This window comes from Cyanistes caeruleus, unplaced genomic scaffold (genome assembly GCF_971803275.1).
Source record: "Cyanistes caeruleus unplaced genomic scaffold, bCyaCae1.hap1.1 HAP1_SCAFFOLD_11, whole genome shotgun sequence".
NCBI classification, from domain to species: domain Eukaryota; kingdom Metazoa; phylum Chordata; class Aves; order Passeriformes; family Paridae; genus Cyanistes; species Cyanistes caeruleus.
The window spans coordinates 1,569,257-1,710,331 of NW_028255883.1; the positions used below are offsets into that span (position 1 = coordinate 1,569,257).

The window sequence follows — 141,075 nt, forward strand, 5'->3', positions numbered from 1 at the left end:
GGAGTGAAGGGCGGAGTGAAGGGCGGAGTGAAGGGAGGAGTGAAGGGTGGAGTGAAGGGCGGAGTGAAGGGCGGAGTGAAGGGCGGAGTGAAGGGTGGAGTGAAGGGAGGAGTGAAGGGTGGAGTGAAGGGAGGAGTGAAGGGCGGAGTGAAGGGCGGAGTGAAGGGCAGAGTGAAAGGCGGGGAGAACCAGGAGGGAGGGAACAGCCCGCCCACAGGAGATGTAGGCGGGGCCGGAGCCCAACAAAAGGCACAAGAAAAAGGAAGTAGCTAGCCAGTCGAGTTCCGACTCCGATCGAGACACTAGTGAAGATGAGTGGTCGGAGACTGAGTCCTTAGAGGAGGAAACAACAAAGATAAACAAGAATCCCCCTCTCCACATTAAAAAAGAACTGAGAGGATACTGCTCTTGCAGACTGGGGACAGGTAAAAACTGCATGTGCCAGCTGGGTCCCTTCAGCTGCGCTAGCGTTCCCAGTTCAGGTGACAGAGGGGAGACAGAGAGTTCACTCACCAAGAAATCCTAAACTGCAAGACTCCAGCCTGCAACAGCTGATGGGCACAGACCCGGCAATGATTACCCTATGCCTATCAGTTTATAACTTCAGTGTTTCTAACAATTTTTGTGTGCAAGTTGTGATTGTTCCCAGGGTCCTGTACCACCTGGATGAAGGGTTGAGCCTGCAAGTGGAGAGACTCACCCAATGTCATGGAGTTATTTTACCTTTAAGGGAGTTGGAGTTGCTGGGAAGTGCTTGGAGTCTTTTCTCCTGACCAATTATCGCTCATTGCTGAGAATTGACAGCGGTTTAAGCCATTGAAAAGTGGGACCAACTTGTGAACCCTACATTAAAGTGTAAAAGCAGAGCTCTCAGGGTTCTCTTTGTTTCCTGGCTTGAAGGGTGGCTGAGCTCCAGGCCTCCCGTCCCTGCCCAGGCCATGCGGCCGGGCGGGGATGGGGCCGGGCCTGCCCCGTCTCCCGGCCGGGAGATGGGGGCAGGGGGGGCCTGTGGAAAGTTTTCCTCGGGCCCGGGCCGGGCCGAGCCGATCTCTGGCTCGGCTGCAGATTTTGCTGTAACTACATTCACTAGAAACTGCCCAGTGAAGAAGGAGAGAGGCCCTGGACTTGCAGCGGGCTGGAGCAGCGACTACACTCTCCAGAGCAGCCGTGAGGAACTTTCCATCACAGACAGCTCCAGCTCCTGTTCGGCAGAGATCACCGAACCATCTACAAAAAGCCTGGGCAAGATTTTAACTCTTTCATTACCCAGATGAGACTTGCGGATTAATCTTTTTATCCAGAGAGAGAGAGTGATCAACATGAAAAGAGACTTTATAAACTACCAGTGACAGGAAAGAAAAGAAGCTTCAGGAAAGCTAGAGAATTAAGAAGATGCTTTAATTAAGCTGAAATATCTCCCTGTTAAAACTATGGAAATGGACAATGAAGTCCTGAAAAGAACTCCTTTAATTCGTGATACAGTATCTAGAGAGGAATAAAGTGTTCAAAGTGTAAATTTGAGTAAAAAGTAGAGTAATTATGGTATAGTGAAGTGCTGGGAGATTTGAAGCCTTGAGAGGCAATGAGAAAACTGTTTTCTAGTGAAGCTCACAGAAACAGATGAAGAAGACTTTTTTTGCCTTTGAATAACTTATCCTTAAAAATGCTATCTCTAGACTCATGGCCCATACACACTTCAGAGTGATGTGAAAATGGGAGGAGTGAACTCCAATAATAGCAGCTCTGGGCAGCTAACATTAGGGCAATAGAAAACTATAACAAAAATAGTTTTCTTGTGAGAAACTCCATAAATTAACAGGAAGAAACTTCTGTTTCTCTATAAAGACTAGTGAAAAGACTGTAGCAAGAATTGAGACTGTTTTAACCATCAAAGTTCCAAAGTTTTTGTCTCTGTTGTCATGTGAACAAGAGAATAGTGGGTAGATAGGGGATGAAAAGGTTTTTTCTAGAAGTTTATTCTGGTGTTCTTATTGTTGTAGTTTGTCAATAAACTTTCTTTTTTTTTTTCCTTTTAAGTTTTATGCCTGTTTTGCTCTTGTTCTAATCCATATCTCACAGCAAGAAATAAGTAATTTTCTTAGTTATTAGTTTAAAACCACGACACCTGACTTCAGAAAAGAGAACTGGTGACAGGTGTGACCATAGCGATGCTGCTTAGCCTGGCAGCAACTGGTGCTGCCACAGGTGTCTCTGCCATCGTGACCCAACAACAGAGACTGTCTCAGCTACAAATGACAATTGATGAAGACTTGCAGATAATTGAAAAACTCTGTGTTTTAAATAGGCTTGTGTCTTTTGTTAAGAGCCGACTAGAAAGGGTCAACATCCTGTTTGTAGAAAGACAGCAGATGCTCTAAGAATACATTTGGCCACCGCATGTGCCCTATGTGTACTAATGAAAAACTGTGGAGTCTATTTTATAAGTTTTAAGCCTATTAGTTAAGTATAGTGTACCTTATATTTTACTCAAGTTGATAATATCTACTTTTAAAACTTTTTATAATATAGATAAGTTAGAGAAAATGTTTAGAGATAAATATACTTTATAAAATAATGTTAGAACTTTTAAGACTAATACACCTTATATTCTAGCAAATTTACTTAGGCATAAAGAGGGGGGAAATGTAGAAGCTTGGGCCTGGTGGCTCGGAAGATATTGGGATGTAATGGAAAGATAGTCACCCCCCTCCTCCACAGTGTATGGTAATGACCCTCGCAATTAGCCAATAGCACCTAGCTGTGCTGAAAGCAGATGGGAGTAACTGTGTGAACCTAGGTTATAAACTGTCAAATTCTCCAGCAATAAACGCCATTTCTGCCATCCATCACATTGGTGCCGTTGTGGGTTTGGACCGAGTGGCCTGAGCGTGGCCACCGTGCTGCTCTAGAACCAGGGTGTCTGCCTTGCTAGGCAACACCTAGAGTGGGCAGCGACATCATAGAAGAGCCATGTGACATCTCAGGACAGGTTGTGTGACATCACAGTGCTGACTGTGACATCATAGAGTGAACTATGACATCAAATGTTGCTGTGTGACATCACAGGAGACAATGTGACATCACGAGGTGGTTTTGTGACATCGAAGGGGGGCTGTGACATCACAAAACAGGCTGGGACATCACAGAATGGTGGTGTGACATCCCAGAGCAGGTTGTGTGACATCAGCGAGTGGGCTGTGACATCTCAGGTGGCTGTGTGACATCACAGGGGGTACTGTGAGATCACTGGGGAGGTCACTCCACATCGACCCTTCTAACAGTTTGCCCCCAGAGAAGTACCAATGCTTCTCTTGCAGCAGCCTGTCTGCACAGAAACACTCCCAGGGCTCTCTGCATTTCCCTTCCCTCACTCTTGGCTCACTCACACACCTCCCAACAACCCACTTGGTGCTTTCAGCTGCAAGGAGTTCAAAGCTTGGCTGGCCTTCAGCAGCTGCTCTAATTCTGCCTTCAGCCAACTCTGGCTTTGTGTTCATTGTAGAACTGCCTGTGTGTCTGAAACATTCCTTGCATGGTTCTGCCTTGGGGAAGGGGAAGCTCCTTGGTGGCACCTTGGGCTTGGCACACACTTGAGGAGGGTGTCTGTTTTCCATGGGGAAACTCAGGAGTTTTAGATTGCTACAATCAAAGAAGGAAAACCCCTCTTTGCCTGAGTGCAGCCAGTTGTGTGAGCAAAGCAGGTCCCAGGGGAGTGAGGAGAGACAGGATGGGGCTGGGGAATGTGGAGCAAGGTTGTCCACACTGGGTCAGACCTCAAGACACAGCTTCTCTGACCTGGCCAGACCTTCTTAGGAGAGACCCTGGATCAATATCCATCACTGAATGCTGCAATCACCTCTGCTCCAAAGAGAACAGGAATAAAAGACACCCTTTAATAGGAATAGGAAAACATATTTCCTAGAAGCTCATCGAACTATTTCTCCATAACTATTGTAGGAAACTTTCCTAAGAACTGCACCAGACCAGAGGGATATCAAGACACAGCCATAGTTTGTTAGGACTTGCTTCATCCTAATGAGCCCCATGGTGCATTTGGGGCTCAGCCCTTTAACTTCAGGGCCTGAGAGGAGATTGCACAAACCTTTCCAGGAGTCCAAGTCAGAAAAACCCCAAAGTTTCTTGAGGCATTAATGGGTGCCACTGAGGTCCATCCCCAACCCAGGCTCCTCATGGATTCCTTGAAGGACAGAACTGGAGGCCAGGATTGCACAAAAATCTCTCAGAGACTCAGTGTGGAAAGGAAAATCCAAAGTAGCTGAAAAAACCCTGAGTATCTCAAAGTATTGATGAGCCCCACTCAGTGTCAATGCAAAGCTCCCAGGGGACTCCTTAAAGCAGATAATTTGGGCCATGATTGCACAAACTTCTCAGAAGAAGTTTTCTCAGAAGTGGGAAGGAGAAAGGAAAGTGCCTTAAGAACCTGAAGTACCTTGAAGCATTAATGAGCCCCACTGAGTGTTGTTACTGACAAAGCCTCTCAAGGGATTAATTACAGCAGATAATTGGAGATCATGATTGCACAAACCTCTCAGAGACTCCAAGGCAAAAGCCAAAGTCCTTTGAAAAAGCTGCAGTCCCTGGGAGCATGAAGGAGCCCCCAGGGCCATTCCTGAGCAAGGCTCCCCAGGGACTCCTTCCAGCAGATCCCTGAGGCCACTGGCATGTGGCCTAGGGGGGATGCTGAGGGCAGGCCAAGGGGGTGACAGTGGCCAGCCTTGCTGGGGCTGTGCCAGGAGGCCCCAGGGCCTCAGGACAAGGTGTCTCCTCACAGCCCTTGCTGGCACAGAGGCTGCTGTGGCCCAGGGCACCAAGACTTGGCTTCTCTTTGTCACCACCTGTCATCAGTGCCTCCTGTTCTCTGCCCTGCCTGGGGCCTGGGGACACTTTCTCAGTGCTGTCCCTCAGTGGGACCCATTAAAGGTAAAAGTAGCTTTGGATTTGGATTCTGACTTGGACTTCTTGAGAAGTTTCTTCCCCTCCCTCTCAGGGACTGATGTTCAGGGCCTCAGCACAAAGCCCCAAGAGGGTCATTAAAGTCCTGCTGCTGTGTCTGTGCTGCTGAGCTGGGCCAGGTTTCCAGCACAGAGGATGATCCTGAAAACTAGGAAAAGCTTCAAAAGCACATTTCTCTTGCTGAGCAGCTCTTCTCCCAGCCCAGCAGGGCTGGGGCACTGCCTGCAGCCACCCAGGGCACAGCCCAGTGGCACAGAGAGCTTCAGTCAGGGCTGGGAAGGTGCTGAGAAGTGCCTGGGGCACAATCCCTCCCAGCCCTTGACACAGGAAGCCTCTGGCTGCAGGACAATGCAGCTGCAGCTCCTGGAGCCATCTCCTAAAGCTGGAACATGCCAGTGCCTACAGACCCTGTGAGTACAACTCTGAGTATTTGTGGTGTAGGGGAGGTGAATGCCCATGAAGCTCTGACATGCTGAGGGCTTCTGATCAGCCATAGAATATTTCCAAGACAAGGATTTTGATAAAAATGAGGACATTTCCTAAGACTATGTATTCAAATTCCTACCATTGGAGAAAAGCAGGGAGGAGGGGGACAAATAATAAAGGTATTATGAATTTTGACAAGTGCCTGAGACATGCAAACTGTTACTTTTAGTGATCAATAGGCTCATGGGAGATTCCTAATGTGCATTCAGCAACTCTGCCCATGGACAGCACCAGCATCACCTTTGCTGGACCTATCAGCCTTAGTCTGAGCTGTCCTTTCTCCAAGCTGCAAACAGAACCTGCCCCCAGCCAGAGCCCTGCAAACAGGCAGCGTTCTGTCAGGCCAAGGAGAGTGCACAGAGATTTGGGATCTGTGGGTGCTGGCAGGGAGAGATCAGACACAGGGAAACACCTGCAGGAGGAAAATCTCCAGGAAGCAGAGAGAAGATCAGGGAATGAGAGTAAACAAAAGCCCAGAAATCCTGTGGCAGAGAGAGTTTAGAGATGTCCATAGGAGCCCCTGCAGTGCAGCCCCTCCCTCTGAACAAGCCCCCTCCCTCCTGTCCCCCCAGCCCAGCCTCTGCCCTCAGGGCCGGGCTCCCAGGTGTGAAGCCCCTCCTGTGCAGGCAGAGCTGCAGCCCCTCCATGTCCTTCCTAAATTGGGGGCTCAGAACTGGACACAGCACTCGAGATGAAGCTCAACCAGTGCCAAGCACAGGGGAAGAATCACTGGCCTGGTCCTGCTGGCCACACTGTTCCTGATCCAGGCCAGGAGCCATTGGCCTCCTTGGCCACCTGGGCTCACTGATGGCTCATGCCCAGCCTGCTGTCCATCAGTGCCCCAGGTCCCTTTCTCCCTGCCTGCTGGCCAGCCTCTCTGTCCCCAGCCTGGAGCGCTGCAGGGGTTGTTGTGGCCAAAGTGCAGGACCCGGCACTTGGACTTGTTTAACCTCACCTTGTTGGGTCTGGCCCCTGGATCCAGCCTGTCCAGGTCCCTGTGCAGAGCTCTCCTACCCTGCAGCACATCAACACTCTCAGCCAACTTGGTGTCACCACGGTTCCATGGGGCCCTAGAGTGTCACAATGGTCTCCAGGATTCCATCAGGCCTCCCAGAGTCACAAAATCCCTTTGGTTCCATGGGGCCCTGCAGTATCCCAGTGGTCCCATCATGACATGAGCCACAATGCTCTGTCCTGCTCTGTCACAATGCTCTGCATGGTTCCACAAGGCCCTGCAGTATCACAGGGGCCTCTTGGTTCCATGAGGCCTCAGAGTGCTGTTGGGAAGGTAGAATTAGAAAGGAATTATAAATATGACTCTTTAGCCCAAAAGGCTAAGGAAGAAATACAAATTAAAGCATGGTTTGAATAATTCAAAGAAACCCGTCTGGTGTGCCGGAACAATTTCTTTCCCCCAATAAAACTAAGCTAAGACCCCTCTTCCCAGCCTTTTAAAGAAAGATCTGAAGGACCCTGAGATAACTAAAAATATGCAAAAGCAGCGATTTCTATAGGTCACACACAAATGTTACTGTATTAGTATACTTAGAAAGACTGGTTAGTAAAAGAATGGACTATTCAAATGTATAGGTTATAGAAGTAATTGTAAAGGAGAGCTCGCTCTCTTGTTTCTCTGGCCTCACTCTTTCTATGCTATTGCCTCGCTCCTTCTGCCCTTCTTTAAGTTTTTTCCCCAGCTCTCTCACTTCTGTTCTGTTCCTCTCTTTCTTAGCTATCTTAAGTCTTGAACTCATGTATTCATATTTTACCCACTTTTGTATTGTTCCTCTGAGCCTGCTTTGAGCTTTGTCTGCTAGCTCCTAGTAGGCTCTCTCTTTCTCCCCACACCCTGAAATAAACTACTAACATCTAACTCGACTATAGAAGTCTCTGCCGTGTCTCGGATCGTCCACACCCCAAAAGGGTCTCTTACAGAGTGCCACAAGGAATCCCTTGGTGGTGCAGTGCCACAGTGGAGCCCAGGTTACACAAGATCCTGCAGTGTCACCCTTGGTTCCATGGGGCACTACAATGTCACAGGTGTTCCCTTAGTTCCCTTAGAGTCCCTGCAATGGAACAATGGCCCCTTGATCCCACTGGGGCCCAGGGTCTCACCAGGGTCTCCTTGGTTCCACAGGTGCCCCTTGGTTCCACAAGGCCCAGCAGTGTCACAGTGGCCTCTGTGGTTCAACGAGGACCCCGACTGTCACCATGGACTCCTTGTTTCCATGTAGCCCCACGGTGTCCCAATGGCTCTTTGGCTCTTTGGTGCCATGTGGGACACAGTGTCACTGTGGTCCTCTGGGTTCCACCAGGCACCGCAGTGTCACAGTGGCCCCTTGCTTCCCCCGGGCCCTGCAGGGTCACAATCATCAGAGAATCAACCAGGCTGGAAAAGGCCTTGGAGAGCATCAAGTCCAACCTGTGCCCACCTTGTCACCCAAACCATGGCAATCAGTGCAACATCCAGTCTTTCCTTAAACACTTCCAGGGATGGTCACTCACCCAGCTCCCTGGACAGCTCATTCCAATGCCCAATCATCCTTTCTGTGAAGAATATTTCCTAATGTCCAGCCTAAACATCCCCTGGTGCAGCTTCAGGCTGTGTCCACTTGTGCTGGGACTGTTCCCTGGGTAAAGAGCCTGACCTCCACCTGGCTGCACCCTCCTGTCAGGTTGTTGTAGAGAGTGATGAGGTCTCCCCTGAACCTCCTCTTCTCCAGGATAAACAACCCCAGCTCCCTCAGCCGCTCCTCACATGATGTGTATTCCAGTAGCCTTGTTGCCCTTCTCTGGACATGCTCCAGCCCTTCCATGTCTTTCCAAAATTGGGGACCCAGAACTGGACACAGCACTCGAGGTGAAGCTCAACCAGTGCCAAGCATAGGGGAAGAATCCCTGGCCTGGTCCTGATGACCACACTGTTCCTGATCCAGGCCAGGTGCCATTGGCCTCCTTGGCCACCTGGGCACACTGATGGCTCATGTCCAGCCTGCTGTCCATCAGTGCCCCAGGTCCCTTTCTGCCTGCCTGCTGGTCAGCCTCTCTGTCCCCAGCCTGGAGCGCTGCAGGGGTTGTTGTGGCCAAAGTGCAGGACCCGGCACTTGAACTTGTTAATCCTCACCTTGTTGGGTTTGGCCCCTGGATCCAGCCTGTCCAGGTCCCTGTGCAGAGCTCTCCTACCCTGCAGCACATCAACACTCCCAGCCAACTCAGTGTCACAACGGTTCCATGGGGCCCTAGCGTGTCACGATGGTCTCCATGATTCCATCAGGCCTCCCATCCATCCATCTTTGAATCATACTGGGAGTGACTGGACTCATACTGGGAGTATCTGAGAGTGACTGGCAACATACCTTGCACATCATCCCCCATACTGGGGGTGACTGGGAGCAACTGGGAACACGCTGGGGGCAAATGGCATCATACTGGGACTGACTGGGTTGATCTAGCCAGAGGCAACTGGGACCATCCTGGGAGTGCTGGCATGTGACAAGAATCATCCTGGAGCTTACTGGGCTCATATGGGTGTTGAAAGGGAGCAACTGGGATCTCTGAACACCACAGGTTCCTTTCCCACTCTCTGAAGAAGGAGCTTCGCAGTATCCATGTGTGAGGTGACCTTCACCTGAACCAGACGCTGTTAGGAGAAAAAGCTGCCTGTGCTGGGAACTCCCACACAACAAGTCAATGCCAAGAGAAAGCATTTTCTTTTCACAACTTCCCTCCTGGAGCCACAGTCCTTTTGGATCACACAACAGGCAAGAGAACAGCACAAAATACTTGGCTGTGTCCAGGTTTTGGCTGGACCAGCAAACGGAGGGAGTGCCAGGGTCCACTGCCACAGACTCTCCTCTTGGGGAACAGAACCCCCCCAGGCTCCATTCCAAATGCTGTGCACACCCTGCTGGCTTAGAAACAAACCCTTTTTTTAAGAAACTTTTGGCAGGAGCTCTCCCAAACATATGGCATTTAATGGCAATTTCCTTTCAAAATCACATCCATTCCAAAGGAAGAACAGAAAGCCCACAGCAATCCCAAAGGCACATATGGTACACCTGGGGAAATGCTTGACTTAGGGGCCAAGTGGGTTAAAAAATACCCATAAGAAGCCCCAGTGTCCAGAGTGCAAACTGCAGCAACCACTTACTGGATCATTTTGGCTGTGCTGCACACGTCTGCAGACTGTCTGTCCCCCTGCCAGGACAGAAGGACACCCGTCAGGGGCTGGGCTGGCTGCTGAGAATGCCTCAGGCAGGAGGATCCTCAGGCAATGAGCAGGCACCCAGAGCCACTCTGACACTGAGGCCTCTGTGCCCCACAGCAACGGGAACGCCACAAGGACATGGCAACATTCCTGTGACATCACAGCAGCAGCTCACCCAAAAACCTCCTGGAAGGTTCTCCTGGGTCACCAAGGAGCACAAAGGATCCTCAGAGGGCACAACCTCTTGCCCTCCAAAGGATCCAAGAGGAACTCAGAAAATGCAGCAAACGAGGACACCCCGCCAGCCCAGCCTGGACACTCAGAAGGAACAAAGATGTGACCAAAGAAAAGGAAACACAACTTTTGGACACTGATGCTTCTGATTAAAACCAGCAAGGCTTGTTCCCTCTGGGATCTTTGTTCTAGTTCTAAAAACAAACAAGATTCTCTGCTGTAAATGTACAGAAAGCAGGAACTTGGGGGAAAAGAAGGATGAGAGTGCCAAAGCCTTGTGTGACTTCTTGGACATCCTGTGGCTGAGGGTGTCCAAGGCAATGGACTCACAAGCGGGGTCCCTGCCCTCTCGACTGACAGCTACCATCTCTCCTTCAGCCCCACACGTATCTCAAACAACCTCCTGTCAAGGGCCTCCATCCACACATTCCATCACCAGCCAGAGATGCTCATCAACCAGGTCACCCAGCATCCCTGAGGCCACAGCAGGGAGTGCTCCTGGCATCTGGTAGAGCACTGTGGCTTTCCTGGGATCCTTCTGGTGTCTGTGGTTGAGAGGAGTGGGGTGGATGGAATCAGGATGGGTCACTGATCAGCAGCCCCACTGCAAGCAGTGCTTTCTCCTGCTGTGTGGGGACCATGTGGTGACTGATATTGGGCCTCCTCTGGCTTTGGCTCCTGCAGAGCACACAGTGGGTCAGACACTGGGCTGAGGGAAGGGGTCCCATGGAAACCCAGCACAGGCATTTCTCTTTGGAGAGAATTTCTCTTTCTACAGTGAGAAAGGAGAAGAAGAGACTTTCCTGCCTGCTGAGATTCCCTCTCCTCCTTCAGCAGCCATACCACAATCCATCAGTACCAGAGTTGATAGGATCACTTCCCTGCCAGGCAACACAAGGCACTCAAAACTGAACCGTGCCAGAGCCCAGGCCTGCCTGCCCATTTGGAGGGTGTGGGGGAATGGAATTTCAGCAGGAGTTGACCCACAATGATACTTTGCCACTTGTGGGTTTCTCACAGCCTTAGAAGGAGTTTGAGATCTCTCCCAACACTTGCTCACCCTTCAAGTGCACACACGTGCCTGGGGGCAATTCAGGTTCACTGGAGTGGTGGCTGCTTCCCTTTGAAACAGGAGCTGTTGCCTTTTCTGGTGTGCTTAACTCCTTTCTAACTATTAGAAAGTGGGAGAGTAAAGGAAATGACCCTGGTGGAAGGGGACCAGAACCTTGGAAAAAGATGAATCGTCTTTTGTCTGAATTACAAATTAAAACTCTTTCATTTATTCCTTTAGTACTAATCTTTTACTACAAACAAAAGCATGTTTCTGAGCTGATTGTTGGGATTCAGGGCTTCATTTCTTGTTCTTGTTGTTATTATTATTTATTAGTATTACTTTTCATTGTTAAGACTTTTAAATCTTAGACACTAATAACAATGGCTGGATGTCACACTGAAATATGAATGAAACACACACTGAAAAACAATGACTGAAAGTCTCTTGCTTTTCCCACTGGGATAAAACTGTACAGTCAAGTCCAAGTTGCAAGTGCATTCTCAAGATGGAAAATCCTGTTAATGGTGGGTCTGGTGTGGTTTGGAGCTGGGGAAGGGTCTCATCCCCTCCCAGAGCTGCCCCAAGCCCGCTCTGCTGCCACGTCTGCACACACAGCCCCTCACGGCTGCCCTGCCCTGGGGACATGGTGGGACCTCCTCCTGCCAGGGCTGAGGCTCCTCATGGCCCCTCACGGCCCCTCACGGCTCCATGGAACTTCTCATGGTCCTGTAGAACCTCTCATAGCCCCTCACAGCCCTTCATTTCCCCTCACAGCCCCTCACGGCCCCTCACAGCCCCAGGCGCGGGGCTCCTCCCAAAGGAGAAGGGGTCGGGCCCTGCTTGTTCTCCTTTTATTTCGGTCCCTTCACAGCGCCGAGTAAAGAAAGGCTGAATGGAGCCTTTCGCCAGCGTTTCCCTCGGGCTTCATTGCGGGCTGAAGCTCTGTGCTGGCGCTGGCCCGAGCACCAACATCCCTGCAGCCCCCAAGGCCTTTGCTGTCCCCCCGTGTCCATTCCCTGTCCCCGAGTCCCGCCCGGCTCTGGCAGCAGCAGCAGCCGCAGCGCAGCGGGCGCAGGCCCGGCCCGGCCGGGGCTCCCGGCCACGAGCAGCAGCAGCGCCGGCCCTTCCCACCTGCTTCTGCCTCGGCTTCCCAGGGCTTTTGCCAGGGCAATTCTGGACTACAGCAACAATCCCCCACAAACAGCCCTCAGGCTTCCTCAGGGCCCGCCTCTGCTGCCCTGAGCCAGCCCTCAGAGGAAGAAAGGATCGGGTTCCAGCGCTGTTTTCAGCTCTGTTTTACTCACCCTGAGGTGACAGCAGGAGGCTGTTGGTGCCTTGGCCTTGCACATTGTAGATCTCGTCTACTTTTGTCCCTCTTCTGCTTGCCACCTGAATTTTATCTGCAAAACTACAATTGCCTCTTTCAATCAGTGCTACCCACTGTGCTTTAGTGATCAGTAACTCAGGATTTTTTGTCTCAGACATCATGAGTAGCAGATCTTGAAATGCCCTCAAGTCCCTGACTAAGTCGAGGGGAATGAAAGCCACACAGCTGACATTTGCAGTGCTCAAACACAGCCCTGTTGCTGCTGCTGCTGCTGAAATAGAATCAAGTGACAGGGGCCATCACAGAAATTGCCCCTGCAGTGGCAAATAAAATGAAAAAATCCACCAGGAGAAAGGAAAAACAGAACTTGTCGCTTCATTGCTTCTTCCGAGCAGCAGCAGAAAGTGGAGATGCCCAGAGGTATTTCCAGCTGCTGCTGATCCCAGCTGGAGCCCAGCCTGCTGCCCAGTCCCAGTGGGAACCTGAGCCCAGCCCGGGCAGCTCCCGCAGTGTCGGGAGCTCAGCGCACGCGGGGCAGGCCCAGAGCCCCGGGCACGGCCGCCCATTGCGGGGCAGCGGCACAGACGGAATGTCCTGCGGCCCAAACCTCCTGCTCCTCACACACAGCTCCCATCCTCCTCCCCCTCCTCCTCTCCTGGCATGGCACAAATTCCAGCTCCGAGGAGGCTTCCCAAGAGAGGCCTCAGGCTCCTGTTTCAGCCTGAGTGTCCCTGCAGAGGAACAGGGCACCTTTCAGGCACTTCCACAAGCTCCAGGTTCTCATTTCCTGGGCAATCTGCCATGCAAACAGGCTTGCCAAAAAGAACAAAGGCAAAGGGAATTAATTGGGAATTATTAGGAAAAAATGACCCTTCTTAACAGACAAAGTTCACCAAGTCATTCCCTGCATTTATCCTTTTGGCCTTCTTTCATCCACTCAGTGGTCCAGCTTATCATGTTCTAGTGCTTATCAACAACTGATTGTGCTCTTGATTTGTACCAGTGCAAGAGATGTAGAATCATCTACACTGAACACACAAACAAACTCCCTCTGTCAGCCCATTTTCATGTTCCAGATCACTTTCAAGGTGTCCATGGGGCTGTTGGAATGATGAGCTCTCCACTGCTGGCTGCAGGCTCTGGAGATTCTTTCTCCACATTCAGCCAGGCTTGTATTCCCCAACAATTCCTGGCAGCTCATCATGTTTTCTTCGGGTAGAAGAGTAACAATGCAAACCTTAGCAATGGCGCAACTCCCCTGTCCACAAGGAAAAGCAAGAACAAGTTGTCAAGTTCTTCAGATAATTTGTCCTGCTTTGCTGCAAGAGTTGTGCTGCACACACAGTGTGGGAAGCCAAGAGAAGCTGCAGCTGGGGGCACATCTTGAGACAGGAGCTGCACCTTGTTCTCCAGGACAGGTTTTTGGAAAGAACAGACAGGAATGTGGAGAAGATTCTGGGAAAATTGAAACAGCTTTTTTAAGAAATGAAAATAAAACCAAAAGAAACTACCAGTATGTTTTTCTTTATTTTTCTCTATTTATTTTTCTGTTTCCCTTTTCCATCTTGCACTGTTTCTCCATCCCATTCATTCCAAATGGATCTCACCTCTAAGATCTGAGACTTGGCAAGTTTTAGACATTGTAAAATACCATGAGCGATACCCAGTTTTCCTTCCCCTGTTTTTCTTGGAAAGCAATGCTGGAGACACAAGTGCAGTGCTTGGGTCAGGTACAAATTCTGCATTCAGGGAATGTGCTCAGACAGTGTCTGACGCTCAGCAGGGACAAGGCACAGCAGCAGCCAAGGGCATTGCTGTGCCCCTGTGCAGGAATCAAGACTCTGGCTCTTGGCTCAACACGGCAAAGTTCCCGTGTTTGGCCAGGCTCAGGAGCTGCCCGGGGAGCGCGGGGCTCGGCGCGGGGCCGAGCGGGCAACGGACAAACGGCCCCGGGGACAAACGGCCCCGGTGCTTCAGTTGCAGCGGCAGCAGCGGCAGCAGCAGCAGCAGCGGCGGCGGCAGCAGCGCAAAGAGAAAAAGCAGCGAAAGAAGCGACATTTTCGCCCTTCTGTATCTTCTCCTCTCCCTCTCCCACTGTTCCACCCTCTCTCCCGCGGTCCCTCACCCATTCCCGATCTCCTTTTCTCTCTGTTCCCCTCCTCTCCCAGTTTCCCTCTCCCCTTGCCCGCCCGGGACATGCCCCCGGCCCGCCCCTGGCCCCGGCCCCGGCCCCGGCGCCGGCCCCGGGCGTCCCGCCTCGCTCTCGCCTCCGCCCGGCTCTGGCCGAGCTGGCGCTGGCGCTTCTGGGCGGGCCTCAGTGCCTGGGGCTGGGGCGGTATCGCCGCCCTTTGGCTCCGCCTGCTCCGAGCCCTGCCCCGGCCCTGGCCCTGGTCCCGGCCCTTGCCCCGGCTCCTCCCGGGGCCCGCGGAGGACACAGGCGGTGCAGCCGTTGCCGCCGCCTCCGCTGCGGCTTCCCCGGCCCGAGCTCCGCCGCTCGGCAGCGCGGCCGCTGGCCCCGAGCCGCCGCTGTCGCGTTCCAAGGAGCGGACGCCTGCGGATGCTCGGCCCGGGGAGGTCGGGGAGCGCTCGGGGGCCGTTCCTGGCCCCGGGCCGAGCGCTGACGGCCGCGTCTCTTCCCCAGGGAAGGCGCAGGAGGCCCTGCAGCAGCGCTACAGGATCGGCTCGCTGCTGGGGCGCGGCGGCTTCGGCAGGGTTTTCTCGGCCACTCGGCTCTCGGATGGCGCCCCGGTGAGCAGAGGGGCCAGCGGCGGGCGGAGGAGGAGGAGAGGGCGGAGGAGGAGGAGAGGGCGGAGGAGGAGGATGGGGCTGGACACTGGTAGGCGGCGAGCTGAATCCGCTGCTCCCTTTGGCTTGTAGGTGGCCATCAAAAAGGTGCCACGGAACCGCGTCCGGCACTGGGGCGAGCTGGTGAGTGAGCGGGGCCAGCGGCAGAAGCCGGGGCGTGCCGGGCGGGGATGAGCCGGGGCCCGGCAGGGTGGGAGCCACCAGGACACCTGGAGGGAGAGCGGGCGTGGGGCCAGCGGAGGGCACAGAGCATCCCGGGCTGGCTGAGGGCTCCCCGAGCCCTGGCACGGGCTCAGCCCCACTGACGGCACCGTGCTCCTCCCGCAGCCCGACGGCACCAGCGCACCCCTGGAGATAGTGCTGCTGGACAAGGTGTCCACAGGCTTCCCCGGTGTGGTGCAGCTGCTGGATTGGTTTGAGCTCCCCAACACCATCGTGATGGTACTGGAGCGCCCAGAGCGGTGTCAGGACCTGCGGCATTTCATTCGGGCACGGAGGTTCCTGACCGAGGAAGAGGCGCGGGAGCTTTTCCGGCAGGTGCTGGAGGCCGTGCAGCACTGCACCAGCTGCGGGGTCCTGCACAGAGACATAAAACCTGAGAACATCCTGGTTGACCTGGACACCGGGCAGGCAAAATTGATTGACTTTGGCTGTGGCACCTACCTGCAGGACACAGCCTACACTCAGTTTGCAGGTGAGCCCACCCAGGGGTAGGCTCCCGGTCCCGGCATCTCCTGGCCCAACATCTCCTGGCCCAACATCTCATGGCCCAACCAGGGTGTGGCAGCAGGGATTCTCCCAGGACTGGGGCTGGGGCTGGGGCAGCCAGCCTGACAAAATCCCCTGTGGGTGGGGGTAGCAGAGAGGGAGAGCGAGGACCTGTGCACCAGCTGGTTTGGTGTGCAGGTGAGAATGGGCTTGGACTGCTGTGCTTCCCTGCTTTGCCTTGGTTCATAATATTTTTTGGGCAATGCCAGCAGGGAGGATGTGGGTATGGTTTTTCCCCAGCACTGTGAGAGGGTTTTTCCTTTGTGTGTCATGGTCGGGCCTTGCCAGGGTTTCTGCTGCCATCTTCCAGCACCAGTGCCTTCTTTTCCAACCCTGGGTTTGTACACAAGTGCCAGGTGCTGGCGAGAGGGCAGCAGGTCACCCCATGTGCCACTGGGGCAGCCCCACATGCCCAGGGATGCTGGGCTCAGGGTCTGGGAGCAGCAGCATCCCCCTGATGAGCTCCATCCGTATTCCATAGGAACACGATCATACAGACCCCCGGAATGGACCAACTTCAGATGGTATTATGGCGAGGCAGCAACCGTCTGGACACTGGGCATCCTGCTGCATGAGATGGTCTGCGGGAAGCACCCTTTCAGGAGGGGCTGGAACATCAGCTGGGCCCAGCTCCCGCTGCCACAACGGCTCTCCCAAGGTGGATCCTCATCTCTGGGCACGGGGGGAACACCAGTGTTGGGAGACAGCAGCAGGCTCGTGAGCATCCCGCTCTGGCAGCTGCTGAGGAGGTGGCACATGTCCTGCTCTCCTCCAAAACAGAGAATTGATGGGAAAGTTTAGGCCCAGCTGTGAGCACATCCAGCGTGGCCTGGGCACGGGTATAGTGGGGCAAAGCAGACAGGAGCCTTCTCCAACTGACCAGTGGTTTGTGGTTTCTCTCCCCAGATTGCCAAGTTCTGATCAGGCGGTGTTTATCCCTGCACTACTTGGACAGGCCCTCATTAGAAGACCTGTTCAGTGATCCCTGGATGCAGGATATTCATCAGCCATAGAAGAAGGGAGAGAGCCACAGGCACAGTGATGCAGGGACCTGGTAAGTTACAGATCCACACATACCCTGGTAATCAGAAGCAAAGAAACCCAGACTTCTTTGTCCTGCCTGTGTCACTGCACAGGGCTCATCAAGTGAGAACACGCAGCCCTTGTGCTGGAGCTCAGCTGCTCTGCCCAGCACTGGTGGCCGCCATCTGAGCTGGTTTTGCTTGTCCTGGTTCAGTGACAGCCGGGCCCTGGGCAGAACCCTGACAGCCTGGTGTCACCCCAGGGAAGAAGGAGCCCCTGGAGAAGCTGCACCAGGTGGGGCTGCTGCTGCTGCTGCTGGGGACATGGAGGACAACAGCAAGGATGACAACCTCTTCCTCCACCTGGCCAGCGGCAGCTGGCGATGATGGACTTTGATTCTGGCACCTTCTTGAAAGCCAGGCTCCACAGAGAATTTTCAGGTAAGTCCAGACCCAGTGGGATGCTCCCAGATTTGTGCATTGGCCGGGAACCAAAGGTTTCCCCTTTGCTGGGGTGGATGCAACTGATTCTTCAGTGGCTGCCCAGCTGGTTTTTGGCAGGGCTGGGGGTGTGGGCTGGGGTGGTTACGAAATGGGAGTGGGCTCCTGGTCCTGCCAACAGCCCCCAGCACCCACCGTGCCCCAGGCTGGGGCTGGGGCAGCCAGCCCAACACAAACAAACCCCCATGGCAGGAGCACAGGTGGGACTCCAGAACCTGAGCACGGCTGCTTTGCTGTGCAGGCAAGGAAGGGCTTGGGCTGCTCCACTCCCCTGCTTTGCTTTGGGATCACCGTGATTTTGGGGGACAGTGCAGGGGGGAAGGGAGAAAGCATGGGCTTCCCTCACCCGTGGGTGGGTTTTTCCCTAGAATGGAGGGGTTGGGCCTTCCTCAAACTCCTGACAGACATAAGATTTTTTACCTTTTTTCTTCTTTCCCCTTTTTGTCTGTAACCTATTTTCATTAATTTGTTGTTTGTTTTTCTAAAGGAAGAATTCTGGGTGGGGTCCAGTCTGGATCAGGAAGTGCTTGGGACCAGCCGTGGTGTGGATGGGCCGTGCCCTTGGAGAAGGCTGAGGACATCGTTTGGGACCAGCTTTTCTTCTGGCAGCAGATGGTGTGAGGTGGGTCCTCATCTCCTTGGCATGGGTGGGACAAGAGCTTTTGGGAGATGGCAGCGGGCACAGGAGCATCCTGCTCTGGGCAGCTGCTGAGGGGCTGGATCTGCCGTGGCTGGCTGCAGGCTGGGCACATGTCCTGCCCTCCTGCTCTGCTCCCAAAGGCAGCAGTGATGGGCAGCTTTGGGCTCAGCGCTGAGCACGGCCAGCATGGCCTGGGCACCGTGGCTGGCTGGGACAAGGGGACAGGAGCCTTGAGCTGACGGGCGGTTTCTGGTTTCTCTCCTTGCAGCCGGGCTCTGCGGATGCTGAGGCTGCTCTGGGCTCTGCCAGGGCTCTGCTGGGCTCAGCACCGGGCCGGGATCAGCCAAAGAAGAAACGGTGTGACCTCCAGCAGAGACTTGAGCATTTTGGCAATGCAGCTCAAGTCTGCAGAGTGTACACCTCCAAGGGAAAACATGACACCCCCCCCAAAATTAAACTTGTTCCATAACTTCTGAAATTACATCAATCTGGGATGACCCCAAATGTCATTCTTCAGCTTTCTCAAGCTGTAGCTCAGCCCTTCTCTGAACAGTTCTCTCCCCCACCTGCCTTTTACTTCACAACTGCTCCCTTCTTTCCCCCAGTGAGTTCCCAGCCCATCACAATCTCCATCACACTGCAGCCTTCCTTGATGCCCCTCACCACGAGGAAGGCCAAGCCCCAGGCTCAGGGACTCATCCTGTCACTGGCTGAAGAGCAGCAATGTCTGTCGGTGCCTGGGGCTCTTGGATGTCTCTGTATCCATGGACAGAAGGGTCTGTCAGTGCCAGGGGCTCTGAAGGATGTTTCTGAATCCATGGACAGAAGGTCTGTCCTTGCAAAGGTTTCCATAATATCTTTGTACCCATGAGTATGGAATGAACACAGAGGGTGAAAGTGTCAGTCACGTTGTTTGCACACTCCTTCCTTTCCATACAAGACACATCCATGCACACCCCCATGTATAGATATATTAAAAGGATAGGGATGGATAGAGATTTCCCACAGAGCTCTAACTTTGGCATAACTCACCTTGTAAACCATGGCCAGGGGATTTTTTCCCCAGCTCTGTGTGAGTAGGTGTCCAAGAACTGAAGGGAACAGCATTTAGAAGCAGTTTCAGGATTTCTAGGCAGGAAAGGGAGCTGACAACCATCCACATAACTCACCATATTCGTCAGGATGGGCTGCTGGTTCTTTAGGAATATGGCACAATGGAGACACGAGACTTGGGATAATCCCAGCTCTCTGTGGATCTGTGCAAAGGGTGGAGCAGCAGAAACACCTTGTGTCTTCTTTGGGAACACAAGGTCCAAGGAGCTGGGCTGGTGGCAGGTGAAGTCCCATTTCATGACATCCTGGAGTGGCACAGGACAAAGCTCCAAGCACCCACAGCCCCACTGAGGAAGTCCTTGGAGTGCTGCACATCCCAAAGGAAAAGCTGCATTCACTCAGTCCATTTGGATTTATCATTTCCATTTGCAACGCTTTAGGTCCAAGTTTCAAACTGCAAAATTTTGACACTCAAGACACAGTCATGAAGAACATGTATTTCCTATTCCTTTAACTGCAGTGTAAAATATCTTAACATTGGAAAACATCCATCAAATCTGTAAAGGAAGGCAGCTAATGGATCCTTTCCACTAGCACGTGTACAAACTAAGGAACTAAAATCAAAGCTGAGTACTCTTTTTCGAAGGATCAGTTACTTCTTGCTTACTCCAGAGTTACAGAAGATTTTTCACTACACATTTGGGAGTAATTTTATCTTTCATGTTTTTTTGTGTTTGTTTGTTTGTTTGTTTGTTTGTTTTTCTACAGAAAACATGTCCTGGAAAAGGCATGTCCTTTGCTCTGGCTTCCCGTGTGGAGCAGCTCCCTTCGCGCTGGCTGAGCTGCTCAGGCAGAGCCCGGCAGCTCCCCGCCCTGCAGGGCTGAGGCTTTTCCCCGTTGCTGGGCACAGACTGATGGAGCAGCAGTGCTGAACACGGGCACACGCAGAGGGAGCAGAGCAGCTGCCTTTGCCCACCTGGAGCTCCAAGGCCAAACTCTGAGCAGGCACGGCTGGAAGAGACTCGCAGGCTCCCTGTTGGCTCTGCTGCCCCACTTGTGCCTGGCCCAGCTCTGTGTGAGGCAGAGGGAGAACAAGGGGCAGCTCCCTCCCAGCCCCAGCCCAGGGACCCCTCCAGTCTCAGGCCTTGGGCCACTGTCAGCACCTGCTGCTCCAGCCACGGCTTCTGCTGGCACTGCCAGCAACAACCAAACTGGGGCTGGTCCCGAGGGAGCAGCAGCAGTGCCTGGATCTGATCCCTCAGTCTGGGGCAGGGCTGGACAAATGCCCTCCCACCCCAGCAGCAGCAGCAGATGGAACCGACTTTCAGCACAGCCCTAGCCACTCTTCCTGCCTGTGCAGCGGTGTCACAGCAGCCTGAGGCACCTGGGAGCCCTCAGTGCCAGCAGGGACTTGAGATGGCAGCCCTGGGCTCCTGCAGGTTGTGCCAAGAACAGAGCTGGGGACTCCCTCTCCATGTGGAGCTTGCAGATGGAAAAGGCTGCTGTGACCAGGGAGCTCCAAGGGCACAGAAAGGAGGGGCTCGACCTCTTGATCTGTGCCAGTGCCACAGTCCTGGGCAGCAGCCACCGAGCCCTGGGGGAACAGAGGGCACAGCAAGAGGGACAAAACCAGGCAGGGTCAGAGACTGGGAAGAGCCAGAGCTGGGAGCAGGAGCAGCTGCTTCATTGCACTCTTGGAGAAAGCTCTTGTGTGGTTCAAAGCGCTGAAAGGTGTGGATGGCAGAGAGGAGGCCACACCAAACAATGCTCCTGTTTTTACACGTCCCCTCTCCGTGTTCCAGAAGGAATTGGATGAAGTGTATTCTTCTCTCCGAGTGGTCTCCTTCAGTGTGAGCAGCTGAGCAGCAGGAGCTGAAGGAGCTGAAGCCTCAGGCCACAAGAGCTGAGCAAGAGGGGGCTTTTGGACCAAAGTAATGCTGTTAAGTAATGGACCTAGGTGAATGCAGCATATGGAGTCCTGGAATTATAGAATCCTTGCTGCTGGGAAAGACCTCTGAGCTCATCCAGTCCAGCCAGTCACCCGGCAGTGTCAAGCCCAGCACTAAAGCTCATCCCTGAAGTGCCAAGGTCTGAACAACAGGCCCTGAGTGAGGCCTGAACAACAGGCCCTGAGCCAAAGGTGACCTGTGGATGAACCTTCCAGCCAAAGGTTATCTGTGTATCTGCTCATTACTGAACTATGCATGGTCATTAGCAGTGGGATAGATGTATCCACTCATTAGTGAAGTGTTGATTGAGGTTTCTATGTTTAGAAGTCAGACAAGGCCATGAAATCCAACATCTGGCCTTGTTTGGGGTGTATGGTCAGAGTCAACTGCCTTGGTTCCTCCTTGAGGCCTGGCCAGGCTTTGGCAGGGACCCAAGAGGAGGATGAAACCAGATGTTCCCACCCCAGAAGTGCTGTCAGTTTGTTTATTCAGCACTATCAGGGCTGGGCCCTCTCACAGCAGGGTTGGAGGCTCAGCGGTGGCTGGAGGCCCCTGCAGGAATTCCCAGTGTCTGGAGTGGCTCTCCAGCCCTTGGCTGTGACAGCTTCTCCAGCTGATGTGTGGATGTGGGGATGGCAAAGTCTGAGGGGAACAGGTGCTGGATCTTTGTTAATCACTGCAGGCAATCTTTGGCAGTGATGATTGGGTGCATTGCTGAGCTGCTCCTTTTGTGATCCTTTGCTGCTTGGAGCTGCAGTAAATGACACTGATTCCTTCAGGTGGTGTTTGTGTTTCTGGGGCTGACCCTGCTGCCCACTGGTAGAACAAAATTGGTGAAGTCTGACCAGAGCACAACAAAATGTCACTTTTTAAATGTGAATGTAAGGAATCAGTCCCGTCTGTAATTCTCAGATGGGAAGCCCTTCCCTAGAGTTTGCTGGCTCTGGAGTGGGCTGAGGTCAGAGCACCGTGTGAACAGTGGGGCAGTGGGTTAAAAGAGGCTGAAGCGCTGGATGTCTTAAAATGCATCCAAAAATTGCATATGGAAAAGGGCTTGTGGGATTGAGAAGATGAGGATGGATTTTGTTAATGGCACATTGGAAGAAGGAACAAGTGTTTTTGGAATGCTCCCACATGAAGGTCCAGAAGAAGGTTTTAGTCTTGAGCTCAGGTTTGTTTCTGCAAGTGAAATAGTAATAATAATAATAATAATAATAATAATAATAATGATGATGATGATGATGAAATATAATACAGTAATTAACATAATACTATAATATAACACAAAAATATATATTTCTATATATATATCTAAGAATAGATAGTGTGAAATAATGCTGAAAATACTAACTTGTTAGCTTTGGCTGCTCACTGTAACACTAAATATCCTACAAAAAAAGACTGGCCAAGACCCAAATGTCAGTACAATATGCTTTGCAAATTGTATAGAAGGAATAAAGAGGAAAGGGATGAAATTGGCTGTTCTTATAGGGTTTGCTTATGCTATGATGTGGAATGCTTTGTCTATTCCTGTGAAAAAACAGTGATTAAGATTGCTGGGTTTTTCATGTATCACAATATCCACAAGCTGCAGGATTGGTTGAACAGGTGAAGGGACTGTTAAAAAAGAAGTTGAAAAAATGAGGAGAGATAGGAACTTGTCCTGGTGGAGAACCCATCTCCCAGATGTGCTCCATGCCCTTAACAATGGGCCCACTGGGAAATGGAAACCCCTGGGTGTGCATGGCTGCACCCAATTTGCAAACACAGCCATGGACAGTGAGACTTGGACTGCCTGGGAAATTGTTCTGGCTGTGATGGCCCCTGCCAGGGCCACCCCAGAGGCTGCAGGGCTGGACCTTCATGCACTGGAATTCATTAGGAGAAATCAGAAGCAAATGAGAGTTAACAATACTGAAACAGGAATTCACATTCCTCCTGGACACTTTGGTTTGGTAACTGCTCACTGGAGCTTGGCCTTGCAGAGGGTTCATGTCATGGGAAGAGGAATTGATGCAGATTATCAAGGAGAAATTAAAATAATTCTGTAAAAAAAATGAACAAGATTGGATTATTCAACCCCATGACAGGGTAGCACAAATATTGATATTACAGTTTAAAAATGATTGTGGAAAAAGGTCATCCACCTCCAGTCAGCACTGACTGTAGAGATAAAATGTTTGGATGCACCAGTCCTAATAATTGGGCCAGAATGTGGGTCCAGAGGTCCAAATGGCCCTCCTGAGCCAGCTGAAGGAACAGCTCTGGGCAAAGACAACACCATTTGAATCCTGAGACCTGGGCAGGAACAATGGGGATATGTCCCTGCAGCCAAGTGTTCTCTGCCAGAACAAGTCCATGGGATGGGGTATTGTTTTACAGATCCTGCCAGACCAAATCTCCCTGTTTGCCCCAACAGCCCCTTTGGAAAATGCACTGATCCACGGGGCTCCATGGGAAGGCTGATGTGACACTGAGGGACTTCCACACCAATTCCAGCCAGGAGCCTGGGTGCCCCTCAGGGACTGGGACCTGGCTCCTCTCCAGCCAAAGGGAAAAGGACCCCAGCAAGCCTTGTTAGCCACAGACAGCGCTGTAAAGCTGAACAGCAAAGGACCTTGGGGGCATTATTCTGGAATTAAAAAGGTGTCATCTCCATGGACAACAGAATTATTGTTCCTAACGTGAATGAGAGTGAGGAAAAGGAATGAGCAAGTATGTGATGGTAAAGCACAGAAATCCTTACACATTGTGGCCTCCAACTAGAACAGGGTTTGGTTTGTCCTGAAGGGAGATCTCAGTGAATCCTGTAAAAGTGATAATTGCATTCCTGTGTTCCACAGCACAGTTTTCTCTAAGTGTCCCTGCACTGGCTCCGTTACGAGTCAGAGCCCATTGACAGAGTTCTGGCCACCCCACAGGGTGGGCCCTCCAAGGGAACCCCATTCCTCCCAACATTGGTTGACACATACCCAGCAATTAGTTACATTGAGTAGTTTGGCTACTTGGATCTTTAAATTTTCAAAATAGTTTTGATGACTAATGCCTTGATAAAACTCCAGAGGTGTTTCTGGCAAACAAAGATTCTGGCTGACTCTCAAGATACAACTTACAGACATCAGTAGTGCTTTAGTGACAAGGTTACTCATTCTTTTTCCTCACTCTCATTCACATTAGGAACAATAATTCTGTTGTCCATGGAGATGACAACTTTTTAATTCCAGAATAATGCCCCCAAGGTCCTTTGCTGTTCAGCTTTACAGTGCTGTCTGTGGCTAACAAGGCTTGCAAATGGTGTTGTCTTTGCCCAGAGCTGTTCCTTCAGCTGGCTCAGGAGGGCCATTTGGCCTCTGCACTCACACTCTGGGTCCTTTATTAGGACTGGTGCATCCAAACCTTTTATCTCCACTAACAGTGCTGATTGGAGGTGGATGTCCATTTTTTACAGTTGTTTTTAAAACTGCAATACCAGTATTTGTGCTACCCTGTCATGGGGTTGAATAATCCAATCTTGTTCATTATTTTTACAGAATTATTTTAATTTCTCCTTGATAATCTGCATCAATTCTTCCTCCCGTGGCATGAACAATTTGCAAGGCCAAGCTCCAGTGAGCAGTTACCAAACCAAAGTGTCCAGGAGGAATGTGAATTCCTGTTTCAGTATTGTTAACTCTCATTTGCTTCTGATTTCTCCTAATGAATTCCAGTGCATGAAGGTCCAGCCCTGCAGCCTCTGGGGTGGCCCTGGCAGGGGCCATCACAGCCAGAACAATTTCCCAGGCAGTCCAAGTCTCACTGTCCATGGCTGTGTTTGCAAATTGGGTGCAGCCATGCACACCCAGGGGTTTCCATTTCCCAGTGGGCCCATTGTTAAGGGCATGGAGCACATCTGGGAGATGGGTTCTCCACCAGGACAAGTTCCTATCTCTCCTCATTTTTTCAACTTCTTTTTTAACAGTCCCTTCACCTGTTCAACCAATCCTGCAGCTTGTGGATATTGTGATACATGAAAAACCCAGCAATCTTAATCACTGTTTTTTCACAGGAATAGACAAAGCATTCCACATCATAGCATAAGCAAACCCTATAAGAACAGCCAATTTCATCCCTTTCCTCTTTATTCCTTCTATACAATTTGCAAAGCATATTGTACTGACATTTGGGTCTTGGCCAGTCTTTTTTTGTAGGATATTTAGTGTTACAGTGAGCAGCCAAAGCTAACAAGTTAGTATTTTCAGCATTATTTCACACTATCTATTCTTAGATATATATATAGAAATATATATTTTTGTGTTATATTATAGTATTATGTTAATTACTGTATTATATTTCATCATCATCATCATCATCATTATTATTATTATTATTATTATTATTATTACTATTTCACTTGCAGAAACAAACCTGAGCTCAAGACTAAAACCTTCTTCTGGACCTTCATGTGGGAGCATTCCAAAAACACTTGTTCCTTCTTCCAATGTGCCATTAACAAAATCCATCCTCATCTTCTCAATCCCACAAGCCCTTTTCCATATGCAATTTTTGGATGCATTTTAAGACATCCAGCGCTTCAGCCTCTTTTAACCCACTGCCCCACTGTTCACACGGTGCTCTGACCTCAGCCCACTCCAGAGCCAGCAAACTCTAGGGAAGGGCTTCCCATCTGAGAATTACAGACGGGACTGATTCCTTACATTCACATTTAAAAAGTGACATTTTGTTGTGCTCTGGTCAGACTTCACCAATTTTGTTCTACCAGTGGGCAGCAGGGTCAGCCCCAGAAACACAAACACCACCTGAAGGAATCAGTGTCATTTACTGCAGCTCCAAGCAGCAAAGGATCACAAAAGGAGCTGCTCAGCAATGCACCCAATCATCACTGCCAAAGATTGCCTGCAGTGATTAACAAAGATCCAGCACCTGTTCCCCTCAGACTTTGCCATCCCCACATCCACACATCAGCTGGAGAAGCTGTCACAGCCAAGGGCTGGAGAGCCACTCCAGACACTGGGAATTCCTGCAGGGGCCTCCAGCCACCGCTGAGCCTCCAACCCTGCTGTGAGAGGGCCCAGCCCTGATAGTGCTGAATAAACAAACTGACAGCACTTCTGGGGTGGGAACATCTGGTTTCATCCTCCTCTTGGGTCCCTGCCAAAGCCTGGCCAGGCCTCAAGGAGGAACCAAGGCAGTTGACTCTGACCATACACCCCAAACAAGGCCAGATGTTGGATTTCATGGCCTTGTCTGACTTCTAAACATAGAAACCTCAATCAACGCTTCACTAACGAGTGGATACATCTATCCCACTGCTAATGACCATGCATAGTTCAGTAATGAGCAGATACACAGATAACCTTTGGCTGGAAGGTTCATCCACAGGTCACCTTTGGCTCAGGGCCTGTTGTTCAGGCCTCACTCAGGGCCTGTTGTTCAGACCTTGGCACTTCAGGGATGAGCTTTAGTGCTGGGCTTGACACTGCCGGGTGACTGGCTGGACTGGATGAGCTCAGAGGTCTTTCCCAGCAGCAAGGATTCTATAATTCCAGGACTCCATATGCTGCATTCACCTAGGTCCATTACTTAACAGCATTACTTTGGTCCAAAAGCCCCCTCTTGCTCAGCTCTTGTGGCCTGAGGCTTCAGCTCCTTCAGCTCCTGCTGCTCAGCTGCTCACACTGAAGGAGACCACTCGGAGAGAAGAATACACTTCATCCAATTCCTTCTGGAACACGGAGAGGGGACGTGTAAAAACAGGAGCATTGTTTGGTGTGGCCTCCTCTCTGCCATCCACACCTTTCAGCGCTTTGAACCACACAAGAGCTTTCTCCAAGAGTGCAATGAAGCAGCTGCTCCTGCTCCCAGCTCTGGCTCTTCCCAGTCTCTGACCCTGCCTGGTTTTGTCCCTCTTGCTGTGCCCTCTGTTCCCCCAGGGCTCGGTGGCTGCTGCCCAGGACTGTGGCACTGGCACAGATCAAGAGGTCGAGCCCCTCCTTTCTGTGCCCTTGGAGCTCCCTGGTCACAGCAGCCTTTTCCATCTGCAAGCTCCACATGGAGAGGGAGTCCCCAGCTCTGTTCTTGGCACAACCTGCAGGAGCCCAGGGCTGCCATCTCAAGTCCCTGCTGGCACTGAGGGCTCCCAGGTGCCTCAGGCTGCTGTGACACCGCTGCACAGGCAGGGAAGAGTGGCTAGGGCTGTGCTGAAAGTCGGTTCCATCTGCTGCTGCTGCTGGGGTGGGAGGGAATTTGTCCAGCCCTGCCCCAGACTGAGGGATCAGATCCAGGCACTGCTGCTGCTCCCTCGGGACCAGCCCCAGTTTGGTTGTTGCTGGCAGTGCCAGCAGAAGCCGTGGCTGGAGCAGCAGGTGCTGACAGTGGCCCAAGGCCTGAGACTGGAGGGGTCCCTGGGCTGGGGCTGGGAGGGAGCTGCCCCTTGTTCTCCCTCTGCCTCACACAGAGCTGGGCCAGGCACAAGTGGGGCAGCAGAGCCAACAGGGAGCCTGCGAGTCTCTTCCAGCCGTGCCTGCTCAGAGTTTGGCCTTGGAGCTCCAGGTGGGCAAAGGCAGCTGCTCTGCTCCCTCTGCGTGTGCCCGTGTTCAGCACTGCTGCTCCATCAGTCTGTGCCCAGCAACGGGGAAAAGCCTCAGCCCTGCAGGGCGGGGAGCTGCCGGGCTCTGCCTGAGCAGCTCAGCCAGCGCGAAGGGAGCTGCTCCACACGGGAACCAGGAGCAAAGGGCTCCTTTTCCAGGACATGTTTTCTGTAGAAAAACAAACAAACAAACAAACCAACAAACACGAAAAAAACATGAAAGATAAAAATTACTCGCAAACGTGTAGTGAAAAGTCTTCTATAACTCTGGAGTAAGAAAGAGGTAACTGATCCTGCGAAAAAGAGAACTCAGCTTTGATTTTAGTTCCTTAGTTTGTACACGTGCTAGTGGAAAGGATCCATTAGCTGCCTTCCTTTACAGATTTGATGGATGTTTTCCAATGTTAAGATATTTTACACTGCAGTTAAAGGAATAGGAAATACATGTTCTTCATGACTGTGTCTTGAGTGTCAAAATTTTGCAGTTTGAAACTTGCACCTAAAGCATTGCAAATGGAAGTGATAAATCCCAATGGACTGAGTGAATGCAGCTTTTCCTATGCGATGTGCAGCACTCCAAGGACTTCCTCAGTAGGGCTGTGGGTGCTTGGAGCTTTGTCCTGTGCCACTCCAGGATGTCATGAAATGGGACTTCACCTGCCACCAGCCCAGGTCACGCTCTGCCACCAGCCCAGCTCCTTGGACCTTGTGTCCCCAAAGAAGACAAAAGGTCTTTCTGCTGCTCCACCTTTGCACAGATCCACAGAGAGCTGGGATTATCCCAAGTCTCGTGTCTCCATTGTGCCATATTCCTAAAGAACCAGCAGCCCATCCCGACGAATATGGTGAGTTATGTGGATGGTTGTCAGCTCCCTTTCCTGCCTAGAAATCCTGAAACTGCTTCTAAATGCTGTTCCCTTCAGTTCTTGGACACCTACTCACACAGAGGTGAAGAAAAAATCCCCTGGCCATGGCTTACAAGGTGAGTTATGCCAAAGTTAGAGCTCTGTGGGAAATCTCTATCCATCCCTATCCTTTTAATATATCTATACATGGGGGTGTGCATGGATGTGTCTTGTATGGAAAGGAAGGAGTGTGCAAACAACGTGACTGACGCTTTCACCCTCTGTGTTCATTCCATACTCATGGGTACAAAGATATTATGGAAACCTTTGCAAAGACAGACCTTCTGTCCATGGATACAAAGACATCCCAGAGCCCCTGGCACTGACAGACCCTTCTGTCCATGGATACAGAGACATCCAAGGGCCCCTGTCACTGACAGACATTGCTGCTCTTCAGCCAGTGACAGGATGAGTCCCTGAGCCTGGGGCTTGGCCTTCCTCGTGGTGAGGGGCATCAAGGAAGGCTGCAGTGTGATGGAGATTGTGATGGGCTGGGAACTCACTGGGGGAAAGAAGGGAGCAGTTGTGTAGTAAAAGGCAGGTGGGGGAGAGAACTGTTCAGAGAAGGGATGAGCTACAGCTTGAGAAAGCTGAAGAATGACATTTGGGGTCATCCCAGATTGATGTCATTTCAGAAGTTATGGAACAAGTTTAATTTTTGGGGGATGTCATGTTTTCCTTTGGAGGTGTACACTCTGCAGACTTGAGCTGCATTGCCAAAATGCTCAAGTCTCTGCTGGAGGTCACATCGTTTCTTCTTTGGCTGATCCCGGCCCGGTGCTGAGCCCAGCAGAGCCCTGGCAGAGCCCAGAGCAGCCTCAGCATCTGCAGAGCCCGTCTGCAAGGAGAGAAACCAGAAACCGCCCGTCAGCTCAAGGCTCCTGTCCCCTTGTCCCAGCCAGCCACGGTGCCCAGGCCATGCTGGCCGTGCTCAGCGCTGAGCCCAAAGCTGCCCATCACTGCTGCCTTTGGGAGCAGAGCAGGAGGGCAGGACATGTGCCCAGCCTGCAGCCAGCCACGGCAGATCCAGCCCCTCAGCAGCTGCCCAGAGCGGGATGCTCCTGTGCCCGCTGCCATCTCCCAAAAGCTCTTGTCCCACCCATGCCAAGGAGATGAGGACCCACCTCACACCATCTGCTGCCAGAAGAAAAGCTGGTCCCAAACGATGTCCTCAGCCTTCTCCAAGGGCACGGCCCATCCACACCACGGCTGGTCCCAAGCACTTCCCGATCCAGACTGGACTCCACCTAGAATTCTTCCTTTAGGAAAACAAACAACAAATTAATGAAAATAGGTTACAGACAAAAAGGGGAAAGAAGAAAAAAGGTAAAAAATCTTATGTCTGTCAGGAGTTTGAGGAAGGCCCAACCCCTCCATTCTAGGGAAAAACCCACCCACGGGTGAGGGAAGCCCATGCTTTCTCCCTTCCCCCCTGCACTGTCCCCCAAAATCACGGTGATCCCAAAGCAAAGCAGGGGAGTGGAGCAGCCCAAGCCCTTCCTTGCCTGCACAGCAAAGCAGCCGTGCTCAGGTTCTGGAGTCCCACCTGTGCTCCTGCCATGGGGGTTTGTTTGTGTTGGGCTGGCTGCCCCAGCCCCAGCCTGGGGCACGGTGGGTGCTGGGGGCTGTTGGCAGGACCAGGAGCCCACTCCCATTTCGTAACCACCCCAGCCCACACCCCCAGCCCTGCCAAAAACCAGCTGGGCAGCCACTGAAGAATCAGTTGCATCCACCCCAGCAAAGGGGAAACCTTTGGTTCCCGGCCAATGCACAAATCTGGGAGCATCCCCCTGGGTCTGGACTTACCTGAAAATTCTCTGTGGAGCCTGGCTTTCAAGAAGGTGCCAGAATCAAAGTCCATCATCGCCAGCTGCCGCTGGCCAGGTGGAGGAAGAGGTTGTCATCCTTGCTGTTGTCCTCCATGTCCCCAGCAGCAGCAGCAGCAGCCCCACCTGGTGCAGCTTCTCCAGGGGCTCCTTTTTCCCTGGGGTGACACCAGGCTGTCAGGGTTCTGCCCAGGGCCCGGCTGTCACTGAACCAGGACAAGCAAACCAGCTCAGATGGCAGCCACCAGTGCTGGGCAGAGCAGCTCAGCTCCAGCACAAGGGCTGCGTGTTCCCACTCGATGAGCCCTGTGCAGTGACACAGGCAGGACAAAGAAGTCTGGGTTTCTTTGCTTCTGATTGCCAGGGTATGTGTGGAGCTGTAACTTACCAGGTCCCTGCATCACTGTGCCTGTGGCTCTCTCCCTTCTTCTATGGCTGATGAATATCCTGCATCCAGGGATCACAGAACAGGTCTTCTAATGAGGGCCTGTCCAAGTAGTGCAGGGATAAACACCGCCTGATCAGAACTTGGCAATCTGGGGAGAGAAACCACAAACCACTGGTCAGTTGGAGAAGGCTCCTGTCTGCTTTGCCCCACTATACCCATGCCCAGGCCACGCTGGATGTGCCCAGAGCTGGGCCTAAACTTTCCCATCAATTCTCTGTTTTGGAGGAGAGCAGGACATGTGCCACCTCCTCAGCAGCTGCCAGAGCGGGATGCTCACGAGCCCGCTGCTGTCTCCCAACACTGGTGTTCCCCCCGTGCCCAGAGATGAGGATCCACCTTGGGAGAGCCGTTGTGGCAGCGGGAGTTGGGCCCAGCTGATGTTCCAGCCCCTCCTGAAAGGGTGCTTCCCGCAGACCATCTCATGCAGCAGGATGCCCAGGGTCCAGACGGTTGCTGCCTCGCCATAGTACCACCTGAAGTTGGTCCATTCCGGGGGGCTGTATGATCGTGTTCCTATGGAATATGGATGGAGCTCATCAGGGGGATGCTGCTGCTCCCAGAGCCTGACCCCAGCATCCCTGGGCATGTGGGGCTGCCCCAGTGGCTCACGGGGTGACCTGCTGCCCTCTCGCCAGCACCTGGCACTTGTGTACAAACCCAGGGTTGGAAAAGAAGGCACTGGTGCTGGAAGAGGGCAGCAGAAACCCTGGCAAGGCCCGACCATGACACACAAAGGAAAAACCCGCTCACAGTGCTGGGGAAAAACCATACCCACATCCTCCCTGCTGGCATTGCCCAAAAAATATTATGAACCAAGGCAAAGCAGGGAAGCACAGCAGTCCAAGCCCATTCTCACCTGCACACCAAACCAGCTGGTGCACAGGTCCTGGCTCTCCCTCTCTGCTACCCCCACCCACAGGGGATTTTGTCAGGCTGGCTGCCCCAGCCCCAGCCCCAGTCCTGGGAGAATCCCTGCTGCCACACCCTGGTTGGGCCATGAGATGTTGGGCCAGGAGATGTTGGGCCAGGAGATGCCGGGACCGGGAGCCTACCCCTGGGTGGGCTCACCTGCAAACTGAGTGTAGGCTGTGTCCTGCAGGTAGGTGCCACAGCCGAAGTCAATCAATTTTGCCTGCCCGGTGTCCAGGTCAACCAGGATGTTCTCCGGTTTTATGTCTCTGTGCAGGACCCCGCAGCTGGTGCAGTGCTGCACGGCCTCCAGCACCTGCCGGAAAAGCTCCCGCGCCTCTTCCTCTGACAGGAACCTCCGTGCCCGAATGAAATGCCGCAGGTCCTGACACCGCTCTGGGCGCTCCAGCACCATCACGATGGTGTTGGGGAGCTCAAACCAATCCAGCAGCTGCACCACACCGGGGAAGCCTGTGGACACCTTGTCCAGCAGCACTATCTCCAGTGGTGCGCTGGTGCCGTCGGGCTGCGGGAGGAGCACGGTGCCGTCAGTGGGGCTGAGCCCGTGCCAGGGCTCGGGGAGCCCTCAGCCAGCCCGGGATGCTCTGTGCCCTCCGCTGGCCCCACGCCCGCTCTCCCTCCAGGTGTCCTGGTGGCTCCCACCCTGCCGGGCCCCGGCTCATCCCCGCCCGGCACGCCCCGGCTTCTGCCGCTGGCCCCGCTCACTCACCAGCTCGCCCCAGTGCCGGACGCGGTTCCGTGGCACCTTTTTGATGGCCACCTGCAAGCCAAAGGGAGCAGCGGATTCAGCTCGCCGCCTACCGTGTCCAGCCCCATCCTCCTCCGCCGACCCCTTCTCCTCCTCCGCCCTCTCCTCCTCCTCCGCCCGCCGCTGGCCCCTCTGCTCACCGGGGCGCCATCCGAGAGCCGAGTGGCCGAGAAAACCCTGCCGAAGCCGCCGCGCCCCAGCAGCGAGCCGATCCTGTAGCGCTGCTGCAGGGCCTCCTGCGCCTTCCCTGGGGAAGAGACGCGGCCGTCAGCGCTCGGCCCGGGGCCAGGAACGGCCCCCGAGCGCTCCCCGACCTCCCCGGGCCGAGCATCCGCAGGCGTCCGCTCCTTGGAACGCGACAGCGGCGGCTCGGGGCCAGCGGCCGCGCTGCCGAGCGGCGGAGCTCGGGCCGGGGAAGCCGCAGCGGAGGCGGCGGCAACGGCTGCACCGCCTGTGTCCTCCGCGGGCCCCGGGAGGAGCCGGGGCAAGGGCCGGGACCAGGGCCAGGGCCGGGGCAGGGCTCGGAGCAGGCGGAGCCAAAGGGCGGCGATACCGCCCCAGCCCCAGGCACTGAGGCCCGCCCAGAAGCGCCAGCGCCAGCTCGGCCAGAGCCGGGCGGAGGCGAGAGCGAGGCGGGACGCCCGGCGCCGGGGCCGGGGCCGGGGCCGGGGCCGGGGCCAGGGGCGGGCCGGGGGCATGTCCCGGGCGGGCAAGGGGAGAGGGGAACTGGGAGAGGAGGGGAACACAGAGAAAGGGAGATCGGGAATGGGTGAGGGACCGCGGGAGAGAGGGTGGAACAGTGGGAAAGGGAGAGGAGAGGATACAGAAGGGCGAAAATGTCGCTTCTTTCGCTGCTTTTTCTCTTTGCGCTGCTGCCGCCGCCGCTGCTGCTGCTGCTGCCGCTGCTGCCGCTGCAACTGAAGCACCGGGGCCGTTTGTCCCCGGGGCCGTTTGTCCGTTGCCCGCTCGGCCCCGCGCCGAGCCCCGCGCTCCCCGGGCAGCCCCTGAGCCTGGCCAAACACGGGAACTTTGCCGTGTTGAGCCAAGAGCCAGAGTCTTGATTCCTGCACAGGGGCACAGCAATGCCCTTGGCTGCTGCTGTGCCTTGTCCCTGCTGAGCGTCAGACACTGTCCGAGCACATTCCCTGAATGCAGAATTTGTACCTGACCCAAGCACTGCACTTGTGTCTCCAGCATTGCTTTCCAAGAAAAACAGGGGAAGGAAAACTGCGTGTAGATCATGGTATTTTACAATGTCTAAAACTAGCCAAGTGATGGATCTTAGAGGTGAGATCCATTTAGAATGAATGGGATGGAGAACTAGTGCAAGATGGAAAAGGGAAACATAAAAATAAATAGAGAAAAACATATTGGTCATTTCTTTTGATTTTATTTTCATTTCTTAAAAAAAGCTGTTTCAGTTTTCCCAGAATCTTCACAGTCCTGTCTTTTCTTTCCAAAAACCTGTCCTGAAGAACAAGGTGCAGCTCCTGTCTCAAGATGTGCCCCCAGCTGCAGCTTCTCTTGGCTTCCCACACTGTGTGTGCAGCACAACTCTTGCAGCAAAGCAGGACAAATTATCTGAAGAACTTGACAACTTGTTCTTGCTTTTCCTTGTGGACAGGGGAGTTGTGCCATTGCTAAGGTTTTCATTGTTACTCTTCTACCCGAAGAAATCATGATGAGCTGCCAGGAATTGTTGGGGAATACAAGCCTGGCTGAATGTGGAGAAAGAATCTCCAGAGCCTGCAGCCAGCAGTGGAGAGCTCATCATTCCAATAGCCCCATGGACACCTTGAAAGTGATCTGGAACTTGAAAATGGGCTGACAGAGGGAGTTTGTTTGTGTGTTCAGTGTAAATGATTCTACATCTCTTGCACTGGTACAAATCAAGAGCACAATCAGTTGTTGATAAGCACCAGAACATGATAAGCTGGACCTCTCAGTAGATGAGAGAAAGAATGTGAAAAAGACAAATGCAGGGAATGACTTGGTGAACTTTGTCTGTAAGAAGGTTGATTTTTATCCTAATAATTCCCAGTTAATTCCCTTTGCTTTTGTCCCTTCTGGCAAGGCTGTTTGCATGGCAGATTGCCCAGGAAATGAGAACCTGGAGCTTGTGGAAGTGCCTGAAAGGTGCCCTGTTCCTCTGCAGGGACACTCAGGCTGAAACAGGAGCCTGAGGCCTCTCTTGGGAAGCCTCCTCGGAGCTGGAATTTGTGCCATGCCAGGAGAGGAGGAGGGGGAGGAGGATGGGAGCTGTGTGTGAGGAGCAGGAGGTTTGGGCCGCAGGACATTCCGTCTGTGCCGCTGCCCCGCAATGGGCGGCCGTGCCCGGGGCTCTGGGCCTGCCCCGCGTGCGCTGAGCTCCCGACACTGCGGGAGCTGCCCGGGCTGGGCTCAGGTTCCCACTGGGACTGGGCAGCAGGCTGGGCTCCAGCTGGGATCAGCAGCAGCTGGAAATACCTCTGGGCATCTCCACTTTCTGCTGCTGCTCGGAAAAAATAATTAAGTGACAAGTTCTGTTTTTCCTTTCTCCTGGTGGATTTTTTCATTTTATTTGCCACTGCAGGGGCAATTTCTGTGATGGCCTCTGTCACTTGATTCTATTTCAGCTGCAGCAGCAACAGGGCTGTGTTTGAGCACTGCAAATGTCAGCTGTGTGGCTTTCATTCCCCTCGACTTAGTGCCCAGGGACATGAGAGCATTTCAAAATCTGCTACTCATGATGTCTGAGACAAAAAATCCTGAGTTACTGATCACTAAAGCACAGTGAGTAGCACTGATTGAAAGAGGCAATTGCAGTTTTGCAGATAAAATTCAGGTGGCAGGCAGAAGAGGAACAAAAGCAGACGAGATCTACAATGTGCAAGGCCAAGGCACCAACAGCCTCCTGCTGTCACCTCAGGGTGAGTAAAACAGAGCTGAAAACGGCGCTGGAAACCCGATTCTTTCTTCCTCTGAGGGCTGGCTCAGGGCAGCAGAGGCGGGCCCTGAGGAAGCCTGAGGGCTGTTTGTGGGGGATTGTTGCTGTAGTCCAGAATTGCCCTGGCAAAAGCCCTGGGGAGCCGAGGCAGGAGCAGGTGGGAAGGGCCGGCGCTGCTGCTGCTCGTGGCCGGGAGCCCCGGCCGGGCCGGGCCTGCGCCCGCTGCGCTGCGGCTGCTGCTGCTGCCAGAGCCGGGCGGGACTCGGGGACAGGGAATGGACACGGGGGGACAGCAAAGGCCTTGGGGGCTGCAGGGATGTTGGTGCTCGGGCCAGCGCCAGCACAGAGCTTCAGCCCGCAATGAAGCCCGAGGGAAACGCTGGCGAAAGGCTCCATTCAGCCTTTCTTTACTCGGCGCTGTGAAGGGACCGAAATAAAAGGAGAACAAGCAGGGCCCGACCCCTTCTCCTTTGGGAGGAGCCCCGCGCCTGGGGCTGTGAGGGGCCGTGAGGGGCTGTGAGGGGAAATGAAGGGCTGTGAGGGGCTATGAGAGGTTCTACAGGGCCATGAGAAGTTCCATGGAGCCGTGAGGGGCTGTGAGGGGCCATGAGGAGCCTCAGCCCTGGCAGGAGGGGGTGCCACCATGTCCCCAGGGCAGGGCAGCCGTGAGGGGCTGTGAGTGCAGACGTGGCAGCAGAGCGGGCTTGGGGCAGCTCTGGGAGGGGATGAGACCCTTCCCCAGCTCCAAACCACACCAGACCCACCATTAACAGGATTTTCTGTCCTTCGAATCCACTGGCAACTTGGAGTTGAGTGTACAGTTTAATTGTGGTGAGAAAGACAAGAGAATTTTCCCAGAGTGTGATATCCAGCCATTCTTATTAATTTAAAATAATTTAAAAGTCTACAAATGAAAAGGTATACTATTAAATAATAATAAGAACAGGAAATAAAGCCCCAAATCCCAGCACCCAGCTCAGTAACATGATTTTGTTTGTAGTAAGAGATTTATAATAAATAAATAAATAAAAGAGATTTCATTTGTAATTCAGACTTCTTTCATTTTTTTCCAAGGTTCTGGTCCCTTTCCTCCAGGGTCATTTCCTTTACTCACCCACTTTCTAATAGCTAGAAGGGAGTTAAGCACACAGGAAAAGACAACAGCTCCTGTTTCCAAGATTAGCAGCCACCACTCCAGGGAACCTGAATTGCCCCCAGGCACGTGTGTGCACTTGAAGGGTGAGCAGGTGTTGGGGACAGAGATCTCAAACTCCTTCTAAGGCTGTGAGAAACCCACAAGTGGCAAATTATCATTGTGGGTCAACTCCAGCTGAAATTCCATTCCCCCACACCCTCCAAATGGGCAGGCAGGGCTGGGCTCTGGCACGGTTCAGTTTTGAGTGCCTTGTGTTGCCTGGCAGGGAAGTGATCCTATCAACTCTGGTACTGATGGATTGTGGTATGGCTGCTGAAGGAGGAGAGGGAATCTCAGCAGACAGAAAAGTCTCTTCTTCTCCTTTCTCCCTGTAGAACCCCCTCTCCAAAGAGAAATGCCTGTGCTGGGTTTCCATGGGACCCATTCCCTCAGCCCAGTGTCTGACCCACTGTGTGCTCTGAAGGACCAAAGCCAGAGGAGTCCCAATATCAGTCACCCCACGGTCCCCACACAGCAGGAGAAAGCACTGCTTGCAGTGGGGCTGCTGATCTGTGACCCATCCTGATTCCATCCACCCCACTCCTCTCAGGCACAGACACCAGAAGGATCCCAGGAAAGCCACAGTGCTCTACCAGATGCCAGGAGCACTCCCTGCTGTGGCTTCAGGGATGCTGGGTGACCTGGTTGATGAGCATCTCTGGCTGGTGATGGAATGTGTGGATGGAGGCCCTTGACAGGAGGTTGTTTGAGATAGGTGTGGGGCTGAAGGAGAGATGGCAGCTGTCAGTCGGCAGGGCAGGGACCCCGCTTGTGAGTCCATTGCCTTGGACACCCTCAGCCACAGGATGTCCAAGAAGTCACACAAGGCTTTGGCACCCTCATCCTTCTTTTCCCCCAAGTTCCTGCTTTCTGTACATTTCAGAAGAAAACCTTGTTTGTTTTTAGAACTAGAACAAAGATCCCAGAGGGAACAAGCCATGCTGGTTTTAGTCAAAAGCATCAGTGACCAAAAGTTGTTTTTCCTTGTGGGGTGTCCTCGTTTGCTGCATTTTCTGAGTTCCTCTTGGATCCTTTGGAGGGCAATAGGTTGTGCCCTCTGAGGATCCTTTGTGCTCCTTGGTGACCCAGGAGAACCTTCCAGGAGGTTTTTGGGTGAGCTGCTGCTGTGATGTCACAGGAACGTTGCCATGTCCTTGTGGTGTTCCCGTTGCTGTGGGGCACAGAGGCCTCAGTGTCAGAGTGGCTCTGGGTGCCTGCTCATTGCCTGAGGATCCTCCTGCCTGAGGCATTCTCAGCAGCCAGCCCAGCCCCTGACGGGTGTCCTTCTGTCCTGGCAGGGGGACAGACAGTCTGCAGACGTGTGCAGCACAGCCAAAATGATCCAGTAAGTGATTGCTGCAGTTTGCACTTTGGACTCTTATGGGTATTTTTTAACCCACTCAGCCCCTAAGTCAAGGATTTCCCCAGGTGTACCATATGTGCCTTTGGGATTGCTGTGGGCTTTCCATTCTTCCTTTGGAATGGATGTGATTTTGAAAGAAAATTGCCATTAAATGCCATATGTTTGGGAGAGCTCCTGTCAACATCTTCTTAAAAAAGGGGTTGTTTCTAAGCCAGCAGGTTGTGCACAGCATTTCGAATGTAGCCTGGGGGGGTTCTGTTCTTCAAGAGGAGAGTCTGTGGCAGTGGACCCTGGCACTCCCTCCATTAGCAGGTCCAGCCAAAAACTGGACACAGCCAAGTATTTTGTGTTGTTCTCCCGCCTTCTGTGTGATCCAAAAGGACTGTGGCTCCAGGAGGGAATTTGTGAAAGGAAAATGCTCTCTATAGGCATTGATTTGTTGTGTGGGAGTTCCCAGCACAGGCAGCTTTTTCTCCTAACAGCGTCTGGTTCAGGTGAAGGTCACCTCACACATGGATACTGCAAAGCTCCTTTTTCAGAGAGTGGGAAAGGAACCTGTGGTGTTCAGAGATCCCAGCTGCTCCCTTTCAACACCAATATGAGCCCTATAAGTTCCAGGATGATCCTTGTCACATGCCAGCACTCCCAGGATGGTCCCAGTTGCCTCTGGCTATATCAACCCAGTCAGTCCCAGTATGATGCCATTTGCCCCCAGCGTGCTCCCAGTTTCTCCCAGTCACCCCCAGTATGGGGGATGATGTGCAAGGTATGTTGCCAGTCACTCTCAGATATTCCCAGTATGAGTCCAGTCACTCCCAGTATAATCCAAAGATGGATGGATGGGAGGCCTGATGGAATCCTGGAGACCATTGTGACACTCTAGGGCCCCATGGAACCGTGGTGACACCGAGTTGGCTGGGAGTGTTGATGTGCTGCAGGGTAGGAGAGCTCTGCACAGGGACCTGGACAGGCTGGATCCAGGGGCCAGACCCAACAAGGTGAGGTTAAACAAGTCCAAGTGCTGGGTCCTGCACTTTGGCCACAACAAGCCCTGCAGTGCTCCAGGCTGGGGACAGAGAGGCTGGCCAGCAGGCAGGCAGAAAGGGACCTGGGGCACTGATGGACAGCAGGCTGGGCATGAGCCATCAGTGTGCCCAGGTGGCCAAGGAGGCCAATGGCAGCTGGCCTGGATCAGGAACAGTGTGGTCATCAGGACCAGGCCAGGGATTCTTCCCCTATGCTTGGCACTGGTTGAGCTTCAACTCGAGTGCTGTGTCCAGTACTGGGCCCCCAATTTTGGATAGACATGGAGGGGGCTGGAGCATGTCCAGAGAAGGGCAACAAGGCTGCTGGAGCACACATCTTGTGAGGAGCAGCTGAGGGAGCTGGGGTTGTTTATCCTGGAGAAGAGGAGGTTCAGGGGAGACCTCATCACTCTCTGCAACAACTTGACAGGAGGGTGCAGCCAGGTGGAGGGCAGGCTCTTTACCCAGGGAACAGTGCCAGGACAAGTGGACACAGCCTGAAGCTGCACCAGGGGATGTTTAGGCTGGACATTAGGAAATATTCTTCACAGAAAGGATGATTGGGCATTGGAATGGGCTGTCCAGGGAGCTGGGTGAGTGACCGTCCCTGGAAGTGTTTAAGGACAGTCTGGATGTGGCACTGAGTGCCATGGTCTGGGTGACAAGGTGGTGTTGGGTCACAGGTTGGACTTGATGCTCTCCAAGGCCTTTTCCAGCCTGGTTGATTCTCTGATGACTGTGACTCTGCAGGGCCCTGGGGAAGCAAGGGGGCCTCTGTGACACTGCGGGGCCTGGTGGAACTCAGAGGATCACAGTGACACTGTCCCACATGGCACCACAGAGCCAAAGAGCCATTGGGACACCGTGGGGCTACATGGAAACAAGGAGTCCATGGTGACAGTCGGGGTCCTCGTTGAACCACAGAGGCCACTGTGACACTGCTGGGCCTTGTGGAACCAAGGGGCCACTGTGGAACCAAGGAGACCCTGGTGAGACCCTGGGCCCCAGTGGGATCAAGGGGCCATTGTTCCATTGCAGGGACTCTAAGGGAACTAAGGGAACACCTGTGACATTGTAGTGCCCCATGGAACCAAGGGTGACACTGCAGGACCTTGTGTAACCTGGGCTCCACTGTGGCACTGCACCACCAAGGGATTCCTTGGTGGCACTCGGAGGCCTCATGGAACCAAGAGGCCCCTGTGACACTGCAGGGCCTTGTGGAAGCATGCAGAGCATTGTGACAGAGCAGGACGTTATGTCATGATGGGGCCACTGGGATACTGCAGGGCCCCAGGGAACCAAAGGGACTTTGTGACGCTGGGAGGCCTGATGGAATCCTGGAGACCATTGTGACACTCTAGGGCCTCATGGAACCGTGGTGACACCAAGTTGGCTGAAAATGTTGATGTGCTGCAGGGTAGGAGAGCTCTGCACAGGGACCTGGCCAGGCTGGATCCAGGGGCCAGACCCAACAAGGTGAGGATTAACAAGTCCAAGTGCCAGGTCCTGCACTTTGGCCACAACAACCCCTGCAGTGCTCCAGGCTGGGGACAGAGAGGCTGGCCCGCAGGCAGGGGGAAAGGGACCTGGGGCACTGATGGACAGCAGGCTGAGCATGAGCCATCAGTGAGCCCAGGTGGCCAAGGAGGCCAATGGCAGCTGGCCTGGATCAGGAACAGTGTGGTCATCAGGACCAGGCCAGGGATTCTTCCCCTATGCTTGGCACTGGTTGAGCTGCACCTCGAGTGCTGTGTCCAGTTCTGGGCCCATAATCTTGGAAAGACATGGAAGGGTTGGAGAGTGTCCAGAGAAGGGCAACAAGGCTGGTGACAGGTCTGGAGCACAAGTTCTGTGAGGGGAAGCTGAGGGAGATGGGGTTGTTAATCCAGGAGAAGAGGAGGTTCAGGGAAGACAAGGTGATGTCATGGCACAAGTTGGACTTGATGATCTCCAAGGTCTTTTCCAACTTTGCTAACTTTGTGATTCTCTGAAACCACCCTTGGAGCAGGTGTAGGATGAGCCCTGGGCCTTCTCTTCACAACTTCCAGCAGCCCAGGTCCCTCAGCTTCTCCACACAGCCCCCAAAACCCATCCTGTCAGTCCTGCAAAGCCTTTCCAGCTCCTCGTCATTGCCCAGAACAGGGAGCCCCACAGCCAGACACAGCAGCCCAGATGTGCCCCCCTGGCCTGTGCTGCCTCTGGCAAGGGAGCAGCATGAGGCACTGCAGAACCCTGCAGACAATTCCTGAAGCACCTGTAGGATGATCCTGCTCCCCGAGGGACCTTCTCATGGTGCCAGCTCAGGAACTGAAATGGGGAGTGGGGGCAGAGAGGAAAGGGCAAACAGGGATGGGCTGTTTGCAGGGGAGGGAATAGGGGTGGGAAATAGGAAGAAATCTGGAGCAGGAAGAGTAAAGAAAGCAAAGGTAAAGTAAAGGAAATGCTCAAGGCAGTCTGGGGGTGACTGCCAGGCAGCCCTGGCTCTGAGCAACAACATCTGCAGTGGCACAGGAAACTCACAGCTCATGAGTACAAACTTTCTGTGTGACTTCAGAGGCCACAACAAACCTGAGTGGTTTCCCTCCCGTCCCCCAGCCCTTCCTGGCCCCTGGGGCTGATGGCATTTGTGCTCCCTCAGGTTCATCTCCCCACAGCAGCACCATGGGGGTGCTGACACCTGCTCTGGGCAGTGCAAACAGGGGCTCCTGAGCCAGTGCTGCTGTGTCTGTGCCTGCAAGGATGCGGCACCTCTCTGAGCTGGGGGAGAGGCCAGGGCTGCACAGGGGGGATGTTGTTGGCAGCTCCATGAGGACACTCTGGGACGCTGTGCTGGGGTGTCCAGAGCAGTGGGGATGGATCAGCCCCTGCTCTGCTGCTCCTTCCTGTCTCCCCCAGGGACCTTGCAGAGCCCCAGCCATGCTGTTTGCCCCCAGCCTGCCCACGGCCACCCTGGGGCTGCTCATGGGGGTTTTCTGTGCTGAGCATTGGCCTGGGTGTGTTCTTGAGAGAGCCTGGACAAGGAGCCTGGAGCCCCCAGGCCCTGCCCTGAGGCATCAGCACTGCCCCAGCAGTGCCCATGGCCTGTCCCTGCTGCAGCCCCGGCACTGCCACCCCCAGGGCTGTGCCCGGCCCCGAGAGCACTCAGGCCCTGCAGCAACACCAGGGCAGGAGGGCAGCGGGGCAGTGGCACGGGAGCAGCACTGGCAACACCAAGTGCTGCTGTTCCTGGGCACAGCTGCTGTGCCAGCACTGATCTGCCCCAGCTCTGCACACAGACACTGCTGCTGCAGCTCCAGAGAGGGGAACAAAAAGGAGATCTCAGGAGAAAACTTTTCTGGGAGATCCTTTAGTTCCTTTAAAGCTACCAAGAGCGCAGCCACTCATTGACACAGTCTGTGGCCAAAGGGAAGATGGAGAGAGAAACAAAATGAGAAATGGCACAAACAATGATATTTTATTTTGGACAAGATCTAAAAATGAAAACAAAGAAAACATCCAAAATGAAACCAACAAGAAGTATCAAAGATGACTTTTATTACAAGTGATTTGCAGAAATTGGCCTGCAGTTTAATGTTTTTGAAACCATCCAGTCATCAGTGTCCACACTGCAGCCTTGAGCTCCTGGTTCCTCAGGCTGTAGATGAGGGGGTTCAGGGCTGGAGGCACCACCGAGTACAGAACTGACACTGCGATATCCAGGGATGGGGAGGAGATAGAGGGAGGCTTCAGGTGAGCAAACATGAGAGTGCTGAGGAACAGAGAGACCACAGCCAGGTGAGGGAGGCAGGTGGAAAAGGCTTTGTGCCGTCCCTGCTCAGAGGGGATCCTCAGCACAGCCCTGAAGATCTGCACATAGGAGAAAACAATGAACACAAAACAGCCAAGCAGCAAACAAGCACTGACTGCAATGAGCCCAAGTTCTCTAGTGTAGGAATTGGAGCAGGAGAGCTTGAGGATTTGTGGGATTTCACAGAAGAACTGTCCCAGGGCATTGCCATGGCACAGGGGCAGGGAAAATGTATTGGCCGTGTGCAGCAGTGAATAGAGAAAGCCACTGGCCCAGGCAGCTGCTGCCATGTGGGCACAAGCTCTGCTGTCCAGGAGGGTCCCGTAGTGCAGGGGTTTGCAGATGGACACGTAGCGGTCGTAGCACATGATGGTCAGGAGGAAATACTCTGTTGCAGCACAGAAAACATAAAAAAATATTTGTGCCACACAACCTGCATAGGAGATGTCTCTGGTGTCCCAGAGGGAATTGTGCATGGCTTTGGGCACAGTGGTGCAGATGCAGCCCAGGTCAGTCAGGGCCAGGTTGAGCAGGAAGAAGAACATGGGGCTGTGCAGGTGGTGGCTGCAGGCTACGGCGCTGATGATGAGGCCGTTGCCCAGGAGGGCAGCCAGGGAGATGCCCAGGAAGAGGCAGAAGTGCAGGAGCTGCAGCTGCTGCGTGTCTGCCAATGCCAGCAGGAGGAAGTGGCTGATGGAGCTGCTGTTGGACATTTGCTGTGGCTGGGCATGGGGACCTGTTCATGGACAAAAGACAGTGACAAATCAGGAGATGCTGCTTTGAGCCAAACTTGGGCCATTCCCTGTACACTGTCCTGCTGGGACTCACCCACCCTTATTCCTGCTCTGGGAAAACTTCACCCAGGTCCCTGCCTGAGCTCCAGCTGTGTTGTCTGAGTGTGCCAGGAGCAGCCAGGCCTGTGCCTGGGGGCTCTCCAGGAGCCATCCCTGCCCTGCTGCCCTGGGTTTGTGGCTATGTGGCAGAGGGACAAGGCTGGAAATTCAGGATTTGTCAGGGGATTCACTCCTAATGCAGAAAAGCTTGTTGCCATCTGCACACACACTTCTAAAGTATTGGAGGAGTATAACAGGAGTTGGTTTTAGGAACCGTTTTCCTACCCACAAATCATTCCTGGTTCTCTGAGGTCAGAAATCCCCAGCATTTCAGCTGCAGTCAGTTTGCCACTGAGAGATGTGAGAGGCAAAGGATTCCCTGTGGCTTAGGGAAGGGGAGGGGCTGGATGGGCTTGTTCCCAACTGCCCTGGGTTTGTACCTTTGGCTGGAATCGGAGCACAGTCACACTCCTGTGTCACCCTGGCATAAACCAGACCCTGCCCAGAGCAGAGTGATCTCTGAATGTCTCACACTGTCTAAAGGTCTCTGGGCAAGGGCTCAGCACCCCCCTCTGCCAAAGACACTCACGGCTCCCTTGGCAGAGCCAACAGCATTTCCTCAGCTGTGGCATCTCTGCCCTTCTCTGTGGGACATTCAGGGAACTCTGAGAGGCTCTGGCACAGATTTGCAGCCAGGAGGGCAGCTCAGAGCTTGGAAGGACACAGCAAGGAGATCCCCAGGTGTGCCCATGATGGGATCTCGGGGAGGGGACTCAGCTCATTCCCCTTTCCCATGGACTGCTTTGCCCACAGCCCCACAGGTCACAGGGAAGCTGGGACACTCCATTCCCATAGACACACCTGCCTGGCAGCAATCCCAAGGGCAGGGCCTGACTCAGCTGCTGCAGATGCCAGAGCCTCCCTGAGAGCCCCAGATACCAATGACAATATCAGAGCAGTGCATTTAGGCTGTTTAGGAGGCTCCCAGCAGAGAGACTGAGCACCCAAACTTACAATTCTGGCATCTCTGTAAATGTTCCAACATTACTTTGATACTCCTGGTGTGTCTCTTTCAACTCAGAATGTTCTGTGATTCTGGGATTACAATTCCTCTTCTGCTTCTCTCATCCCCCTTTTGTCTATAATCAAAAACCTTTTGCAACAGTGTTAGAACAGTAAAGTAAAAAACCGACCTTTATTGGAAGCTTCCAGGTGTCCCAGTGAGGATGAGGCACACCCAGCCCCTTATTTCAACAATTTATTAAGGTTGATTAATTAGGATATTTAACAGAAACATTCAATAGGAGATTCAGTTGCCCCAGTTACACACCCCTGAGTCAACCCATTGGAGTAGGTCCAAGGGTTTCTTGGCCCCACTTTTTGTTATGACTGCTCACATTCTGATTAAAATACAAATTCTTGTAGCTCCTCTCCATGATGACAAGACTATACAGTATTTCTGAAATGTATTTAGAAGGTCAAATAATTGTTCTAAAATCTAAGAGAAAGGTTAGAAAACATACTAGAGTTAATGAAGGATAATAGTTATATAAGTATGTAATAGTAGTTTAATTGAGTGAATTAAGGATTATAATTTTATAAATATATAATAGTTTACAGATCTAAAAATATATTAATAATGTACAAAAAGCAAAAATCTTTTTGTCATCATCTCAGCTTTCCCACCCTGCTTAAAGCATGAAATTGAAAACAGTTTTAGGAAAGCTCCTGATCTTTACAGGAATCCCATTCTTATCTTCTTTTGGGAAGTGTCCTCCGGAGTTGTGCCCAGGCAGGTCTGGAGCTGGGAGCAGCCCTGCCCCACACAGCCCCTCTCAGCAGCAGCCCCTGCCCTGCTCAGGGTGGCTCCTTCCCCCCACAGCTTCTCCCCAGCGCTGGGAGCAGCTCCCCGGGCCGGCTGAGAGCTGTCCCTGGCAGGCAGCAGAGTCCCTGCCCCAGCACAGCGCCCTGGGCTGCAGGACCCTGCTCTGCAGGACAGCCCTGGGCACCCCTGGCTGCTCTGCACAAGGGATAGGCAGAGAATGTACTCACAGAGTCTGTAGGCACGGGTATGTTCCAGCTTTAGGAGATGGCTCCAGGAGCTGCAGCTGCATTGTCCTGCAGCCAGAGGCTTCCTGTGTCAAGGGCTGGGAGGGATTGTGCCCCAGGCACTTCTCAGCACCTTCCCAGCCCTGACTGATTGAAGCTCTCTGTGCCTCTGGGCTGTGCCCCAGGGTGGCTGCAGGCAGTGCCCCAGCCCTGCTGGGCTGGGAGAAGAGCTGCTCAGCAAGAGAAATGTGCTTTTGAAGCTTTTCCTAATTTCCAGGATAATTCCTCTGTGCCGGGAGCCTGACCCAGCTCAGCAGCACAGACACAGCAGCAGGACTTTAATGACCCTCCTGGGGCTTTGTGCTGAGGCCCTGAACATCAGTCCCTGAGAGGGAGGGGAATAAACCTCTCAAGAACTCCAAGTGAGGATCAAACTCCAAAGTTTCTTTTACCTTTAATGGGTCCCAGTGAGGGATGTGACTGAGAAAGTGTCCCCAGGCCCCAGACAGGGCAAAGAACAGGAGGCACTGATGACAGGTGGGGACAAAGAGAAGCCAAGTCTAGGTGCCCTGGGCCACAGCAGCCTCTGTGCCAGCAAGGGCTGTGAGGAGACACCTTGTCCTGAGGCCCTGGGGCCTCCTGGCACAGCCCCAGCAAGGCTGGCCACTGTCACCCCCTTGGCCTGCCCTCAGCATCCCCCCTAGCCCACATGCCAGTGGCCTCAGGGATCTGCTGGAAGGAGTCCCTGGGGAGCCTTGCTCAGGAATGGCCCTGGGGGCTCCTTCATGCTCCCAGGGACTGCAGCTTTTTCAAAGGACTTTGGCTTTTGCCTTGGAGTCTCTGAGAGGTTTGTGCAATCATGATCTCCAATTATCTGCTGTAATTAGTCCCTTGAGAGGCTTTGTCAGTAACAACACTCAGTGGGGCTCATTAATGCTTCCAGGTACTTCAGGTTCTTAAGGCACTTTCCTTTCTCCTTCCCACTTCTGAGAAAACTTCTTCTGAGAAGTTTGTGCAATCATGGCCCAAATTATCTGCTTTAAGGAGTCCCCTGGGAGCTTTGCATTGACACTGAGTGGGGCTCATCAATACTTTGAGATACTCAGGGATTTTTCAGCGACTTTGGATTTTCCTTTCCACACTGAGTCTCTGAGAGGTTTTTGTGCAATCCTGGCCTCCAGTTCTGTCCTCCAAGGAGTCCATGAGGAGCCTGTGTTGGGGATGGGCCTCAGTGGGACACATTAATACTTGGACACACTTTGGGTGTTTCCTCTGATTTTGACTTCTGGAAAGGTTTGTGCAATCTCCTCTCAGGCCCTGAGGTTCAAGGACTCAGCTCCAAATGCACCATGGGGCTCATTAGGATCAAGCAAATCCTAACAAACCATGGCTCTGCCTTGATTTCCCTCTGGTCTGGTGCAGTTCTTAGGAAAGTTTCATACAATAGTTATGGAGAAATAGGTCAAAGAGCTTCTAAGAAATATGTATTCCTATTTTAAAGGGCATCTTTTATTCCTGTTCTCTTTGGAGCAGAGGGATTGTAGCATTCAGTGATGGATATTGATCCAGGGTCTCTCCTAAGAAGGTCTGGCCAGGTCAGAGAAGCTGTGTCTTGAGGTCTGACCCAGTGTGGACAACCTTGCTCCACATTCCCCAGCCTCATCCTGTCTCTCCTCACTCCTCTGGGATCTGCTTTGCTCAGAGAACTGGCTGCACTCAGGAAAAGAGGGGTTTTCTTTCTTTGATTTTAGCAATCTAGAACTCCTGAGTTTCCCCATGGAAAACAGACACCCTCCTCAAGTGTGTGCCAAGCCCAAGGTGCCACCAGGGAGCTTCCTCTTCCCCAAGGCAGAACCATGCAAGGAATGTTTCAGACACACAGGCAGTTCTACAATGAACACAAAGCCAGAGTTGGCTGAAGGCAGAATTAGAGCAGCTGCTGAAGGCCAGCCAAGCTTTGAACTCCTTGCAGCTGAAAGCACCAAGTGGGTTGTTGGGAGGTGTGTGAGTGAGCCAAGAGTGAGGGAAGGGAAATGCAGAGAGCCCTGGGAGTGTTTCTGTGCAGACAGGCTGCTGCAAGAGCAGCGTTGGACTTCTCTGGGGGGAAACTGTGAGGGGGGGTTGGTGTGGAGTGACCCCCCCAGTGATCTCACAGTACCCCCTGTGATGTCACACAGCCACCTGGGATGTCACAACCCTCTCAGTGATGTCACACAACCTGCCCCTGGTTGTCACACCATCATTCTGTGATGTCACATCCTGCTCTGTGATGTCACAGCATCTCTTACGTGTCACAAAACCACCTCGTAATGTCACTTATCCTCCTGTAATGTCACACAGCCACATTTGATGTCATAGTTCACTCTATGATCTCACAGTTGGCACTGTAATGTCATACAATCTGTCCTGAGATGTCACATGGCTTTTCTGGGATGTCACTGCCCACACTAGGATTTCATATCACAACCATGTGGTGTCACAGTCTGGTCTGTGATGTCACACAGTCAACCAGTGATGGGAAAGCCTTCTCTGTGATGTCATATATCTAATGTCTAATGTCAAGTCCTCTCTATGATGTCACAGTCACTTCTGTGATGTCACAGAATCCCCTCTATGATGCTGTAGCTGTTTCAGTGACCTCACACAACAAACTCTGTCATGTCACAGCCCCATCTGTGACCTCACACAACCCACTCGGAGCTGTCACACAGCCCCTTTCTGACATCCCAGCTGCTCTGGGGCTCCAGGACACAGCCCCAGAGGTGCTGCTGTGACACAGCCCCCTCTGGGACATCGCACAGCCCCTGCCAGTGCTGAGCCCCTGGGAGCTCTGTCTGGGCCTGCTCGTGTCCCTGAGATGCCCTGGCAGGGCCCCAGCCCTGCTGGGCTGTGCTCAGGAGCTGCTCCTGGCCAGAGCTGTCTCTCTGCAGCGCTGCCCTTGTCAGGAGCTGTCTCTGGGCCAGGAGCCCGGCCCAGCTCAGCAGCACAGACACAGCACCAGGACTTACAAAACCCTCTTGAGCCTTTGGGGCTCTTTGCATCACACTCAGTCCCTCAGAGTGTGCTCCAAAAACTTCTAAAGAACTCCAAGTCAGATGGAAACACTGAAGTTTCTTGTAGTTGAAATAAGAGAGACACGGCTGAGAAAGCGTCCCCAGGTTCCAGGCAGAGCAGAAGACTGGAGGCCCTGATGGCAGCTGGGGACAAGCAAGGGAAAGGTGTCTGTGGTGCTGAGCAAAGCTGGATGTGTTTCAGGAATGCCAAGGGCCAAGGGCTGAGCCCCAGCCCCTGGCAAGGCAGATGCTGTCCCTCCCTCATTGCTCAGGGCTCTTCCCGGGCCACTGCCATGTGGGGATGTGCAATGCCAAGGGCAGCACCATGGGGCGGCCCCTGCCAGGCTGCTGAGCAGGGACAAGGAGACAATGAGCCCCCAGGGCTGCCAGGGTCACTTGTCCCCTGCTGGCCTCAGGCCCAGGGCCAGCAGCCATGGCCAAAGGGCTGCACAAGTTGCCTCTAGCAGGGCCTTGCAGCTGCACAGCCCAGAGCCCTCAGCCTCTACCTGCTGCTTATGTGATAAGGCCTCCAGACCCCATCCTGGGAGATTTTTGGGTCCCCTCCATGGTCTGTGGAAATGGGAACACTGGTCAAAATTATTTTCTACCAAATCTTGCAGTGACAGAACAAGGATCAATATCTTTAAAGTGAACAAGAATGGATTTAGATTTGTTAGAAGTAGGAAATATTTTACAATGAGCATGGCACAAAACTGCAATTATTTTTCCAGAGAAGTGGATGCCCCATCCCAGGAATGCTCCCAGAGCAGGAGATCTGTGCCACCTGACACAGTGAAAGCCCCTCCCCTCCCCAAGGATGGAATTGCTGTTGTGTGGGTTCTCTGATGTGCTGGGTGCCCTCACAACCCTCCTGGCCAGAATGTCTGCTGAGGGCCAGCCAGGCTGCTGCAGTGGCAGTGACCTCAGAGCCATCACCATTTCAGCCATGTCCCCTGGGCCAGGCTCTCCCCTTTCCTCTGCCCCTGCCTTGTCTCTGCTGGCATGAACAGTTTGTTCATTATTATCTTGTCCCCAGGGTGCTGGGGCCAATTGCTTTCCAGTCAGGCTCCTGGAGCAGAAGTGGCTTTTCAGAGCCCAGCCAGAAATGAGCCCTGAAGCAGCAGCTCTGCAGTGCTGGCCACCAGGCCGGGTGCCAAGGGAGCCTTCTGGCCATGGCCTGGAAGCAGCTGCTGCTTTGGTGCCTTGTAGGAGACGGGTTCGGGAGTCAAGAGACGACCCAATGTGAGTTAGCTGCTTCTTCCCAATTTATTACAATCTTAGCTATATTTTTATAGTATTTTGAAAAGGTAACATGCGATCTGTATTATACTATGATTGAATAATTGCTATTTTTCAAGCGTTAATTTCTACATTTCTATTGGTCCAGATCATAACACCCAAGCTCTATAAGATAGTTTTAGTAAAACTTATTAAGATACATTTAGCAGATTTCTCATCCTAAATTCTTATTCTTCATTGTCTTATTAAAAATTAGTATTCTTCATTTCCTTGATACAATATTCAACAAAGAACTTAGGCTAGCTCACAGTCAGGGTTGTGCAGGCCTTGCAAGGAGCTGTGCCCTGGAGAAGCAAGCCATTCTGCAACAAGGTAATAGTGGCTGTGACTGCTGAGGTGTCACAGAGAGGGAAACACTGGGCCTGTCATTGTCATTGTGGTTTCATGGATAGGGGAACACTGGGGCTGTCATTGTTGTCACAGAGCGTAGGAAATTTGGGCTCACACTTCTGTGGTGTCACAGAGAGGATTAAATTGGAGCTCACACTTGAATGGTGTCCAGGACAGTGGAACACTGGGCCTGACACTGCTGTGGTTTCACAGAGAGGAGGAAATTTGGGGCTGTCACAGCTCTGAGGTCACAGAGTGGGGAACAGTGGGACTTTAACTGCTGTGGTGTCACAGAGAGGAGGAATTTCTTTGATTTGATTGTACTGGTGTCACAGAGAGCAAAACTTTGGGGCTTTCACTGCTGTGGTGTCACAGAGAATGGAACACTGGGTCTGCCACTGCTATTGTGTTACAGAGAGGGGAACCCTGGGGCAGTCACAGCTCTGGAGTCACGCAGAGAGGGAAATGTGGGCTCTCACTGCTCTGGTATCACAGAGAGAGGAACAGTGTGGATGTTGCTGCCGTGGTGTCACAGAGCAGAGAGGGGAACACTGGGCATGTCATTCTTGTGGCGTCCCAGAAGGAGGTATTTGAAGGTCACACTGCTGTGGTTTCAAAGACAGGAGAACACTGTGCCTTACATTGTTGTGGTTTCACAGACAGGGGAACATGGGGACTGATATTGATGTGGTTTCACAGAGAGGAGGAAATTTGGCATGTCACAGCTCTGGCGTCACAGACTATGGATCAGTGAGGCTATCAGTGATGTGGTCTCACAGATAGGAAAAATTTTGGGCTGTGACTGCACTGCTGGCACAGATAGTGGATCTTTAGAGCTGTCACTGCTGTGGTGTCACAGAGAGAGGAACACTGGAGGTCTCACTGCTCTGGAGTCACCGAGAGGAGGAAATTTGGGATCTAACATCTCTGGTGTTACAGAGATTGGAACAGAAGGGCTGTCACTGCTTTGGAGTCAGAGAAAAGAAGAAATTAGGTGTGTGACTGCAATGCTGTTACAGAGAGAGGAACTTTGGGGCTATGACTTCTGTGGTGTCACAGAGATGAGAAAATAGGGGCTGTCAGTGCTAAGGTGTAACAGAGAAAGAAACACTGGCTCTGACACTGATCTGGTGTCACACAGCAGGGTGAATTTGGGCTGTAACTGCTCTGGTGTCACAGAGAGGGCTAAATTTAAACTGTAACTACTATGGTATCTCCAAGAGGGTAATACTGAGCCTAAAATTGCAGTCGTTTTACAGAGAGAAGGAATTTTCATATGTCACTACTCTGGTTTCACAGAGAGAGGAACAGTCGGGCTGTCACTGCTGTTGTATCAGTGAGGGCATAACACTGGAGCTGTCATTGTTGTGGTGTCCCAGAGAGGATTAAATTGAAGCTCACACTTCTATGGTGTCCTAGACAGTGGAACTCTGGGCCTGACATTGCTGTGGTGTGACAGAGAGGAGGCAATTTGGGGCTGTCATTACTGTGATTTCACAGAGAGGGGAAGAGTCGGGCTGTCACTGCTGTGGTTTCAGCGAGAGAGTGAAATGGAGGTAGTTAGAGCTGTGATGTTACAGACAGGGGAATACTGGGAATCGGAGTGCACTGCTGTCACCGAGAGCGGAACTTTGGGGCTCTCACTGCTGTGGTGTCACAGAGAGAGAAACAGCGGTGTTGTCGCTGCTGTGGTGTCCCAGAGAGTGGAACACTTGGCCTGACATTGGTGTGGTTTCCCAGAGAGGAGGCAATTTTGGCTGTCACCTCTCTGGTTTCACAGAGAGGGCAACTTTTTGGCTGTCCCTGCTGTGGTGTCACGGAGACATGAAAATTGGAGCTGTCACTGCTGTGGTGTCTGAGAGAGGGAAACACTGGGCCTGTCATTGCTGTGGTGTCATGGAGAGGAGCAAAATTTGGGCTCTCATGGCTGTGGTGTCACAGAGAGAGGGGAGCACTTGGCCTGTCATTGCTGTCATGTCACAGAGAAGAGCACTTTGGAGCTCACACTGCTATGATGTCACAGGTAGTGTAACAGTGGCTCTGACATTGCTGTGGTGCCCCAGAGAAGAGGAAATTTGGGCCCTCACTGCTCTGGTGTCACAGAGAGGGGTAAAGTTGGGCTCTAACTGCTATGGTGTCTCCAACAGGGTAATCCTGGGCCTAAAATTGCTGTCGTTTCACAGACAGGAGCAATTTTGGGCTGTGGCTGCACTGCTGTCCCAAAGAGTGGAACTTTGGGGCTCACACTGCTCTGGTGTCCCAGAGATGGGAACATTGGAGCTGTCACTGCTGTGTTGTCACAGAGAGAGAGGAACACTGGAGCTCTCTTTGTTCTGGAGTCACGGAGAGGAGGAAATTGGGCATGTCACTGCCCTGGTGTCACAGGGAATGGAAGAGTGGGGCTGTCACTGCCGTGGAGTCAGAGAAAGGAGGAAATTTGGTGTGTTGTCGCTGCCCGCTTGGCCCTTCACGCCCCGGCTAGCTCGTGCCAAGCGTCAGCGGCAGGAGTGGGGAACCAGGTGAGCACTGTGTGGCTCGACCTGGAACCTCTAGAGCTCCTTTGGGCTCGGGCTCTATAGTATGCAGGGCGACACGAGGTGCAGTAAAGGGAGAGAGAGTGCTCGGAGTCCTCCAATTTCCCAGGAACAAGTTTATTCCAGCAGGTGCAGGGAGAAGGCAATGAGGGACAGGGCTGAGATCTCGAGGAGAAAGTCCGAGCCGAGACCCTGGGCACCTCTGTGCGCCAGGTTTTAAAGCCCGTGGGCGGCTCATACAACAACCAATAATGTGGCAGCCGGGGAGGTGTTGTGGGAAGGGGTTACAATACACAAATCCAATGGTAGGGACTTGGGGGAGGGAGGATAGCTATACAACCAATAGGGCATCGAGTAAGGGATGATGAGCAGGGAAGGAACCAGAACAAAAGGTGTGGTGTACATAGATTGATAGGGCTTGGGGGTAGGACCAAAGTGATGGATGGGGAACAATCTGGAAAGAGGGGAGAGGTTTACAATGACAGGCAACTGGGAACAAACCATATCGGGATAGTGGGGGAGTAACTGGGGCAAACCAACTCTAAACTCAACGAAGGTGAACAAACATACTTAATGAAGATAAACTAACAGGCGGCAACATCTCCCCCTTTCTTTTTTAGAAAGAGGAGGTTGCATCGGCAGGAGGTGCAGAGGGTTCAACAAACCAGTCTTGGGGTACGGGAGAAGGAGGAGGTGAAAAGGGAGGAGAAGGAGCGCTAACAAAATTGACTTGAGGGGAGGGGGATACAAGATGTAAAACCGATTGAACTAAACATCTCTTTAAAACTGCAAACGCTAATAAAACTATGAAAACGACGAAAACAATCCATAAAACAGTTTTTACGAAAAACATAACTTTAACTGAAAAAGGTAGGTTGACATAACAAAAAGGGGCTTGGGTTGTTTCCTCCTCCTCCTCGGGATGGGGGATGGCTCATCCGGACGCGACGTCATTGACATCCTCGACCCTATCTGGTGGCCTGCTTGGATGTCTGGGGACATAAGGTTTCACCCATCTTTGTGGGATCCACCTTAGTCCCTGGGGCGAGGATATGCAAGCGTACCCCCGCCCCCAGGTCACCAGATCGAAAGGTCCCAAGATCTTCTGGGTCTCAGGGTCCCAGACCAGCACTGGAGGGCGCTGCTGCAACTGGTAGTTCTTGTTGGTCTTGAAATGCCGGGCCACTGGAGGGTTAGGGTCCTGTTCGGAACAATTGAGAAAGTTTAGCGTGTAAAGGGCTTTGCACAACCGCTCTTGTGGCGTGCAGCCCTTCACAGTCTCCCTTTGATGAGAAAGGACACGCTTGAGCGACTGATGGGCTCGCTCAACGATCGCTTGGCCGGTGGGGGAGTGTGGGATGCCTCTCTTATGTTCCACTCCCCACTCCTGCAGGAATTCCTCCAGTTTCCTGGAGGTGTATGCTGGGCCATTATCTGTTTTTAACTCCTTGGGGACCCCCAACACAGAGAAAGCTTGCATGAGGTGTTTACAGACATGCTCGGCTTTCTCCCCCGCGTGGGCAGAAGCAAAGACTGCTCCCGAGAAAGTGTCTACCGAAACGTGCATGAACTTTAACCTGCCGAATTCAGGAATATGGGTCACATCCATTTGCCACACCTCACAACTCCCTAGGCCTCGAGGGTTCACCCCTGACCCCAGAGAGGGCATTGCGGTAGTCTGGCAATGTGGGCATGTGGCCACAATGGCTCGGGCCTGATCTCGCCGCAGGTGGAATTGGCGGACCAGACCAGGCACATTTTGATGGAACATCTGATGGCTCAGCTTAGCTTGTTGGAACAGATCTGGGAGCTGAGCCATGGAAACAGGGGCAGCGAGGGAATCAGCTACCTGGTTTCCCTCGGCTACCGGGCCAGGGAGATCCGTATGTGACCTTACATGCATTACAAAAAATGGTTGCTTTCTGTGGGAAACAGCATATATTAGCTTAGAAAGCAACTCAAACAATTTCGGGTTTGAGACCTCCTTCAGAGCAGCGTGCTCTGCTCTGGCAACTACCCCTGCAACATAGGCCGAATCAGTGATTAAATTGAAAGGTTCAGGAAACCTCTCAGAGGCTCTGACGACTGCATCTAACTCAGCAACTTGTGGAGACCCTTCCACATATTGAATATCTGCTTCCCACTGCTGAGTTTCGGGATCTCGCCAAGTCACTACAGACTTGTGAGATGCCCCGGACGCGTCTGTGAACACAGTCAAAGCTTTGAGGGGCTTTCTGCTCCGCATTTCTTTTGGAATTGGTTCAAATTTAGAATTGAAAAATTTGTGGGCAGGGGAATGGACCGAAACTTGGCCTTCAAAACTATCCAAAGCAATCTGGAGTGTCTCATTCTCCCGAAGTAGTTGATTAAACATTTCTTTTGTCAGCCTATCTGGAGACGCTTTGTCCCGAGACAAGCTGACTGGTACTCGAACGCATGCAAAATCACATCCAGCCATCTCCCGAAGCCGAGCTCGAGCTCTCCCGATGAGCTGAGCCATCAGCTCCTGTGGCCGGGTGATACTTTTGGACCTTTGATGGTTCAAGAAAACCCACTCTATGATTAAGAGGGGATCCTTAGAGCCCTGGTCCCACTGAAAAATCAGCCCACTGAGGTGTGGCATTCTCCCGAGTATGATGAATTCAAAAGGCAGGGTCGGTTCGTACCGAAGTGCTTGCCTTTCGACAAGCGCATCCTCCACTTTCTCTAGGGCTTTCCTCGCCTCTGGGGTCAGAGTCCTGGGAAAACTCAGCTCTTTTTCCCCCTTCAAAAGTGTGAAGAGGGGGGCTAGGTCTTCCGTGGAAAGGCCCAGCCAAGGCCTGACCCAGTTTAAGGTCCCACACAGCCAGTGAAGGTCCGCTAAGGTTTTCGGATTGCTGTTTATTGCCAATTTTTGAGGCACAACAGTCCTCTCAGCAATCCGCAGACCCAGATACTTCCAGGGTGGCATCCGTTGAACTTTATCCTCCTGGAGTTGAAAGCCTGCAGATGTTAAAACCTTAACCACTCGGTCAAGTGATCGGGTAAGTAGATCGTCATGGGGGGCGCACACTAGGACATCATCCATATAGTGGTGGATGATGACCTCCCCCATCTCTTTGCGCACAGGAGACAGCAACGAGGAGACGTACCACTGGCAGATGGTGGGTGAATTCTTCATGCTTTGTGGCAAAACCCGCCAGTGGAACCTCCTCATTGGGGCTTCTCGGTTGAGGGTTGGCACCGAGAAGGCAAACCGTGGGGCGTCGTCAGGATGTAGGGGAATTTGAAAGAAACAGTCCTTGATGTCGATTATGGCCAGATTCCAATTTTGGGGGAGCATAGTCGGGGTAGGCATCCCTGGTTGAAGGGGCCCCATGTCAACAATGATTTTGTTGATGGCACGAAGGTCGTGGAGGAGTTGCCACTTGTCTTTCCCCGGCTTTTGGATAACAAACACCGGGGAATTCCAAGGGCTGGTAGTTTCTACTATGTTACCCTTATACAACTGCTCCTCCACGAGCTCGTTGAGCGCCCTTAATTTATCTTTTCGAAGCGGCCACTGATCAATCCAGATTGCTTCATCAGTGGTCCAATTGAGCTTCTGGAAGGGGCGCTCTACAGTGGCCGCTATTAAAAATCCCGAGGGGTTTTCGGGATTTCAATCTTTACCCCCCATTGTGACATAAGGTCCCTCCCCCACAAGGGAACCTGAAAGTCTGCAACAAATGGGCGTAAATTTGCCAATTGCCCATCCGGTCCCTTAATTTGTACTACGCCCTTAGATACCTGCGCCAATTGAGTACCCCCTATACCCTGAACCTTCCCCACCACGGGTTGCAACTCCCAATGTGACGGCCATCTCCTTTGGGGGATGATCGTCACATCTGCCCCTGTATCAAGCAGACCCCTCAGGTTGACAGATTCCGCACCCTGCTTGATGCTGCAGTCGATGATGGGTTTATTTTCACCCACCACCTCTGCCCAGTAGACGCCTGGTGCGTGGTCGTCTACCGGGACTCCCTCTGGGACAGGAATGTACTGAGCTATGATTTGCCCTTTTGGGAGAAAATATGGTGGGTGAATGCAGCGCGCTAAGAGGATGAGATCTTCCGGACCACCCGGGAAGGTGATCGGGGAGATCTCAATCTCTGGGGGTGTGTGTCTCGTGTCCCCGATGGCGATAAACTTACAGTCGTGTCCATTCCCTGGCTGATTCTCCTCCAGTGGGTCCACAGCTACCACCGTCCAGTGCTGGGACCGGAAGAGGATGTCTTTGACGGTGATAAGGTGTCGCGTCCGGTAAATTTGCCACGTTCGATGTTTCTTTCCCCCCACCTCCGCAATACCTGCCCCACGTTGGGCGCCAGCTGTCGCTGCCCACTTGGCCCTTCACGCCCCGGCTAGCTCGTGCCAAGCGTCAGCGGCAGGAGTGGGGAACCAGGTGAGCACTGTGTGGCTCGACCTGGAACCTCTAGAGCTCCTTTGGGCTCGGGCTCTATAGTATGCAGGGCGACATGAGGTGCAGTAAAGGGAGAGAGAGTGCTCGGAGTCCTCCAATTTCCCAGGAACAAGTTTATTCCAGCAGGTGCAGGGAGAAGGCGATGAGGGACAGGGCTGAGATCTCGAGGAGAAAGTCCGAGCCGAGACCCTGGGCACCTCTGTGCGCCAGGATTTAAAGCCCGTGGGCGGCTCATACAACAACCAATAATGTGGCAGCCGGGGAGGTGTTGTGGGAAGGGGTTACAATACACAAATCCAATGGTAGGGACTTGGGGGAGGGAGGATAGCTATACAACCAATAGGGCATCGAGTAAGGGATGATGAGCAGGGAAGGAACCAGAACAAAAGGTGTGGTGTACATAGATTGATAGGGCTTGGGGGTAGGACCAAAGTGATGGATGGGGAACAATCTGGAAAGAGGGGAGAGGTTTACAATGACAGGCAACTGGGAACAAACTATATCGGGATAGTGGGGGAGTAACTGGGATAAACCAACTCTAAACTCAACGAAGGTGAACAAACATACTTAATGAAGATAAACTAACAGGCGGCAACAGTGTGTGACTGCACTGCGGTCACAGCGAGTGGAACCCTGGGGCTCTCACTTCTGTGGTGGAAGAGATGAAGCAATAGGTGCTGTCACTGCTGTTGTGGTGTGACGGAGAAGAGGAAATTTGGGCCTGTCATTGCTGTGGTGTCACAGAGAGGAGCACTTTGGAGCTCACACTGCTATGATGTCACAGATAGGGTAACACTGGCTCTGATATTGCTGTGGTGTCACAGAGAGGAGGAAATTAGGCCTCTCCCTGCTCTGGTGTCACAGAGAGGGGGAAATTTGGGCTCTCACTGCTGTTGTATCAGTGAGGGCGTAACACTGGGGCTGTCATTGTTGTGGTGTCCCAGAGAGGATTAAATTGGAGCTCACACTTCTATGGTGTCCTAGACAGTGGAACACTGGGCCTGACATTGCTGTGGTGTGACAGAGAGGAGGCAATTTGGGGCTGTCATTACTGTGATTTCACAGAGAGGGGAAGAGTCGGGCTGTCACTGCTGTGGTTTCAGCGAGAGAGTGAAATGGAGGTAGTTAGAGCTGTGATGTTACAGACAGGGGAATCCTGGGAATCAGAGTGCACTGCTGTCACCGAGAGCAGAACTTTGAGGCTCTCACTGATAAAAACAGGGCCAGGAGACCTTCTTCTCCTGTTTTAAAAGCCTTTATTGGAATCAGCTTGGGGTGGGGGCCCGACGGGTCGCGCACACACTGCCGTTGACTCCCTGATGTGACTCAGAGGAGGAGGAATGCGGCTCTTCCTACGGGGTGCAATGTAGGCAGAGCCGGGATCTCCGTCCTCGCAGGTAAACCCAGAGTCCCCTTTGGCTCGAAAGTCCAGGCGTGTCATCCCTAGTGAGTCTTCCCTGTCATGGCGAGGAAAGCGGAGTTGGTGGGTAGTGTCCCTTGATCCCGACCTTAGGGCATCTCTCTCAGTTTCTTTATTTAGTGTCCCGATGCCTCATAGATCGGGTTTTTTGTCCGAGGTGGTGTTTTTCGGTAGCTGATTTGCATAAGCCCCGATCGCCATCTTGGGGATTCCCCATCCTCAGCTGCCGTTTTGGGAAGTCTCTGGTTGCCATGTTGGGAAGTCTCTCCACTCCGATCGCCGCGCCGGGAAGTCCCGAACTCCGGCTGCCGAGCCGGGAAACCTCCGACCACGGTCCTCGTGTTGGGAGGTCTCGAGCTGCGGCTGCCGTGTCGGGCCGCTGCATCGGGAGGTCCCCGACTCTGGCCGCCATGCCGGGAAGTCTCCAACCCCGGCTGCCGCGTCTGGAAGTTTCCAACATGAGCAACAAGGAACGGTTTGACATGGAACTCAGAACAGGAACGTTTTGGAACCTGGAACAGAGGCTGCAAAGAACTCTTGCAAAACATGGACTGCAGGTAGGGCCTATTGAAAAACCTGGACTGCAGGTAGGGCCTATTCATATCAAGTCCCCCCTCTAATTCTTTGATCGGGTTGTAAACCCGCATCAATTTGGTGCCTCAGGATCTGGGATATAAATTTCTTTCAGTTTTTGAAACCTAAGATAGATTTCTTTAGCATTCCCCTGTTCTCTGCTGTCAGGAGTTTTTAGTGCCATCATTTTACTTACTTCTCCTGATGGTCTCAATCCTCCAGGGACTTCAAGGCTTGCTTTTACTGAGGTGGTAATCAATTGGGTTACACAGGGAAGTATGCACGGCAAGAAGACTAACCCAGTAATAGCACATATGATGATAAAGGCTATTTTCTTCCACCACTCTCCCTTCCAAGACCAGAACCCATCCCACCAGTTTGTGTTGATCAGGGTTGTCCATTGTTGGGTTCCTACATAGGCAATCTTCCTGATCCCTTGGGATATATTTTTGATTACCTCATTCCTGTCGTTTATTTCCAGGCAGCATTCAGAGTGATTGAACTTACCACAGATTCCTCCTTCATCAGCAAGTAGGTAGTCAACCGCTAGCCTGATTTGGTAGATTACGGAGCGGGTTTGGGTTAGTTGGTCACTGATGTGATCTAGAGCCAGGGCGGTCTTACTGGACACTATTTTGAGTACTGTTTGTAGCCGAATTATTCTATTCAGCATATAAATTGGGGTCCGATAACCCCAGGACCCGTCTTGGGCCCAGGTAGCAGGTCCATAAGTTTTGATGATGTCTTCTGTGTTCCAGATTTTTCCTTTCCATTCTTGGTCACCTCCCATTTGGATGGTCCCTCTCTTTTGTCGGTTTAGGTCCTTTTTTAAATCATCAAACAGTGGAATCCCCAGATTTGCCCCAAGTTCTTTTGGCAATAGGAAGAAAGCAGGCTTCACTATTCCGATTGTGCATGTTCCTGCCCAACTGCCTTGTGTATGCAGTACCTCCGCAAATCCAGAACAAATGTTCTGGTGTTTCCCAGAAATTACTACTGATTGCTGAGGGGGACTGCCAGAATTTAGACAGTTCTTTCATTGCCCAGAAGGGGTTTGTCTCCCCACCTGCACATTCATATAATTGATGTCCCTCGTGAAAGGTGCAACTGTGGGAATCTTTCTCTCTAGACCAATACTTTACAGGGGCTTTAGGTACCCATCGAGTTATTCCCTTCTTAATCTTTAGATAACGCTTACATGCCATGTTTCCCACTGGGATGTCAAACATTTCTCCTCTCCTCAAAATGCATTCTTCTCCTATTACCTTATTCTTTAGGTTCCATCGTTCTATTTTTCTTACTCCTAAAGACGGGAGTTTTGGCTTACTTTGCTTCCACTTAAGTAATTCCAAAGGTCCTAAACTAATACCCTCCCAAGGCCAGATATCAGTCATTTGGGTGTTACCACACACCCAGCAGTTGGTTACATTTAGTTCTTGACTTATCCTCTCCACTAGGTCCACAAAGAGGTTTTTCCCCCTTGGAAGGTCCAATTCCCCTCCCACATCTTTGGGTTGAGTTATTTCCTTTTCCTTTACCAGGTCAATGGTAAATGGTCCATTACCTGAATGGTCCATTCTGCCTGAATTAATCTCTGAAACACAGCCATTGTCCCACAGGACACTCCCCCAGTAGTCTCTGCCGGTATGTGGCAGTGTTTCTAGCCATCCAATATCGCTGTCCATCTTCCTGACATGGCATGGCTAGGGAAGAGCTTATGCATTTAGGGTTTAGATTCATGTGGATTTGCAGTAAGGAACTTCTCTCCTCTTCATAGTAGAGAGGTTGGTAGCACCTGGTGCATGGTCCTGATGGATCTCCTTCAGAGACCCGAATCAGCAAGAGCCCCACCACACACCCTAGGTGTCCAGTATAGGCCATCATTGGAGATCAGCCTACCCGGTCTTGCCTCCTGGGATTTTCAAAGGGGCACCTGGGAGGAGTTCTTTTTGTTCCTTCTGCTCTGAACCTCTTCTCAAACTTCTCTATAGGGGAGATCCTAGCAGAAGTTCTGGCTTAAGCCTCGGAGAGCCTTAAAATACTCCTTTTTGTGGAAGCAAAGTTGGCCTCTCCCACTGAACTACAGTAACTTTGTAACAATTTTTAAGTGTAGAAGTGTAACCACAACCTTGTAACAACTTTGCAATTTAAGGGTGTAACAACAACTTTACACTTTAAAAAAGTGGTAACAGCTTTAACAACTTAAAGTCTTTTATACTCCTCTCTTACTGGGAGTCTTCCTCTTGAAAGTTAACTTTAAAGTCCCTGGGTCCTTGGACACTGTCCATTGAGAGGGTTTCGCTGTGGGTTTGGGATGATCTCGTTCCGGGTCAGGGGGTGTCACTGGTCCCTTCACCCTAGTGATGTGTGTCCATCTTTTTTCTTGGGTTCGGACTGCAGTGTTCGTCGTGAGGAGGACCTGAACGGGGCCTTCATACTTAGGAGTCAGTGGGGCAATAGTCCAGGATTTAACTAACACCCAATCTCCCAGATTGATGTTGTGTACTTTGACATCTAATGGGGAAGTTTGAGGAAGATAACCTTTTTTACGCAAGTCCTCTAGAGCTCTCCCTACAGTTTTGAGGTACTCTTGGACAGCTGTCTCTCCATCTGCATAGTTTCTGACCCCAAAGGACGTAGTGAGAAAGGGGAGCCCGAACAGCATCTCATACAGAGAAACCGCTAGGTCCGCCCGAGGCCTGGTCCTGATCCATAGAAGAGCTAGAGGCAAGCACTTGAACCAGTTCATTTTGGTCTCCTCAATTAACTTAGTAAGCACATTTTTCAAAGTCCTATTCATTCGCTCCACCCTGCCAGAACTCTGAGGGTGCCATGGGGTATGTAATTCCCGCTTTATTCCCAACGCTCTCATGACCTGGTGCAAGATCTTAGCTGTGAAATGCGGACCCCGATCTGAATCTATGCGATTTATCAAACCATATCGCGGGATGATATCTTACAATAGGACCTTAATTACCACTTGGGCTGTCTCCTTTCTCGTAGGAAATGCTTCCACCCAGTTGGTTAGGTGGTCAACTATGACTGAGAGGTGCTTATAGCCTTGCAATGAAGGCATATCGGTGAAATCTATTTGTACACTCTGGAATGGTCTTTGAGCTATTTCCCTCCCTCCTGGTTCTGTTTTTCTCATTGCCCTCTGATTTACTTTTTGACATGTTATGCACCCCTTAGTGATAGCTTTAGCTAACCCATACACTCCCACGCATAGATTCTCCTTTAGGAAATGGTCACATAACCCCTGTACTCCCCAGTGTGTTTGTCCATGTAATTCAGAGAGTACTCTCCTGGCTAAGGGCTGATTTAAAAACTGTCGCCCATCTGGAGTTAGCCATCTCTCCCCTTGTTCTTGGTGTAGTCCCAGTTCTCTGATTGCTTCTTTCTCTTTTTCACTATATACAGGTTCTATGTCCCCTTCCTCTTGGTCTTGTGCCTCTCTCAAGTGGAAAGACTTAACTGGATCCTCCAGCCCCAATGCCGCTTCTTTTGCTGCTTGATCAGCTATCCTATTTCCTCTTGCTTCCAGGGTATTAGCTTTCTGATGTCCTTTATGTGGACTATGGCTATTTCTGCTGGTTTTCTTAAGGCTTCTAGGAGTGGTTTAACTAATTTCTCATGGATTATATTCTTCCCTTTTGAGTTGATATAACCCCTTTCTTCCCAGATCTTTCCAAATACGTGTACTACTCCAAATGCGTATCTCGAGTCCGTATAGATGGTTCCCTATTTCTCTTCCAATAATTCCAAACCTCTTTTTAGAGCATAAAGCTCACAACTTTGTGCTGACCAATTTGATGGCAATTTTCCTTTTTCTATCACCTGCATGGTTTTCCTGTCTACTACGGCATACCCTGAGGCCCTCATTCCCCCTGTTATCCTTGAGGATCCATCTATAAACATGACTTCACCATGCGGTAAAGGTCTGTCCTCCAGATCTTCTCTCACTTTTGTTTGTAACGAGATAAGCTCAATACAGTCATGTTCTAAGCCTTCTAGGGGTTCCCCAGAAAGGAACTGGGCTGGGTTTAAGCACTTAGAGGTGGCAATCTCCAAATTGTCTGTATTCATCAGAATAATCTCATACTTCAGAATCGGGGCATCAGTGAGCCATTGCTGTGCTTGCTGGCTGAGCACTGTTCTCAAATCATGTGGGGTATGCACTTCTATTTTTCCATATAGGGTTAGTCTTTGGGCTTCCTCCAGTAGGATAGCAGTAGCCGCAATTGCTTGCAGACACACCGGCCATCCCCTGGCCACTGGATCCAGTAGCTTAGATAGATATGCCACTGGTTTGTTGCAATTTCCCCATTCCTGGGTCAGTACCCCATATGCGGCTCCACCCTCTGTGTTTATGAATAAATCAAACCACTTACTTAGGTCTGGAAGGCTCAGGACTGGAGCTGTGGATAGTTTGCTTTTTAAGTCTCACAACTGTGCTTCATCTCTCTCTGTCCAGAGTATGGGTTCTGGGCTGATTAGCTTCTCATACAGAAATTTTACACATTCTGAGTATCGTTCTATCCACCACCTGCAATATCCTAACAGCCCCAGCAGTTTCCTCACATCCCTCTTAGTCTTTGGGGGCTCAATGGACAGGATTCCCGAGATCCTCTCCGGGCTCAGTTTTTTATAACCGCTTCCAATCAGGTGGCCTAAGAACTTTATTTCTGGTTCCACAAATTGTAATTTACTCTGTGATACTCTCAATCCTTGTTTGCCCAAGAAATTCAAGAGCCGTATGCTGGTATCTTTTACTTGACTTTGGCTCTTTCCCGAGACCAGTAGGTCATCTACATACTGGAGGAGTTGCACCCCTTCTTCCAAATCAAATTGTTCCAACAACTTCTCCAGTGCTTGCCCAAAGAGGTTAGGAGACTCTGAAAATCCTTGGGGGAGACGTGTCCATCTAAGTTGTTGTTTCCTTCTGGTTACGGGATCATCCCATTCAAAAGCGAACCAGTCTCTACTCTCCTCTGCGAGGGGACAGGTCCAAAAGGCATCTTTCAAATCTATGGTGGTAAACCATTGATGTTCTCTCGGCACTTTGCTGCGGAGTGTATAGGGATCTGGCATAACAGGGTGCCTGGAAACAGTCTTTTTGTCGACTTCTCGTAGGTCTTGTACTAGCCGATAACTTCCATCGGCTTTCTTTACAGCCAAAATGGGTGTATTGTGAGGGGACATACAGGGTTCCAAGACCCCTTCTTCTAATAGTTGTCTGATTATTGGGGCTAACCCCTCTCTTCCCTCCAGTGAGATGGGGTATTGTTTAACTCTCACTGGTGGGGTATCTTTCACCATCTCCACCACTATTGGGGATATCCCCAAGAGTCCCTTCTTTCCTTGGCCAGCCCACACTTCTGGGTTAATTTTCTCCAGTTCGTTTTGGGTATGTGCCATAATTTTTACCACCATCCTCCCATCTTCAGGGATTACTCCCACACCTAAATGGACTTGAAGGTCTCTCCCTAGTAAGTTACTTTCCAACTTTGGCAAGTAAATAAAATTTGCCTTGCATTGCTTGGAGTTTCCCCTTATTTCCACATTTTCAACCACCAGAGCTCTAAATGGTTTCCCCTCTGCCCCTATTACCTCACAGGTCTTTTCACCTATGATGACTCCTGGTGGCAACTTGTTTATACTAGACCTTTTGGCCCCAGTGTCTATTAAAAATTCCATATCCTCCCTCAATGGACCCACCTCAAAGTTCGCCAAGGGCTCTGTCACATGTTTCATGGGGTCCTCTACTATGTAAAGCCCCCGACACCCCTAATCATCCCCTTTTAAAACTTTTTCTAAAAGATCTTGTTCTCGGGCCATGGCTTCATCAAACTGTAACTTTTTACAGTCTCTTTGAAAATGCCCCACCTCATTGCAGTAGAAGCAACGTCCGACCCTAGGTTTCCCAGTTCCCTCTGCATACCTCTTCCAAGGTTTTGCTGGCCCCGGTCTCTCTTGACTGGTTGCTGCCGGAGCTCTTTTTTCTGACCCTGCACTTTCTCTAGCAACTGCCACCATTATTTTTGCCTTTGTTCTAGTTTTTTCTTCTCCTCTCCGTAGGTACACCCGGAGTGATTCCCTTAGGAGCTCATTGATGTCTTTTTCTTGCCAGCCCTCCATCTTTTCCAATTTTCTTCTGATATCCGGCCAAGCCTTTGTCACAAATTGCACCTTTAAATGCATCTGGCCTTCTGGGCCATCTGGGTCAATGTTTGAATGCAGCTGGAAGTTCCGTTTTAACCAGTTTAACCAGGCTGCCGGAGTTTCATCCTTCTCCTGTGAGCCATCGAATGCCAATTTAGTATTGCTCCCCCTGGGAACTGACTCTTTTATACCCCTCACCATCAGGGACCTATATTCCCTCATATTTCTCCTCCCTTCCTCCTCATTGGGGTTCCAGTGGGGATCTGCTATAGGCACTTTCTGATCTCCTGGGGGCCCTGGCCTATTCTCTCGCTCCCAAATCCGTATTCCTGCCATTCTTATTAGCCGGACCTCTTCTGAAGAGAATAGTATGTTAGAGATTGAATTAAGTTCCCCCCACGTATATGTGTTGGGTCCCAGGAACTGGTCCACTTGATTAGCTATTCCCACTGGGTCCTCCACCAAATTCCCTATTTCTTTCTTGAAACTTCTGACCTCTGAAGCAGTTAAAGGAACGTTCACAAACCCAATGCCACCAGTTGCCCCTCCCATAGGAACCTCCCTAAGAGGAAACAGTTTTTCTGCCCTGGTAGTCTTGGACCGAGTATTACAATGTGGTCCGTCATCTGCCTTAGGACCAACTGCTTGGGGGGTAAATCCCTGTTGAGGGGTAGTAGCAGCATCGGACTGCGGGGGGACAGTAGGTGGAGGACTACCGGAAGTTTGCAGAGGTGACAGTGACAAGGGTGGTGTTGGTTTGCTCTGATCCCACTGTGGTGTTGGTTTGCTCTGATCCCAATTAGGAGGAGGTAAGGGAATGACGGCTGGGGAAGGAGTTATAGGAGAGGTAGTCGTTGGGAAAGGTGGAGGTGGTAGAGGAAGGATAGCTGTAGGAGGGGTCACTTGAACCTGAGGGTGGGCCGGAGGTGTACTTTGGGAAATAGCAGAAAAATTTGGAGGGGGCAAGTAGTCAAGGGGGTCCCACTTGTCCTTCCTCCCCTCCTCTTCACTCTTTTCCCCTTTATGCTGCAACTTACAGATTTTTACTTCTCTATCTCTTGTTGCATTCTCCAACCAACATGCAGCATACCGTATTTCTTCAAGGTCAGACCCGCCCTGTGCCTTCAGATGTTCATTCAATTGCCTACACATCCACAAGTCCTGTGTCCCAACCCATGGCCACCGTTCTGGTAGGTTCAAGTTAGGCCACACCTCCACACAAAAGTGGATCATCCTTATTTTATCCAGCTCCTTTGTTACTTCCCAATCGTCCCATTTGTCCAATAATTTCTCTAAGGGACTATTGGGAGGAATACTCTTAGCTCTTTTATCTCTTTTAGTACTCTTCTTGCTTACACACCCTCCCATATTTTCTAGGCTTCAAACTAAATGGATAAGGTGCCCCTACCCGAACTAAAATTTAATGACGGGCAACACAAATCTAGACCGCAACTAAACTCTCCTGGCCTCTTTCCAAAAGAAAATATCTCCTAAAAAAAAATTTACCTTCGCTTCTTTCCAAACAAAACCTCAAAACAACTCAGCTTTCTTACTCTCTTATCGAAGTCAGGGTCTACTTGACCCTCTTTTTAAGTCAGGGTCCACCCGACCCTTTCTCTGGGGTAAGGTCCCAGCAGGGTTCGCGACTCTGCCCCTCCCTATACCCCTGTCCGAGCCAAACTAGGGTCCACCTGACCCTTTCTCCGAGCCAAACTAGGGTCCACCCGACCCTTTCTCCGAGCTAAACTAGGGTCCACCCGACCCTTTCTCCGAGCTAAACTAGGGTCCACCCGACCCTTTCTCACAGCCAAACTAGGGTCCACCCGACCCTTCCTCTGGGGTAAGGTCCCAGCGGGGTCCACAACTGCCCCTACCTATACCCCTGTCCGAGCCAAACTAGGGTCCACCTGACCCTTTCTCTGAGCCAAACTAGGGTCCACCTGACCCTCTTTCCAAGGCAAACTAGGGTCCACCCAACCCTTTCTCTGGGGTAAGGTCCCAGCAGGGTTCACTGCCTGCCCCTGCCTATACCCCTATCCAAGCCAAACTAGGGTCCACCCGACCCTTTCTCAGAGCCAAACTAGGGTCCACCCGACCCTTCCTCTGGGGTAAGGTCCCAGCGGGGTCCACTGCCTGCCCCTACCTATACCCCTATCCAGGTTCAGGGTCCACCTGACCCTGGGGTAAGGTCCTAGTGGGGTTCACGACTGCCCTTACCTATACCCCTCTCCAGGTTTAGGGTCCACCTGACCCTGGGGTAAGGTCCCAGCGGGGTCCACAACTGCCCCTACCTATACCCCTATCCAGGTTTAGGGTGCACCTGACCCTGGGGTAAGGTCCCAGTGGGGTTCATGATTGCCCCTACCTATACCCCTATCCAAGAGGCGCCTCAATCTTTCATCCTTCACTCACTTCCCCCTGTTCCCGGCCGGCCCCCTCGCGGGAGTCCGGAACCGTGGTACTGAGGGGTCCACTCTCGCTTCGGGGGTCCGAGCTGCCAGCCCCCGTCTCATTCACACCCCACTCGCACGCCTCTATACCCGTCGCCGAATGATCTTACCACTCCGGCGCTCCTCCGCGTCGCTTATCCCTCGCCGATTCCCAGCGTCCAGGGGTCACCAGCAATTCCCGAGGGTCCCATGAAGCACGTGGCCGTCCTGTCGGGGGTCTCCAGTGGGCGTGGTGATCCCGGACAAGCCCCCAGCTGATAAAAACAGGGCCAGGAGACCTTCTTCTCCTGTTTTAAAAGCCTTTATTGGAATCAGCTTGGGGTGGGGGCCCGACGGGTCGTGCGCACACCGCCATTGACTCCCTGATGCGACTCAGAGGAGGAGGAATGCGGTTCTTCCTATGGGGTGCAATGTAGGCAAAGCCGGGATCTCCGTCCTCGCAGGTAAACCCAGAGTCCCCTTTGGCTCGAAAGTCCAGGCGTGTCATCCCTAGCGAGTCTCTTCCCTGTCATGGCGAGGAAAGCGGAGTTGGTGGATAGTGTCCCTTGATCCCGACCTTAGGGCATCGCTCTCAGTTTCTTTATTGAGTGTCCCGATGCCTCATAGATCGGGTTTTTTGTCCGAGGTGGTGTTTTTCGGTAGCTGATTTGCATAAGCCCCGATCGCCATCTTGGGGGAGTCCCCATCCTCAGCTGCCGTTTTGGGAAGTCTCCGGTAGCCATGTTGGGAAGTCTCTCCACTCCGGTTGCCGTGCCGGGAAGCCTCCGACTCCGACCGCCACGCCGGGAAGTCCCAAACTCCGGCTGCCGAGCCGGGAAGCCTCCGACCACGGTCCTCGTGTTGGGAGGTCTCGAGCCGCGGCTGCCGTGTCGGGCCGCCGCATCGGGAGGTCCCCGACTCTGGCCGCCATGCCGGGAAGTCTCCAAACCCAGCTGCCGTGTCCGGAAGTTTCCAACAAGAGCAACGAGGAACAGTTTGACATGGAACACAGAACAGGAACGTTTCGGAACCTGGAACAGAGGCTGCAAAGAACACTTGCAAAACATGGACTGCAGGTAGGGCCTATTGAAAAACCTGGACGGCAGGTAGGGCCTTGTCGTGGTTTTAAACCAGTAACTAAAAAAACTACTTATTTCTTGTTGTGAGATATGGATTAGAACAAGAGCAAAACAGGCTTAAGACTTAAAAGGAATAAAGACAGTTTATTAACAAACTACAAGAATAAGAATATCAGAATAAACTTTCAGAAAACTCTCTCATCTTCTACATCTTAACCATTTCTCTGTACACATGACAACATAGAGACAAATAACTTTAGGATTCTGGTGGTTAAAAACAGTCTTAATCCTTGCTACAGTCTTTCATCAGTCTTTGCAGAGAAACAGAAGTCTCTTTCTGTTAGCTTACGGAGTTTCTCACTAGAAAAACTATTTTTCATCATAGTTTTCTATTTCTCTAATGCCAGCTGCCCGGAAATCTGTCATTAGATCTTCTCCTCCCATTTCACATCTCCGAGGTGTGTATGGGTCACAGAGTTTAGGAATCTTATTTTTAAGGATAAGTTATTCAAAGGCAGAAGTCTTCTTCATTTGTCTCTGTGAGCCTTCCTGGATAACAGTTTTCTCTTTGCCCCCAAAGCTTCAAAATCTTCACTCAACTCAATTCCAGCAACTCACAGTATCACAAGTACTCTCTCTCTCTTCTGCTCAAAAGTTACACTTTGAATATCTCATTCCTCCTAATACTCTTATCATGAATTAAAGGAGTCTTTTTATACTATTATTGTCCATCTCTATAGCTTTAACAGAAAGATATTTCAGCTGTAAAGCATCTCCTTATTCTCTCTTTCTTATTTAAACTTAACTCTTTTCTTCACTGTTTTTGGTGGTTCTATGATGTCTCCTCTATGTTGATTGTCTCTCTCTTTCTCTGTCTTTCTGAGAAAAGGAGTAATCTGTATGTTTATCCAGGTAGTAAAACAATTAAAAGCTTTAAGAAAACTGCAAGAGTTCATGGTGTTAAGTTTCAGTCTAGCAACAAAAACTGAAAACCAAGCTCGGCTGACCAGCGCTGCTTCTCTTCCCCCACCCTCCCCCCTCCACCGCGGCCTGGTCGGCCTGGAGAGGGAGGAGGAGGACGAGACAGAATCCTGTTACCTCTTCAAACGCCGGAAACCAAAGAGGGCAAGAGAATTCTGTCTGTACTTCTTAAGGGGGTGTTTACAAGTTGAATTCACTTCTTAATGGTCAGATCTGCTGCCAATTCTTGGAAATGATTAATAATTGGTCAGGAGGAAAAACTCCCATCAGCCACCAGCAGCTTCAACTTCCTCTCCCTCCAAGCTGTCTTAAAGGTAAAGCTACCCCATGACAGGCCTATTCATATCACTCACTGCTGTGGTGTCACAGAGAGTGGAACACTGGGCCTGACATTGTTGTGGCTTCACAGAGAAGAGGCAATTTTGGCTGTCACTCCTCTGGTTTCACAGAGAGGGCAACTTTTTGGCTGTCCCTGCTGTGGTGTCACAGAGATGGGAATATTGGAGCTGTCACTGCTCTGGTGTCTGAGAGAGGGAAACACTAGGCCTGTCATTGCTGTGCTGTCATGGAGAGGAGCAAAATATGGGCTTTCACATCTGAGGTGTCACAGAGAGAGGGGAGTACTTGGCCTGTCATTGCAGTCGTGTCAAAGAGAGGAGCACGTTGGAGTTCACACTGCTATGATGTCACAGGTAGGGTAACAGTGGCTCTGACATTGCTGTGGTGTCCCAGAGAAGAGGAAATTTGGGCCCTCACTGCTCTGGTGTCACAGAGAGGGGTAAAGTTGGGCTGTGACTGCTATGGTGTCTCCAACAGGGTAATCCTGGGCCTAAAATTGCTGTCGTTTCACAGACAGGAGCAATTTTGGGCTGTGGCTGCACTGCTGTCCCAGAGAGTGGAACTTTGGGGCTCACACTGCTCTGGTGTCCCAGAGACGGGAACATTGGAGCTGTCACTGCTGTGTTGTCACAGAGAGAGAGGAACACTGGAGCTCTTCCTGCTCTGGAGTCGTGGAGAGGAGGAAATTGGGCATGTCACTGCCCTGGTGTCACAGGGAGTGGAAGAGTAGGGCTGTCACTGCCGTGGAGTCAGAGAAAGGAGGAAATTTGGTGTGTGACTGCAGTGGTGTCACATCAAGTGGAACTTTGGTGTCGTTCTGATTAGGAACTGCTATAAAAAACGACATGAACTATCAAGGGAGTTTCAACACGAGAATTTTTCGGTTAATTCCTTCAGGCTTGTCTTATAGACTCGTACGTGGAAAGTACAGAAAAGAAACTCTTATTGGTTAGCAAAGTGCTACATCACCATCATTGGTCAGGTGCACACTACCCCCCTGACTTTCTCCTGCAAGGGAAAACAAGAGGACAGACAAACAGCACCTCGCAGTTGTTTTCTGTCTATGAGGATTGTTTTGAAATCCTCCTTTGAATTTCACAGGCTAGATTCTCAGGCAGGACTGAGAGGCCATGGGCCTGCTGTTTCTGCAGCTCCCTGCAGCCTGTTCCAAAGCTAGCACCCATATTTTGGGGCTCTCACTTCTGTGGTGGAAGAGATGAAGAAATAGGTGCTGTCACTGCTGTTGTGGTGTGACGGAGAAGAGGAAATTTGGGCCTGTCATTGCTGTGGTGTCACAGAGAGGAGCACTTTGGAGCTCACACTGCTATGATGTCACAGATAGGGTAACGCTGGCCCTGACATTGCTGTGGTGTCACAGAGAGGAGGAAATTAGGCCTCTCCCTGCTCTGGGGGCACAGAGAGGGGGAAATTTGGGCTCTCATTGCTGTTGTATCAGTGAGGGCGTAACACTGGGGCTGTCATTGTTGTGGTGTCCCAGAGAGGATTAAATTGGAGCTCACACTTCTATGGTGTCCTAGACAGTGGAACACTGGGCCTGACATTGCTGTGGTGTAACAGAGAGGAGGCAATTTGGGGCTGTCATTACTGTGATTTCACAGAGAGGGGAAGAGTCGGGCTGTCACTGCTGTGGTTTCAGCGAGAGAGTGAAATGGAGGTAGTTAGACCTGTGATGTTAGAGACAGGGGAATCCTGGGACTCGGAGTGCACTGCTGTCACCGAGAGCAGAACTTTGGGGCTCTCACTGCTGTGGTGTCACAGAGAGAGAAACAGCGGTGTTGTCGCTGCTGTGGTGTCAGAGAGTGGAACACTGGGCCTGACATTGGTGTGGTTTGACAGAGAGGAGGCAATTTTGGCTGTCACCTCTCTGGTTTCACAGAGAGGGCAACTTTTTGGCTGTCCCTGCTGTGGTGTCACGGAGACGGGAATATTGGAGCTGTCACTGCTGTGGTGTCTGAGAGAGGGAAACACTGGGGCTGTCATTGCTGTGCTGTCATGGAGAGGAGCACGTTGGAGCTCACACTGCTATGATGTCACAGGTAGGGTAACAGTGGCTCTGACATTGCTGTGGTGTCCCAGAGAAGAGGAAATTTGGGCCCTCACTGCTCTGGTGTCACAGAGAGGGCTAAAGTTGGGCTCTAACTGCTATGGTGTCTCCAACAGGGTAATCCTGGGCCTAAAATTGCTGTCGTTTCACAGACAGGAGCAATTTTGGGCTGTGGCTGCACTGCTGTCCCAGAGAGTGGAACTTTGGGGCTCACACTGCTATGGTGTCCCAGAGACGGGAACATTGGAGCTGTCACTGCTGTGTTGTCACAGAGAGAGGAACACTGGAGCTCTCTTTGTTCTGGAGTCACGGAGAGGAGGAAATTGGGCATGTCACTGCCCTGGTGTCACAGGGAATGGAAGAGTGGGGCTGTCACTGCCGTGGAGTCAGAGGAAGGAGGAAATTTGGTGTGTGACTGCACTGCGGTCACAGCGAGTGGAACTTTGGGGCTCTCACTTCTGTGGTGGAAGAGATGAAGAAATAGGTGCTGTCACTGCTGTTGTGGTGTGAGGGAGAAGAGGAAATTTGGGCCTGTCATTGCTGTGGTGTCACAGAGAGGAGCACTTTGGAGCTCACATTGCTATGATGTCACAGATAGAGTAACGCTGGCCCTGACATTGCTGTGGTGTCACAGAGAGGAGGAAATTAGGCCTCTCCCTGCTCTGGTGTCACAGAGAGGGGGAAATCTGGCCTCTCACTGCTGTTGTATCAGTGAGGGCGTAACACTGGAGCTGTCATTGTTGTGGTGTCCCAGAGAGGATTAAATTGGAGCTCACACTTCTATGGTGTCCTAGACAGTGGAACACTGGGCCTGACATTGCTGTGGTGTGACAGAGAGGAGGCAATTTGGGGCTGTCATTACTGTGATTTCACAGAGAGGGGAAGAGTCGGGCTGTCACTGCTGTGGTTTCAGCGAGAGAGTGAAATGGAGGTAGTTAGAGCTGTGATGTTACAGACAGGGGAATCCTGGGACTCGGAGTGCACTGCTGTCACCGAGAGCGGAACTTTGGGGCTCTCACTGCTGTGGTGTCACAGAGAGAGAAACAGTGGTGTTGTCGCTGCTGTGGTGTCAGAGAGTGGAACACTGGGCCTGACATTGGTGTGGTTTCCCAGAGAGGAGGCAATTTTGGCTGTCACGTCTCTGGTTTCACAGAGAGGGCAACTTTTTGGCTGTCCCTGCTCTGGTGTCACGGAGCCGGGAATATTGGAGCTGTCACTGCTGTGGTGTCTGAGAGAGGGAAACACTGGGCCTGTCATTGCTGTGCTGTCATGGAGAGGAGCACGTTGGAGCTCACACTGCTATGATGTCACAGGTAGGGTAAAAGTGGCTCTGACATTGCTGTGGTGTCCCAGAGAAGAGGAAATTTGGGCCCTCACTGCTCTGGTGTCACAGAGAGGGGTAAAGTTGGGCTGTGACTGCTATGGTGTCTCCAACAGGGTAATCCTGGGCCTAAAATTGCTGTCGTTTCACAGACAGGAGCAATTTTGGGCTGTGGCTGCACTGCTGTCCTAGAGAGTGGAACTTTGGGGCTCACACTGCTCTGGTGTCCCAGAGACGGGAACATTGGAGCTGTCACTGCTGTGTTGTCACAGAGAGAGGAACACTGGAGCTCTCCCTGATCTGGCGTCACGGAGAGGAGGAAATTGGGCATGTCACTGCCCTGGTGTCACAGGGAATGGAAGAGAGGGGCTGTCACTGCCGTGGAGTCAGAGGAAGGAGGAAATTTGGTGTGTGACTGCACTGCGGTCACAGCGAGTGGAACTTTGGGGCTCTCACTTCTGTGGTGGAAGAGATGAAGAAATAGGTGCTGTCACTGCTGTTGTGGTGTGAGGGAGAAGAGGAAATTTGGGCCTGTCATTGCTGTGGTGTCACAGAGAGGAGCACTTTGGAGCTCACACTGCTATGATGTCACAGATAGGGTAACACTGGCTCTGATATTGCTGTGGTGTCCCAGAGAGGAGGAAATTAGGCCTCTCCCTGCTCTGGTGTCACAGAGAGGGGGAAATTTGGGCTCTCACTGCTGTTGTATCAGTGAGGGCGTAACACTGGAGCTGTCATTGTTGTGGTGTCCCAGAGTGGATTAAATTGGAGCTCACACTTCTATGGTGTCCTAGACAGTGGAACACTGGGCCTGACATTGCTGTGGTGTGACAGAGAGGAGGCAATTTGGGGCTGTCATTACTGTGATTTCACAGAGAGGGGAAGAGTCGGGCTGTCACTGCTGTGGTTTCAGCGAGAGAGTGAAATGGAGGTAGTTAGAGCTGTGATGTTACAGACAGGGGAATACTGGGACTCGGAGTGCACTGCTGTCACCGAGAGCGGAACTTTGGAGCTCTCACTGCTGTGGTGTCACAGAGAGAGAAACAGCGGTGTTGTCGCTGCTGTGGTGTCAGAGAGTAGAACACTGGGCCTGACATTGGTGTGGTTTCCCAGAGAGGAGGCAATTTTGGCTGTCACCTCTCTGGTTTCACAGAGAGGGCAACTTTTTGGCTGTCCCTGCTGTGGTGTCACGGAGACGGGAATATTGGAGCTGTCACTGCTGTGGTGTCTGAGAGAGGGAAACACTGGGCCTGTCATTGCTGTGCTGTCATGGAGAGGAGCACGTTGGAGCTCACACTGCTATGATGTCACAGGTAGGGTAACAGTGGCTCTGACATTGCTGTGGTGTCCCAGAGAAGAGGAAATTTGGGCCCTCACTGCTCTGGTGTCACAGAGAGGGGTAAAGTTGGGCTCTAACTGCTACGGTGTCTCCAACAGGGTAATCCTGGGCCTAAAATTGCTGTCGTTTCACAGATAGGAGCAATTTTGGGCTGTGGCTGCACTGCTGTCCCAGAGAGTGGAACTTTGGGGCTCACACTGCTCTGGTGTCCCAGAGACGGGAACATTGAAGCTGTCACTGCTGTGTTGTCACAGAGAGGAGGAAATTAGGCCTCTCCCTGCTCTGGGGGCACAGAGAGGGGGAAATTTGGTCTCTCACTGCTGTTGTTTTAGTGAGGGCGTAACACTGGGGCTGTCATTGTTGTGGTGTCCCAGAGAGAATTAAATTGGAGCTCATACTTCTATGGTGTCCTAGACAGTGGAACACTGGGCCTGACATTGCTGTGGTGTGACAGAGAGGAGGCAATTTGGGGCTGTCATTACTGTGATTTCACAGAGAAGGGAAGAGTCGGGCTGTCACTGCTGTGGTTTCAGCGAGAGAGTGAAATGGTGGTAGTTAGAGTATGGATGCTAGCTTTGGAACAGGCTGCAGGGAGCTGCAGAAACTGCAGGCCCATGGCGTCTCAGTCGTGCCTGAGAAGCTAGCCTGGTAATTTCAAAGGAGGATTTCAATACAATCCTCAGAGACAGAAAACAACTGCCAGGTGCTGTTTGTCTGTTCTCTTGTTCTCCTTGCAGGAGAGAGTCAGGGGGGTTGTGTGCCCCTGACCAATGATGGTGATGTAGCACTTTGTTAACCAATGAGAGTTTCATTTCTGTACTTTCCACGTGTCTGTCTATAAGACAGGCCTGAAGGAATAAACCAGAGAATTCTCGTGGTGAAACTCCCTTGAGAGTTTGTGTCGTTCTTCCTAGCCGTTCCCAATCAGAACGACACCCACGTCCAGCCACAGCAAATGTCCAACAGCAGCTCCATCAGCCACTTCCTCCTGCTGGCATTGGCAGACACGCGGCATCTGCAGCTCCTGCACTTCTGCCTCTTCCTGGGCATCTCCCTGGCTGCCCTCCTGGGCAACGGCCTCATCATCAGCGCCGTAGCCTGCAGCCACCACCTGCACAGCCCCATGTTCTTCTTCCTGCTCAGCCTGGCCCTGACTGACCTGGGCTGCATCTGCACCACTGTGCCCAAAGCCATGCACAATTCCCTCTGGGACACCAGGACCATCTCCTATGCAGGATGTGCTGCACAGTTATTTATTCTTGTCTTTTTCATCTCAGCAGAGTATTCCTTGCTGACCATCATGTGCTATGACCGCTACGTGTCCATCTGCAAACCCCTGCACTACGGGACCCTCCTGGGCAGCAGAGCTTGTGCCCACATGGCAGCAGCTGCCTGGGCCAGTGGCTTTCTCAGTGCTCTCATGCACACAGCCAATACATTTTCCCTGCCCCTGTGCCATGGCAATGTCCTGGGCCAGTTCTTCTGTGAGGTGCCCCAGATTCTCAAGCTCACCTGCTCCAAATCCTATCTCAGGGAAATTTGGCTTCTTCCTGTTGGTGTGTGTTTAACTTTTAGTTGTTTTGTGTTCATTGTTTTCTCCTATGTGCAGATCTTCAGGGCTGTGCTGAGGATCCCCTCTGAGCAGGGATGGCACAAAGCCTTTTCCACCTGCCTCCCTCACCTGGCTGTGGTCTCTCTGTTCCTCAGCACTGCAGCATTTGCCTACCTGAAGCCCCCCTCCATCTCCTCCCCATCCCTGGATCTGGCCCTGTCAGTTCTGTACTCGGTGCTGCCTCCAGTCCTGAACCCCCTCATCTACAGCCTGAGGAACCAGGAGCTCAAGGCTGCAGTGTGGACACTGATGACTGGATGGTTTCAGAAACATTAAACTGCAGGCCAATTTCTGCAAATCACTTGTAATAAAAGTCATCTTTGATTCTTCTTGTTGGTTTCATTTTGGATGTTTTCTTTGTTTTCATTTTTAGATCTTGTCCACAATAAAATATCATTGTTTGTGCCATTTCTCATTTTGTTTCTCTCTTCATCTTCCCTTTGGCCACAGACTGTGCCAATGAGTGGCTGCGCTCTTGGTAGCTTTAAAGGAACTAAAGGAGCTCCTAGAAAAGTTTTCTCCTGAGATCTCCTTTTTGTTCCCCTCTCTGGAGCTGCAGCAGCAGTGTCTGTGTGCAGAGCTGGGGCAGATCAGTGCTGGCACAGCAGCTGTGCCCAGGAGCAGCAGCACTTGGTGTTGCCAGTGCTGCTCCCGTGCCACTGCCCCGCTGCCCTCCTGCCCTGGTGTTGCTGCAGGGCCTGAGTGCTCTCGGGGCCGGGCACAGCCCTGGGGGTGGCAGTGCCGGGGCTGCAGCAGGGACAGGCCATGGGCACTGCTGGGGCAGCGCTGACGCCTCAGGGCAGGGCCTGGGGGCTCCAGGCTCCTTGTCCAGGCTCTCTCAAGAACACACCCAGGCCAATGCTCAGCACAGAAAACCCCCATGAGCAGCCCCAGGGTGGCCGTGGGCAGGCTGGGGGCAAACAGCATGGCTGGGGCTCTGCAAGGTCCCTGGGGGAGACAGGAAGGAGCAGCAGAGCAGGGGCTGATCCATCCCCACTGCTCTGGACACCCCAGCACAGCGTCCCAGAGTGTCCTCATGGAGCTGCCAACAACATCCCCCCTGTGCAGCCCTGGCCTCTCCCCCAGCTCAGAGAGGTGCCGCATCCTTGCAGGCACAGACACAGCAGCACTGGCTCAGGAGCCCCTGTTTGCACTGCCCAGAGCAGGTGTCAGCACCCCCATGGTGCTGCTGTGGGGAGATGAACCTGAGGGAGCACAAATGCCATCAGCCCCAGGGGCCAGGAAGGGCTGGGGGACGGGAGGGAAACCACTCAGGTTTGTCGTGGCCTCTGAAGTCACACAGAAAGTTTGTACTCATGAGCTGTGAGTTTCCTGTGCCACTGCAGATGTTGTTGCTCAGAGCCAGGGCTGCCTGGCAGTCACCCCCAGACTGCCTTGAGCATTTCCTTTACTTTACCTTTGCTTTCTTTACTCTTCCTGCTCCAGATTTCTTCCTATTTCCCACCCCTATTCCCTCCCCTGCAAACAGCCCATCCCTGTTTGCCCTTTCCTCTCTGCCCCCACTCCCCATTTCAGTTCCTAAGCTGGCACCATGAGAAGGTCCCTCGGGGAGCAGGATCATCCTACAGGTGCTTCAGGAATTGTCTGCAGGGTTCTGCAGTGCCTCATGCTGCTCCCTTGCCAGAGGCAGCACAGGCCAGGGTGGCACATCTGGGCTGCTGTGTCTGGCTGTGGGGCTCCCTGTTCTGGGCAATGACGAGGAGCTGGAAAGGCTTTGCAGGACTGACAGGATGGGTTTTGGGGGCTGTGTGGAGAAGCTGAGGGACCTGGGCTGCTGGAAGTTGTGAAGAGAAGGCCCAGGGCTCATCCTGCACTTGCTCCAAGGGTGGTTTCAGAGAATCACAGAGTTAGCAAAGTTGGAAAAGACCTTGGAGATCATCAAGTCCAACTTGTGCCATGACATCACCTTGTCTTCCCTGAACCTCCTCTTCTCCTGGATTAACAACCCCATCTCCCTCAGCTTCCCCTCACAGAACTTGTGCTCCAGACCTGTCACCAGCCTTGTTGCCCTTCTCTGGACACTCTCCAACCCTTCCATGTCTTTCCAAAATTATGGGCCCAGAACTGAACACAGCACTCGAGGTGAAGCTCAACCAGTGCCAAGCATAGGGGAAGAATCCCTGCCCTGCTCCTGATGACCACACTGTTCCTGATCCAGGCCAGCTGCCATTGGCCTCCTTGGCCACCTGGGCTCACTGATGGCTCATGCTCAGCCTGCTGTCCATCAGTGCCCCAGGTCCCTTTCTCCCTGCCTGCTGGCCAGCCTCTCTGTCCCCAGCCTGGAGCACTGCAGGGGTTGTTGCGGCCAAAGTGCAGGACCCGGCACTTGGACTTGTTAAACCTCACCTTGTTGGGTCTGGCCCCTGGATCCAGCCTGTCCAGGTCCCTGTGCAGAGCTCTCCTACCCTGCAGCACATCAACATTCCCAGCCAACTTGGTGTCACCACGGTTCCATGGGGCCCTAGAGTGTCACAATGGTCTCCAGGATTCCATCAGGCCTCCCAGCGTCACAAAATCCCTTTGGTTCCCTGGGGCCCTGCAGTATCCCAGTGGTCCCACCATGACATGACGTCCTGCTCTGTCACAATGCTCTGCATGCTTCCACAAGGCCCTGCAGTGTCACAGGGGCCTCTTGGTTCCATGAGGCCTCCGAGTGCCACAAGGAATCCCTTGGTGGTGCAGTGCCACAGTGGAGACCAGGTTACACAAGATCCTGCAGTGTCACCCTTGGTTCCATGGGGCACTACGATGTCACAGGTGTTCCCTTAGTTCCCTTAGAGTCCCTGCAATGGAACAATGGCCCCTTGATCCCACTGGGGCCCAGGATCTCACCAGGGTCTCCTTGGTTCCACAGTGGCCCCTTGGTTCCACAAGGCCCAGCAGTGTCACAGTGGCCTCTGTGGTTCCACATGGACTCAGACTGTCACCATGGACTCCTTGTTTCCATGTAGCCCCACAGTGTCCCAATGGCTCTTTGGCTCTGTGGTGCCATGTGGGACACAGTGTCACTGTGGTTCTCTGAGTTCCACCAGGCCCCGCAGTGTCACAGTGGCCCCCTTGCTTCCCCAGGGCCCTGCAGAGTCACAATCATCAGAGAATCAACCAGGCTGGAAAAGGCCTTGGAGAGCATCAAGCCTAACCTGTGACCCAACACCACCTTGTCACCCAGACCATGGCACTCAGTGCCACATCCAGACTGTCCTTAAACACTTCCAGGGATGGTCACTCACCCAGCTCCCTGGACAGCTCATTCCAATGCCCAATCATCCTTTCTGTGAAGAATATTTCCTAATGTCCAGCCTAAACATCCCCTGGTGCAGCTTCAGGCTGTGTCCACTTGTCCTGGCACTGTTCCCTGGGTAAAGAGCCTGACCTCCACCTGGCTGCACCCTCCTGTCAGGGTGTTGTAGAGAGTGATGAGGTCTCCCCTGAGCCTCCTCTTCTCCAGGATAAACAACCCCAGCTCCCTCAGCTGCTCCTCACAAGATGTGTGCTCCAGCAGCCTTGTTGCCCTTCTCTGGACATGCTCCAGCCCCCTCCATGTCTTTCCAAAATTGGGGGCCCAGTACTGGACACAGCACTCGAGGTGAAGCTCAACCAGTGCCAAGCATAGGGGAAGAATCCCTGGCCTGCTCCTGATGACCACACTGTTCCTGATCCAGGCCAGGTGCCATTGGCCTCCTTGGCCACCTGGGCTCACTGATGGCTCATGCCCAGCCTGCTGTCCATCAGTGCCCCAGGTCCCTTTCTGCCTGCCTGCTGGCCAGCCTCTCTGTCCCCAGCCTGGAGCACTGCAGGGGTTGTTGTGGCCAAAGTGCAGGACCCGGCACTTGAACTTGTTAATCCTCACCTTGTTGGGTCTGGCCCCTGGATCCAGCCTGTCCAGGTCCCTGTGCAGAGCCCTCCTACCCTGCAGCACATCAACACTCCCAGCCAACTTGGTGTCACCAAGTAGGGTTCCATGGGGCCCTAGAGTGTCACAATGGTCTCCAGGATTCCATCAGGCCTCCCATCCATCCATCTTTGGATTATACTGGGAGTGACTGGACTCATACTGGGAGTATCTGAGAGTGACTGGCAAAATACCTTGCACATCATCCCCCATACTGGGGGTGACTGGGAGCAACTGGGAGCACGCTGGGGGCAAATGGCATCATACTGGGACTGACTGGGTTGATCTAGCCAGAGGCAACTGGGACCATCCTGGGAGTGCTGGCATGTGACAAGGATCATCCTGGAACTTACAGGGCTCATATGGGTGTTGAAAGGGAGTAACTGGGATCTCTGAATACCACAGGTTCCTTTCCCACTCTCTGAAAAAGGAGCTTCACAGTATCCATGTGTGAGGTGACCTTCACCTGAACCAGACGCTGTTAGGAGAAAAAGCTGCCTGTGCTGGGAACTCCCACACAACAAATCAATGCCAAGAGAGAGCATTTTCCTTTCACAACTTCCCTCCTGGAGCCACAGTCCTTTTGGATCACACAGAAGGCAGGAGAACAACACAAAATACTTGGCTGTGTCCAGTTTTTGGCTGGACCTGCTAATGGAGGGAGTGCCAGGGTCCACTGCCACAGACTCTCCTCTTGAAGAACAGAACCCCCCCAGGCTCCATTCCAAATGCTGTGCACAACCTGCTGGCTTAGAAACAACCCCTTTTTTAAGAAGACGTTGACAGGAGCTCTCCCAAACATATGGCATTTAATGGCAATTTTCTTTCAAAATCACATCCATTCCAAAGGAAGAATGGAAAGCCCACAGCAATCCCAAAGGCACATATGGTACACCTGGGGAAATCCTTGACTTAGGGGCCGAGTGGGCTAAAAAATACCCATAAGAGTCCAGAGTGCAAACTGCAGCAATCACTTACTGGATCATTTTGGCTGTGCTGCACACGTCTGCAGACTGTCTGTCCCCCTGCCAGGACAGAAGGACACCCGTCAGGGGCTGGGCTGGCTGCTGAGAATGCCTCAGGCAGGAGGATCCTCAGGCAATGAGCAGGCACCCAGAGCCGCTCTGACACTGAGGCCTCTGTGCCCCACATCAACGGGAACGCCACAAGGACACGGCAACGTTCCTGTGACATCACAGCAGCAGCTCACCCAAAAACCTCCTGGAAGGTTCTCCTGGGTCACCAAGGAGCACAAAGGATCCTCAGGCAATGAGCAGGCACCCAGAGCTGCTCTGACACTGAGGCCTCTGTGCCCCACAGCAACGGGAACACCACAAGGACACGGCAACGTTCCTGTGACATCACAGCAGCAGCTCACCCAAAAACCACCTGGAAGGTTCTCCTGGGTCACCAAGGAGCACAAAGGATCCTCAGAGGGCACAACCTATTGCCCTCCAAAGGATCCAAGAGGAACTCAGAAAATGCAGCAAACGAGGACACCCCACAAGGAAACACAACTTTTGGTCACTGATGCTTCTGACTAAAACCAGCAAGGCTTGTTCCCTCTGGGATCTTTGTTCTAGTTCTAAAAACAAACAAGGTTCTCTGCTGTAAATGTACAGAAAGCAGGAACTTGGGGGAAAAGAAGGATGAGGGTGCCAAAGCCTTGTGTGACTTCTTGGACATCCTGTGGCTGAGGGTGTCCAAGGCAATGGACTCACAAGCGGGGTCCCTGCCCTGCCGACTGACAGCTGCCATCTCTCCTTCAGCCCCACACATGGCTCAAACAACCTCCTGTCAAGGGCCTCCATCCACACATTCCATCACCAGCCAGAGATGCTCATCAACCAGGTCACCCAGCATCCCTGAGGCCACAGCAGGGAGTGCTCCTGGCATCTGGTAGAGCACTGTGGCTTTCCTGGGATCCTTCTGGTGTCTGTGGTTGAGAGGAGTGGGGTGGATGGAATCAGGATGGGTCACAGATCAGCAGCCCCACTGCAAGCAGTGCTTTCTCCTGCTGTGTGGGGACCATGTGGTGACTGATATTGGGCCTCCTCTGGCTTTGGCTCCTGCAGAGCACACAGTGGGTCAGCCTCAGTGGGCTGAGGGAAGGGGTCCCATGGAAACCCAGCACAGGCATTTCTCTTTGGAGAGGGGGTTCTGCAGGGAGAAAGGAGAAGAAGAGACTTTCCTGTCTGCTGAGATTCCCTCTCCTCCTTCAGCAGCCATACCACAATCCATCAGTACCAGAGTTGATAGGATCACTTCCCTGCCAGGCAACACAAGGCACTCAAAACTGAACCCTGACAGAGCCCAGGCCTGCCTGCCCATTTGGAGGGTGTGGGGGAATGGAATTTCAGCAGGAGTTGACCCACAATGATAATTTGCCACTTGTGGGTTTCTCACAGCCTTAGAAGGAGTTTGAGATCTCTGTCCCCAACACCTGCTCACCCTTCAAGTGCACACACGTGCCTGGGGGCAATTCAGGTTTCCTGGAGTGGTGGCTGCTTCCCTTTGAAACAGGAGCTGTTGCCTTTTCTGGCACACTTATCTCCCTTCTAGCTATTAGAAAGTGGGTGAGTAAAGGAAATGTCCCTGGAGGAAAGGGACCAGAACCTTGGAAAAAATTGAAAGAAGTCTGAATTACAAATGAAATCTCTTTCATTTATTTATTTATTATAAATCTCTTACTACAAACAAAATCATGTTACTGAGCTGGGTGCTGGGATTTGGGGCTTTATTTCCTGTTCTTATTATTATTTAATAGTATACCTTTTCATTTGTAGACTTTTAAATTATTTTAAATTAATAAGAATGGCTGGATATCACACTCTGGGAAAATTCTCTTGCCTTTCTCACCACAATTAAACTGTACACTCAACTCCAAGTTGCCAGTGGATTCTAAAGACAGAAAATCCTGTTAATGGTGGGTCTGGTGTGGTTTGGAGCTGGGGAAGGGTCTCATCCCCTCCCAGAGCTGCCCCAAGCCCGCTCTGCTGCCACGTCTGCACTCACAGCCCCTCACGGCTGCCCTGCCCTGGGGACATGGTGGCACCCCCTCCTGCCAGGGCTGAGGCTCCTCATGGCCCCTCACAGCCCCTCACGGCTCCATGGAACTTCTCATGGCCCTGTAGAACCTCTCATAGCCCCTCACAGCCCTTCATTTCCCCTCACAGCCCCTCACGGCCCCTCACAGCCCCAGGCGCGGGGCTCCTCCCAAAGGAGAAGGGGTCGGGCCCTGCTTGTTCTCCTTTTATTTCGGTCCCTTCACAGCGCCGAGTAAAGAAAGGCTGAATGGAGCCTTTCGCCAGCGTTTCCCTCGGGCTTCATTGCGGGCTGAAGCTCTGTGCTGGCGCTGGCCCGAGCACCAACATCCCTGCAGCCCCCAAGGCCTTTGCTGTCCCCCCGTGTCCATTCCCTGTCCCCGAGTCCCGCCCGGCTCTGGCAGCAGCAGCAGCCGCAGCGCAGCGGGCGCAGGCCCGGCCCGGCCGGGGCTCCCGGCCACGAGCAGCAGCAGCGCCGGCCCTTCCCACCTGCTCCGGCCTCGGCTCCCCAGGGCTTTTGCCAGGGCAATTCTGGACTACAGCAACAATCCCCCACAAACAGCCCTCAGGCTTCCTCAGGGCCCGCCTCTGCTGCCCTGAGCCAGCCCTCAGAGGAAGAAAGGATCGGGTTCCAGCGCTGTTTTCAGCTCTGTTTTACTCACCCTGAGGTGACAGCAGGAGGCTGTTGGTGCCTTGGCCTTGCACATTGTAGATCTCGTCTGCTTTTGTCCCTCTTCTGCCTGCCACCTGAATTTTATCTGCAAAACTGCAATTGCCTCTTTCAATCAGTGCTACTCACTGTGCTTTAGTGATCAGTAACTCAGGATTTTTTGTCTCAGACATCATGAGTAGCAGATCTTGAAATGCTTTCAAGTCCCTGAGCACTAAGTCGAGGGGAATGAAAGCCACACAGCTGGACATTTGCAGTGCTCAAACACAGCCCTGTTGCTGCTGCTGCTGCTGAAATAGAATCAAGTGACAGAGGCCATCACAGAAATTGCCCCTGCAGTGGCAAATAAAATGAAAAAATCCACCAGGAGAAAGGAAAAACAGAACTTGTCGCTTCATTGCTTCTTCCGAGCAGCAGCAGAAAGTGGAGATGCCCAGAAGTATTTCCAGCTGCTGCTGATCCCAGCTGGAGCCCAGCCTGCTGCCCAGTCCCAGTGGGAACCTGAGCCCAGCCCGGGCAGCTCCCGCAGTGTCGGGAGCTCAGCGCACGCGGGGCAGGCCCAGAGCCCCGGGCACGGCCGCCCATTGCGGGGCAGCGGCACAGACGGAATGTCCTGCGGCCCAAACCTCCTGCTCCTCACACACAGCTCCCATCCTCCTCCCCCTCCTCCTCTCCTGGCATGGCACAAATTCCAGCTCCGAGGAGGCTTCTCAAGAGAGGCCTCAGGCTCCTGTTTCAGCCTGAGTGTCCCTGCAGAGGAACAGGGCACCTTTCAGGCACTTCCACAAGCTCCAGGTTCTCATGTCCTGGGCAATCTGCCATGCAAACAGGCTTGCCAAAAAGGACAAAAGCAAAGGGAATGAACTGGGAATTATTAGGAAAAAAATCAGCCTTCTTACAGACAAAGTTCACCAAGTCATTCCCTGCATTTGTCCTTTTCACATTCTTTCTCTCATCTACTGAGAGGTCCAGCTTATCATGTTCTGCTGCTTGTCATCCACTGATTGTGCTCTTGATTTGTACCAGTGCAAGAGATGTAGAATCATCCAAACTGAACACACAAACAAACTCCCTCTGTCAGCCCATTTTCAAGTTCCAGATCACTTTCAAGGTGTCCATGGCGCTATTAGAATGATGAGCTCTCCACTGCTGACTGCAGGCTCTGGAGATTCTTTCTCCACACTCAGCCAGGCTTGTATTCCCTAACAATTCCTGGCAGCTCGTCATGTTTTCTTCGGGTAGAAGAGTAACAATGAAAACCTTAGCAATGGCACAACTCCCCTGTCCACAAGGAAAAGCAAGAACAAGTTGTCAAGTTCTTCAGATAATTTGTCCTGCTTTGCTGCAAGAGTTGTGCTGCACGCACAGTGTGGGAAGCCAAGAGAAGCTGCAGCTGGGGGCACATCTTGAGACAGGAGCTGCACCTCGTTCTCCAGGACACGTTTTTGGAAAGAACAGACAGGACTGTGGAGAAGATTTTGGGAAAATTGAAACAGCTTTTTTAAGAAATGAAAATAAACCCAAAAGAAACGACCAGTATTTTTTTCTCTATTTTTCTCTACTTATTTTTATGTTTTCCTTTTCCATCTTGCACTGTTTCTCCATCCCATTCATTCCAAATGGATCTCACCTCTAAGATCCATCACTTGGCAAGTTTTAGACATTGTAAAATACCATGAGTGATACCCAGTTTTCCTTCCCCTGTTTTTCTTGGAAAGCAATGCTGGAGACACAAGTGCAGTGCTTGGCTCAGGTACAAATTCTGCATTCAGGGAATGTGCTCAGACAGTGTCTGACGCTCAGCAGGGACAAGGCACAGCAGCAGCCAAGGGCATTGCTGTGCCCCTGTGCAGGAATCAAGACTCTGGCTCTTGGCTCAACACGGCAAAGTTCCCGTGTTTGGCCAGGCTCAGGGGCTGCCCGGGGAGCGCGGGGCTCGGCGCGGGGCCGAGCGGGCAACGGACAAACGGCCCCGGGGACAAACGGCCCCGGTGCTTCAGTTGCAGCGGCAGCAGCGGCAGCAGCAGCAGCAGCGGCGGCAGCAGCAGCGCAAAGAGAAAAAGCAGAGAAAGAAGCGAAATTATTGCCCCTCTTCCCCTCTCCCTCTCCCACTGTTCCACCCTCTCTCCCGCGGTCCCTCACCCATTCCCGATCTCCTTTTCTCTGTGTTCCCCTCCTCTCCCAGTTCCCCTCTCCCCTTGCCCGCCCGGGACATACCCCCGGCCCGCCCCTGGCCCCGGCCCCGGCCCCGGCGCCGGCCCCGGGCGTCCCGCCTCGCTCTCGCCTCCGCCCGGCTCTGGCCGAGCTGGCGCTGGCGCTTCTGGGCGGGCCTCAGTGCCTGGGGCTGGGGCGGTATCGCCGCCCTTTGGCTCCGCCTGCTCCGAGCCCTGCCCCGGCCCTGGCCCTGGTCCCGGCCCTTGCCCCGGCTCCTCCCGGGGCCCGCGGAGGACACAGGCGGTGCAGCCGTTGCCGCCGCCTCCGCAGCGGCTTCCCCGGCCCGAGCTCCGCCGCTCGGCAGCGCGGCCGCTGGCCCCGAGCCGCCGCTGTCGCGTTCCAAGGAGCGGACGCCTGCGGATGCTCGGCCCGGGGAGGTCGGGGAGCGCTCGGGGGCCGTTCCTGGCCCCGGGCCGAGCGCTGACGGCCGCGTCTCTTCCCCAGGGAAGGCGCAGGAGGCCCTGCAGCAGCGCTACAGGATCGGCTCGCTGCTGGGGCGCGGCGGCTTCGGCAGGGTTTTCTCGGCCACTCGGCTCTCGGATGGCGCCCCGGTGAGCAGAGGGGCCAGCGGCGGGCGGAGGAGGAGGAGAGGGCGGAGGAGGAGAAGGGGTCGGCGGAGGAGGATGGGGCTGGACACGGTAGGCGGCGAGCTGAATCCGCTGCTCCCTTTGGCTTGCAGGTGGCCATCAAAAAGGTGCCACGGAACCGCGTCCGGCACTGGGGCGAGCTGGTGAGTGAGCGGGGCCAGCGGCAGAAGCCGGGGCGTGCCGGGCGGGGATGAGCCGGGGCCCGGCAGGGTGGGAGCCACCAGGACACCTGGAGGGAGAGCGGGCGTGGGGCCAGCGGAGGGCACAGAGCATCCCGGGCTGGCTGAGGGCTCCCCGAGCCCTGGCACGGGCTCAGCCCCACTGACGGCACCGTGCTCCTCCCGCAGCCCGACGGCACCAGCGCACCCCTGGAGATAGTGCTGCTGGACAAGGTGTCCACAGGCTTCCCCGGTGTGGTGCAGCTGCTGGATTGGTTTGAGCTCCCCAACACCATCGTGATGGTACTGGAGCGCCCAGAGCGGTGTCAGGACCTGCGGCATTTCATTCGGGCACGGAGGTTCCTGTCAGAGGAAGAGGCGCGGGAGCTTTTCCGGCAGGTGCTGGAGGCCGTGCAGCACTGCACCAGCTGCGGGGTCCTGCACAGAGACATAAAACCGGAGAACATCCTGGTTGACCTGGACACCGGGCAGGCAAAATTAATTGACTTCGGCTGTGGCACCTACCTGCAGGACACAGCCTACACTCAGTTTGCAGGTGAGCCCACCCAGGAGTAGGCTCCTGGTCCCGGTATCTCCTGGCCCAACATCTCCTGGCCCAACATCTCATGGCCCAACCAGGGTGTGGCAGCAGGGATTCTCCCAGGACTGGGGCTGGGGCTGGGGCTGGGGCAGCCAGCCTGACAAAATCCCCTGTGGGTGGGGGTAGCAGAGAGGGAGAGCCAGGACCTGCACACCAGCTGGTTTGGTGTGCAGGTGAGAATGGGCTTGGACTGCTGTGCTTCCCTGCTTTGCCTTGGTTCATAATATTTTTTGGGCAATGCCAGCAGGGAGGATGTGGGTATGGTTTTTCCCCAGCACTGTGAGAGGGTTTTTCCTTTGTTTGTCATGGTCGGGCCTTGCCAGGGTTTCTGCTGCCCTCTTCCAGCACCAGTGCCTTCTTTTCCAACCCTGGGTTTGTACACAAGTGCCAGGTGCTGGCGAGAGGGCAGCAGGTCACCCCGTGTGCCACTGGGGCAGCCCCACATGCCCAGGGATGCTGGGCTCAGGCTCTGGGAGCAGCAGCATCCCCCTGATGAGCTCCATCCGTATTCCATAGGAACACGATCATACAGACCCCCGGAATGGACCAACTTCAGGTGGTACTATGGCGAGGCAGCAACCGTCTGGACCCTGGGCATCCTGCTGCATGAGATGGTCTGCGGGAAGCACCCTTTCAGGAGGGGCTGGAACATCAGCTGGGCCCAGCTCCCGCTGCCACAACGGCTCTCCCAAGGTGGATCCTCATCTCTGGGCACGGGGGGAACACCAGTGTTGGGAGACAGCAGCGGGCTCGTGAGCATCCCACTCTGGCAGCTGCTGAGGAGGTGGCACATGTCCTGCTCTCCTGCTCTCCTCCAAAACAGAGAATTGATGGGAAAGTTAAGGCCCAGCTCTGGGCACATCCAGCGTGGCCTGGGCACGGGTATAGTGGGGCAAAGCAGACAGGAGCCTTCTCCAACTGACCAGTGGTTTGTGGTTTCTCTCCCCAGATTGCCAAGTTCTGATCAGCCGGTGTTTATCCCTGCACTACTTGGACAGGCCCTCATTAGAAGACCTGTTCTGTGATCCCTGGATGCAGGATATTCATCAGCCATAGAAGAAGGGAGAGAGCCACGGGCACAGTGATGCAGGGACCTGGTAAGTTACAGCTCCACACATACCCTGGCAATCAGAAGCAAAGAAACCCAGACTTCTTTGTCCTGCCTGTGTCACTGCACAGGGCTCATCGAGTGAGAACACGCAGCCCTTGTGCTGGAGCTGAGCTGCTCTGCCCAGCACTGGTGGCCGCCATCTGAGCTGGTTTTGCTTGTCCTGGTTCAGTGACAGCTGGGCCCTGGGCAGAACCCTGACAGCCTGGTGTCACCCCAGGGAAGAAGGAGCCCCTGGAGAAGCTGCACCAGGTGGGGCTGCTGCTGCTGCTGCTGCTGGGGACATGGAGGACAACAGCGAGGATGACAACCTCTTCCTCCACCTGGCCAGCGGCAGCTGGCGATGATGGACTTTGATTCTGGCACCTTCTTGAAAGCCAGGCTCCACAGAGAATTTTCAGGTAAGTCCAGACCCAGGGGGATGCTCCCAGATTTGTGCATTGGCCGGGAACCAAAGGTTTCCCCTTTGCTGGGGTGGATGCAACTGATTCTTCAGTGGCTGCCCAGCTGGTTTTTGGCAGGGCTGGGGGTGTGGGCTGGGGTGGTTACGAAATGGGAGTGGGCTCCTGGTCCTGCCAACAGCCCCCAGCACCCACCGTGTCCCAGGCTGGGGCTGGGGCAGCCAGCCCAACACAAACAAACCCCCATGGCAGGAGCACAGGTGGGACTCCAGAACCTGAGCACGGCTGCTTTGCTGTGCAGGCAAGGAAAGGCTTGGGCTGCTCCACTCCCCTGCTTTGCTTTGGGATCACTGTGATTTTGGGGGACAGTGCAGGGGGGAAGGGAGAAAGCATGGGCTTCCCTCACCCGTGGGTGGGTTTTTCCCTAGAATGGAGGGGTTGGGCCTTCCTTAAACTCCTGACAGAAATAAGATTTTTTACCTTTTTTCTTCTTTCCCCTTTTTGTCTGTAACCTATTTTCATTAATTTGTTGTTTGTTTTTCTAAAGGAAGAATTCTAGGTGGGGTCCAGTCTGGATCAGGAAGTGCTTGGTGTGGTGTGGATGGGCCGTGCCCTTGGAGAAGGCTGAGGACATCGTTTGGGACCAGCTTTTCTTCTGGCAGCAGATGGTGTGAGGTGGGTCCTCATCTCCTTGGCATGGGTGGGACAAGAGCTTTTGGGAGATGGCAGCGGGCACAGGAGCATCCCGCTCTGGGCAGCTGCTGAGGGGCTGGATCTGCCGTGGCTGGCTGCAGGCTGGGCACATGTCCTGCCCTCCTGCTCTGCTCCCAAACGCAGCAGTGATGGGCAGCTTTGGGCCCAGCTCTGAGCACGGCCAGCATGGCCTGGGCACCGTGGCTGGCTGGGACAAGGGGACAGGAGCCTTGAGCTGACGGGCGGTTTCTGGTTTCTCTCCTTGCAGCCGGGCTCTGCGGATGCTGAGGCTGCTCTGGGCTCTGCCAGGGCTATGCTGGGCTCAGCACCGGGCCGGGATCAGCCAAAGAAGAAACAGTGTGACCTGCAGCAGAGACTTGAGCATTTTGGAAATGCAGCTCAAGTCTGCAGAGTGTCCACCTCCAAAGGAAAACATGATACCTCCCCCAAAATTAAACTTGTTCCATAACTTCTGAAATTACATCAATCTGGGATGACCCCAAATGTCATTCTTCAGCTTTCTCAAGCTGTAGCTCAGCCCTTCTCTGAACAGTTCTCTCCCCCACCTGCCTTTTACTTCACAACTGCTCCCTTCTTTCCCCCAGTGAGTTCCCAGCCCATCACAATCTCCATCACACTGCAGCCTTCCTTGATGCCCCTCACCACGAGGAAGGCCAAGCCCCAGGCTCAGGGACTCATCCTGTCACTGGCTGAAGAGCAGCAATGTCTGTCGGTGCCTGGGGCTCTTGGATGTCTCTGAATCCATGGACAGAAGGGTCTGTCTGTGCCAGGGGCCCTTGGATGTCTCTGAATCCATGGACAGAAGGTCTGTCCTTGCAAAGGTTTCCATAATATCTTTGTACCCATGAGTATGGAATGAACACAGAGGGTGAAAGTGTCAGTCACGTTGTTTGCACACTCCTTCCTTTCCATACAAGACACATCCATGCACACCCCCATGTATAGATATATTAAAAGGATAGGGATGGATAGAGATTTCCCACAGAGCTCTAACTTTGGCATAACTCACCTTGTAAACCATGGCCAGGGGATTTTTTCCCCAGCTCTGTGTGAGTAGGTGTCCAGGAACTGAAGGGAACAGCATTTAGAAGCAGTTTCAGGATTTCTAGGCAGGAAAGGGAGCTGACAACCATCCACATAACTCACCATATTCGTCGGGATGGGCTGCTGGTTCTTTAGGAATATGGCACAATGGAGACACGAGACTTGGGATAATCCCAGCTCTCTGTGGATCTGTGCAAAGGTGGAGCAGCAGAAACACCTTGTGTCTTCTTTGGGGACACAAGGTCCAAGGAGCTGGGCTGGTGGCAGAGTGTGACCTGGGCTGGTGGCAGGTGAAGTCCCATTTCATGACATCCTGGAGTGGCACAGGACAAAGCTCCAAGCACCCACAGCCCCACTGAGGAAGTCCTTGGAGTGCTGCACATCGCATAGGAAAAGCTGCATTCACTCAGTCCATTGGGATTTATCATTTCCATTTGCAACGCTTTAGGTCCAAGTTTCAAACTGCAAAATTTTGACACTCAAGACACAGTCATGAAGAACATGTATTTCCTATTCCTTTAACTGCAGTGTAAAATATCTTAATATTGGAAAACATCCATCAAATCTGTAAAGGAAGGCAGCTAATGGATCCTTTCCACTAGCACGTGTAAAAACTAAGGAACTAAAATCAAAGCTGAGTTCTCTTTTTCAAAGGATCAGTTACTTCTTTCTTACTCCAAGGTTATAGAAGATTTTTCACTACACATTTGCGAGTAATTTTTATCTTTCATGTTTTTTTCGTGTTTGTTTGTTTGTTTGTTTGTTTTTCTACAGAAAACATGTCCTGGAAAAGGCATGCCCTTTGCTCCTGGTTCCCATGTGGAGCAGCTCCCTTCGCGCTGGCTGAGCTGCTCAGGCAGAGCCCGGCAGCTCCCCGCCCTGCAGGGCTGAGGCTTTTCCCCGTTGCTGGGCACAGACTGATGGAGCAGCAGTGCTGAACACGGGCACACGCAGAGGGGCCAGAGCAGCTGCCTTTGCCCACCTGGAGCTCCAAGGCCAAACTCTGAGCAGGCATGGCTGGAAGAGACTCGCAGGCTCCCTGTTGGCTCTGCTGCCCCACTTGTACCCGGCCCAGCTCTGTGTGAGGCAGAGGGAGAACAAGGGGCAGCTCCCTCCCAGCCCCAGCCCAGGGACCCCTCCAGCCCCAGGCCTTGGGCCACTGTCAGCACCTGCTGCTCCAGCCACGGCTTCTGCTGGCACTGACAGCAACAACCAAACTGGGGCTGGTCCCGAGGGAGCAGCAGCAATGCCTGGATCTGATCCCTCAGTCTGGGGCAGCCCCCTGGGGGAACAGAGGGCACAGCAAGAGGGACAAAACCAGGCAGGGTCAGAGACTGGGAAGAGCCAGAGCTGGGAGCAGGAGCAGCTGCTTCACTGCACTCTTGGAGAAAGCTCTTGGCTGAGTCAAAGCGCTGAAAGGTGTGAAAGGCAGAGAGGAGGCCACACCAAACAATGCTCCTGTTTTCACACCCTTCTGTAATAAATGGCAATGATTCGTGCTAACTAAATTGTAACTGTTTGGAAAGTTATTATTAGGAGCAATCAAGGGAATTAGTGTTACAAGGCAGATGTACCCCCCTACAGATGTTACATGTTAAAATTAAGGTAGATGATGTAATTTTGAGATAAGAAATGTCCTAAGACAAAATCGACCTTGAGATGGATAAACTTGGTATGACTTTAGGCATGAGGCCTGAAAATTAAAAAAGATAAGACTAATTAGTGGAGCGCAATGCTCACTTACATAACACTAGGCTTAGTACGCACGTGCAACCTGTGAGGTTATCCAGAGGACAATAAGGATGAGTGTAAGCCTTCAAGCAAAAGACCACCAAAAGAAGACTGAAGACCCCCTAGCAGCAAGTGAAGCATGGACCATAGAAGAATAGTAATTTAAAAATTGGAAGTAGGAGGAAACTTGCAGGAAACATGAATGAATATGTAGAAGCATACAGTATATAAGTTTAGTTTGAATTGCTTTTTTTGTACATGAGGTAGGGTGAGAAGCCCTCCCCATACTCCAGTCAGTTTTACTTATGCTTTAATCATACTTAATTACTGACAAACTATATATATATATATATATATATATATATATATAAACATATATATATGTATATATATATATATATATACCTGAATATATTTACTAAATTGTACTCTTTCACTAAATTGTATTTCTTTTATACCAAAACTGTATTCAATGCACTAAATTCTATCCATTTTTTCTTTATTATTAAATTACTATTAACTCAATAGACCTAGTTGTCAAAATTCTAATTTCATTTAGAACACTAACAGAAATGAGCTACCAACAGAGCTTGTTTTGATCTACATCAAACTTTGAGAAATGTCCCTCCTCCTGACAGTGACTCCTCTGCAGCTGCTCTGGGAGATCTCCTGGGCCCAGCCCAGTAAAGGAGATTTCACTGGAGCTGAGGTGCTCGAGGGGGCCCATTTCAATGCTCTGCTGAAGCCCAAGGACATTGTGTTTCCCCAAGGAGCAATGTTCCTTTCTGGCACTCGCTGGCCCATGAGGGACAGGATTCACTTGCTGCTCCTGGGTGAGTTACAGCCACAGCGAGAGGGAGGAGCCCACCCATGGCTGCTGCTGGGTCCAGACATTGGGTGAGATAAAACTGTTCAAATGAAATTAGAATTTGGACAACTTGGTCTCTTGAGTTAATAACAGTTTAATTAAAAATGAATACAATTTAGTAAACTGAATAATAATTGGTATAAAAGACTACAATTTAGTAAAAGAATACAATTTAATAAAAAAATGCAATTTATAGATGTAATTTGCAAGTAATTCTGTATGATTAAATCATAAGCAAAACTGACCGAGGTACGGAGGGGGCTTCCCACCCTGCCTCACATCGAAAACAAAGCACTTTAAGCTAAACTTATATACTGTATGCTTATACATATTCATTAATGTTTCCTGTAAGTCTCCTCCTATTTCTGATTTTTCTGACTTAACGCCACCTTTCTTCACAGCACATGCCTCACTTGTTGCTAGGGGGTCTTCAGTCTTCTTTTGGGGGTCTTTTGGCGAAGGCTTCTCCTCATCCTCATTGTCCTCTGGATAACCTTACAGGTTTGCGCGTGCGTACTAAGCGTTGTGTTATGTAAGTCTACTAATTAGTCTGATATTTACTGATTTTCAGGCCCTATGCCAAAAGTAATATTAATTTTGTTCATCTCAAGGACGTTTTCAGCTTGGGACATCTCTTCTAAATTACATCCTGCACCTCATTTTTAACATGTAACATCTGCAAGACTGCATTGTAGCACTGATCCTTTTGATTGCTTCTAAATAACTTTCCAAATACTTCCAATTTAGTTAGCACGATTCAATTCCATGTATTACAAAGCTGAGCCAGAGCTTCAGCATCTCTCCCAAAATCCCAGAATCACAGAATGCCTTGGCTTGGAAGAGACCTTCATGTTCATCTCGTTCCACCCCCTGCCATGGCAGGGACATCTTCCACTATCCCAGGCTGCTCCAAGCCCCTTCCAACCTGGCCTTGGACACTTCCAGGGATCCAGGGGCAGCCCCAGCTTCTCTGGGCAAGCTCTGATCTCTGCCCAGGTGAGCAGGGACAGGAGCCGAGGGAACGGCTGGAGCTGGGCCAGGGCAGGGCTGGGCTGCAGATCAGCAAAAGCTTCTTCCCCCACAGGGGGCTGGGGCACTGGCCAGGCTCCCCAGGGAATGGGCACAGCCCCGAGGCTGCCGCAGCTCCAGGAGCCTTTGGCCAGCGCTGCCAGGGATGCACAGGCTGCGATTGTTGGGGTGTCTGTGCAGGGCCGGGGGCTGGACTCCATGATCCCAATGGGTCCCAGATCCCAGCTCAGCCCCTTGTGCAACTCTCACCCTTTGGCTCAGCCTTTGTGTCCCCTGGAGGCGCTGGCAGAGCTGATGGGGTGGGGCAGGAGCGGGGCAGCCCCAGCGTTCCCCTGGCAGTGACACCACAGCCGGGACAGCAGCCCCAGCGTTCCCCTGGCAGTGACACCACAGCCGGGCCAGCCCCAGCGTTCCCCTGGCAGTGACACCACAGCCGGGACAGCAGCCCCAGCGTTCCCCTGGCAGTGACACCACAGCCGGGACAGCAGCCCCAGCGTTCCCCTGGCAGTGACACCACAGCCGGGCCAGCAGCCCCAGCGTTCCCCTGGCAGTGACACCACAGCTGGGACAGCAGCCCCAGCGTTCCCTCCCTGGAGACGCTCCAAGGGAAGCGGCCAGAGCCACGTCCAGTCAGTGGAACTGAGCGGCCACTGAGCACCCCTGGCCTGGGCTGCTGTGGATTCCTCTGCACACAGCTCAGGGAAGGTCCCCTTGGCCACCCTGACAGTGCCACAGACAAGTGTCACACCCAGTTACAGAGCTCTGCCCAGAGCTGACAGGGACAGTTAATTGGAAAAAACAAACAAGCACAGCGCCGGGAAGGTCTTGGTGCATCGAGCCTTTGCTGCAGCCAAGGAAAGCTCCTGCCTCAGGGTCACCTTTCCTGCTCAGCCAGAGCCCCGAGTGCCCCAGCAGCAGCAGCAGCAGCAGCAGCAGCAGAGAATGGCAGCATTGCCCCGGGCTGGCTCAGGAGGGGGAGATTTCCCCATCGAGAGAGGCTCCTCTGCCAGGTTTTGCATTCAGGCACCTGCAGATCCCTCAGCTTTGGTTGCACAGCAGCTGGAAATGCAAGTGCAGGAGCTCTGTTCATGGCCAGCCCCAGCGGGTGACAGCAAGGCCAGGGCCCTGGCAGTGGGACATTTGCAGGGAGCGCCTGCTGCAAGCGCTGGGGGCTGGAAGTGTGTGCAGAAAACAGCCCGAGGGTCTCTTGGCCGAGGACAAAGGAACAAAGCTTCAGTTCTGGCCTCCGCAGGGAGCACCAAAATGGTTCCTTTGCACGGCAAAGTTCCACTGGCGGGTGTTGTAGGGCCCCCTGAGGAGAGCTCAGGGTGTTCAAAGTGCCTCGGCCGGAGCAGCTTTTTGTCCCGCTCCGGGGCCATTGCCGCGGGCTCGGGGTCCCTGGGAAGGCGAACGAGGAGAGGGTGGAAGCGGTGCGTTTGTGGTTTTAGGGTTTGGATGTTTTTTTTGTGGGGGGAGATGTCCGGTTGTGATTTTGGTGTTTTTGTGGGGCTGGGGGAATGTGTTTTTGTGAGCTGTGCCCAGCGGTTTGCAGCCCCGCAGGTGCGGGGAGCGCTGGCGCAGCCCCGGCCCGGGCGGGGCGGCCCCGGGTGGGCTGTGGGAGCCGGGAGCGGCCGGGCGGGCCCGGAGCCGCCGCCTCGGGCCGGGAGCCCCCCGGGCAGAGCTCTGTGCTCGGGGCCGAGGCCCGGGCAGCGCTGGGCGGCCCGTGGGCCCCCGGCACAGGCGGGTCCGTGTGGCCGGGCCGGTGCCATGTCCGCAGAGGGCTCCGAGGGGAGCGGTCCGGGCCAGCCGTGGCCGTGCGGGGCCTGGCAGGGCTCGGGGGGCCGGGCCGGGCCGGGCAGAGGCTGAGGGAGAGCGGGACAAGCGCTGGCACAGAGGCCCCGGGCTCGCCGTGCCCCCCTGGCCACGCAGCCGGGCTCGGGGGCCGCCTGGCTCTGAGGCAGCCCCGGCTGCGGGGGTCCCCGGGGGTCTCTGGGGAGGGGGCAGCAATGGGGGCTGCCGGAGCTCTGTGCCCGGGGCTGGGCGCGGCTGCCGAGGGAGCGGAGCATGCAGGCTCCCCCCGTGCTGGGGCTTGCTCTGCCCGCCTCAGGGGCTGCACTGTCAGCCCGGAGCCGCGTGGGGATGGCCCGGGACCAGCAGGGCTGGCAGGGAAAGCGGCAATGGGGGCAGCAGAAACGGGCAGTGCTGGGGGTGCTCCCGAAGCCTGCAGATGTTGGGAGCATGAACAAGGGGGCCCAGGGATAGTCCAGGAGCCTGAAACAGGGAGCCCAGACAGTGCAGCCCATCCAGGACTCCTGGGGTGCCAGAGTGGTGAGGCCAGAGAAGGGGAGCCTCCTGGCTTACCAGGAGCCCCAGCAGCCCAGAGAGAGGGTGTCGCCCTGAAAACTCAGCTTCTGAGCTTGCTAACATAGTTTTCTAAGGACTTTCCCACGACAGTAACTGTAAACATAGATATGTGTACATTCTTTCTGTTACACGTCTTGTGATGGGTATCTCTGATGGCCAGTGCAGGGGGAAAGTGTTATCCTGACCATCCAATCCCTGGCCGTGGTCACAAGCCTATAAATCCTGGGAGGAAAAATAAACTCTGCTCTTCTTTCACCACACCTCGACCTGTGTCCGCGTCATCTATTGATCCTCAGCGGTAACATCTGGTGGCCTCGCCGTGTCTTGCACGTGTGTTACAGGGTACTGTCTAGCCTGTGGCTATGGATGGTTTTGGGCTTTCTCTTACGGAGGGCCTGGTTCTGGAGATATGGCGTGCAGTGCATGATCAGAGAGGGACTGATGTGTCGTATGCTGACTTTCAGCGATTGTGTGAGTATGGCAGACTTGAGGGGTTTTTCCCTGTGGTTGAAGCGATTTTTTTGCAGTAGGCTTGGGAGGCTTTAGGCGATTCCCTGATCGAGGCTCTGCTGGTCGGTTATCAGCCCCAGGTGCTCCAGTTGCTGGGGATCTGGCAAAGGTGTGGCGGCATTCTGAGGTTGGGTCCCGAGGTCGGCTCCCCCGGGATCGCCGGGGCCCCCGGCGGGTTGAACGGAGCCGCCGCGGGACCGGTGGCCGTGACCCCACCTCAGCCGGCGCCCCGGCGGTGTAGGCCCGGGGCGGGGTTGGATCCCTGCCGGCAGGCTGTCAGGGGCGCCGCGGACCCGGGGGGTGTAGCCCCACCTGTTGTAGTGCATCTAAAAATCTTGGTACCTCCCAAGGGTAAAACTCACCTCTGGTTTGTGTAATGTTAGTTCCTACCTGAGAACCTTCTTTCCACCCCCCTTCCCATTGGCTGTGACCTCCCTGCATCCCCTAATCACCCCTGCCCCCTGGTATAAGAGATAAGACCCAGAGCATTTCGCTCTCTCTCTTGTCCCGGATGGACGACAGACAACAAACCCGGGATAATTCCAGCAAATTTGAGCCTCCTGTGTCTAGATACTTTGAGTCCATGTTGTATCCACTCCAGGACCCCCTCCACCACCTGTGCCCTGAGACGAGCAAGCTCTCACCACAGAGGGTGGGACAGAGGGGTCCCGTCGGGGAGAAGGATAGCAACACCCACCTCGGCCCGCGCCCCGGCGGTGGAAGCCCGGGGCGGGCTCGCCTCCTCCGTATGCTTTCCCGGCACAGACCGATGGGGGGGTGCTTGAACGGGGGGCCTGGGGGATGCCTCAGGGTCTGTCCCGTGTCCCTGCTGCGGCTGGGCCGTGCCCTGCCCCGTGGTGGGGGACGGGCAGGGCCCGGGCTCCGCGCCGGCAGTCGCGCACGCTGTTCCAGTGCAGGAGCGGCCGGCACCGCTTCTTGGACCTTTCGCCCCTGAAGAAACGCTGTTAGGGGCGGTTCCGAGTGCTGCCCCCACCACGCCGGGAGCAGGCTGTGCTGAGCTGCCTCTAACCCCCCCCGCCTCAGGTTCCCAGGCATCACCCGAGCCTGCGGCTGGAGCCGGCCCTCCCCTGTCGCCTCCTGTGGCTGTGGCAGACCAAGGTCCTGAGCTGTTTAGCACTGGCTCAGGTGGTGCTGCCGCGGGGGCGAAGCCGGTGGCCTTGACGGGCCAGGGGTCCCAGGCTGCTGGAGCCTCTTCGGCTGTCCTGTGGACTTTGTCCTCCTGTCAAATGACTGTGCAGCTGAGCGTATCAGGCATTCCATGTGCTTCCAAATGCTTTGGTCCGGTGGATGAGGGAATGAGTGCTCTTCTTGTGGCGTGCTTGAATGCCACTGCTCAAGGCATCATTGCTCACCTAGGAGACGTTGATTCGGATTTCCTGGGGGGCATTTCTGCCATGGGTTCCACACTCACCCCTCCTGTTCCTATCCCTGCGGGACCTGGATTTGCTCACCTTGTGCCTTTTGAGTTTTATGTTCGCAGAGCTGAGAACCAGCTGCGGGGAGATGGTGGCTTCGGGTTCCCTGGACCTCCCTGGGTCACTGGACTGCTGTTCTGACAGCCAGGGGTCATCCTGAATGGGTCTACACCCTGTCCATCCTTGGTGAGATGCTGTCAGAGACTAGCTTCTGCGGGTTCTTGACACTGGCATGGATATCACGATTGTCAGGTTTGCTGACGGGCCCCCGGAGTGACCCTTGGACCCGATGCTGACACATTCCATGCAAAGAAGAACTTGAGACTGACTCTTTGTTCAGCAGATTCTGTTCTCTTCTCTCATGATAGACTAGACACCATCCGTGACTTGATGCAAGAACAGTTGGATCACAGTGATCTGGAGTTTCAACCAGTCCCTGGGACATTCCTGTTTTCTGTGTCAAGAACAAGTCTGGGAAATGGAGGTTATTGCAAGACCTCCAGAAAGTTACTGCTATGATGGAAAGCATGGGGATGTTGCAGGCTAGCATGCCTTCACCTGCCATGCTTCCTGCTGATTGGCTAGTCCTCATCATGGATCTGAAGGATTGTTTTTACGATTCCTTTGCATCCCGATGACAGACCAAAATTTGCCTTTCTGGTGCCAGCTATCATTGATGCTGAGCCCACACAGAGATATCAATGGAGGTTTTGCCATAAGGCTTGTGAAAATTTGCCTGCATTTGCCGATGATATGAGGCTCTAGCCCTCTCTGGAGTTTGCAAGCAGTTTCCTGCTGCTCGTCTCTATAACCTCCCTGAAATTATTTGAGGGTCAAAAATAATTTTGGGACAAACAGTCCCGCATTTGGAGGTGCAATTAATTTTTTTTGCATTCAGTGCAGACACTGCATGAATGATGTCCAAATATTAATGGACTTTCACATGATTGTGTCCCTAGATGGGACTGACCACAACACAACTGTCTCCCTTGTTTGGTCTATTAAAAGGAGGACTCTGATTTTAAAGTCACCTCTGACACTGACCTCAGAGGCACAGTAGATGCTGGAGGAAGTTCTCTGAGCAGTTTCTGCTCCTCGAGTTTATTACATTAATCTTTCCATTGATGTCGCTGTTTTGTTTTTAGTTTGTTTTTTTTTTTTGGAGAGTCATGAGGCTGGATCAGCCCAATTAATAGAATTACAGACTGCTGTCATAGCATTTCATAGGTTTTCCCAGGCACCTTTCAATTTGGCCATGGATTCTGCCTCTGTGACCAAATTGAGAGCCATCCACAAGCAGGTGTTGATGTTGGACATTTGTTTCATTTATTTTTGGGGGTTTCTGTTTTTTTTTCTGGTTTTTTTGTTTGTTTGTTTGTTTTTTGTAATAACGAAAGCGTGAGATATCACCCTGAAATTACAGCCTTCTGATTATATGGAGTATTGTATTTTCCTGTTATTTATCTTTTTGATTGTTTATAATGTTGCTAGTTTCTTTGTTCATTTTTCTTTTTTCATTTCTTTTTGTTAAACCAAAAAGGGTGAGATGTCACCCTGAAAACTCAGCTTCTGAGCTTGCTAACATAGTTTTCTAAGGACTTTCCCAGGACAGTAACTGTAAACATAGATATGTGTACATTCTCTCTGTTACACGTCTTGTGATGGGCATCTCTCATGGCCAGTGCAGTGAAAAAGTGTTATCCTGACCATCCAATCCCTGGCTGTGGTCACAAGCCTATAAATCCTGGGAGGAAAAATAAACTCTGCTCTTCTTTCACCACACCTCAACCTGTGTCCGCGTGATTTATTCATCTTCAGCGGTAACAGTGTTCTGTAAAACAGGTGAGTTGTTACAGTTTCTTGCCCCATTTATCACTGGATAAAACACAAACACTGCATTGCTCCATGCCTACTTTCTTCCAAGTAAAGGCAGATTTTGTTCATTATTCAGTGGGACATATTCATCTGTTGAGAAGCAAATTCTCCTTGCCATTCACACAATGTTGATTTGCTCTAATCGGATTGTAATTAACACCAACCTCTCTGTGTAATTAAGGCTGATGGATTGTGAGGCAAAGTGTTGCAGAATTTGCCCTGGAGAGAGTTTTTTTCTAATTCAATGATATTGGAAGACAGCTGCAGCCTACCATACTTCTGGCATACTAGAAACGAAAAAACAATCTTTGAAACAGGATTTTATGTTTTCTTCCTCCTCTTCCTCCCAGGAATTTTAATTCCTGAAGCCTGAACTCTTCAGCTGCCTCACAAACATTGTTTCAATTCACACAGGCGTCCATGAAGTGAGCAACATATCAGGACTGTGGCTGTGAAGCTGGAAGCAATGTAGGTTTAGAGCACCAAAATTAATAATCCTTTTCCCAGGTTAAGCCAAGCAATTCCCAAATAACTCTACCTATCCTCAGGGATGTTTCAAAATGTGTAATAGTAAAAGCTGGGAGCAGGGAGAGAGAATGTCAACAAAATTAAAAATACAGCTATCTGAGATCTTTTTATTCCTATGAAAACAGAGTCAAAATTGTTTATATATGGAAAATTATCTAAGAAGTGAACAAGAGATTGTCAAAATAACTGCTTGGGAAACAAAAATACCTAACTACAAAGAAGTTCACATGTAGATTTATAAGAAAACATTCTAAGAGAAAAAACAGACCTACCAAATCTAAAACTAGTAACACTGTCTCATATGTCTCAAATAACAAAAAAAAACCAATAAAAAACAAACAAACAAAACCAAAAAAAATTTAAAATAGTCACAATCTCAAGAGCATTACTATATACAGGACCCTGCAGGTAGTGGGAATAAACAAAGGAACTTTTTCATAGGAAACAAAGGAACTTTTTTCTTCTTCTCAGGCTGTGGGAGCTGTCACGGGGCAGGGAGGGTCGGGGGTGGCAGTGGCTGCTCAGGGATGGGTTTGGCCCATGTCCCTGGAAGGAGCCACTGCCCAAGCAGCTGCACTGACCCCGGGCTCTGCTCTCAGCCTTCTGGGCTCTGTTGGGTGGCACAGCCTGTGCCAAGGGGTGGCAAGGTGCCTGCAGGCCCCAGCTCTGGGGAAACAGAGAACATCCTGGCCGTATCCAGCGTGCTGCCAGCTCAGCAGTGGAGCAGAGCACGGGCTCACACTGCCCATTGCTCCCAGAGATGCAGCCAGCACCACCAGACAAGCTCACAATATCTGGAGAAGCATGAGAAGAGTTTTCTGCTGAGGAACACAGTGTTTGATTAAGTTAATGGCCATTGTGGCTGGTGGAGCACTTTTCCTGATGATGTGCTATGCTGGAATCTGGTATTGCTGGAAGAGAAAAGGGTGAGTGTTTTGCTGATCTCAGCCTCAAACAGCTTCTTGAAAGGCTGCTCATAGTCAGGAAACATTCCCAGTGAGGCTGCTGTGCACTTGTGGCTAGTCCTTGGTTGCCCAAATCACTCTGCTGAGAGTTCTGCTGTTGCCCAGGCCTTTCTTTGGCCTCTTAATTGCTGGGCCTTGTCCTGGGGAGCCCGCTGGGGCTGCAGCCAGTGCTGGCTGCCACTGAGGCTGCCTGGCCAAGGGCAGCCCCAGGAGCAGTGGGCAGAGGCAAAGCAAGGTGGGCAGGAGAAAGAGCAGAGACGAGATTGCCCTTGAATGGCAGAGGCATTCTGGGGCCTGCTCCTGGCCAGGGACCCTGCCCAGAGCCATCCCCTGCTCACTGGGGACATGAAGGTGTCAGGAAAATTAATCCACAAACACCAGAGGTTTATGTCCAAAAAGGAGACAGAGGACTCCTTTCACTTTATTTGAATAAAGGGAGAGGCCATGGGCCATTCCCCTGGGGTCTCTCAAGTTTTTTGGAGGACGCAACCTCCTTTTTATCCTAATTTCCTGGCCGCATGTCCCTCCCTCTTTCCCCACTGGCTGAGGTACTTGAGAGGTAAAGATTTCTCAGAGTGCCTGATACCTAACATTCCCCTCTAATGTATAACCCTCCCGCCTAATTTTTAATTCTCAGAAATTTATGGTATTTCCCCATTGTTTCTTTCGTATTTCAATATCCAGTTTCATTTATCAGCAAACCTACAGTTTGTTTGTAAAGTGAAATATCTTTTTTCCATTCATCAATGACTGGAATCTTTCCCATTGTTTCTTTTATATCTCAGTGCTAGTTTTATCTATCAGCAGACCCACAGCTTGTTTGTAAACACAAATCTCTCATTCCTATCAATCTTTTTTTAATTTTTTTAATAATTGTCTTTACAAACATTAGTTTTCATTGACTCATTGAGGCTCATTGTTCCTGGGTTTTTTTTTTCTTTGTTTTGCAATTATTTGCAATGACATCAGTTTCTGCCCTTTTGTAGCTATTCCTGGGTTAGTAGGGATGGCTACTACCGGCATCCTTTTCATCACATGCTGAATAAGTTGTACTAAGCAGGGGAATCATGCATGCTAAAAAGATTAGAGTTGCTACAGCACAAGAAAAAGCATTTGTTAAACCCATAATTTACTAGGTAACCACCAAAACATGCCTTATTCTCATTCTTTCCATGTTTGGACTGACACATGAGTTAACTTTCTTATTGCTTTTGTAATTTGTTTCTCCACCTTTTATCTATCATATAATTTGCCACACACTCTCCCTTCTTCTGCTGATAGTATTTGTATTTCTAAGCTGTCACATGAGCTTTCTACCTGCAGTTACATTTTAGATCTGTTCTCTTAGATCTGGAGCAGAACCTTTTACAAAGGGTTTGAGTTTCGTGTTGGTGTTGCTACTTCCACTGATAGTCATCTAAAACGTGTGTCCTGCTTGTGAAATTGTTTTGGGGGCAGCTTAAAAATAAGGCGTCCAAAAAGCCTTCTCTTTCCCCACTGTTTCATAGCCTTCAGAATCTTTTTGGTAATTATGGAAGAAACACCTTGCTTAGCTACTATTAGTGAACTGAACACGCGTTTGATTCTATTTGCCGTGATATCTGAAACAATTATAAGGGGGTCTAACAATCTAAACCTAAAGTCTAGTCACAAACACTTGCTCCCACATATTTACTTCTTGTTCTATTTAGACAATAAATGCTTTTTTCAGAAGAATGAAGCCACCATGGATTTCCGTCTTCATCTCAAAAATCTTGTTTATTATGGACCTAACTCACTGTTTAGCTTTGACTGGGCTGGCCACTTATGGCCAGTTTTCAGATCTTTCTGGCCTTCCACAGACTTAACAATTTATAAGGTTAAAGGTTTTTGCTACTTAATCCCCTAAGGTTAAAAAAAGTGCTTTTCTACTTTTGGCTTCAATATCAACTGGCTGACAATATAAAGCTAAGATTATTAAGGCAAACATTTTAATGGTGAAATTTAATTTCCTAACTTAATTTTTACTTTCACGTTGTCTTCTGCACTACCTGTAGCGAGTGAAGGCACAGAAAGATCCTAACATAAAGAAAACAATGGCAGCAAGGATTGGCTGGAGATTTGGGAGAAGTGATGCCCACACAAACTGTTTCAGCAGCCAGTTGGTGGGAGGCACACAGGGCTTCCCCTGATGTTGATGTCCTGGCTACTGCTCTAGTCCACTTTTGTGGAGCATCAGTGGCGGCCTCCTGTGCTTCTCCTCTAGCTGAGGTGTCTGAATTTCTGGGGCCTAAGAGACCTTGACTCGAGTGTGATGGGTCTGCCCGTGTTCAGCTCTCCTGACGGCTGTTTCTGTCCTCAGCAACACTTGCACAGGTCTGCGCTGCTTTGCTGCTGCTGGTGCTTCTTTCTACTCCTTCACTAGGATTCAGTCTCCTGGCTGGATGTTGTGAACAGCAAAGTCTAAAGGCAGGGTCTGTGCTAGCTGAGCTTCTTGTCAAAGAGATTTCACAAGAGATAGTATCCGGGCTACCAACAGTTTCCAATATATATCACTTATCTCTACCTGCTCACAAGGCTGAGAATTACAAGGATAAGGAATTCTAAACATCAATTCAAAGGGGGATAATTGAGTATCCTCCCTGGGTCTGGCCCTTATTTTTGCTAAAGCCAGTGGCAAGAGCTGGACTGACGGCATCTTAGTTTTTATTACTAGCTTCAGAAGGTGTTTCTTTATTTCTCCATTTATCCTTTCAATCTGGCCTGAACTCTGGGGGTGCCAGGGGGTATGGAGGTTCCATTGGACCCTTAAAGCTGTCATAACTCCTTTGAGAATGTTTTCTGTAAAATGACTTCCCCTGTCTGAGTCTATTGCTTCCACAATCTCATATCTTGGAATTATTATTTCCAAAAATACTTTAAAATCTGACTCTGTAGTTGCTGAAAGGGATGGAAATGCTTCTGGCCAACCTGTCAACTGATATACTATTGTTAGTGTTCAGGAACACACCTAATCATGGACTGATTATATGAAGGTGCTTTATTAAGAGCTCTGGGGGTCAGGAGTACACATATCCAAATCTGACTCAACTTGGTTTTGAGCTGAACATGTTTTTATACTCTATTGTTATATAACTTACATATTAATTATTAAACTTACATTGTTCTATTGTATGTACTGTTTTTACCCAAGCATGGATTTCTCATGATCCCCTCTCAAGCCCCTAACATTGTTTCTCATGTTCTCTAACAATAATTCTATCTAATCACATCTAACAATTGTATCATTTATCATATACTGGTTACACAGGTGCAGTTTCACATGATCTTTAGCAAGCACAAGGCCTAACATTTCCCAGGGCCTACTTTTCCCAGGGTTTGCCAAGCCTAACTTTCTTTCTATATCCCTGAATTGCTATGATTTTAAAATCTTTTACTATCACTATCAGCAGAGAAATTTAAATCTTGCCACTTGAGGCATTTCACTAAAATCTACCTGGCATCTCTGCAAGGGACATACAGCCCAAGGCCTCCCTCCCCTGGCAAGTTTCTTTGTAACTCTGTTATTGGTTCTAGCACAAATCAAACAACCCTCAATAGCTCGCTTTGCCAGAGTAAAAAAAGACCCAGAGCAGCATATATTTTTAGGAAGGTTCTTCACTGTCCCTGGGAGCCTCAATGACTTCTTTCATCAAGTTGTTTTAGCAACTGTAAGGACAGAGCTTTACATATCCACTGTTTACCATCTCTTGTAAACCATTTCCCCCACTTTTAAATTCTGCATCCTCTTGCTCCATTAAGCAAAATTCATACTGTAATAACCTAGCACTGGTCATCCACTCAGAGGCTCTCTCAGTCAACAAAGCTTTAATCTGATGTGAAAATTCAACAATCAGATACCTTCCCCTTGTCAGCTTTCGGGCCTCAGCCACCATCAGAGCTGTGGCTGCACAGTTCTGCAGACAATGGGGCCAGCCTCTGGCCACTGGCTCTAACATTTTAGAAAAACAGGCAGCAGGCCTCCGTGTTCCCCCATGCTCTTGCACCAAAATTCCTTTAGCATGACCCTGTTGAACATCCACATAGAGTTTAAATTCCTTTTCTGAGACTGGAAGAGCTAAGACTAGGGCATTAACCATTTTCTCTTTTAATTTTTTAAAGCTTTGCTTTCCTTCTGGTGTCTATACCATGACATTAGGATTGTCTTGGCTTAAAACGTCATATAAAGGTCTGGCCACAACAGAAAAATCTTCAATCCATAGTCTGCAGTACCTTACCAATCCTAAAAAGTGCCATAACTCTTTTTTGTCTGGGGTAATGGTACTTATAAAATCCCCTGTATTCTTTCTGAATAAATTAATTTTATAAATTAATAATAATTTTATAAATTAATAATATAAATGTATTATTTCTGAATCAATACACCATAACTCTCCAGTTAGAATGTGAGCTCAAGATTTGACCTTTTTCTTTTTCTACGAACTGGCCTTCTTTTCAGACACTCTAAGTTGTTTTTTAGCAAGAAAATTAAGTAGCTTTACAGTAGCCTCTTCAACCACCTTCTCCTGTTCCCCTGACAAAGCAAATCATCCACATCCTGCAACAACCTAACTCCTGAGGCTGGAGTAAACTCTCCCAATATTTTCTGCAAAGCTTGCCCAAACAAAACCAGGGACTCTGTATATCCCTGTGGGAGGACTGTCCATGCCAATTGTTGTTGTACCATTTTCCCTCCTTTTGCTCCAGTCATTTTCCCTTCAAACATGATCCAGTTCAGTGGCAAGCAATGCCACTGCCTAAAGCCAATCACATTTTTTTTTCTAGTAACCAATTACTCCCTGTCCCAGTTTTTCACATCAAGTCCATCTTAGGTGTAGGGAGGTGACGAACAAATTAACCAAGGAAAGATAATCAAATACTTTCCCCTAAAGTTTTCCTGTAGCCTCCAAAGAGAAAGCTGCATGAGAAATACCTAGGCCTGCACAGGGACAACATCAGCCCCACAAGGCAGCAGCAGCTGCAGAATCAGCCTCAGGATTAGAACCTGCCAGTTCCAGCTCTCCACAACAGACCACAGACTGCTGGGGGGTTCCCCACAAGGTAGGAGCTGCAGAATTGGCTTCAGGACTGAAACCATCAAATTCTGGCTTCTTACAACAAAACACACAAAAAGCAGAGGGGCATGGTCAGACACAAACTTTGAAGAATTTAAGATTTTAGACAAGCTGAGGCCTTATTGAAAAAGAAGCCTTGCTAAATCTAATTAAAATAAATAGATGGACCTTGCTAAAATTAAAGGTAGATAGAGAGGCTCTGCTTAAATTAGAGCTTAATCATTGGCTAATAACTAATTTTTTGTAAGCTTTATGCTTGTTCACCTGGGCTTCTAATGAGAAACAGTATCTGGTAAAGAACTTCAAGAGCAGAAGACAGTTGCACATCAGAAACTCATTGAAGATACGAATCTAGGAGCCCAGCCAAGGGTCCATTTGTCACTTTGCATTGAAAAGGTAGAAAGGTCAGAAGGAGGAAGAGCCATATCCCTTCCTCCCCTCTGTGACCCCTCCCCATAAAAAGACCAGTGACCCATTTCAAAGATCAAACTATGCATGCTTAATTGCTTTTTTCCTAAGTGGCATAGGAAGCAAAAAGTGGGTGGTAACTGGGTTATGAATATGTATTTGTATTCAGTACTTCTGTAAATAAAAAGCCTGTATTCACCTGTATTTGGGGCCTTGTGTATTAAGGGGTGACCTGACACATCGACCCAGCACTGCTAATAAACATACACTTTTTAACCTTAAACCAGTTAAGGAGTCTTTGTCTGTCTCAGTTGGATATTGATACTAGATCATATCCATATGTTAGAAAATCACTCTTAAAATGCATCCAAAAATTGCATATGGAAAAAGGAAAAGAACTTGTGGGTTTGAGAAGATGAGGATGGATTTTGTTAAAGGCACATTGGAAACAGCACCAACAGAAGGAACAATTGTTTTTGGAATGTTCCCATATGAAGGTCCAGAATAAGGTTTTAGTCTTGAGCTCAGGTTTGTTTCTGCAAGTGAAATAACAACAACAACAATAATAATAATGAATATATAACACAATAATATATATAAGGATCCATAATTAAAAATTAATAATGTGAAATAATCTTGACAATACCAATTTCTTAGCTTTGGCTGCTCACTGTAACACTAAAAATACTACAAAAAAAGACTGGCCAAGACCCAAATGTCAGTACAATATGCTTTGCAAATTGTATAGAAGGAATAAAGGGGGAAGGGATGAAATTGGCTGTTCTTATAGGGTTTGCTGATGCTGTGATGTGGAATGCTTTGTCTGTTCCTGTGAAAAACACAGTGATTAAGACTGCTGGGTTTTTCATGTACCAGACTATCCACAAGCTGCAGGATTGGTTGAACAGGTGAAGGGGCTGTTAAAAAAGAAGTTGAAAAAATGAGGAGATGGGAACTTGTCCTGGTGGAGAACCCATCTCCCAGATGTGCTCCATGCCCTTAACAATGGGCCCACTGGGAAATGGAAACCCCTGGGTGTGCATGGCTGCACCCAATTTGCAAACACAGCCGTGGGCAGTGAGACTTGGACTGCCTGGGAAATTGTTCTGGCTGTGATGGCCCCTGCCAGGGCCACCCCAGAGGCTGCAGGGCTGAACCTTCATGCACTGGAATTCATTAGGAGAAATCAGAAGCAAATGAGAGTTAAAAATACTGAAACAGGAATTCACATTCCTCCTGGACACTTTGGTTTGGTAACTGCTCACTGGAGCTTGGCCTTGCAGAGGGTTCATGTCGTGGGAAGAGGAATTGAAGCAGATTATCAAGGAGAAATTAAAATAATTCTGTAAAAAAATGAACAAGATTGGATTATTCAACCCCATGATAGGGTAGCACAAATATTGATATTACAGCCTAAAAATGATTGTGGAAAAAGGTCATCCACCTCCAGTCAGCACTGACTGTAGAGATAAAAGGTTTGGATGCACCAGTCCTAATAATTGGGCCAGAATGTGGGTCCAGAGGTCCAAATGGCCCTCCTGAGCCAGCTGAAGGAACAGCTCTGGGCAAAGACAACACGGTTTGAATCCTGAGACCTGGGCAGGAACAATGGGGATATGTCGCTGCAGCCAAGTGTTCTCTGCCAGAACAAGTCCATGGGATGGGATATTGTTTTACAGATGCTGCCAGACCAAATCTCCCTGTTTGCCCCAATGGCCCCTTGGGAAAATGCTCTGATCCACGGGGCTCCATGGGAAGGCTGATGTGACACTGAGGGACTTCCACACCAATTCCAGCCAGGAGCCTGGGTGCCCCTCAGGGACTGGGACCTGGCTCCTCTCCAGCCTAAGGGAAAAGGACCCCAGCAAGCCTTGTTAGCCACAGACAGCGCTGTAAAGCTGAACAGCAAAGGACCTTGGGGGCATTATTCTGGAATTAAAGGGTGCCAGCTCCATGGACAACAGAATTATTGTTCCTAACGTGAATGAGTGTGAGGAAAAAGAATGAGTAACCTTGTCACTAAAGCACTACTGATGTCTGTAAGTTGTATCTTGAGAGTCAGCCAGAATCTTTGTTTGCCAGAAACACCTCTGGAGTTTTATCAAGGCATTAGTCATCAAAACTATTTTAAAAATTTAAAGATCCAAGTAGCCAAACTACTCAATGTGACTAATTGCTGGGTATGTGTCAACCAATGTTGGGAGGAATGGGGTTCCCTTGGAGGGCCCACACTGTGGGGTGGCCAGAACTCTGTCAATGGGCTCTGACTCGTAACGGAGCCAGTGCAGGGACACTTAGAGAAAACTGTGCTGTGGAACACAGGAATGCAATTATCACTTTTACAGGATTCACTGAGATCTCCCTTCAGGACAAACCAAACCCTGTTCTAGTTGGAGGCCACAATGTGTAAGGATTTCTGTGCTTTACCATCACAAGCTTACTCATTCCTTTTCCTCGCTCTCATTCACGTTAGGAACAATAATTCTGTTGTCCATGGAGATGACACCTTTTTAATTCCAGAATAATGCCCCCAAGGTCCTTTGCTGTTCAGCTTTACAGCGCTGTCTGTGGCTAACAAGGCTTGCTGGGGTCCTTTTCCCTTAGGCTGGAGAGGAGCCAGGTCCCAGTCCCTGAGGGGCACCCAGGCTCCTGGCTGGAATTGGTGTGGAAGTCCCTCAGTGTCACATCAGCCTTCCCATGGAGCCCCGTGGATCAGAGCATTTTCCCAAGGGGCCGTTGGGGCAAACAGGGAGATTTGGTCTGGCAGCATCTGTAAAACAATATCCCATCCCATGGACTTGTTCTGGCAGAGAACACTTGGCTGCAGCGACATATCCCCATTGTTCCTGCCCAGGTCTCAGGATTCAAACCGTGTTGTCTTTGCCCAGAGCTGTTCCTTCAGCTGGCTCAGGAGGGCCATTTGGACCTCTGGACCCACATTCTGGCCCAATTATTAGGACTGGTGCATCCAAACCTTTTATCTCTACAGTCAGTGCTGACTGGAGGTGGATGACCTTTTTCCACAATCATTTTTAGGCTGTAATATCAATATTTGTGCTACCCTGTCATGGGGTTGAATAATCCAATCTTGTTCATTTTTTTTACAGAATTATTTTAATTTCTCCTTGATAATCTGCATCAATTCCTCTTCCCATGACATGAACCCTCTGCAAGGCCAAGCTCCAGTGAGCAGTTACCAAACCAAAGTGTCCAGGAGGAATGTGAATTCCTGTTTCAGTGTTGTTAACTCTCATTTGCTTCTGATTTCTCCTAATGAATTCCAGTGCATGAAGGTCCAGCCCTGCAGCCTCTGGGGTGGCCCTGGCAGGGGCCATCACAGCCAGAACAATTTCCCAGGCAGTCCAAGTCTCACTGCCCACGGCTGTGTTTGCAAATTGGGTGCAGCCATGCACACCCAGGGGTTTCCATTTCCCAGTGGGCCCATTGTTAAGGGCATGGAGCATGTTATAAATACACTAGAAACAGATATATAAGGAAAGGTTTTTTTATTAATTATAGCAAGCCAGCAATAAGCAAAAGTCGGCGCCGGGCGGCAGGGAGGAGGAGGAGAAACCTCTTCCCCATGGAGCTGCCGCGCTTCCCGCTTCCGTGTTTGTCCTTTTATTCGTTTCGGCCTCCTGGTGATGTGGCTTTCCTCCGGCGTTTCTGAGCATGCGTCTCTGGTCATTAGATGATCTTTTTCTACTCTCTTGTGGTCGTAGAAGGGAGGCTTCAAGTCTTCCTCACTCCTGTTCCATTGACCTTTTCTCACTGTTTCTCTCTCCAAGTTTATCTTGTCCTAGTGTTCCAGGAATTTCTGCTAGGCTGTTATTAATTATGCCAACTTCAGCGAGTTAGTGGCCTTCAAACCTCTTTCTCAACTTTATATCTAAAGTACAATTTCGCAAAGCATTCTATCATATCTATATATTTAGGCGAACAAAAGAGTTTCTATCTATCACACTGAGGAACCCGCTGGCTCTGCGATCGCTGGCTCTCCCCTGGAGGCAAGGAAGCTTTCACTCAGAGAGAGACAAACTATCATTCTGAGGGGTCTTTGAGTTAGTTATGTCAAACCCCTGTGCTCCATTGGTGTTCCCCTCCGCCGTCCCACCCTGATACATGCATCTCGGACTCCCCCCACCCCTCTCCTCCCCTATAAATATCCCGGGTTTTCCCATGTTCCGCAGATTACCTCTTGCTGGCTCCCTTCACCAAAGTCGCACACACGAGCTTTGGCCCAGCCCTTTCCAAGGCTACTTCACTAGAGAAATCGCGGAGCTCAGAGCTTTCCATTGCCAAGGCATATCAGAGCCAGTGTTACCATATCTGTGACATCATAGCAGTGTGAGCTCCAACGTGCTCCTCTCTGTGACACCACAGCAATGAATGACAGGCCCAAATTACCTCTTCTCCGTCACACCACAACAGCAGCGACAGCACCTATTGCTTCATCTCTTCCACCACAGAAATGATAGGACCAAAGTTACACTCGCTGTGTCAGCAGTGCAGCCACAGCCCAAAATTGCTCCTCTCTGTGAAACGACAGCAATTTTAGGCCCAGGATTACCCTGTTGGAGACACCATAGCAGTTAGAGCCCAACTTTACCCCTCTCTGTGACACCAGAGCAGTGAGGGCCCAAATTTCCTCTTCTCTGGGACACCACAGCAATGTCAGAGCCACAGTTACCCTACCTGTGACATCATAGCAGTGTGAGCTCCAACGTGCTCCTCTCCATGACAGCACAGCAATGACAGGCCCAGTGTTTCCCTCTCTCAGACACCACAGCAATGACAGCTCCAATATTCCCGTCTCCGTGACACCACAGCAGGGACAGCCAAAAAGTTGCCCTCTCTGTGAAACCAGAGAGGTGACAGCCAAAATTGCCTCCTCTCTGTCAAACCACACCAATGTCAGGCCCAGTGTTCCACTCTCTCACACCACAGCAGCGACAACACCGCTGTTTCTCTCTCTGTGACACCACAGCAGTGAGAGCCCCAAAGTTCCGCTCTCGGTGACAGCAGTGCACTCCGAGTCCCAGTATTCCCCTGTCTGTAACATCACAGCTCTAACTACCTCCATTTCACTCTCTCGCTGAAACCACAGCAGTGACAGCCCGACTCTTCCCCTCTCTGTGGAATCACAGTAATGACAGCCCCAAATTGCCTCCTCTCTGTTACACCACAGCAATGTCAGGCCCAGAGTTCCTCTGTCTAGGACACCATAGAAGTGTGAGCTCCAATTTAATCCTCTCTGGGACACCACAACAATGACAGCTCCAGTGTTATGCCCTCACTGATACAACAGCAGTGAGAGCCCAAATTTCCCCCTCTCTGTGCCCCCAGAGCAGGGAGAGGCCTAATTTCCTCCTCTCTCTCACAACACAGCCATATCAGAGCCAGTGTTACCCTATCTGTGACATCACAGCAGTGTGAGCTCCAACGTGCTCCTCTCCATGACAGCACAGCAATGACAGGCCCAGTGTTTCCCTCTCTCAGACACCACAGCAGTGACAGCTCCAATATTCCCGTCTCTGGGACACCAGAGCAGTGTGAGCCCCAAAGTTCCACTCTCTGGGACAGCAGTGCAGCCACAGCGCAAAATTGCTCCTGTCTGTGAAACGACAGCAATTTTAGGCCCAGGATTACCCTGTTGGAGACACCATAGCAGTTAGAGCCCAACTTTACCCCTCTCTGTGACACCAGAGCAGTGAGGGCCCAAATTTCCTCTTCTCTGGGACACCACAGCAATGTCAGAGCCACTGTAACCCTACCTGTGACATCACAGCAGTGTGAGCTCCAACGTGCTCCTCTCCATGACAGCACAGCAATGACAGGCCCAGTGTTTCCCTCTCTCAGACACCACAGCATTGACAACTCCAATATTCCCGTCTCTGGGACACCACAGCAGGGACAGACAAAAGTTGCCCTCTCTGTGAAACCAGAGAGGTGACAGCCAAAATTGCCTCCTCTCTGTGAAACCACACCAATGTCAGGCCCAGTGTTCCACTCTCTGACACCACAGCAGCGACAACACCGCTGTTTCTCTCTCTGTGACACCACAGCAGTGAGAGCCCCAAAGTTCCGCTCTCGGTGACAGCAGTGCACTCCGAGTCCCAGGATTCCCCTGTCTGTAACATCACAGCTCTAACTACCTCCATTTCACTCTCTCGCTGAAACCACAGCAGTGACAGCCCGACTCTTCCCCTCTCTGTGAAATCACAGTAATGACAGCCCCAAATTGCCTCCTCTCTGTCACACCACAGCAATGTCAGGCCCAGAGTTCCACTGTCTAGGACACCATAGAAGTGTGAGCTCCAATTTAATCTTCTCTGGGTCACCACAACAATGACAGCTCCAATTTTACGCCCTCACTGACACAACAGCAGTGAGAGCCCAAATTTCCCCCTCTCTGTGACAACACAGCAGGGAGAGGCCTAATTTCCTCCTCTCTGTGACAACACAGCCATATCAGAGCCAGTGTTACCCTATCTGTGACATCATAGCAGTGTGAGCTCCAAAGAGCTCCTCTCCGTGACACCACAGCAATGACAGGCCCAAATTTCCTCTTCTCCCTCACACCACAACAGCAGTGACAGCACCTATTGCTTCATCTCTTCCAGCACAGAAGTGAGAGCCCCAAAGTTCCACTCACTGTGACCGCAGTGCAGTCACACACCAAATTTCCTCCTTTCTCTGACTCCACGGCAGTGACAGCCCCACTCTTCCATTCCCTGTGACACCAGGGCAGTGACATGCCCAATTTCCTCCTCCTCCTCTGTGACTCCAGAGCAGGGAGAGCTCCAGTGTTCCTCTCTCTGTGACAACACAGCAGTGACAGCTCCAATGTTCCCGTCTCTGGGACACCAGAGCAGTGTGAGCCCCAAAGTTCCACTCTCTGGGACAGCAGTGCAGCCACAGCGCAAAATTGCTCCTCTCTGTGAAACGACAGCAATTTTAGGCCCAGGATTACCCTGTTGGAGACACCATAGCAGTTAGAGCCCAACTTTACCCGTCTCTGTGACACCAGAGCAGTGAGGGCCCAAATTTCCTCTTCTCTGGGACACCACAGCAATGTCAGAGCCACTGTTACCCTACCTGTGACATCATAGCAGTGTGAGCTCCAACGTGCTCCTCTCCATGACAGCACAGCAATGACAGGCCCAGTGTTTCCCTCTCTCAGACACCACAGCAGTGACAGCTCCAATATTCCCGTCTCCGTGACACCAGAGCAGGGACAGCCAAAAAGTTGCCCTCTCTGTGAAACCAGAGAGGTGACAGCAAAATTGCCTCCTCTCTGTCAAACCACACCAATGTCAGGCTCAGTGTTCCACTTTCTGACACCACAGCTGCGACAACACCGCTGTTTCTCTCTCTGTGACACCACAGCAGTGAGAGCCCCAAAGTTCCGCTCTCGGTGACAGCAGTGCACTCCGAGTCCCAGGATTCTCCTGTCTGTAACATCACAGCTCTAACTACCTCAATTTCACTCCCTCGTTGAAACCACAGCAGGGACAGCCCGACTCTTCCCCTCTCTGTGAAATCACAGTAATGACAGCCCCAAATTGCCTCCTCTCTGTTACACCACAGCAATGTCAGGCCCAGATTTCCTCTGTCTAGGACACCATAGAAGTGTGAGCTCCAATTTAATCCTCTCTGGGTCACCACAACAATGACAGCCCCAGTGTTATGCCCTCACTGATACAACAGCAGTGAGAGCCCAAATTTCCCCCTCTCTGTGACAACACAGCAGGGAGAGGCCTAATTTCCTCCTCTCTGTGACAACACAGCAATATCAGAGCCAGTGTTACCCTATCTGTGACATCATAGCAGTGTGAGCTCCATAGAGCTCCTCACCGTGACACCACAGCAATGACAGGCCCAAATTTCCTCTTCTCTGTCATACCACAACAGCAGTGACGGCACCTATTTCTTCATCTCTTCCACCACAGAAGTGAGAGCCCCAAAGTTCCACTCGCTGTGACCGCAGTGCAGTCACACACCAAATTTCCTCCTTTCTCTGACTCCACGGCAGTGACAGCCCCACTCTTCCATTCCCTGTGACACCAGGGCAGTGACATGCCCAATTTCCTCCTCTCCGCAACTCCAGAGCAGGGAGAGCTCCAGTGTTCCTCTCTCTGTGACAACACAGCAGTGACAGCTCCAATGTCCCCGTCTCTGGGATACCAGAGCAGTGTGAGCCCCAAAGTTCCACTCTCTGGGACAGCAGTGCAGCCACAGCCCAAAATTGCTCCTGTCTGTGAAACGACAGCAATTTTAGGCCCAGGATTACCCTGTTGGAGACACCATAGCAGTCACAGCACAACTTTCCCCCTCTCTGTGACACCAGAGCAGTGAGGGCCCAAATTTCCTCTTCTCTTGGACACCACAGCAATGTCAGAGCCACTGTTACCCTACCTGTGACATCATAGCAGTGTGAGCTCCAACGTGCTCCTCTCCATGACAGCACAGCAATGACAGGCCCAGTGTTTCCCTCTCTCAGACACCACAGCAGTGACAGCTCCAATATTCCCGTCTCCGTGACACCACAGCAGGGACAGCCAAAAAGTAGCCCTCTCTGTGAAACCAGAGAGGTGACATCCAAAACTGCCTCCTCTCTGTCAAACCACACCAATGTCAGGCCCAGTGTTCCACTCTCTGACACCACAGCAGCGACAACACCGCTGTTTCTCTCTCTGTGACACCACAGCAGTGAGAGCCCCAAAGTTCTGCTCTCGGTGACAGCAGTGCACTCCGAGTCCCAGGATTCCCCTGTCTGTAACATCACAGCTCTAACTACCTCCATTTCACTCTCTCGCTGAAACCACAGCAGTGACAGCCCGACTCTTCCCTTCCCTGTGAAATCAGAGTAATGACAGCCCCAAATTGCCTCCTCTCTGTTACACCACAGCAATGTCAGGCCCAGAGTTCCTCTGTCTAGGACACCATAGAAGTGTGAGCTCCAATTTAATCCTCTCTGGGACACCACAACAATGACAGCCCCAGTGTTATGCCCTCACTGATACAACAGCAGTGAGAGCCCAAATTTCCCCCTCTCTGTGACAACACAGCAGGGAGAGGCCTAATTTCCTCCTCTCTGTGACACCACAGCAATGACAGGCCCAAATTTCCTCTTCTCCGTCACACCACAGCAGCAGTGACAGCACCTATTTCTTCATCTCTTCCACCACCGAAGTGAGAGCCCCAAAGTTCCACTCGCTGTGACCGCAGTGCAGTTTTTAAGAATAATATGTTACAGTTGCTGTTTGTAAACTCCTTACTTACCTTGTATCCCTGTCCCAGGATATTGTTAAGAATAATATGTTACAATTGCTGTTTGTAAACTCCTTACTTACCTTGTACCCCTTTCCCAGGTTTACTTACCTTGTACCCCTGTCGCAAATTGCTGTACCCCATATTTTTGTTCCTTGTTCAGCCAGGCCCTGCCCCCTCTCCCAAGTTGCTGTACCCTGCGTTTCTTGTTCTGTGTTCAGCCAGGCACTGCCCCCACTGCTCCTAGACTCCCACATGCCAACACTGTATCCCTTTCCCGAGTTGCTGTACCGTCCTGAGGAGGAAGATGACATACTGACTTTTATGCAAACGAGAGAGACCAGAGACTTATGGGATGCACCCAGACTGGAAAAGACCCCAAAACAACGAGCCATGCAAAAGGGAAGGAATAGAACCAGCACCATCTAACAAGGAAGACCCAGAGGAGTCCCCTGACTTCTTTCCAGAGGCCGACGTAACCTCGAGGAGACTCGACTGGGATGACAGCCTAGACTACGAGCCCTAAAGAAGGAGTCTTCCGGGGGACTCCCGTGAGGAAGGAAGGCCCAGCTCTGCCCTAGTGACAGAGCTGCACGGATCCTCCTCTTCTGCGGTGTCCAGTGGGAGCAGTGGCGGTGTGCGCGACCCCTCGGGCCCCCACCCCAGAGCTGTGCTGCTTAATAAAGGCCTTTTAAAAAGGAGCTGGTCTCCTGGCCCGTTTATCACAGCTTGGGGGCTCGTCCGGGATAGCCACGCCCTGAAGAGGACCAGGGACAGGACGGCCGCCCACCCTATTGGGCCTCCGGGGGACAGCTGGCTATACCGGACCCAGAAGAACAGCCTGGGATCGACATTGCAGAAGAGCGCCGGATTGGGTAAGCCACCGGTGGCGGGAGTAGGAGGCGAGTGAGTGGATGTGTGAGTGAGACGGGGGCTGGCAGCCCAGACCCCCGGGGCGAGTGCGGACTGCCCAGTACCGCGGTTCCGGACTCCCGCGAGGGGGCCGGCCGGGAACGGCAGGAAGCGAAAGAGGCTCACTTGGGCCCAGAGAAACGAGTGAGGCGTTTCCTGGGGATAAAAGCTCCCCCTCTGAGTGCGCAGAGGGTACCTAAGAGAGTGAGTGGCGCACATAGGGGTAGGCCCCTCTACTGAAAAGGGCTAAACGGCCTAGGCTGCTCCGGGCGTGTGGAAGGCCTAGGTGAGTGAGAGTCACACGCAGGCAATCTAGGTAACTCCCGGGGTGGTGTGTGGGGGTGCCTAGGTTCGGTGTGAGTGAACACACCCCCCCCGCTTGGGTACTCAGACGACCTGACCGGGGAATTGGAACTGGGGGTCCCCAGGCCCTACCGGCACCAGGCGGTCAGCGAAGGGCCCTCGCTTCCCAGGGTCTGTGACACAGGACGTGCTGAAAGGCTCTAGTTGTCGCGGCTCAGTCTCGGCTCAGGGGGTTCCTCAGAAGGGAGGTCGTCAACCTGCTGCCGGAGAGCACAGGGGCAGGTAGTCTGCGCGGGCGGGCGAGGCAGCTAGAGTAATACACTCACGCATCCCTTAGCCGAAGCCATTCCCTGGTGGGCGGAGCGGCTAGGAGGCAAGGGGGAATTCTCCCACCACTCACTTACAGTCAGCCCTCGCGCAGAAGCTATTCTCACTGGGGAAGGGGGATAGTCAGGGAGCGGAGGGGCAGGGGGTTCCGGGGTGAGCCCTGCTGACCAAATCTTGTGGACGGCACTGAGACAGGGACGGGGGAAGGTCCCAGGAGCGTCTAGTGCTAGGGTCCCCTCGATGTCGACCCAGGAGTGCTCATAGTCTTCGCTGGCAAGGGGGTCAGGGAGGCGAGGCGCGAGGGGAACGGGATTGGGGTGTAGGGAGGGGCAAGCGGAACCTGCAAGCCCCGCTGGGACCTAACCCCCGGGGCAAGCGGAGACTGCAAGCCCCAGAAAATTCAAAGTGTGAGTGGAAGGCCGGCCGAGTGTAAGAAAGGGTGTGGATTCTTGTGTGAGAAGATTGAGTGTATTCCCTAGTGTGAAAGGAGAGAGTAAGTTCCTAGAGTGTGAGTTTTTGTTGAGGTTTGAAAGGTCAGTTGTCTGTCATTAGAAATTTTTAGTTTGAGTAGGAGTACCTTTATAAAGTTTAGTTTAAGTAAGAGCCAGTTTTAAGTTGGTTAGAAGTTGTGTTGTCTGTCAGTTCCAGTTTTATTCAGGAAAAGGCACCGTAAGTTTTAAGTGAAGGTCCAGAGATAGGAGGAGCAATGGGACAGTGTTTAAGTAAGAGAGTAGGTCCCAAGGGGAATGAAGAGGCCACCAGAACCATTCCCCCCGATAGCCCACTAGGGCAAATGTTAAATTGCTGGGATGCACAAGAGGCCACCAAGGGCCTAGACCGGATCAAGATGATCCATTACTGTATAGAGGTCTGGCCCAAACTAGAGATACAAGGACAGTGGCCTTGGTATGGTACTAAAGATCCTTGGATGTGCTCCCAACTGTACCAGTATCTGAAAACCAGAAGAGGCTCAAGTCCAGAAGAGATCAGTTATGCAGCCTTGTGGCTGAAACAAAGAGCAGACAGAGAGATGGTGACAGTATGTAAGTTGAAGGAAGAGAAGGGGGAAGGGAAAGAAAGTAAGAAGCAAGAAAAAGAAGCTAGCGAAACAGGTAGTAAATGGGACCCCCTAGATCATCTACCCCCTCCTCCTACATACCCAACAGCACCCCAGACTTCTTCACCCAATTCCCCGACCTTTTCCCCTTCTGCATCACCCCCACAAAACCCTTGTACACCCAATTCAAACCCTTTCTGCCCAAACCAATCCCCTTCCACATCTTCAGCTTCCTCTACTATCCCGATACCCTTTTCCTCAACCCCACCACCGTTGGTGGCCCCAGTCCTTTCTAATCTACTTCCTACCTCCCCCTTACCTCCAGAAACCCCTACATCAGACCAAGTTTCTTCTCCCTCGCCTAGTACTGTCCCTTTGCCCCCTCCCAACTGGGAGCTGAGTACCCCCAAATTTAATACCAATCCTCCTCCTCCTAACAACCAGCAGCTCCCTAGGACTCCCACCCCTAGTCAAGAACAAGATTTTGGAGATGGACCCTACTGTCACACACGATCTAAGACAACTAAGCTCCTTCCCCTGAGAGAAGTCCCTATGGGAGGAGTAGCTGGAGGGGTAGGGTTTGTCAATGCCCCATTGACAGCTTCAGAAGTCCGGGGATTCAAGAAAGAGCTAGGGAACTTAGTTGAAGACCCAGTAGGGATAGCCAACCAGATAGACCAGTTCCTGGGTCCAAATACTTACACCTGGGGGGAGTTAAACTCTATTTTAAACATCTTATTTAACCCTGAAGAGGTAGCCATGATCCGTACTGCGGGGATACGAATCTGGGAAAGGGAGAATAGATCAGGACTCCCAGGAGAGTATAAACTCCCACAAGTAGATCCAGGGTGGGATCCTAACAGGGAGGAGGGAAGGCGGAACATGAGGGACTACAGGTCCCTAATAGTGAAGGGTATTAAGGAATCAGTTCCCCGGGGTAATAACACAAAACTAGCCTTTGATGGGACCCAAGAGAAGGACGAGACTCCAGCCACCTGGTTGAATAGGTTGAGGAGAAATTTTCAGCTGTATTCAAACATAGACCCTGACAGCCCTGAGGGCCAGGTGTTATCAAAAGTGCAGTTTGTGACTAAGTCCTGGCCTGATATCAGGAAGAAGCTTGAAAAACTAGAGGACTGGCAAGAAAAAGGGATCAATGAGCTATTAAAAGAAGCTCTAAAAGTCTACTTGAGGAGAGAAGAGGAGAAGACGAAGACAAGGACAAAGCTCATGGTGGCGGTGGCCCGGGAGATTGTTAGGGCAGACAAGGATCAGACAGATAGGAATCAACAAAGTGATGGAAAGCCAAAGTCCCAGTTTGAGGGAGATAGGAAGAAATCGGTTATGTCTCCATGGACCAACCCTAGGAACTCTCGAGTGAGTGGGAGGTGTTACTACTGTGGAGAGACTGCACATCTCAAAAGAGACTGCAAGAAATTATCCCTGGATGAGGAAATAGCTAGAGAGCAGGATGTCATGGAGAAAATCTTAAGGGGAGAGGAAAGTCGTGATTAGGGGTGTCGGGGGTTATATGTAATAGGGGACCCGATGAAACACCGAGAAGAGCCCCTGGTAAACCTTGAGGTAGGTCCCCAGAGTGAGGAAGTAGAATTTTTAGCAGACACGGGAGCAGACCGTTCAAGTTTGAACAAGCTCCCAACTGGAATGTTTTTAAGCAACAAAGTTTGTGAAGTGTCAGGAGCTGAGGGAAAACCCTTCATAGCTCCTGTGATAAAAAATGTTGAAGTGAAAGGAAATTCTCGGCAGTGCTATGCAGACTTTGTGTACCTACCAGACTTAGAGACTAATTTGCTGGGAAGAGACTTGCAGGTACAACTGGGAGTGGGAGTAATACCAGTGAACGGAAAAATGGTGGTCCATATGATGAAGCTAACAACCAAAGATATAGAAGAGATTAACTCTGAGGTTTGGGCAGAAGAAGGAAAGTTTGGATATTTAGATATTTCCCCAATAAAGATTGAAATCCAGAAGAAAACCCCTCCTATCAGGATCAGGCAGTACCCAATGTCCCTAGAGAGCAGAAAAAGATTGGCCCCAGTTATTGATCACCTTCTGGCAGAAGGCATTTTAGAGCCATGCATGTCCCCCCATAACACCCCGATTTTGGCTGTTAAAAAAAAGCAGAAGGGAAGTACCGGTTAGTCCAAGACCTGAGGGAAGTGAATAAGAGGACTGTTACCAGGCACCCAGTAGTGTCGAATCCATACACCCTCCTGAGTCAAGTACCCAATGAACATGTTTGGTTCACAGTTATCGATCTAAAGGATGCATTCTGGGCATGTCCCCTAGCAGAAGAATGCCGTGATTGGTTTGCCTTTGAATGGGAATATCCTGAAAAGAAAAGAAAACAACAGCTAAGGTGGACTCAGTTGCCTCAAGGCTTTACAGAGTCTCCGAACCTTTTTGGGCAAGCGTTAGAAGAATTACTGAGCCAATTTGATCCCGAAGGTGACATCCAAATTTTACAATATGTTGATGATCTCTTGATATCAGGGGAAGATCAAGACAGGGTAAGAAAAACCAGTGTGCGGCTGTTAAACTTCTTGGGGACCAAAGGGTTAAGGGTGTCCCGGAATAAATTACAGTTTGTAGAGCCCAAAGTCATTTACTTGGGACACATAATAAGACAGGGCAGTAAGGAACTGAGCCCAGAGAGAGTATCAGGCATTCTAGCCATACCTGCACCAAAAACAAAGAGAGACATAAGAAAACTCTTAGGCCTTTTTGGATATTGCAAACTATGGATAGAACAATATACCCAGAGCGTCAAGTTTCTTTATGAAAAGCTGGTTGATTGTGAACCCATAAAGTGGACAGCTGAAGATGAAGCGCAATTAAATCAGCTAAAGGTTAAGCTGTCCACAGCACCAGTTTTAAGCCTGCCTGACCTAAAGAAAGAATTTGATTTGTTTGTCAACTCTGAAGAAGGGACTGCATATGGAGTTCTGACCCAGGAATGGGGAGGATGTCGTAAGCCCATAGCCTATCTATCCAAACTGCTGGACCCAGTAGCTCGTGGGTGGCCCACCTGCGTGCAATCAATAGCTGTTGCTGCCATTTTAATAGAAGAGGCCCAAAAGCTAACCCTACAGGGTAAGATCAGAGTCCACACACCACATGATTTAAAAACAATCTTGAGCCGAAAGGCTCAGCAGTGGCTGACAGATGCCAGGATATTAAAATATGAAGTCATCCTAATGGATACTAGCAATTTGGAGCTAATAACCTCCAAGGGCCTGAACCCGGCACAATTTTTGTCAGGGGAGCCTCTGCCTGAATTAGAACATGACTGCTTAGAATTGGTAAATCTCCAAACCAAAGTGAGGGAGGATCTGGGAGATGTACCCCTGCCCTATGGGAAGGTACTATTTACTGATGGTTCCTCCAGGGTGGTGGAGGGGAAAAGATATTCAGGGTATGCAGTGATCATAGAGGTAGGGGAAGGAAAACTAGAAGTCCTAGAAAAAGGGAGACTACCCCCCAGTTGGTCAGCTCAGTGCTGTGAGGTTCATGCTCTAAAGAGGGGTCTGGACTTGCTAGAGGGAGAAAAAGGAACCATCTATACAGATTCAAAGTATGCCTTTGGGATAGTCCATACCTTTGGTAAGATCTGGGAGGAGAGAGGCTACCTGAACTCCAAAGGGAAGAACCTGGCACATGAAGGGCTGATTAAATCAGTATTAGAGTCCTTGACCAAACCCACAGAGATTGCAGTGGTCCACATGAAGGGGCATCAGAAGGGAGACTCCTTAGAAAGCAGAGGGAACCGACTTGCTGACCAAGCAGCTAAAGAAGTGGCCTTAGATCCAAAGGAATCGGTGAAAATTTTTAAACTGAATGAGGTAGTAACTGAAGAGGAAGGAAAGAAGGAACCAATATTTACCAAGAAAGAGTGGGAAGTAATTAAAAAATTAGAATTGTCTCAAGGGGAACAAGGGGAATGGTTAACCTCAGATGGGCAAAAGTTTCTGAACAAGGCTTTAGCCCGGAAAATATTAAATGAGATACATGAACTGACTCATTGGGGAACCCAAGGGTTGTGTGATCATTTTCTGAGGGAAAACTTATGCTTGGGAGTTTATGATCTAGAAAAAGCCATAACAAAGGGGTGTGTAATATGCCAGAAGGTAAACCAGAAAGTAATGAGAAAGGCTGAACCTGGGGGAAGAGAGTTAGCCATGAGACCATTCCAGAGTGTGCAAGTAGACTTCACGGAAATGCCTCCTATACAAGGATATAAACACCTATTGGTGATAGTTGACCATCTAACCCATTGGGTAGAGGCATTCCCCACAAAAAAAGAGACAGCAGAAGAAGTCGCCCGGGTAATACTGGAAAGTATTATCCCCAGATATGGGCTAGTGAATACCATTGACTCAGACAGGGGATCCCATTTCACCTCCCAAGCCTTACAGGCCATTGTAAAGGCTCTAGGAATAAAGTGGAGACTGCACACTCCATGGCACCCCCAGAGTTCGGGTCGAGTGGAACGTATGAACAAGACATTGAAAAATGTGTTAACAAAACTAATAGCTGAGACCCAGATGAACTGGTTAAAGTGTTTGCCTCTCGCCCTCCTGAGAATCAGAACCAGGCCACGATCTGACCTTGGTGCCTCCCCATACGAAATGATGTTTAGGCTCCCCTTTCTAATGACCCCTTACAGCACTGGAGATTACATAGAAGAGGAAGAAATAGCTAAAAAGTACCTACAGACAATTGGGAGGACCCTAAATAACCTAAGAAAGAGAGGATATCTCCCCCAAACCTTCCCACTTGACATAAACATCCACCAGATCAATCCGGGGGATTGGGTATTGATTAAATCCTGGAAAGACACCCCCTTAACCCCGAAATTTGAAGGTCCCTTCCAGGTTCTGCTGGTGACCCACGCTGCTATTCGGACCCAAGAAAAGGGGTAGACTCACGTCTCACGTGTAAAAAGACCGGTATCGCCTCCTCCTGACTGTGGACAAGACACAGAAAAACCCCCCACGAATTCTCCCAAGTGGACTGCCATTACAGATCCTACCAGTCTAAGAGTGACTCTTAAGAGGCAGCCAGAAACAGACTGAGAGAGAAAGAATATAAACAAAGATTGCAGAACTCTGCTGAGTGAGTTGGTTTAAGTGGGAGTGTTCTTAAAGTTCTTGTGGTTGTTGCTGTAAAATAATTTTGATGTTAGCAAAGTTGGTTGAATGAAAACCCCACCCATTAACTTCTCCCACAGGACATTCTCCAAAAAGACAACTAAATTAAAGAAGAAAGTGGGAGGAAAAGGACCATACCATCTCTCCTGATCCCCCAAAAAGACCTAAGAGGCAAGACCGGGTGAGACTAACAGGGAAGGTGAGCCATGAAGCTCCCTAAAACAAAACTAGCTCATACCGAACTCTTAGGTGGACTGATGTTGGTCCAGCTGGTGAGCCTTGGGATGGGGGACAGTGGAGAAGCATGTACAAAGTGCTACTATCCCCTATATGATGGAGAGGATCTAGGATCACTGATGAGGGTCCACACAAACATCAATCCCACCTGTTTTGATCACACCAAATTGGAAACCTGTCAGGAGGAAGGAAAGACATATTGGATTACTAGAAATACTGCCTCATTTAGGCAACGTCTTCTTGGAGAATGCCCTGTAGGAGAATCCTGGCTCTGCTTTGAACTGAATGATGTAATAAAAGAAAAACAATTGAAGATAAGGAAAGGTGATCTGGATGAAACACGAGGTAAGAACCTATTCATTGACCTGATGGAGAGAATCAGCAGAGAGTTAAACTTAACTAATTGTTGGGTATGTGGGAACACCCAGATGTCAGATATTTGGCCCTGGGAAGGGATCAGCCTGGCACCTTTAGACATTCTAAGGTGGAAATTAACTGAGCAAAAACCCCAGACAGGGAACAGGGGACGAGAACAATGGGATCTGAAAGCAAGAGTGATTGGGGAAGAATGCATTAAAAGGACAGGAAGAAGATACAAAACCCCTGTGAGAAAAATGGCCTGCAAAAGATACCTGACGGTGAAAGACTCAGGTAGCAGGTGGATCCCCCAAGAACCAAACAGGTATTGGGCCACTGGGAGAAAGGAAAGGGGGTGTATTTATCATGAGGGGTACAAACTGTATGAGTGCGCAGAAAAAGGAATAAACCCTTTTTGGGGGTTAAGAGAACTCTCAAAATACTGGGAACATCCTACAGACACACAGGACACTTTCTGGAAGGCCCCTGAGTATTTATTTTGAATTTGTGGGAGCACTGCATATACCCACCTCCCAGGAGATTGGGCAGGAAGCTGCACAATAGGGATAATAAAGCCTGCTTTTTTCCTCCTACCTAAGAAATCAGGGTCATACTTGGGAGTCCCCTTGTATGATGACTTAAAAAAAGGCAGTCGAAAGAGGAGGCATGTAATGGACCTAGGAAGCAATCAGAAATGGAAGGGGAAGATCTGGACCCCTGAGGAAATAATTAAGACATATGGACCGGCCACGTGGGCCCAGGATGGATCCTGGGGGTATCGTACCCCAGTCTATATGTTAAACCGAATCATCCGTCTCCAGGCAGTATTAGAAGTGGTGTCAAACAGAACTGCCCTTGCTTTAGACCACATCAGCACACAATTGGCACAAACCAGGGCTGTAGTCTATCAGATTCGGCTGGCGGTGGACTACCTATTGGCAGATGAAGGAGGCATTTGTGGAAAGTTTAATTCCTCTGAATGTTGCCTGGAGATAGATGATAAGAGTGAGGTAATCAAAAACATCTCAAAAGAAATACGAAAGATAGCTTATGTGGGCACTCAGGAATGGACTCCTCTGGTGAACTCAGACTGGTGGAATGACCTTTGGTCCTTCAAAAAAGGGTGGTGGAAAAAAATATTCTTTATTGCTGTCTGTGCATTTGCAAGTTTCTTGTTCCTGCCCTGTTTACTCCCCTGCCTAATCAAGACAGTGACTACCACAGTACAAGCAAGCATCCAGATCCCTGAAATAAAAGATAAGAAGCAGGCCAGGATCATGTTAATGGAGACTCAAAGTCAGGATCGAGAGCACAAAACTGCCAGGGAAATATATGAGCAATATCGAGAATTAAGAGATAAATATTCCCAAGAGCCAGAAGTTAATGGTTGATGCGGGCTAGAGCCCGATCAAAATATAAGAGGGGGGATATTGTTAAGAATAATATGTTACAGTTGCTGTTTGTAAACTCCTTACTTACCTTGTACCCCTGTCCCAGGTTTACTTACCTTGTACCCCTGTTGCAAATTGCTGTACCCCATATTTTTGTTCCTTGTTCAGCCAGGCCCTGCCCCCTCTCCCAAGTTGCTGTACCCTGTGTTTCTTGTTCTGTGTTCAGCCAGGCACTGCCCCCACTGCTCCTAGACTCCCACATGCCAACACTGTATCCCTTTCCCGAGTTGCTGTACCGTCCTGAGGAGGAAGATGACATACTGAATTTTATGCAAACGAGAGAGACCAGAGACTTATGGGATGCACCCAGACTGGAAAAGACCCCAAAACAACGAGCCATGCAAAAGGGAAGGAATAGAACCAGCACCATCTAACAAGGAAGACCCAGAGGAGTCCCCTGACTTCTTTCCAGAGGCCGACGTAACCTCGAGGAGACTCGACTGGGATGACAGCCTAGACTACGAGCCCTAAAGAAGGAGTCTTCCCGGGGACTCCCGTGAGGAAGGAAGGCCCAGCTCTGCCCTAGTGACAGAGCTGCACGGATCCTCCTCTTCTGCGGTGTCCAGTGGGAGCAGTGGCGGTGTGCGCGACCCCTCGGGCCCCCACCCCAGAGCTGTGCTGCTTAATAAAGGCCTTTTTAAAAGGAGCTGGTCTCCTGGCCCGTTTATCACACCAGAGACGTGACATCCAAAATTGCCTCCTCTCTGGGAAACCACACCAATGTCAGGCCCAGTGTTCCACTCTCTGACACCACAGCAGAGACAACACCGCTGTTTCTCTCTCTGTGACACCACAGCAGTGAGAGCCCCAAAGTTCCGCTCTCGGTGACAGCAGTGCACTCCGAGTCCCAGGATTCCCCTGTCTGTAACATCACAGCTCTAACTACCTCCATTTCACTCTCTCGCTGAAACCACAGCAGTGACAGCCCGACTCTTCCCGTCTCTGTGAAATCACAGTAATGACAGCCCCAAATTGCCTCTTCTCTGTTACACCACAGCAATGTCAGGCCCAGAGTTCCACTGTCTAGGACACCATAGAAGTGTGAGCTCCAATTTAATCCTCTCTGGGACACCACAACAATGACAGCCCCAGTGTTACGCCCTCACTGATACAACAGCAGTGAGAGACCAAATTTCCCCCTCTCTGTGACCCCAGAGCAGGGAGAGGCCTAATTTCCTCCTCTCTGTGACAACACATCAATATCAGAACCAGTGTTACCCTATCTGTGACATCATAGCAGTGTGAGCTCCAAAGTGCTCCTCTCCGTGACACCACAGCAATGACAGGCCCAAATTTCCTCTTCTCCCTCACACCACAACAGCAGTGACAGCACCTATTTCTTCATCTCTTCCACCACAGAAGTGAGAGCCCCAAAGTTCCACTCGCTGTGACGGCAGTGCAGTCACACACCAAATTTCCTCCTTTCTCTGACTCCACGGCAGTGACAGCCCCACTCTTCCATTCCCTGTGACACCAGGGCAGTCACATGCCCAATTTCCTCCTCTCCACGACTCCAGAACAAGGAGAGCTCCAGTGTTCCTCTCTCTCTGTGACAACACAGCAGTGACAGCTCCAATGTTCCCGTCTCTGGGACACCAGAGCAGTATGAGCCCCAAAGTTGCACTCTCTGAGACAGCAGTGCAGCCACAGCCCAAAATTGCTCCTGTCTGTGAAACGACAGCAATTTTAGGCCCAGGATTACCCTGTTGGAGACACCATAGCAGTTAGAGCCCAACTTTAGCCCTCTCTGTGACACCAGAGCAGTGTGGGCCCAAATTTCCTCTTCTCTGGGACACCACAGCAATGTCAGAGCCACTGTTACCCTACCTGTGACATCATAGCAGTGTGAGCTCCAAGATGCTCCTCTCCATGACAGCACAGCAATGACAGGCCCAGTGTTTCCCTCTCTCAGACACCACAGCAGTGACAACTCCAATATTCCCGTCTCCGTGACACCAGAGCAGGGACAGCCAAAAAGTTGCCCTCTCTGTGAAACCAGAGACGTGACATCCAAAATTGCCTCCTCTCTGGGAAACCACACCAATGTCAGGCCCAGTGTTCCACTCTCTGACACCACAGCAGAGACAACACCGCTGTTTCTCTCTCTGTGACACCACAGCAGTGAGAGCCCCAAAGTTCCGCTCTCGGTGACAGCAGTGCACTCCGAGTCCCAGGATTCCCCTGTCTGTAACATCACAGCTCTAACTACCTCCATTTCACTCTCTCGCTGAAACCACAGCAGTGACAGCCCGACTCTTCCCGTCTCTGTGAAATCACAGTAATGACAGCCCCAAATTGCCTCTTCTCTGTTACACCACAGCAATGTCAGGCCCAGAGTTCCACTGTCTAGGACACCATAGAAGTGTGAGCTCCAATTTAATCCTCTCTGGGACACCACAACAATGACAGCCCCAGTGTTACGCCCTCACTGATACAACAGCAGTGAGAGACCAAATTTCCCCCTCTCTGTGACCCCAGAGCAGGGAGAGGCCTAATTTCCTCCTCTCTGTGACAACACATCAATATCAGAACCAGTGTTACCCTATCTGTGACATCATAGCAGTGTGAGCTCCAAAGTGCTCCTCTCCGTGACACCACAGCAATGACAGGCCCAAATTTCCTCTTCTCCCTCACACCACAACAGCAGTGACAGCACCTATTTCTTCATCTCTTCCACCACAGAAGTGAGAGCCCCAAAGTTCCACTCGCTGTGACCGCAGTGCAGTCACACACCAAATTTCCTCCTTTCTCTGACTCCACGGCAGTGACAGCCCCACTCTTCCATTCCCTGTGACACCAGGGCAGTCACATGCCCAATTTCCTCCTCTCCACGACTCCAGAACAAGGAGAGCTCCAGTGTTCCTCTCTCTCTGTGACAACACAGCAGTGACAGCTCCAATGTTCCCGTCTCTGGGACACCAGAGCAGTATGAGCCCCAAAGTTGCACTCTCTGAGACAGCAGTGCAGCCACAGCCCAAAATTGCTCCTGTCTGTGAAACGACAGCAATTTTAGGCCCAGGATTACCCTGTTGGAGACACCATAGCAGTTAGAGCCCAACTTTAGCCCTCTCTGTGACACCAGAGCAGTGTGGGCCCAAATTTCCTCTTCTCTGGGACACCACAGCAATGTCAGAGCCACTGTTACCCTACCTGTGACATCATAGCAGTGTGAGCTCCAAGATGCTCCTCTCCATGACAGCACAGCAATGACAGGCCCAGTGTTTCCCTCTCTCAGACACCACAGCAGTGACAACTCCAATATTCCCGTCTCCGTGACACCAGAGCAGGGACAGCCAAAAAGTTGCCCTCTCTGTGAAACCAGAGACGTGACATCCAAAATTGCCTCCTCTCTGGGAAACCACACCAATGTCAGGCCCAGTGTTCCACTCTCTGACACCACAGCAGAGACAACACCGCTGTTTCTCTCTCTGTGACACCACAGCAGTGAGAGCCCCAAAGTTCCGCTCTCGGTGACAGCAGTGCACTCCGAGTCCCAGGATTCTCCTGTCTGTAACATCACAGCTCTAACTACCTCAATTTCACTCCCTCGTTGAAACCACAGCAGGGACAGCCCGTCTCTTCCCCTCTCTGTGAAATCACAGTAATGACAGCCCCAAATTGCCTCCTCTCTGTCACACCACACCAATGTCAGGCCTAGTGTTCCACTGTCTAGGACACCATAGAAGTGTGAGCTCCAATTTAATCCTCTCTGGGACACCACAACAATGACAGCTCCAGTGTTATGCCCTCACTGATACAACAGCAGTGAGAGGCCAAATTTCCCCCTCTCTGTGACACCAGAGCAGGGAGAGGCCTAATTTCCTCCTCTCTGGGACAACACAGCAATATCAGAACCAGTGTTACCCTATCTGTGACTTCATAGTAGTGTGAGCTCCAAAGTGCTCCTCTCTGTGACACCACAGCAATGACAGGCCCAAATTTCCTCTTCTCCCTCACACCACAACAGCAGTGACAGCACCTATTTCTTCATCTCTTCCACCACAGAAGTGAGAGCCCCAAAGTTCCACTCGCTGTGACCGCAGTGCAGTCACACACCAAATTTCCTCCTTTCTCTGACTCCACGGCAGTGACAGCCCCACTCTTCCATTCCCTGTGACACCAGGGCAGTGACATGCCCAATTTCCTCCTCTCCACGACTCCAGAACAGGGAGTGTTCCAGTGTTCCTCTCTCTGTGACAACACAGCAGTGACAGCTCCAATGTTCCCGTCTCTGGGATACCAGAGCAGTATGAGCCCCAGAGTTCCACTCTCTGAGACAGCAGTGCAGCCACAGCCCAAAATTGCTCCTCTCTGTGAAACGACAGCAATTTTAGGCCCAGGATTACCCTGCTGGAGACACCATAGCAGTTAGAGCCCAACTTTAGCCCTCTCTGTGACACCAGAGCAGTGAGGGCCCAAATTTCCTCTTCTCTGGGACACCACAGCAATGTCAGAGCCACTGTTACCCTACCTGTGACATCATAGCAGTGTGAGCTCCAACGTGCTCCTCTCCATGACAGCACAGCAATGACAGGCCCAGTGTTTCCCTCTCTCAGACACCACAGCAGTGACAGCTCCAATATTCCCGTCTCCGTGACACCAGAGCAGGGACAGCCAAAAAGTTGCCCTCTCTGTGAAACCAGAGAGGTGAGAGCCAAAATTGCCTCCTCTCTGGGAAACCACACCAATGTCAGGCCCAGTGTTCCACTCTCTGACACCACAGCAGCGACAACACCACTGTTTCTCTCTCTGTGACACCACAGCAGTGAGAGCCCCAAAGTTCCGCTCTCGGTGACAGCAGTGCACTCCGAGTCCCAGGATTCCCCTGTCTGTAACATCACAGCTCTAACTACCTCCATTTCACTCTCTCGTTGAAACCACAGCAGTGACAGCCCGACTCTTCCCCTCTCTGTGAAATCACAGTAATGACAGCCCCAAATTGCCTCCTCTCTGTTAAACCACACCAATGTCAGGCCCAGTGTTCCACTGTCTAGGACACCATAGAAGTGTGAGCTCCAATTTAATCCTCTCTGGGACACCACAACAATGACAGCCCCAGTGTTATGCCCTCACTGATACAACAGCAGTGAGAGCCCAAATTTCCCCCTCTCTGTGACACCAGAGCAGGGAGAGGCCTAATTTCCTCCTCTCTGTGACAACACAGCAATATCAGAACCAGTGTTACCCTATCTGTGACATCATAGCAGTGTGAGCTCCAAAGTGCTCCTCTCTGTGACACCACAGCAATGACAGGCCCAAATTTCCTCTTCTCCCTCACACCACAACAGCAGTGACAGCACCTATTTCTTCATCTCTTCCACCACAGAAGTGAGAGCCCCAAAGTTCCACTCGCTGTGACCGCAGTGCAGTCACACACCAAATTTCCTCCTTTCTCTGACTCCACGGCAGTGACAGCCCCACTCTTCCATTCCCTGTGACACCAGGGCAGTGACATGCCCAATTTCCTCCTCTCCACGACTCCAGAACAGGGAGAGCTCCAGTGTTCCTCTCTCTCTGTGACAACACAGCAGTGACAGCTCCAATGTTCCTGTCTCTGGGACACCAGAGCAGTATGAGCCCCAAAGTTCCACTCTCTGAGACAGCAGTGCAGCCACAGCCCAAAATTGCTCCTGTCTGTGAAAGGACAGCAATTTTAGGCCCAGGATTACCCTGTTGGAGACACCATAGCAGTTAGAGCCCAACTTTAGCCCTCTCTGTGACAACAGAGCAGTGAGGGCCCAAATTTCCTCTTCTCTGGGACACCACAGCAATGTCAGAGCCACTGTTACCCTACCTGTGACATCATAGCAGTGTGAGCTCCAACGTGCTCCTCTCCATGACAGCACAGCAATGACAGGCCCAGTGTTTCCCTCTCTCAGACACCACAGCAGTGACAGCTCCAATATTCCCGTCTCTGGGATACCAGAGCAGTATGAGCCCCAGAGTTCCACTCTCTGGGACAGCAGTGCAGCCACAGCCCAAAATTGCTCCTCTCTGTGAAACGACAGCAATTTTAGGCCCAGGATTACCCTGCTGGAGACACCATAGCAGTTAGAGCCCAACTTTAGCCCTCTCTGTGACACCAGAGCAGTGAGGGCCCAAATTTCCTCTTCTCTGGGACACCACAGCAATGTTAGAGCCACTGTTACCCTACCTGTGACATCATAGCAGTGTGAGCTCCAACGTGCTCCTCTCCATGACAGCACAGCAATGACAGGCCCAGTGTTTCCCTCTCTGAGACACCACAGCAGTGACAGCTCCAATATTCCCGTCTCCGTGACACCACAGCAGGGACAGCCAAAAAGTTGCCCTCTCTGTGAAACCAGAGAGGTGAGAGCCAAAATTGCCTCCTCTCTGGGAAACCACACCAATGTCAGGCCCAGTGTTCCACTCTCTGACACCACAGCAGCGACAACACCACTGTTTCTCTCTCTGTGACACCACAGCAGTGAGAGCCCCAAAGTTCCGCTCTCGGTGACAGCAGTGCACTCCGAGTCCCAGTATTCTCCTGTCTGTAACATCACAGCTCTAACTACCTCCATTTCACTCTCTCGTTGAAACCACAGCAGTGACAGCCCGACTCTTCCCCTCTCTGTGAAATCACAGTAATGACAGCCCCAAATTGCCTCCTCTCTGTTAAACCACACCAATGTCAGGCCCAGTGTTCCACTGTCTAGGACACCATAGAAGTGTGAGCTCCAATTTAATCCTCTCTGGGACACCACAACAATGACAGCCCCAGTGTTATGCCCTCACTGATACAACAGCAGTGAGAGGCCAGATTTCCCCCTCTCTGTGACACCAGAGCAGGGAGAGGCCTAATTTCCTCCTCTCTGGGACAACACAGCAATATCAGAACCAGTGTTATCCTATCTGTGACTTCATAGTAGTGTGAGCTCCAAAGTGCTCCTCTCTGTGACACCACAGCAATGACAGGCCCAAATTTGCTCTTCTCCCTCGCACCACAACTGCAGTGACAGCACCTATTGCTTCATCTCTTCCACCACAGAAGTGAGAGCCCCAAAGTTCCACTCGCTGTGACCGCAGTGCAGTCACACACCAAATTTCCTCCTTTCTCTGACTCCACGGCAGTGACAGCCCCACTCCTCCATTCCCTGTGACACCAGGGCAGTGACATGCCCAATTTCCTCCTCTCCACGACTCCAGAACAGGGAGTGTTCCAGTGTTCCTCTCTCTGTGACAACACAGCAGTGACAGCTCCAATGTTCCCGTCTCTGGGATACCAGAGCAGTATGAGCCCCAGAGTTCCACTCTCTGAGACAGCAGTGCAGCCACAGCCCAAAATTGCTCCTGTCTGGGAAAGGACAGCAATTTTAGGCCCAGGATTACCCTGTTGGAGACACCATAGCAGTTAGAGCCCAACTTTAGCCCTCTCTGTGACACCAGAGCAGTGAGGCCCCAAATTTCCTCTTCTCTGGGACACCACAGCAATGTCAGAGCCACTGTTACCCTACCTGTGACATCATAGCAGTGTGAGCTCCAACGTGCTCCTCTCCATGACAGCACAGCAATGACAGGCCCAGTGTTTCCCTCTCTCAGACACCACAGCAGTGACAGCTCCAATATTCCCGTCTCCGTGACACCAGAGCAGGGACAGCCAAAAAGTTGCCCTCTCTGTGAAACCAGAGAGGTGACAGCCAAAATTGCCTCCTCTCTGGGAAACCACACGAATGTCAGGCCCAGTGTTCCACTCTCTGACACCACAGCAGCGACAACACCACTGTTTCTCTCTCTGTGACACCACAGCAGTGAGAGCCCCAAAGTTCCGCTCTCGGTGACAGCAGTGCACTCCGAGTCCCAGGATTCTCCTGTCTGTAACATCACAGCTCTAACTACCTCAATTTCACTCCCTCGTTGAAACCACAGCAGTGACAGCCCGTCTCTTCCCCTCTCTGTGAAATCACAGTAATGACAGCCCCAAATTGCCTCCTCTCTGTCACACCACACCAATGTCAGGCCTAGTGTTCCACTGTCTAGGACACCATAGAAGTGTGAGCTCCAATTTAATCCTCTCTGGGACACCACAACAATGACAGCTCCAGTGTTATGCCCTCACTGATACAACAGCAGTGAGAGCCCAAATTTCCCCCTCTCTGTGACACCAGAGCAGGGAGAGGCCTAATTTCCTCCTCTCTGGGACAACACAGCAATATCAGAACCAGTGTTACCCTATCTGTGACTTCATAGTAGTGTGAGCTCCAAAGTGCTCCTCTCTGTGACACCACAGCAATGACAGGCCCAAATTTCCTCTTCTCCCTCACACCACAACAGCAGTGACAGCACCTATTTCTTCATCTCTTCCACCACAGAAGTGAGAGCCCCAAAGTTCCACTCGCTGTGACCGCAGTGCAGTCACACACCAAATTTCCTCCTTTCTCTGACTCCACGGCAGTGACAGCCCCACTCTTCCATTCCCTGTGACACCAGGGCAGTGACATGCCCAATTTCCTCCTCTCCACGACTCCAGAACAGGGAGTGTTCCAGTGTTCCTCTCTCTCTGTGACAACACAGCAGTGACAGCTCCAATGTTCCTGTCTCTGGGACACCAGAGCAGTATGAGCCCCAAAGTTCCACTCTCTGAGACAGCAGTGCAGCCACAGCCCAAAATTGCTCCTGTCTGTGAAAGGACAGCAATTTTAGGCCCAGGATTACCCTGTTGGAGACACCATAGCAGTTAGAGCCCAACTTTAGCCCTCTCTGTGACACCAGAGCAGTGAGGGCCCAAATTTCCTCTTCTCTGGGACACCACAGCAATGTCAGAGCCACTGTTACCCTACCTGTGACATCATAGCAGTGTGAGCTCCAACGTGCTCCTCTCCATGACAGCACAGCAATGACAGGCCCAGTGTTTCCCTCTCTCAGACACCACAGCAGTGACAGCTCCAATATTCCCGTCTCTGGGATACCAGAGCAGTATGAGCCCCAGAGTTCCACTCTCTGGGACAGCAGTGCAGCCACAGCCCAAAATTGCTCCTCTCTGTGAAACGACAGCAATTTTAGGCCCAGGATTACCCTGCTGGAGACACCATAGCAGTTAGAGCCCAACTTTAGCCCTCTCTGTGACACCAGAGCAGTGAGGGCCCAAATTTCCTCTTCTCTGGGACACCACAGCAATGTTAGAGCCACTGTTACCCTACCTGTGACATCATAGCAGTGTGAGCTCCAACGTGCTCCTCTCCATGACAGCACAGCAATGACAGGCCCAGTGTTTCCCTCTCTGAGACACCACAGCAGTGACAGCTCCAATATTCCCGTCTCCGTGACACCACAGCAGGGACAGCCAAAAAGTTGCCCTCTCTGTGAAACCAGAGAGGTGACAGCCAAAATTGCCTCCTCTCTGGGAAACCACACCAATGTCAGGCCCAGTGTTCCACTCTCTGACACCACAGCAGCGACAACACCACTGTTTCTCTCTCTGTGACACCACAGCAGTGAGAGCCCCAAAGTTCCGCTCTCGGTGACAGCAGTGCACTCCGAGTCCCAGTATTCTCCTGTCTGTAACATCACAGCTCTAACTACCTCCATTTCACTCTCTCGTTGAAACCACAGCAGTGACAGCCCGACTCTTCCCCTCTCTGTGAAATCACAGTAATGACAGCCCCAAATTGCCTCCTCTCTGTTAAACCACACCAATGTCAGGCCCAGTGTTCCACTGTCTAGGACACCATAGAAGTGTGAGCTCCAATTTAATCCTCTCTGGGACACCACAACAATGACAGCCCCAGTGTTATGCCCTCACTGATACAACAGCAGTGAGAGGCCAGATTTCCCCCTCTCTGTGACACCAGAGCAGGGAGAGGCCTAATTTCCTCCTCTCTGGGACAACACAGCAATATCAGAACCAGTGTTATCCTATCTGTGACTTCATAGTAGTGTGAGCTCCAAAGTGCTCCTCTCTGTGACACCACAGCAATGACAGGCCCAAATTTGCTCTTCTCCCTCGCACCACAACTGCAGTGACAGCACCTATTGCTTCATCTCTTCCACCACAGAAGTGAGAGCCCCAAAGTTCCACTCGCTGTGACCGCAGTGCAGTCACACACCAAATTTCCTCCTTTCTCTGACTCCACGGCAGTGACAGCCCCACTCCTCCATTCCCTGTGACACCAGGGCAGTGACATGCCCAATTTCCTCCTCTCCACGACTCCAGAACAGGGAGTGTTCCAGTGTTCCTCTCTCTGTGACAACACAGCAGTGACAGCTCCAATGTTCCCGTCTCTGGGATACCAGAGCAGTATGAGCCCCAGAGTTCCACTCTCTGAGACAGCAGTGCAGCCACAGCCCAAAATTGCTCCTGTCTGGGAAAGGACAGCAATTTTAGGCCCAGGATTACCCTGTTGGAGACACCATAGCAGTTAGAGCCCAACTTTAGCCCTCTCTGTGACACCAGAGCAGTGAGGGCCCAAATTTCCTCTTCTCTGGGACACCACAGCAATGTCAGAGCCACTGTTACCCTACCTGTGACATCATAGCAGTGTGAGCTCCAACGTGCTCCTCTCCATGACAGCACAGCAATGACAGGCCCAGTGTTTCCCTCTCTCAGACACCACAGCAGTGACAGCTCCAATATTCCCGTCTCCGTGACACCAGAGCAGGGACAGCCAAAAAGTTGCCCTCTCTGTGAAACCAGAGAGGTGAGAGCCAAAATTGCCTCCTCTCTGGGAAACCACACCAATGTCAGGCCCAGTGTTCCACTCTCTGACACCACAGCAGCGACAACACCACTGTTTCTCTCTCTGTGACACCACAGCAGTGAGAGCCCCAAAGTTCCGCTCTCGGTGACAGCAGTGCACTCCGAGTCCCAGGATTCCCCTGTCTGTAACATCACAGCTCTAACTACCTCCATTTCACTCTCTCGTTGAAACCACAGCAGTGACAGCCCGACTCTTCCCCTCTCTGTGAAATCACAGTAATGACAGCCCCAAATTGCCTCCTCTCTGTTAAACCACACCAATGTCAGGCCCAGTGTTCCACTGTCTAGGACACCATAGAAGTGTGAGCTCCAATTTAATCCTCTCTGGGACACCACAACAATGACAGCCCCAGTGTTATGCCCTCACTGATACAACAGCAGTGAGAGCCCAAATTTCCCCCTCTCTGTGACACCAGAGCAGGGAGAGGCCTAATTTCCTCCTCTCTGTGACAACACAGCAATATCAGAACCAGTGTTACCCTATCTGTGACATCATAGCAGTGTGAGCTCCAAAGTGCTCCTCTCTGTGACACCACAGCAATGACAGGCCCAAATTTCCTCTTCTCCCTCACACCACAACAGCAGTGACAGCACCTATTTCTTCATCTCTTCCACCACAGAAGTGAGAGCCCCAAAGTTCCACTCGCTGTGACCGCAGTGCAGTCACACACCAAATTTCCTCCTTTCTCGGACTCCACGGCAGTGACAGCCCCACTCTTCCATTCCCTGTGACACCAGGGCAGTGACATGCCCAATTTCCTCCTCTCCACGACTCCAGAACAGGGAGAGCTCCAGTGTTCCTCTCTCTCTGTGACAACACAGCAGTGACAGCTCCAATGTTCCTGTCTCTGGGACACCAGAGCAGTATGAGCCCCAAAGTTCCACTCTCTGAGACAGCAGTGCAGCCACAGCCCAAAATTGCTCCTGTCTGTGAAAGGACAGCAATTTTAGGCCCAGGATTACCCTGTTGGAGACACCATAGCAGTTAGAGCCCAACTTTAGCCCTCTCTGTGACACCAGAGCAGTGAGGGCCCAAATTTCCTCTTCTCTGGGACACCACAGCAATGTCAGAGCCACTGTTACCCTACCTGTGACATCATAGCAGTGTGAGCTCCAACGTGCTCCTCTCCATGACAGCACAGCAATGACAGGCCCAGTGTTTCCCTCTCTCAGACACCACAGCAGTGACAGCTCCAATATTCCCGTCTCTGGGATACCAGAGCAGTATGAGCCCCAGAGTTCCACTCTCTGGGACAGCAGTGCAGCCACAGCCCAAAATTGCTCCTCTCTGTGAAACGACAGCAATTTTAGGCCCAGGATTACCCTGCTGGAGACACCATAGCAGTTAGAGCCCAACTTTAGCCCTCTCTGTGACACCAGAGCAGTGAGGGCCCAAATTTCCTCTTCTCTGGGACACCACAGCAATGTTAGAGCCACTGTTACCCTACCTGTGACATCATAGCAGTGTGAGCTCCAACGTGCTCCTCTCCATGACAGCACAGCAATGACAGGCCCAGTGTTTCCCTCTCTGAGACACCACAGCAGTGACAGCTCCAATATTCCCGTCTCCGTGACACCACAGCAGGGACAGCCAAAAAGTTGCCCTCTCTGTGAAACCAGAGAGGTGACAGCCAAAATTGCCTCCTCTCTGGGAAACCACACCAATGTCAGGCCCAGTGTTCCACTCTCTGACACCACAGCAGCGACAACACCACTGTTTCTCTCTCTGTGACACCACAGCAGTGAGAGCCCCAAAGTTCCGCTCTCGGTGACAGCAGTGCACTCCGAGTCCCAGTATTCTCCTGTCTGTAACATCACAGCTCTAACTACCTCCATTTCACTCTCTCGTTGAAACCACAGCAGTGACAGCCCGACTCTTCCCCTCTCTGTGAAATCACAGTAATGACAGCCCCAAATTGCCTCCTCTCTGTTAAACCACACCAATGTCAGGCCCAGTGTTCCACTGTCTAGGACACCATAGAAGTGTGAGCTCCAATTTAATCCTCTCTGGGACACCACAACAATGACAGCCCCAGTGTTATGCCCTCACTGATACAACAGCAGTGAGAGGCCAGATTTCCCCCTCTCTGTGACACCAGAGCAGGGAGAGGCCTAATTTCCTCCTCTCTGGGACAACACAGCAATATCAGAACCAGTGTTATCCTATCTGTGACTTCATAGTAGTGTGAGCTCCAAAGTGCTCCTCTCTGTGACACCACAGCAATGACAGGCCCAAATTTGCTCTTCTCCCTCGCACCACAACTGCAGTGACAGCACCTATTGCTTCATCTCTTCCACCACAGAAGTGAGAGCCCCAAAGTTCCACTCGCTGTGACCGCAGTGCAGTCACACACCAAATTTCCTCCTTTCTCTGACTCCACGGCAGTGACAGCCCCACTCCTCCATTCCCTGTGACACCAGGGCAGTGACATGCCCAATTTCCTCCTCTCCACGACTCCAGAACAGGGAGTGTTCCAGTGTTCCTCTCTCTGTGACAACACAGCAGTGACAGCTCCAATGTTCCCGTCTCTGGGATACCAGAGCAGTATGAGCCCCAGAGTTCCACTCTCTGAGACAGCAGTGCAGCCACAGCCCAAAATTGCTCCTGTCTGGGAAAGGACAGCAATTTTAGGCCCAGGATTACCCTGTTGGAGACACCATAGCAGTTAGAGCCCAACTTTACCCCTCTCTGTGACACCAGAGCAGTGAGGGCCCAAATTTCCTCTTCTCTGGGACACCACAGCAATGTCAGAGCCACTGTTACCCTACCTGTGACATCATAGCAGTGTGAGCTCCAACGTGCTCCTCTCCATGACAGCACAGCAATGACAGGCCCAGTGTTTCCCTCTCTCAGACACCACAGCAGTGACAGCTCCAATATTCCCGTCTCCGTGACACCAGAGCAGGGACAGCCAAAAAGTTGCCCTCTCTGTGAAACCAGAGAGGTGAGAGCCAAAATTGCCTCCTCGCTGGGAAACCACACGAATGTCAGGCCCAGTGTTCCACTCTCTGACACCACAGCAGCGACAACACCACTGTTTCTCTCTCTGTGACACCACAGCAGTGAGAGCCCCAAAGTTCCGCTCTCGGTGACAGCAGTGCACTCCGAGTCCCAGGATTCTCCTGTCTGTAACATCACAGCTCTAACTACCTCAATTTCACTCCCTCGTTGAAACCACAGCAGGGACAGCCCGACTCTTCCCCTCTCTGTGAAATCACAGTAATGACAGCCCCAAATTGCCTCCTCTCTGTTACACCACACCAATGTCAGGCCTAGTGTTCCACTGTCTAGGACACCATAGAAGTGTGAGCTCCAATTTAATCCTCTCTGGGACACCACAACAATGACAGCTCCAGTGTTCCGCCCTCACTGATACAACAGCAGTGAGAGGCC

General features: G+C 51.7%; 4 protein-coding genes across 6 annotated transcripts; 2 read left to right on the top strand and 2 right to left on the bottom strand.

Moving 5' to 3' along the window:
- The first annotated feature begins 14,249 nt into the window (after nucleotides 1–14,249).
- On the top strand, nucleotides 14,250–90,494 carry LOC147647309 (serine/threonine-protein kinase pim-1-like). Of its 3 annotated transcripts, none has more exons than XM_086872326.1 (8): nucleotides 14,250–15,030; nucleotides 15,160–15,210; nucleotides 15,415–15,781; nucleotides 16,337–16,513; nucleotides 16,762–16,909; nucleotides 17,093–17,318; nucleotides 17,866–18,000; nucleotides 18,287–18,505. In XM_086872326.1, the coding sequence occupies exons 1-5, from the start codon at nucleotides 14,479–14,481 to the stop codon at nucleotides 16,866–16,868; spliced, it is 1,254 nt and encodes a 417-aa protein (XP_086728452.1). In that variant the 5' UTR covers nucleotides 14,250–14,478; the 3' UTR covers nucleotides 16,869–16,909; nucleotides 17,093–17,318; nucleotides 17,866–18,000; nucleotides 18,287–18,505. The 3 variants fall into 3 exon arrangements, with proteins under 3 accessions (XP_086728452.1, XP_086728453.1, XP_086728454.1); XM_086872327.1 differs by having other exon boundaries at nucleotides 14,256–15,030; nucleotides 17,141–17,318; XM_086872328.1 differs by lacking the exons at nucleotides 15,160–15,210; nucleotides 15,415–15,781; nucleotides 16,337–16,513; ... (2 more) ...; nucleotides 17,866–18,000; nucleotides 18,287–18,505 and adding exons at nucleotides 87,139–87,189; nucleotides 87,394–87,760; nucleotides 88,322–88,498; ... (2 more) ...; nucleotides 89,862–89,989; nucleotides 90,276–90,494 and having other exon boundaries at nucleotides 14,264–15,030.
- LOC147647310 (serine/threonine-protein kinase pim-1-like) lies at nucleotides 29,132–33,569 on the bottom strand. The gene is made up of 8 exons (XM_086872329.1): nucleotides 32,604–33,569; nucleotides 32,425–32,475; nucleotides 31,854–32,220; nucleotides 31,122–31,298; nucleotides 30,726–30,873; nucleotides 30,318–30,543; nucleotides 29,636–29,770; nucleotides 29,132–29,349 (listed from the first exon to the last, which is right to left on the bottom strand). Exons 1-5 carry the CDS (start codon nucleotides 33,159–33,161, stop codon nucleotides 30,767–30,769), a joined length of 1,260 nt encoding a protein of 419 aa, XP_086728455.1. The 5' UTR covers nucleotides 33,162–33,569; the 3' UTR covers nucleotides 29,132–29,349; nucleotides 29,636–29,770; nucleotides 30,318–30,543; nucleotides 30,726–30,766.
- LOC147647311 (olfactory receptor 14J1-like) lies at nucleotides 42,404–44,819 on the bottom strand. The gene is made up of 2 exons (XM_086872244.1): nucleotides 44,786–44,819; nucleotides 42,404–43,495 (listed from the first exon to the last, which is right to left on the bottom strand). The coding sequence occupies exon 2, from the start codon at nucleotides 43,470–43,472 to the stop codon at nucleotides 42,540–42,542; it is 933 nt and encodes a 310-aa protein (XP_086728370.1). The 5' UTR covers nucleotides 43,473–43,495; nucleotides 44,786–44,819; the 3' UTR covers nucleotides 42,404–42,539.
- LOC111945369 (olfactory receptor 14A16) lies at nucleotides 75,962–77,026 on the top strand. The gene has a single exon (XM_023948037.2). It carries the CDS (start codon nucleotides 75,962–75,964, stop codon nucleotides 76,892–76,894), a length of 933 nt encoding a protein of 310 aa, XP_023803805.2. The 3' UTR covers nucleotides 76,895–77,026.
- Nucleotides 90,495–141,075: the final 50,581 nt, after the last annotated feature.

Excerpts from the sequence above, each read along its gene's own strand:
- LOC147647310 (XM_086872329.1), bottom strand. The coding sequence starts at position 33,161 with ATGCCCCCGGCCCGCCCCTGGCCCCGGCCCCGGCCCCGGCCCCGGCCC. Across the intron at positions 32,476-32,603 it reads GGCTCTCGGATGGCGCCCCG|GTGGCCATCAAAAAGGTGCC; the intron begins GTGAGCAGAGGG and ends TTTGGCTTGCAG. Across the intron at positions 30,874-31,121 it reads GCCACAACGGCTCTCCCAAG|ATTGCCAAGTTCTGATCAGG; the intron begins GTGGATCCTCAT and ends TTCTCTCCCCAG.
- LOC147647309 (XM_086872326.1), top strand. The coding sequence starts at position 14,479 with ATGCCCCCGGCCCGCCCCTGGCCCCGGCCCCGGCCCCGGCGCCGGCCC. Across the intron at positions 15,031-15,159 it reads GGCTCTCGGATGGCGCCCCG|GTGGCCATCAAAAAGGTGCC; the intron begins GTGAGCAGAGGG and ends TTTGGCTTGTAG. Across the intron at positions 16,514-16,761 it reads GCCACAACGGCTCTCCCAAG|ATTGCCAAGTTCTGATCAGG; the intron begins GTGGATCCTCAT and ends TTCTCTCCCCAG.
- LOC111945369 (XM_023948037.2), top strand. The coding sequence starts at position 75,962 with ATGTCCAACAGCAGCTCCATCAGCCACTTCCTCCTGCTGGCATTGGCA.
- LOC147647311 (XM_086872244.1), bottom strand. The coding sequence starts at position 43,472 with ATGTCCAACAGCAGCTCCATCAGCCACTTCCTCCTGCTGGCATTGGCA.